Source organism: Syngnathus scovelli, chromosome 2 (genome assembly GCF_024217435.2).
Source record: "Syngnathus scovelli strain Florida chromosome 2, RoL_Ssco_1.2, whole genome shotgun sequence".
NCBI classification, from domain to species: Eukaryota; Metazoa; Chordata; class Actinopteri; order Syngnathiformes; family Syngnathidae; genus Syngnathus; species Syngnathus scovelli.
Window position 1 is genome coordinate 22,385,027 of NC_090848.1, and position 119,701 is coordinate 22,504,727.

The 119,701-nt window shown below is 41.6% G+C and overlaps 4 protein-coding genes across 14 annotated transcripts; 1 reads left to right on the top strand and 3 right to left on the bottom strand.

Moving 5' to 3' along the window:
- Positions 1–5,144: 5,144 nt before the first annotated feature.
- larp4aa (La ribonucleoprotein 4Aa) lies at positions 5,145–35,919 on the bottom strand. 5 transcript variants are annotated; one of them, XM_049754639.2, is made up of 17 exons: positions 35,340–35,919; positions 32,154–32,271; positions 31,019–31,174; positions 29,724–29,805; positions 29,486–29,622; positions 29,283–29,386; positions 29,039–29,149; positions 27,938–27,991; positions 27,642–27,851; positions 24,892–24,992; positions 24,719–24,760; positions 17,748–17,966; positions 17,600–17,654; positions 17,356–17,514; positions 12,281–12,408; positions 11,993–12,200; positions 5,145–7,090 (listed from the first exon to the last, which is right to left on the bottom strand). In XM_049754639.2, the coding sequence occupies exons 1-17, from the start codon at positions 35,454–35,456 to the stop codon at positions 6,701–6,703; spliced, it is 2,391 nt and encodes a 796-aa protein (XP_049610596.1). In that variant the 5' UTR covers positions 35,457–35,919; the 3' UTR covers positions 5,145–6,700. The 5 variants fall into 5 exon arrangements, with proteins under 5 accessions (XP_049610596.1, XP_049610595.1, XP_049610594.1 ...); XM_049754638.2 differs by having other exon boundaries at positions 11,990–12,200; XM_049754637.2 differs by having other exon boundaries at positions 29,724–29,808.
- A 3,066-nt stretch (positions 35,920–38,985) lies between these two features.
- On the bottom strand, positions 38,986–68,425 carry LOC125988887 (ATP-dependent 6-phosphofructokinase, muscle type). 6 transcript variants are annotated; one of them, XM_068649862.1, is made up of 23 exons: positions 67,983–68,177; positions 65,879–65,919; positions 65,172–65,566; positions 62,872–62,945; positions 62,660–62,737; positions 62,275–62,464; positions 61,800–61,965; positions 61,619–61,663; positions 60,855–60,963; positions 60,670–60,765; positions 59,409–59,501; positions 56,771–56,896; positions 56,099–56,163; positions 55,890–55,953; positions 55,518–55,664; positions 45,829–45,899; positions 45,268–45,355; positions 44,708–45,106; positions 44,567–44,628; positions 39,811–39,922; positions 39,637–39,736; positions 39,319–39,424; positions 38,986–39,226 (listed from the first exon to the last, which is right to left on the bottom strand). In XM_068649862.1, exons 4-23 carry the CDS (start codon positions 62,941–62,943, stop codon positions 39,085–39,087), a joined length of 2,331 nt encoding a protein of 776 aa, XP_068505963.1. In that variant the 5' UTR covers positions 62,944–62,945; positions 65,172–65,566; positions 65,879–65,919; positions 67,983–68,177; the 3' UTR covers positions 38,986–39,084. The 6 variants fall into 6 exon arrangements, with proteins under 6 accessions (XP_068505963.1, XP_049610590.1, XP_049610589.1 ...); XM_049754633.2 differs by lacking the exons at positions 65,172–65,566; positions 65,879–65,919 and having other exon boundaries at positions 44,708–44,872; positions 44,954–45,106; positions 67,983–68,425; XM_049754632.1 differs by lacking the exons at positions 65,172–65,566; positions 65,879–65,919 and having other exon boundaries at positions 67,983–68,425.
- A 157-nt stretch (positions 68,426–68,582) lies between these two features.
- troap (trophinin associated protein) lies at positions 68,583–94,999 on the bottom strand. Of its 2 annotated transcripts, none has more exons than XM_049754660.1 (18): positions 94,861–94,999; positions 93,772–93,873; positions 92,877–93,087; positions 92,404–92,797; positions 90,733–90,845; positions 90,432–90,560; positions 89,955–89,994; positions 89,388–89,506; positions 88,143–88,262; positions 88,033–88,072; positions 87,288–87,406; positions 76,460–76,588; positions 76,345–76,384; positions 76,126–76,193; positions 70,179–70,271; positions 69,850–70,099; positions 69,579–69,772; positions 68,583–68,953 (listed from the first exon to the last, which is right to left on the bottom strand). In XM_049754660.1, the coding sequence occupies exons 2-18, from the start codon at positions 93,834–93,836 to the stop codon at positions 68,915–68,917; spliced, it is 2,163 nt and encodes a 720-aa protein (XP_049610617.1). In that variant the 5' UTR covers positions 93,837–93,873; positions 94,861–94,999; the 3' UTR covers positions 68,583–68,914. The 2 variants fall into 2 exon arrangements, with proteins under 2 accessions (XP_049610617.1, XP_049610616.1); XM_049754659.2 differs by lacking the exon at positions 94,861–94,999 and adding an exon at positions 94,090–94,251.
- On the top strand, positions 94,365–109,903 carry def6a (DEF6 guanine nucleotide exchange factor a). Its single transcript, XM_049754670.2, has 11 exons — positions 94,365–95,181; positions 96,946–97,086; positions 99,590–99,775; positions 103,824–104,051; positions 104,298–104,444; positions 105,549–105,657; positions 105,733–106,031; positions 106,111–106,277; positions 107,604–107,802; positions 109,022–109,112; positions 109,411–109,903. The coding sequence occupies exons 1-11, from the start codon at positions 95,086–95,088 to the stop codon at positions 109,596–109,598; spliced, it is 1,851 nt and encodes a 616-aa protein (XP_049610627.1). The 5' UTR covers positions 94,365–95,085; the 3' UTR covers positions 109,599–109,903.
- The last annotated feature ends 9,798 nt before the right edge of the window (positions 109,904–119,701 follow it).

A 119,701-nucleotide genomic window follows, 5' to 3' on the forward strand; every position in this document is an offset into this window, starting at 1 on the left:
AAGGAAGATATACAGACCACAGATATCAAGACACGGAAGCTCCTAACCATGCATGGAGGGTTCCATCCCAAGTCCAGCACCCTGAGACTGTACACTAGCCGTAAAGAAGGAGGCCGAGGACTAGCGAGCGTGAGAGCCACGATCCAAGATGAAACATCCAAGATCCATAAGTACATCAGGGATAAGGCCCCAACGGATCACGTGCTCAGTGAATGTCTCAGACAATGGGCATCAAAGGAAGATGAGGTGCTGGAGGGACCATCATGGAAGGACAAGCCCCTACATGGGATGTACCACCAAAACATAGCTGAAGTAGCTGATATCCAGAAATCCTACCAATGGCTAGAAAGAGCTGGTCTGAAGGACAGCACAGAGGCACTGATCCTGGCTGCACAAGAACAGGCCTTGAGCACCAGAGCAATAGAGGCCCAAATCTACCACACCAGACAAGACCCCAGGTGTAGATTGTGCAAAGAAGGTCCTGAGACAATCCAGCACATAACTGCAGGGTGTAAGATTCTGGCAGGTAAAGCATACATGGAGCGCCATAACCAAGTAGCTGGAATAGTGTACAGGAACATCTGTGCAGAGTATGGACTGGAAGTCCCAAGATCCAAGTGGGAAACACCTCCAAAGGTGGTAGAGAATGACCAAGCCAAGATCCTCTGGGACTTCCAGATCCAGACAGACAGAATGGTAATGGCGAACCAACCGGACATTGTGGTGGTGGACAAAGAGCAGAGGAAAGCCGTTGTGGTTGACATAGCCATCCCAAATGATGGTAACATTAGGAAAAAGGAACATGAGAAACTTGAGAAATATCAAGGGCTCAGAGAAGAGCTGGAGAAGACCTGGAGAGTTAAGACTTCAGTGGTACCTGTGGTCATTGGAGCACTAGGGGCAGTAACCCCCAAACTGGAGGAGTGGCTGAAACAGATCCCAGGAAAAACATCTGACATCTCAGTCCAGAAAAGTGCAGTACTAGGAACAGCAAAGATACTGCGTAGAACCCTCAAGCTCCCAGGCCTCTGGTAGAGGACCCGAGCTTGAAGGGAAAAAGAGACCACCCACGGGGGGTGAGGAAAAGTTTTTTTTTTTTTTTAATTACTTTATTTCATTACAAAACATAAGGCATTTTGTTTTAGCCTTTAAGTCTGCCATATATAGATAGATAGATAGATAGATAGATAGATAGATAGATAGATAGATAGATAGATAGATAGATAGATAGATAGATAGATAGATAGATAGATAGATAGATAGATAGATAGATAGATAGATAGATAGATAGATAGATAGATAGATGGCAGACCACACAGCACCACATATATATATATATATATATATATATATATATATATATATATATATATATATATAAACTTTTCCTCACCCCCCGTGGGTGGTCTCTTTTTCCCTTCAAGCTCGGGTCCTCTACCAGAGGCCTGGGAGCTTGAGGGTTCTACGCAGTATCTTTGCTGTTTCTAGTACTGCACTTTTCTGGACTGATGTCAGATGTTTTTGCTGGGATCTGTTTCAGCCACTCCTCCAGTTTGGGGGTTACTGGCCCTAGTGCTCCAATGACCACAGGTACCACTGAAGTCTTCACTCTCCAGGCCTTCTCCAGCTCTTCTCTGAGCCCTTGATCTTTCTCAAGTTTCTCATGTTCCTTTTTCCTAATGTTACCACCATTTGGGATGGCTATGTCAACCACAACGGCTTTCCTCTGCTCTTTGTCCACCACCACAATGTCCGGTTGGTTCGCCATTACCATTCTGTCTGTCTGGATCTGGAAGTCCCAGAGGATCTTGGCTTGGTCATTCTCTACCACCTTTGGAGGTGTTTCCCACTTGGATCTTGGGACGTCCAGTCCATACTCTGCACAGATGTTCCTGTACACTATTCCAGCTACTTGGTTATGGCGCTCCATGTATGCTTTACCTGCCTGCATCTTACACCCTGCAGTTATGTGCTGGATTGTCTCAGGACCTTCTTTGCACAATCTACACCTGGGGTCTTGTCTGGCGTGGTAGATTTGGGCCTCTATTGCTCTGGTGCTCAAGGCCTGTTCTTGTGCAGCCAGGATCAGTGCCTCTGTGCTGTCCTTCAGACCAGCTCTTTCTAGCCATTGGTAGGATTTCTGGATATCAGCCACTTCAGCTATGTTTCGGTGGTACATCCCATGTAGGGGCTTGTCCTCCCATGATGGTCCCTCCAGCACCTCATCTTCCTTTGATGCCCATTGTCTGAGACATTCACTGAGCACGTGATCCGTTGGGGCCTTATCCCTGATGTACTTATGGATCTTGGATGTTTCATCTTGGATAGTGGCTCTCACGCTCGCTAGTCCTCGGCCTCCTTCTTTACGGCTAGTGTACAGTCTCAGGGTGCTGGACTTGGGATGGAACCCTCCATGCATGGTTAGGAGCTTTCGTGTCTTGATATCTGTGGTCTGTATATCTTCCTTTGGCCACCGTATGATTCCTGCAGGGTATCTGATTACTGGTAGGGCGTAGCTGTTAATGGCTAGGGACTTGTTCTTGCCATTGAGCTGACTTCTTAGGACTTGCCTTACTCGATGGAGGTATTTGTCTGTGGCTGCTTTCCTTGTTTCCTCGTCAAGGTTGCCATTTGCCTGTAGAATTCCAAGGTATTTGTAGCTGTCCTCAATGTCTGCTATTGTTCCTTCTGGGAGTGAGACCCCCTCTGTGTGGATTACCTTTCCTCTTTTAGTCACCATGCGGCCACATTTCTCAAGTCCGAATGACATTCCGATGTCAGAGCTGTAGATCCTGGTAGTGTGGATCAGGGAGTCAATGTCCCACTCGTTCTTAGCGTACAGCTTTATGTCATCCATGTAGAGGAGGTGGCTGATGGTGGCCCCAGTTGGTATCCATAGCCCGTCTTGTTGATTATTTGGCTGAGGGGGTTCAGTCCTACACAGAACAGCATTGGGGACAGAGCGTCTCCTTGGTATATACTACATTTGATGGTCACGTGTGCAAGTGACTTGCCATTGGCTTCAAGTGTGGTTTTCCACTGTTTCATCGAGTTGGCGATGAAGGTTCTCAGAGTCCCATTGATGTTGTACAGCCTCAAGCATTCAGTGATCCAAGTATGTGGCATTGAGTCATATGCTTTCTTGTAATCAATCCAGGCAGTGCTCAGGTTGGTACGTCTGGTTCTGCAGTCTTGGGTGACTGTTCTATCCACCAGGAGTTGATGTTTTGCTCCTCTGGTATTTTTACCAATCCCTTTCTGAGCAGTGCTCATGTATTGATCCATGTGCCCGCTGATCTTATCTGATATTATGCCCGACATCAGCTTCCATGGCCAATCACCTGGTAGTTGGATGGGACTGTACCCTTTGAAGGATCCTTCTGGATCAGGATCGTACGCCCTTGGGTTAGCCATTCAGGGTGAGTCCCATCCCTTAGCAGCTGGTTCATTTGTGCTGCCAGGCGCTCATGGAGAGTTGTAAGTTTCTTGAGCCAGTAGCTGTGGATCATGTCAGGGCCTGGTGCTGTCCAGTTTTTCATTCCTGAGACTCTTCTCTGGATGTCTGCCACTGTGATGGTTACTGGGTTCTGTTCAGGGAGCTTGCTGTGGTCCTTTCTCAGAGCCACCAGCCACTGTGCATCCTTCTTATGTGATGCCTCCCGCTCCCATATATCCTTCCAGTACTGTTCAGTTTCCAGCCTTGGTGGGTCTGCTCTGCTATTATTCCCCTGCCACTGAGTGTACACTTTCGCTGGTTGTGTTGTGAACAACCTGTTTATTCGTCTGGCTTCATTCTCTCTTGTGTACCTCTTTAGGCGGCTGGCCAAGGCTTGGAGTCTTTGTTTGGCAGTTTCGAGTGCTTCAGGTATGGGCATCTGGCTGTATTTCTTGGGAACTTGCTTTTTCATTGCACCTTTCTGGGCCTCTGTCATTTGGCTCACTTCTCTCCGTGCTATCTTTATTTTGGCCTCCAGCCTTCTCTTCCATGGTGGGCACTGTTGTGGTCGCATATGGTCATTCTTCTTGTAGCCAAGCATTTCTAGGATCACTGCTGCTGAGGTGTATATCAGCTCATTGGTTTCAGTGATGGTAGCCGTAGGAATTGTTGTCAATGCTGCATTCACATCTTCTAGGAGACTTTCTAAGGGTACTTCACTTAGCCTCTGCAGTGTGTATCTAGGTTCCCGAGCATTCATTCTCACCGTGATCTTGTTCTTCAGGTCAGTTGCTGCCTCGTTCAGCTTGATTGTGCTTATTGGGGTTTCGTACCCAACCTCTGGACTTGTACATGGATTTAACTCGTCTCTGACCTGGTGCTCTGGTTGACCTTTGCTATGGCATTTGTGTTGTATCTCATCAATCTCGAGCTGTGATAGCAGGTGCCGTTTATGGATATTGGAACATTGAGCTACTAGTTGCTTGGCCGATAGTGTCGATATATCTCGCCCATCTCAAATGGGCGATATATATATATATATATATATACACTTTTTAAATTTATTATTTTTTCCATTTCATTACAAAACATGAAAAAAAAAATATATATATATATATATATATATATATATGTATATATATATATGTTTTAGCCTTTAAATCAGCCTTTTGTCTTTGATTCTCAGTATTATAGAATCTAGTCAGGAGCCGGATTGTGTGGTTCGGTGGGTCAGACTTGGTCTATGATCTTGTTGATGATCACTGCTGTATATTGTCTCAAATATCTCAAATCTGTATGCATATTGACCTCATTGTTTCATTTGCAGCTGATATACATTTCATAGTCACAATTAAAACATTTAAAATTTTACTGTCAGTAATATTGTGCCCCCCCCTCCTCCTCAAGAAGTGAATCTATTTGTAACTCTGACTTTTCAGTGATAAATAAGAGGGAAATTATTCTTTGATGGGTGGCCATTTTAAATCATCCAATATGGATAGAGCATCCTAACAAGTACCAGTGTGCCAAATTTCATACATCAAGACACATTTACCCTCCTTACAGACCGGATTAAGATATTACTGCTTAATTCTTACTCCACAAATAGCTTATCAGAATGCAGTTTAGACTAGTAGGGACGCATAGAATACTATTACTGTAAAGCAAATGTTTGAAGCAGAGAAAAGAAGAATGTGACACAGGAAAAGCCAAATCAAAATAATTTATTTTTTGGTGACAATTCTTACAGTTCTAGGATTGTGTCTCAAACACTTGTTTGATCAATTATCTATATTTCCTTTGACAATCCCAACCCAAAATCAAAATCAATAAAATAAGCCAAACATAAAAGGACGGGGTGGTGGTCATTTCTGCCTGTCAAGCAAACGCTCGCAAAAATCATTTCACATTTTCCACGAGCAGATGTATTTGGACATTAGTGCATTTCTTCTTAATTTACATCATTGGTAAAACCCAAATGGCAGCTCCAGTGATTGCTTATTCATTTACTGCACCTCCACACCCAAAACATCAAATTTCTCTCTGCTGGCATGTTGAATGGTTCATGCAACGCCGCATGATTCCAGTTGGTTTAGTTAATGCGATTTCACAAAACCAGCCTACCAATATTGGGAGAAAAGCCTCACGCAGCAAATAATAAATATGTAAAAAGCAATACATACAGTGAGCTCAAACCTCAACATTCTAAAGTAACCATTTTTCCCCCTCAAAAAAGGCAGACTCACTCTAAAAAGCGCAATCGGGTTTTCCCCTGCTGTCAAACTTCCAAACTTGCTATTGAAATTTCCCACACATCTAGTGAAGGGTTTTAAGAGCTAACAGCACAACCAACTATACCACTATGGCATCTGCAAAAATCAACTTTTTTTGAGCCAATATATCCGTCAAACCCCAACAAAGACATTCGGCGGACTGTATGCCTGTGCGCCGCCATCTCAGGCAGCTTAACAATGACAATTACTTTACATCCAAAAGTAGCTGAGTGCCCAGCTAACGGAACGCTGCGGACTCTGACGCCGTGGCGGTACTTCAGGACGATTCAGACATTCCGCAACCGCCAATGGTCTTGTATCGTCCCTGCTAAACAAAAATGTAAACGGAGATCCTCCTTGATTATCAATGTTGTGAATCCAAAACATTAAGATAGAAAGCATTGCAGAAACTGAGGAACATGTCAGGCAAAACTTAAACTCATTATCTTCTTATATTTGCCCGCTGCAACTCCGAAGCCAATCGTGAATTGGGATCCGACAAGCTTCCAGTCGGATTCTTTGCCTCTCATAAAACACATCAATCATTTTGTTTGAACAATCAATACAGAAACAGTCAACCCTTTCAGTCATACTTGCAAACCAAAGCACAGCTCAATGTGTGTTCGTTATATCTGTATATGTACATGACATATGCATGTTTTTCTCTTTAGTGCATATTGTTCTTGAAATCATAAGGTGGTAGAGGGCCACGTAGAGAGTGCCAGCATCCTACCTCTCCCAAGGCGAGCACAAATGAGAGCACCTCCATGGAAAGTCAATTCATTTGAGCACAACGCCATAAAAAGCCTTTTTAAATCACTCGTCACCAGCTGTCATTTTGCCCACAAGTCTTTGATGTGCTGCCGTGTGGAAAAAATCCAGGGAAAGGTAGCTACCATAACGTTGTTGCTTTTATGTTAATCATTTTATATAATTAGACATATATGCATGTAGATTTTCATACATCTTTTTCATAGAGTTTTCTTTTCTTTTACTTTGGCGATACTGGTGGGATATTCTGCTCTTTGCCCGCGTGCCTGTAAGTACCCTGCGGAGAGTGGCGTCGGGCAAGAGTAGGTCGCCTCTGCTCTCGGAACTTGAGGCCAGGGCCGTTGCCTCGGGGCACGTTGCTGCGGTAGTGACCTTTGGAGTCCCGCTCGCGTGTGGGCCGCCCGTCTTTGCATTCACGGGCCGCCTCTCGGTCATAACCTCGCTCTGGCTTGTCCCCAGGAGTGCCGCTGGAGCCGGGTTCCTCCGACTTGTTCACGCGCAACTCGCGCAAAGGTTGCCCCGCCGCCAAGCCGCAGGGGGCCGGGGCGGTGGGTGGGAGATCTTTGGGAGGCCGTTGGCACACCTCAGCATAGCTGAGCTTGCGGGGCTCCTAAAGAAGGGGAAGGGAACATGACATTGGTCATCATGACTTTGGTCAACAGCTTTGTGTGTGTGCCTTAACTTATTTTTAAATTTTTTAAAAATGTCTGTTTTTTAGTAGAACATCAGGTTTTTGAGATGTTTTTGTTTCTTGTTTGACCGATAAAAGCTTGCTCAATATGGATTTTACCTTGCCTTGCAATTTATAGCTATAACGTTTCAGAGAAAAGAAATCCACCCCAATAACCCTCAAATCATATGGTATATATTAATAAATATCACTATATTATCATGCATCTTCTACCGCTTATCTGGAGTTAAGTCACGGGGCAGCTTTAGCAGGGAAACCCAAACTTCCTTCTCCCTGGTGAATTCTTCCAGCTCTTCTTGAGGGATAATAAGGCATTCCCAACCAGGCCAGCCAGGAGACAAGTCTCTCAAGTAAGGAGGGCTGTATATCATTAGGAATTTAGCGATGTCAATACCATTACTCCTTATCGATGCCAATATTTATCACTACTCATCAATGTTCGTATGTAAATTGATTGAAGTAAGGATGTGAACAAGAAGATGAAAAATATTAATTTATAACTACTTTATTGCTGCAAGGGGGAATAACACGAGCTACATCATGTACCTTCAATGTAAGCTTTCAACAAGGCAACAAGCTTTGCAGTATCAGTAGCCGTGACAGTGATACTGAACATTTAAAATGAATGGTTTATGTACTGCTTCAACTGTTCATGTAAAGCTTCAACAGACTGCAACTAGTCATCTTTATTTTCCCTCTTTTAGCGAGAGTGAATGGGGGTTCTTGTGTGCGGATGACTGTGGTGGCTTTACTGAAAAAGAAAGCAATATAACATTAACGGCCAGATGTTATTAGCGGAGTTAACAATAACAAACATTGCAAGCCTACTATGACTTGTTGCCAAAGGATGGTCAAAAGAGCTGGAAGGATTCGTTGAAGATGCGGCGTTTGCGTTAGCATTAGCCGCTCCATGTAAACAGTCAAACACGGCAATCCAATTTGGTACCAGTACCAAAAAGTACTGGTCCACGGTATGCATCCCTACTCTCCAGCGTGTCTTCCCTGGGGTCCCCTATCGGTGGGGCATGCCCAAAGCGCCTCACCAAGGAGGAATCTAAGCGGCATCCCCAATCAGATGCTGCCTGAGCCACATTACCTGGCTCCTCACAACAGGAGGAACAGTGTCTGGACTGAGTCCCACTCAGATGACCGAGCTTCTCACCCTCTCGAAAGGAAAGCCAAGATACCCTGAGGCGGAAACTCCTTTCGGCCGTTTCTATTCAGGATCTTGCACCCTCGCCGACCCTGCTGAAGGTGTAGAGCTGGTCCACTGTTCCACGGCAGGGACAAAAAACACACTATTCCCCCTGAATCTCAGATTCGACCTCCCGACGGACCGTCCTCTCCAGCACCTTACCAGGGAGGCTGAGGAGTGTGATTTTTCTGTAGATGGAACACCGCTCCCCTTTCTTAAAAAGTGGGGGACCACCATGCTGGTCTGCCAATCCAGAGCCCTAAGGAACTCCGGGACAATCTCATCCACACCAGGGGGGCGTTGCCACCAAGGAGATTTTTAACTCGGTCGGTGACTTCAACCTCAGAGATAGGACAGTCCACCTAAGTCTCCAGGCTCTGCTTCCTTAATGGAAGGTGTGTCAGTGGAATTGAGAAAGTCTTCAAAGTTGTTGCTCCACCAATTCGCAACGTCCCGAGTTGAGGTCAGCAGCACCCAATTTCAATAATTGCGTAAACAGTGCACTGCACCCCCACCCGAGACGTCGGATGGTGGACCAGAATTTCTTCTAAGCCGTCCAGAAGTCGTTTTTCCATGGCCTCCCCGAACTCCTCCCATGCCCGGGTTTTTGCTTCAGCAACCACCAAAGCCGCGTTTCATTTGGCCATCCGGTACCTGTCAGCTCCCTCTGGAGCAGTGTTTCCCAACCACTGTGCCGCGGCACACTGGTGTGCCGTGAGAGATGTTCAGCTGTGCCGTGAGATTGTCCAATATTAATTATGGAGCGCATTGTAAACAGGATTGCCAAACCACTGGTCAGTTCGCGCAAGGCCTGGTCAGCTACTTGCTAATCTTGCATGCGTGGAGAATCGGAGAATCTTGAGATTTCATGTTGTGTCGGTCTGATTGTATTGCATCGGTAAATATTCCATTTATGTGTGTGTTGCTGTGTGCTTTTGCTAACAGTGACAGACACTATGACGGTTGTGGTGCGTTTGTAGTCCGATGGAAATCAGAGCATGCAGTTCAACCAGAGAACCTGGATTGTTAATTTTTCACCAACATAAAATACACAGTTAAGTCGAGACACCTTGACTGTGATAGCCACTCAGCTGCTGTCAGAACAGCAGAGCATCTTTAGAAGTGACATTGTTCTTATTGTCGTAATATTTATAGCGCTAGTCTAAAACAGTAAACAAAGTCATGTTGATTCTTTTGGATTTTAATCACAATCACTTTCAATAGTTTATTCCTTACACTGTCTATAACATTTTTAAAAAACTCACTTTTATTTAAAAAAAGAAATACAATTAAAAGAATATTTAGTTTATCCAGCCATTCATCCATCCATCCATCCATTTTCTGTACCGCTTTGTCCCCACGGGGGTTGCGGGCGTACTGGAGCCTATCCCAGCCATCATCGGGCAGTAGGCGGGGGACACCTTAAACTGGTTCGCAGGGCACACAGAGACGAACAACCATCCGCACTCGCACTCACACCTAGTGCTCAATCGGCCTACCAAACATGTTTTTTTTTTTTATGTGGAGTGTCCGGAGAAAACCCACGCGGACACGGGGAGAACATGCAAACTCCACACAGGGAGGGCCGGAGATGGAATCGAACCCGCACCCTCCCAACTGTGAGGCGGACGTGCAAGCCAGTGCGTATTTTTATCAGTGCGTATATTTAGTATTTATTTTTATTCAATTATTCAACTCTTCATACATATATAGGAATAGGACTTTACGTCTTTCGATGTACCGTAATTTTCGGACTATAAGTCGCGGTTTGTTTCATAGTTTGGGTGGGGGGGGCGACTTATAATAAGAAGCGACTTGTATGTTTTTTTTTTCAAAAATGTTCAAAAAAAAAAAAAAAAAAAAAAAAAGGGGGGAAACCGCGTTAAACGAACCACGATGTAGCAAGGGATTACTGTAATTTGAATTTCAAGTGATGTCAGCAGCGCAACGCGGCGTGGCGGTTGTTTACAAAAAGGACAAAGATTGATCACGGAATGACGAAGATGACGAAGGGCCCCACGTACTACCAGCATCATTAGCGGCTTTGTTTCTAAGTGACACGGAGGACGAAGAGTTTGAAGGACTTAAGGATTTGGAGTGACACAGAAGGTTTGAAAAACTATTATGGCTTTTACGCACGCCCTGTCCTACTCTACGGAGCTCTCTTTCACCTCCGTGGATAGAAGTTGGGGACCGGCGCTCGGCCGGGTGGCTGTCCAGGGACGGTGGATGGGGCTCGGTCATGGTTTTTACGCACGCCCAGTCCTATTCTATGGATCTCTCTTCCACCTCCGTGGCTGGAAGTCCACGCCGCCACGCGCTTGGAAGTTTGTTTTGTTAAATAAAGAGCCGTTTACCAAACCCACGTCTTTCCTTGTACTTTGTTAACGCTACAATATAGTTATATACTAGATCTGTGGAATAACGACGACGGTGACGTCAGGGCGCACGCGCGGCGTTGTTGACAAAGGATGAGGAATTTGATCTATGGATTTAATGATTTAGAGTGCACAGATGGTTTGATAATATTATTGCTTATATAATAGTTATTTGATATCTAATTTATATATCGTTATATGGGCCTGTGTAATATTTTGAAGTGCAAGCGCCGTCAGCGGCGCGCACCCATTGTTAACAAAGGACGATCGATGGATTTAATGAATTGGAGTGACACAGATGGTTTTATAAACGTGTTATTTATGTAATAGTTTTTTTAATAACTCTGAATGTTACGTCAGGCCCGTTCTCAGCTCTTTGTTTGCGTTTAGGTCACGTTGGCATACCTATTGTTTAGCCTGTTGTTGCTCGTTCATGTCTGTTCTTGGTGTTGGATTTTGTCAAATAAATTTCCCCCCAAAATGCGACTTATGCTCCGGAGCGACTTATATATGTTTTTTTTTCACGTTATTGTGCATTTTATGGCTAATGCGACCTATATTCCAGAGTGACTTTTAGTCCAAAAATTACGGTAATATAACTGATTTTAATATAGAAGCTGGTGTAACACTTAACAGATTTTGGTGGTGTGCCTTGAGATTTTTTCCAATGAAAAGATGTGCCGTGAATGAAGGTTGGGAAACACTGCTCTGGAGTACCACAGGCCAAGAAGCCTAATAGGACTCTTTCTTCAGCTAGACGGCATCCCTTAACCTCGGTGTCGACCCGCAGGTTCAAATGTTGCCGCCACGAAAGGCACCGACCATCTTACGGCCACAGCTCTGATCGGACACCTTGACAATGGTCCGATCATACTCTATGTCTCCCTCGGGACGTGAGCAAAGTTCTGTCTGAGGTGGGAGTTGAAGCTCTTTCTGACAGGGGATTCTGTCAGAAGTTCCCAGCAAACCGCCAAGTTTTGGTCTGCCACGTCAAACCGGCATTTCTCTCCACCATTGGAGCCAACACATCAACAGGTGGTGAAATCCAAATCCGCAAATCCAATGATATAAAGTGTTGATCATCAAACTGTGACCTAGGGTGTTCTGACCACCATATAATGCAAGGTTTATGCCACATTGGCCTTAAATTTGCAGAAAAATGATGATCTCTAATACTCAAGAGGTCCGTTTGTAGCTTGAAATTTGTTGCTGTAACTATGACAGTAAAAGTCGGCAGTTCCTCACCACCTGAGGAGGCGCAGGAACAGCAGCAGGAAGAGGTGGTGGCGTGGCAGGCATCAGTGGGGTGGAGGCCGAGGCAGAAGGCGACGCAGGAGGCCTCCAGCTGTGCACAGCTTGCGTGGAGGAGGCAGGGATGACGGCGGTTTCAGTAGGCACGCTAGCAATCGCTTTGGAAACCACCGCCGCTGGCTGGTCCACGTTCTTCTCCCGACTCCTGATGTTATGGCCAAATCAAAACGTCTCACACCTCCAGCAATGTTAAGTGTGGACTTACTCTGCCACACTGTTACTTACCTTGAGGCCAGTGGTGCAGGTGGTTGTGTGACAGACTTTGCAGCAATCTGGCTCGGACTTGAGCATGTCAAACCATCTACAGTGACTGCACTTGTACTTGCACTGCTTTCTTTATTTTCCGTTTCCATCTTTAAATGACAAAATATGCATGTTATAAAGGTCATTACTATATGAAGTGGTACCTTGAAGTTTGAATGCCACAAAGATTATGCAATTTGTTGGTGAATAAAATGTTCCTAGGGCTTTTGAACACTTCATGACATCACAATAAAAAGTATTCAGCACAGCCAACACAAAGATGAATTAAGTCGTGTGTTCCTTTTGCCTATTTCCTTTAAAACAATATTTACGTTTGGCAATGTGTGAAATTGTTGGTAGGGCAGGGGGCTGCTATCCATGAATGTCGAAAAATTACTTTATTCCCTTAACTGGTCTCTTTGTCCACACAGGCCTTGACTTCTGCTAGAAGACGGAAGCAGTTGGATGCCACAAACACTAGGCACAGAGCGAGGCGGAAAAGGAGAGTGCACAATTACAGTATTTTCCGCACCATAAGGCGCACTTAAAAGCCTTCAATTTTCTCAAAGAACGAAGATGCACATTTTAATAAGGTGCGCCTTTTCTGTGGACCGTATTTCAAAATCTGTAAAGTTGTTTTGCCACGCAGACGTAATATACAGGCGTACTACGTAGACACGATGAACCAATTAGAGGACGTTATGTTTTCCGTAGATTGGGGCAGTAAACCAATCAGAGGACTGTATGTAATGTGAGCCTCCGCCTCGATTGATAAATAAATACTATCGTTTGTGCAAAGCAAAAAGCATTAGGACCCTCTAAAATGGCATTGACAAAGAGACATCCTTACAAGGCACAACTCGAGCTTTCTGGAAAGCTGGGATCATTGCCGAAAAGTAACGTGACATCGACGAAACAATGACAAGATGAAACCAGTCATGTTTAATGGCGAACTTCCCCAGCTGTTTAATTTGGATACAGAAGATGAGGACTTTGATGGATTTGCGTATTAATATCGATTAACAATGTGAGTACAATACAGTATATGATTAAATAATTAAATAATTAAAATAATTTAAAACAAACAAAAAAAATAGAACCACCACAATGGCTTTGTTAGATTTCGTAGCTGAAATAACAACAGCTATTGAAAATAAACGATATGCTGTAAGTGTCTTCTTAGATCTTAAGAAAGCTTTTGATACTGTAAATTATAAAATACTGTTAACAAAACTTGAGAGATATGGCATACAAGGTATGCCACTCACTTGGTTAAACAGTTATTTATCAAACAGGAATCAATATGTGCAATTAATGGACTTCAAATCAAAGCTAAAGCAGGTAAAGTGTGGGGTTCCTCAGGGCTCAATATTAGGCCCCTTGTTATTTATTTTGTATTTTAATGATATGTGCAAGGTCTCCAGATTACTCAAGGCCGTAGTTTTTGCAGATGACACGAATCTGCTCTGTAGTGGGGACGACCTGGACCAACTACTGGATATTGTGGGTATTGAAATGGAAAAATTACAGAGTTGGTTTGACACAAATAAACTTACATTGAATTTAAGTAAAACAAGGTATATTATATTTGGAAACCGTCCGACAAACACAGACAAAATTCTTACAATAAATAATATAGAAATAGAAAGAGTGAATGAAGTAAAATTTCTTGGAGTGCTAATAGATAAAAAATTAAGTTGGAAACCACATATATACGTATATCAAATCAAAGATCTCAAAATCACTGGCAGTATTGTATAAAGTAAAAGATCTTATAAACCAAACATCATTATATTCCTTGTACTGCTCCTTCATACCCATACATTATGTACTGTGTGGAGGTGTGGGGCAACACATACAAAACAAACACAGATCCAATCTACATTCTACAAAAAAAAGCTATATGACTTGTAAATAATGTTGATTACAGAGAACCATCTAACCCTCTTTTTGTAAAACTGAATGCACTGAAATATAATGATCTAGTCGATTTTAAAACCATCCAACTCATGTACAAAATAAAAAATAATCAATTACCAAACAGTATCCAGAGGTTGTTTGAGTGGAGGGAAAGTACCTATTATTTAAGAGGAACCCTTATGTTTAAAAGAGATTTGGTGAGAACAACTTTAAAGTTGCATTGTATAACAGCTAAAGGTGTGGAATTATGGAACGCCAGCACTGACGAACTAAAGAATTGTAGTTCTTTACCTCAGTTTAGAAAAATGTATAAAGGCAAAATACTGATGGGATACCGTAGCATGCTGTGAGGTGTTTAAACTGCTTTTGTATTTATCTAAGGAGGTGTATGTATGTATAAGTGTGTGTATGTATAATATCTATATGTGTATATGTATATGCATATGTATATATATATATATATATGTATATCTTTAACATATCTGAAAATGGACAAATCTTGACGGAATCAAGCAAACGTGGTTACAAGGGGTAGAGCTAGATAAGCCTAGGCTTCCTTCTACTCCCTTTTGAACAAATAAGATTTTTATGATAAAGTGAAAATTTATAACGCAATGTTGTTTTTTTCTTTTCTTTCTTCTCTATTGTACTATGGAGTTATTATTTTCAGTATTGTTTACTTTCTTTTCTTGTATTTCTTTAAATGTTCGAAACAAACAAACAAAAAAAAACACCAAAAAAAAAAAAATAGAATAAAGTACAACTGAACTCACTGCTTTGCTCCTGTGATGTTTTTTATTTTTTTTAAAAAACGATAATCCTGGCATGCATGCGCCTTATAATGAGGTGCATCCTATGTGTGGATTAAGTACAGAAAAGCCTGCAGAATTGAGTCTGTGCCTTTAAATCTGATGCGCCTTATGGTGCGGAAAATATGGTAATGAATAATTGTGGTCACAATTTTGACTTCTACAATTAATTTAACAACGTGAACATTAGCAATATTTAAATTTAAGATGCAGGAAATGCTGTATAGCTACCGTATTTGCCGGTGTATAAGTCGACTCGGTGTATAAGTCGACCCCCTAAAATTCGACGGAAATTTACGATTTTATGATATATCCTTTGTATAAGTCGAGCTCAATTGTTGCATTATATTAAACTTCAAAATTCAATCAGAAATATGCGAAATTTATTGACGAAATGTGTTCAAATTCCGGGAGGCCGGGCGCATGCGCAGTGGCCGGAAATAGCTCCAGCCGAGCGGATCGGCTGTTTATAAGCACCGCAGAGGAGATCGCGGAGCCTCATTCGACTTCCAGCGGCCGGCGAGCTCGCGCACGCCGCCCGGCACCACCGGGAGGCCGGAAATAGCTCCAAGCCGAGCGGATCGGCACTTTATAAGCACCGCGGAGGAGATCGCGGAGCCTCATTAGACTTCCAGCGGCCAGCGCACTCGCGCACGCCGCCCGGCACCACCGGGAGGCCGTGCACACGCGCCAAGTGGCCGGAAATAGCTCCCGCCGAGCGGATCGGCTCTTTATAAGCACCGCGGAGGAGATCGCAGAGCCTCATTCGACTTCCAGCAGCCGGCGAGCTCGCGCACGCCGCCCGGCACATCCGGGAGGCCGTGCACACGCGCCAAGTGGCCGGGAATAGCTCCCGCACAGCGGATCGGCTGTTTATAAGCACCGCGGAGGAGATCGCGGAGCCTCATTCGACTTCCAGCAGCCGGCGAGCTCGCGCACGCCGCCCGGTTCGAATTTTCTAAGTGCCAACGGCTCTTGCGCCATAAAGAGTCCGCCTCGGCTGGTTCCCCATGTCGGCCAGAACAAGTGAAAATTCGGCCTCTTCCCCTGGAAGTCCGGCCAAGTTTGGCGAATATTTTCTAAGTGCCAAGGACTCAACCGCCGTAAAGTGTCCGCCTCGGCTGGTTCCCCATGTCGGCCACCACAAGTGAAAATTCGGCCTCTTCCCCTGGAAGTCTGGCCAAGTTTGGCAAATATTTTCAAAGTGCCAACGACTCAACCGCCGTAAAGTGTCCGCCTCGGCTGGTTCCTCCGGTCGGCCAGAACAAGTGAAAATTCGGCCTCTTCCCCTGGAAGTCTGGCCAAGTTTGGCGAATATTTTCTAAGTGCCAACGACATTCATTTAGACATGGCGATTGAATGTTTACGTACCGGTAGTTATTGTCGTTGCTTGACGCGCGATGACTCGCACATTCGCTCAATACCCAGTACTTCCCCCTAGCAGTCATCGTCGCTGCCTGGCTTTCGATGTCCGTTATTGAGGTGAGAATATTTGAAATTGTTGCTGAGGATGCGTGTTAATGCGACCAACGCTTTATAATGATTCAGTTTCTCGCTGTTTGATGAGCCTGACGGACGCACACCCACGCACAATGAGATGCATGAGAAACGGCCTTGGTTACCATCACATTTGAAGCGATGAATACGAAGTTAAATTTTATGACTCGGTGTATAAGTCGAGGTCGATTTTATTCGGTCGATTTTGGATCGAAAAAGGTCGACCAATACACCGGCGAATACGGTAATCACTTTCTAGCAGCGCGCCAACTACCATCCTCATTAAGCCTCAATTAAGATGTCTGAATAACATTTAAGAAACTAGCATTGTTCTCAGTTAGTCCTTGGAAAAGTGTAATTCTTGGGTAAATTAGATTTTTATATAATAATTTATTCTGAACAGTTGCACGACGCGATAACAGACACTCCATGGAATGAAAACTTGTCACGTGACGAGCACCCACCCACACACACAGTCACCCTTTTATTTTGATTGTGGGAAAAAAAGAACTATAGACATTTCATTTTAGAACCATAAATTTAGTTAATAAAATTTCAATTATGAAATATGACTTGACATGTTCATTTTAAAATGTGTGAACTGAACTTTGAACCAGTTTGTGTAGAAAATGAACTTTTCCAACACGGTTGACAGGAGTGTGTTTTTTTTTTTTTTAAAACATGTTCAATAAATACTGTTCCAACATTAACTGCTTTTCTAATTTCAAAACAATCGTGTAAATAATCGTGATTTGAATATTGGAAAATAATCGTGATTATGATTTTCACTCATAATTGAGCAGCCCTAGTACAAAAGACTTTTGTTCTTACCTTGTCCCTGTACAAACCACGAACAACATCTGACATTCGGTTCTCAAGCACGGGCTCTCCTTGTGTACTGATCACACAGCCCGGAAGAGGGGGGAAATTAGTTGCAGCCAAGTCAAATTTGGGAGGAGGAACCTTAACCTCGGCCAGAGGTACGGGCCGCTGCAGTACAAGGATATGCAGACAACTGGTTATATCATCAGAACAATGGCATTTACATGACTGTCCACTATTAAAGTGAGCGTACCATAATCCGTTCGTCTTCTCGCCTTCTCCGTGTCCCTCTGTAAGTTGTGCTCCGTCTGAAACGCAAACACTCAGTCAAGGGTTTTGGCTGAATTTAGCACCCATAAAAGAGAGACACAATGAACAATACAAAAAGAAGTGATAGTTACCGTCCACGTCCAGCCATGCTATTGTCATCGTTGGGGTCCAAGGAGGAAGACGAGGAAGACAGATGTGAGAACATGGAGCTTAGGTCAGAAGCCGCCTGTGCCGGGTTGGAGGAGACATGCGGCTGTGGACTGCGCAGTCCTGTCAGACTCTCCAGGGGGACAGGGGCGATGGACGTTGAGGTCACCTCATTTGTCCTCACCGGGGGCTTCACGTGATTTCTGGGGGAGAGGAACACCGTCGTACACATGGCATGTATTGCAGACATAGTCATTTGCTACCCATGGTTTTCTGTTTTTACCAATTTGACACTAAATAATTTTTGCAAAGAAAATGGGGGATGGAATCACATGGTATCTACAGGCTTAAGGCAAATTCAAGACTTTGCAAGAAGTGTAATGCCACAATATTACATTACTTAGATGTAAAATCAGCATCTTTTTATAAGTGACTGAAGCAAGCGAGTTATAAATTATAATCCAAGTTTTATTTACACTCAACCATGCCCCAAAAATCACTCCACTTTGTTGCAGGCATCAATTCCCACAGCTCAACAATTGGCACTGCAGCAATGTTGCAAAATTGTTGCTTGCGTCCTTTTCCATACACCGACTTTAGGTTATTGAGGATTATTCGCTCCTGATCGAAGTCTTTCCACAGCCTCAAGTGAGTAGATGTAAAGCTAGCATTCTCTGAAGCATCGATGAATCCATTTTATATAGCGAGTTTTTATTTTGAATTGCTTTGTGCAAACACCTGCTCTAAGAGTTTGGCGTTTTTGTCAGTAGAGTTTGGTTGTAGCAGAAACGGATGTGACGTCAAGTTGTTTACTGGGCAGCCCCCACCACACTATTGAGTATTACATCAGATTGCTTGCTTATGAATGAAACCCTGTCTTTAAATTATTTTTTTTTTGATATCGCTGGATGACCCCGATAACCTGATAAAAAAAAAAAGACCACCGTCTGCCAGACAAACAGAAAGACCATGGGCGAGTACGACAGCGCCGCCCTTCAAGATTGAGACGTCCCCGGGATCCACTCGGCCTTTCGACAACACCTGGTTCTAATGATAAATGCAATAAATAAGTAGATCAAAAGTCTAGAGTGCTGCTGTCGAGAGCTCTGAGGGCTGGGGTCTGCATCAGACTGTCTTGCAACATTAAAACATGGTGCGGCTTATACGTATATAAACAAAACAGGATTTTCTCCCAATTTAAGATGATGCACCTCATATTCAGGTGCGGTTTATGCTGCGTTCACGCTAACGTCGTTGCTCGCGTTCCTAGCGACACGATTCAATCACAGTGAATGGAGTTCGTGCGTGCGTGCCAGCACGTCTCAGTGCGGAGCGGCGCGTTTGGGGTGTGCAATGCAAAAACACTCATTCCGCCTCTCTGCGGAATATTAGGTTAACTTTTGATGCAGTACGCCTCACGTCAGTCAATCAGCCAATTCGGGAACGTACAAAGTGACGCACCACAAAGAAACATCTCTTTCCTGACAATATTCTTTGTGTATATTCTCTTACAAATGGTAATTAAACATTAAAAAACTTGCAGCTTATTGTCCGGTGCTTATATATGAAAAAACAAGATTTTCCCATAATTTTTTGCCTGTGTGTTTTCTAATCACGTGCGGCTTATAGTCCAGAAATTACGGTAGTTGCATTTGACGTAAGTTTACAGCAGCTTTTAACGGAAGCACTGACCGACTACAAAAGAATATTTTCTAGAATACACCGACCCTCAGATCTCATAATCTTCATGGTCATTGGGATAGAGAGAGTAAAGTGCCTAACTTTGTCAAGGAAGAGAGAGAGAGAGAGAGAGAGAGAGTGAGAGTGAGAGGGTGAGGGGGAGAGAGAGAGAGAGAGAGAGAGAGAGAGAGAGAGAGAGAGAGAGAGAGAGAGAGAGAGAGTGAGAGTGAGAGTGAGAGAGAGAGGGAGAGGGTGAGGGGGAGAGAGAGAGAGAGAGAGAGAGAGAGAGAGAGAGAGAGAGAGAGAGAGAGAGAGAGAGAGAGAGAGAGAGAGAGAGAGAGAGAGAGAGAGAGAGAAAGCCAGTTACTTCACACCTCCATGTCCCTCTATGCGTCATGATTTCATCACTGGGTCGAACTGGAAGAGAGCTGGGAGATTTTTTTCATTGACAAGCGGGGGTGCAGCACTCAAAGTTTTTTTCAGCTACTAATTAACAGTGTTTTTACTTTGGCTCAAACGACAATGTATGATGCAATCGGACACTAATGTACATTGACTGTGTTCACTTTTACTTTCTTGTTCTGGGCTTTTTGGTCAACATTCTTATTATATGGCTCTTTAATTTGTAATCCATTTTCTTCTTGGATGGTGGATCCTGAACTTCTGAATTACAGTGACTAGCAAAGGGACATGTTTTAATTTTTGAAGAATCAACAAGTGGGACACAATCGGGAAGGGGAACAATATAGCATACGATATTTTTAACTTTTTCGGAAATACAAGTGAAAAGAGCTTAGAAAATTATTCGGTCTCCTTGTGTTAATAGTTTCTAAAATCGCCTACAGCTGCAAATCTTGTCATCTCGAGACTGGAATCTTGCCCCATTCTTCTTTCCAAAAAGCTATGACCCAGTGCACCACAAGACATTCAAAGCATGAGAAATCTTTTCATATCCTAGTCCTGCTTAAAACTTCTCCGAAACTTTATCTCAGACCTGCCTGATCTGTTCCTTGATGGGCTGAGTTTGGAGCCCCTCGACTAGTTTTGTCAAAAGAACCGATCGGTACCAACACACAAAAAAATATGTTGATACCTGCTTTTTGTGACTACCGAATATCTAACTTTTCACTCGGCAAGCTGTGTCAACTCTTGCCGGAACTGAAGGGGCCAGTATACGCATGCGAGCAGCACGGAGCAGCACTCAGCGGCGCTGAAGAAGCGGCAGTCCGTATTTTGCTACGAATTGTTTCAAAGGCAGTGACAGCTGATACAAGAGAGTGAGCGGCCACTCCCCACCTTGCATTGCATTATTTTTAATGTTATTTTTACTATGTTTACAACATCTTGCAGCCGTTTCATCAAACGCTGTGGAGCTTATGCCAGCAGTAATTGCACGTGAACAATTGCATTGACTTCCGTCTATGCAAGGAAAGGGGAAAGTAACGTCTATAAAGCATCTCAGCACATTTGTAGTTTTTTTTGTGTGGCAGGGTTCCCGCCACCCTCCTCATAGTTTTTTTTCAGGCCAGTAAAAGCAATACAGATGCCGTCAGGCCATGACAGTGGTACCATTCACTGTTTCAACAGAAGAGTTATAAAAACATTTAAACAGTTATGAAAATACTGTCAAATCCTTGACAGTGCTGCTTTAAAAAAATGTTACAAATATCCCATTAATTTCTTTCCACTTCACCATTGGTGTTGATTCCTCACAGAAAAAAGTACAATTTTGTATCTATTTTTGAAGCCTGAAATGAGGCCAAAGGTCCAAAGGGGGTGCATAACTTTTGTAAGCCACTGAAGGAGAGCGACTGCCCTCACAGGAAAAAGCTGCTTCGAGATGGTTAAATAGATTTTACCTTGAACATGCTTGATTTTCTTTCTGATCCTCTGAGACAACTTCATCATTTCCTTTCTGTGTTTGTTTTGCGTGGTACACATTACCTAAGGTTCAATGATGTTAGTCAGCCTTTAGACAGGCACACTAACTGATTACAGATTTGATGACTCCTGTGATACAAATGAGAGGACACACCTTCTTTTAATAAGTAATTAGCTCCAATTATTTTTCAAGCTTTTGTTTGTTAACTGTTTTGTCCATGCTTGTTTCATCTTTAATGATACTTTTGAACCGAAATTTAAAATTAATGTCTGGTTTCCAATGATTTTTCTTATTCATCATCAACTTTGTCGGTTTCAAACTGTTGCCGTGACCCTTGTGAATTTTCTTTTAATTAGCAAAGGTATATCAATGCCAATTTAGCAAATAAAATCAGTTTGAATGTACCGTATTTCCCGCACCATAAGGTGCTTCGGGTTACAAGGCGCAGACTCAATTGCTGGATCTATTTTGTATTTAATCAAAACACCGCATTATCGAGCGCATGCATGCCATGACTTAAAGGGCTAGAGACACCGGTATATGTATAAATCGGTTTTAGTTAGCTTATGGGCTTATAAATATAAATTGACGCTCGAACCAACGAAAAGGAAGCTGTTGCTCTGAAAAATATAATTTAAATTTGCCGCACAGACGAGTTTGACTGCACCGAGCCGCCAGCCGGAAGTGACGTCTCATGATGTCTCAAGTTGTACGCGTTTAGCTTCAGTGAATGTAAACAAAAAGAGAAGAGGGGCCAGCGCGGAGACGTCGGGCCAGGTTTGCGGCCAACCCAGCTCGCCTAGCCGTGCCTTCCATTATCCTGGCGTACGTTCGTTCGCGGGACGACAAGATGGGTTGAGTTCGCCTGATAGGATCCACAAACCGGACAGTGCGTGCCTGCTGTGTGCTCGTGTTCACAGTGGCCTGGTTGACTGTCATCTTTCCGGACTCTGCTGTGCATCGGGAGCGGCTAGCATGCTATCACTCTTATTGTTCATCTTCTTGTTTTAATTTTCCTGTGTTGTTTACTTGTATGTGCGTTGTGAACTCTGTCTTGTCACCCTGGGATAGTGAGAAACGTAATTTCGATCTCTTTGTGTGTCTTGACATGCGGAGGAATTGACAATAAAGGAGACTTTGAGACTTTGACTTTGAAAAGTATGTAGAAGCGTGACGGGAGGGGCACAATTCAGAAAACGTGCTCAGCTCGTCGAAAAAATGCGATTTAAGAACTAAAATTAAAAATGCACCCAAAACCTAAACCAAACGCTGCAGATGTTCATTTCTCCATACGCAGTGGTCAACTCGGCATTCTACTCTTTTTACTATGCCAACCTAACCACAGTAACGGGAGAGGCACAATTCAGAAAACGTGCTCAGCTCGTCGAGAAAATGCGATTTAAGCAATAAAATTAAAAATGCTTATAAAACCTAAACCAAACGTTGCAGGTGGTCATGTCTTCATGTGCCGAGATCAACTCGGCACTCTAAAGCCCCCAAGAGCACTTTTTACGATGCCAACCTAACCGGAGTGACGGGAGGGGCACAATTCAGAAAATGTGCTCAGCTCAGCCCAAGTGAACTGCTAGATTCATCATATTCTGCGTCAAAAGAGGTTTCTGAATCGGATAAAATGATGCTAATATTGCCGCTAGAAACGGAGCTGTCGCTATCATCTGCCATGTCGTTTGGGTTTGTTGACATCCAGATGTACAACATGTGACGTCACAGTAATGGCGCCGCCAGTTTGGCTTCGTGCGGGACCCGATCGATAAACTGGCATTTCATTTCAGCTTTATTCTTAGTAATCGGTGTCCATTTTTAATTTCCAATGCGGCAAATGTGTTCACTTTATACATTCTATCAAATTCCGTTCTAATTGAAAAAAAAAAAGGGATGTCCCTAGCCCTTTAAGGTAAATAAAACAAAAAAACGTCATGGGAGCAAGACAGTGAGTTCGGTTGTACTTTATTCTACTGTTTAACCATGTACTCTATTGTACTCACATTATTGTTAATCGATATTCATACGCAAATCCATCCAAATCCTTATCTTCTGACAACAAATTAAACAGCTAGGCAAGTTTGCCATTAAACATGCCAAGTTCTCTCTCATCATTGTCTCATCGTTGTCACATTGCTCTTTTGCAATGATCCTGGCTTTCCAGAAAGCTCTAATTGTGCGTCGTAAGCATGTCTCTTTGTCTATGGCATTTTAGAGGGTCCTAATGCTGTTTTCTTTGCATGGCGGCGGAGGTACGTACTCTACGTGTTACGTGAAGTCCTCTGTTTGGTTTACCGCCCCGATCTAAGTAAAACATAATATCCTCTGATTGGGTGTCTGTATATTACGTCTCTGTGCGGCGGAACCCACACAAAACAACTTTACAGATTTGCACAAACGATAGTATTTATTTACCAATGGCGGCGGAGGTACGTACTCCTCTACGTGTTACGTATAGTCCTCTGATTGGTTATTTGCCCTAAACTATGTAAAACGTAATGTCCTCTGATTGGTTCATCGGGTCTTCATGTTAGGCATGTATATTACGGAAGCCACACAAAACAATTTAGCAGATTTTGGAATTCAGGCCACACAAAAGGCGCATCTTTTTAAAAGGCGCACCTTAATTTTTTGAGGAAATTAAAGGCTTTTAAGTGTGCCTTATGGTGCGGAAAATACGGTAAACAATTTTTCATTGCTTCAAATATCTGATTTGAACTGACTAATAGCGTATAAATGGAATGTTTTCGACTACGCGATCTGGATGCGTTTTTGTTTGTTTGCTATTTTAAAGTGTGGGGTCTGGAGGATAAGATAGGCTTAGAAACACTAGTAAATTATATGAAGGGGAAAAAAAGCACACAGGTACAGGTGTATTCTCAAGTTACACTATTAAATACACCACTGTCATCTTGGTCAGTTACATACATTTTGTTAGTTCTGAAAATCACTTAGTGTTGCTGTATTTTCACTTTGTAATGTAAAACAGTGCAATGCTTTCAGTGTGTGCAACTGATTTTTTGGAGGATCGGTGATATGCTAATACCAATAAGCATGGATATGAAATGCCCATGTTGTTTCATTTCTAGGTATGACAATGTTGTGTGCTCTTAGGGTGATCTGCAACTGTTACATATTGTAGTAACATCATGAACAAAGCCGCTGTAAAAAAACATGAGCCAATGGATGGTTAATAATTAGGAAGGATGAAAAGGAAATGTAATGGAGCAACCACTGTAAACGTTAACTGCCAAAGCCAAATTTTATCACATGACTTTTAACTGATTGTGTATCATTCGCTGATACACAACACCTCTACATACAAAAAGGAGTTGAATGAGAAGATGAGGGGTTGGAATGAAGCTTATTGGAAAATGTTAATATTGGTACCTGAAGGCATTAATAACATTCTTTCTTGAATAGAGGGGAACACTGTGGGGATAGCAAGAAGACAGGGAGTGAGGAACAATTCCCTGCTGGGGTGAATGTATCTCATTATCATTGCACTTGATGAACATTCACAACGATAACATTGAGCCAAGTAAAACGTAAGTATTACTTACCGATTTCTGTTGAAAGGCCGAGTGATTGTAACAGAACCAGATCCAGTTTTGTAGTGCCCAGAGCCATATCCATTCACAAAGCTACTGTTGGGAAAAGGTGCCTGTAGAGAAGAGGTATTTTATAAAAAATAAATATGTTTGCACAAGTTCCCAAGAAACAAATGTGCAACCGTAAAACAATGTGGATCGATCACGTGTCAGACTCTACTGGAATGAATATTCATATTGTCGCAGGAGAGTGTTTTACATATATCTAATATTAATGATTAAAATAAAAAAAAACAGTCCCCAAATAAACATTTACCGTACTTAGCAGTGACATTTGAACAATGCACTCACCCAGAATTTTAAATAAAGGCAGGACTCTAGGAGGTTTTAGTGCCTTCATGTGAAGACATTTCATGGACCAAATTAAATGATTAAAAATATCAATCTTCCGGTGCACTTCAATGAGTCATGGCCGTTTGTATATGAACGAGTATTAATTACAATTATGACAGTAGGGCACAGTGCAGTGTCACCGCATTTTCTATCCATCCAGCCATCCATTTTCTGAACCACTTATCCTCACTTGGGTGGCAAGCATGCAATAAAGTTGTTAGTTTTTGTCTGCACATATAGGAATGAAACTTTGTGCTGTTGCCTTTGTTTCTTGTTGTTTTTTTTGTGATGTGTTGTTTAACGTTACTATATGGTTTAGTATTTCAACAACTTTTTATTTTATAAACCATCTTATTTGTATTTGTTTAGTAAATGTTCACTAAATATGTGAATAAAAAACTTGCTGATGGACTATGAGGTTTATCAGAAGGGAATGGGTGTCCTACAGGCAATTATTCACAATTTACATGTTAGCACAAATTGCAGTAAGGAAATCCAGTGCTCCGATTCACACCGCCTGATCTCATGCATCTTTAACCCTCAGATCTCATAATCTCATGGGTCATTGGGTGGGAGTGAAGAGTCTGACTTTGGAAAGAAAAGGGGGTTAAGGGAATTGGGTAGGTAACTAGAGCGATAAAGAGGAATAAGGACCAAAGCCAGTTTCTTCACACCAGATTCCCTCCATGTGTCATGATTTCATCACCGGGTCTGGCATAAGTCACGACAATAAGTCTATTGTTGACCAAGCACTAGGGATGGGAATCTGTGGGTTCATATTTAGATGTACGGATTGTGAAAAATCTCAGGGCGGATCAGTATTCGATTGCTCAATACAATTTGATCCAAACAATGATTTAACATTTGTCAGGCAGCTGCTCAAACCCAAAAAGGGCCCCAATCTATCCAAATCTTCATAAATATATATATAAAAAAGACAGTGGCCTAGAATGTGTACAGTTGTGATTTCAGTTACTTTGTCTTATTAATTTCTGCCGTGTGCATGTTCGAGCTTATAAACATAGCTTTTACAGCTGCGTTTGTTTGAAATATTCTATAATTAAAGTTGAGTTGAGTGTGTGTGTGTGTGTGTGTGTGTGTGTGTGTGTGTGTGTGTGTGTGTGTGTGTGTGTGTGTGTGTGTGTGTGTGTGTGTGTGTGTGTGTGTGTGTGTGTGTGTGTGTGTGTGTGCGTGTGTGCGATATATCCCCTGGCAAAATTATAAAACTACAGCTCCTGGAAGATGATCATTTGGATGTTGATTTTAGGAGGAAAAAGGAAAATCACATTTGTTCCACAAAACATTTTTTATTCACAATTCCACCCAGCTGGCTTAAAAATTAAGAAAATTGTTGCAGTCCGTCACATTTTTAAGAACGAGTAGAAGGGCAAATATACGGAATTGCTCAATTCTATGGAAAAAAAATATGCAATCATTCATTCAGAAACAGAATAAAACACCCACTACACCTGTGGTGCTTTGTTGCACCACCTTTGGCTTTTATAGCAGTTTTTTTCCTCTCTCGCTCACGCTCTCTATCTCACATATTTCTCTCGACCTACCTACTGACCGACCTATCCTTGTTTTGTTTCTGTTTAAATGTTAAGAGTGGCTTTCCTTTGTCCGTTCTGCATGTACTTGTGGGTTTCTCATTCATAGAGGTCATTACTCTCTCTGGTCATTGAATCAATCGCAACTGGAGTGCTCTGTTACTATTTCCTATAGACTTCGTTCACAGGCATGGACTCCGGTCTCCACCTATTTGTACCTCATTTGTTTTGATGTGAATTTCTATTTCCAAAACATATTGCTTTAAATTTTTCACCCTGACGGCTTGATGTATTCCTTTGTCTACCATTACGGTTGGCCTTCACAACCTTCCCATATTGTTTGTACTTGGTCCAGATTTTAGACACTGCTGACTGAAATCCACCACTACCTTTTGCAACATTCTGGTGATGCTTTGTTTCCCCACCTTGTTTTAAGTTTCATAATGCTCTCCTTTTGTTTTATTTCAATCCACATGAAATAACACCTCCACAAGGTATGCACGTTAATATTGGTGAGTTGAAAAACTGGTGAGTAAATACATTGAATGTGATGCAGATGTTAGTTTCACAGCTAAAACAAATAAGCCAATTTATTAATTTTTCCTTGGAATTGAGCATTGTTTTCCTCTACTAATTAAAAAAAAAAAAAAGTGACTGACTGATAACCTTTTAGTTGTTAAAGCCAAATGGGTGGCAAGAATTGTTTAGTGGAACATCCATAATTTTCCCCTTTTCTTCAAAACTGAACACAGTCATTCTCCAGTAGCAGGGATTTCATTATTTTTTGCCAGGAGTTGTACTTCATGCAGCGTGTCTCACCAAAGGAGTTTCAAAGTATGGTGCAGGTGAATGGGCCCAGGTGGGGGGCACGATGCCGTAGACGGGGTACTGCTGCTGGGGGTAGACGTGCTGCATGTAGAGGGGGGAGCTGTACTGGGAGTGACTCTGAGTCTGCTGGGAGTAAAGGCTGCTGTCCATGCTACGGTAGCCATTCTTTGCAAAGAACGTGTTGATGGCTTTTATCCTGGCCTGTCAAGATGCAATGGAGAAAGGAAAAAAAAATAATAATAATAAATCTAGACCTTATTGTGACGACAAAAACAGCCTTTACTCACCATTATGGGTTTTCCCTGAAATGTTTTTACTTCCTCTCGCAGGTACTCATACGCCTGCGAATAGAGCAACATTGAAATAAATTGCTAATTGATGTACAATTACAATATACCGTTCAGCAAAGTAAAACATTTCGTTGTGCGATATTACCTCATTGTTTATATTCTTACGTTAAAGTGCGAGGTATTGGGTTAGCTCTGTTGTGCACTATGTATTCACTCCAACAAAGTATGATTTTAAGACTGACTTTAGACGCCCAACATTTACAGAGGAGCCTTAGCTAAATGTAGTAGTAGCATGTTTACGAGTGATGGGCAAGTACCAATATCTGTATCGGGCCGCTAATAACCTTATTTTAAGGATTTCGGGTCCTCATGGAGACTACCGATACCAACCACCGATACTTATGGGGAAGAAAAAAATTCTCCTTGGGAGTAGTTGGTGCTATACTGCAGCAGTTCGACAGAATGGTAAATCACCATCTGTGTTATAAAAAGAGAGCCTTCACAATTTTTTGTCATTAGAATGATCTTTATGTATCAAAACTACTAGAGGTATCGGTACTCCATAATGGTGAGTGCTCGATAGAGCATACTTACTCCCTAACAAACAAATGTGAGTTTTTCCTTGCCCTTCTGGGAGTTTAAGATCAGGGGATGTTTGAGAATAATTGTCAATTTTTGCACCTGTTGTCCTGAATGTTGTTAGCTACCTAAATGTTGTACAGAGGCCGAGATGTACCGGGGTCAAATTCCTTGTTTGGCATGCTCAAACTTGGCAAATAAAGAATGATTTGATTTGATTAATGTTTGATTCACCTGTATTTGTCTATGGAACCGCAAAATAACTACAGTTGTAAACAACATTGTACAATGCTCTCAAGTACAATGTACAGAGAAGTGTACATTTCGATGAGACAAGCACATATTTAAAAGGGTATTTTCTACAGGATTTTGTGATTTATTGAATTATTTGGGTTTATACATTTTATTGTTTGCTATACGAAACATTTTACGGATAATTGGAGAAGAAATATGAGAAAATTGCCATAAACATAATTAATTTTGGGGTAAAATAAAGAGGAAAAAAATATATATATTCACCTGCTGAGCATCAGTGTCGGACTGGAATGTGATGTACCAGTTGTTGTTGTGTGCAAATTCAACACTTATCACCTTCGGACAGTTGCCGTTGTTAAACAGCGACTCCACTTCCTTTAAAAAATAACAATAATAATGATAAAAAAAAGAAGGAAATGAGAAAAAATAAGGTAATGAGTGGGTGTCTTCCCATGTTGCAAATGCAAACCATCTTGGTTTCAGTTTTCTATTGTGAAGTGGCGTTTACCTCAACGGGTGTGGTCTCAGGGACCTCCCGCAGGATGATAATACACCGTTTGTGGTTGGGGCGCACTTTTTCTCCCTTCTCATCCACTTGTACCATGGGTGATGCTGAAGGAATATTTTCAACAACAACAACAACAACAACAAATAAAATCAAACGCTCCTATCCAAACATTTCAGCATAAATCAATGTAACATTCCACCTACATCTCAACACATCCAAAATGAGCTCCATGTCACTGGTGAGAACCTTGATGCCATCCATGCTGGCAATGGTCCAAATAGGGACAAACTGGTCACTGTCCATTTGGGACATCAGATACAGATCCTTTGAGAGGTTTTCTCTAAATGTTAACAAAGCATGAACATTTTTAATATTTAGATTGCTCCTAACTTATTGAATACCATCTATTTTGCAAATTAGGTCAGGGATTTCAACTCTTACCTTGAGAAATAAAACTCAAGTTCTTTTTTCAGAGACTCGCGTAAATTTTCTGTTGAGATAGGCTCATCTTCTGTTTTGGCATCTGCTGTAGAGCAAAAACAAATTGGAGCAATTACACATGAGGAGGGGTATAAAAGATGTGACGCATGTCATTTTGTAACATTGTTTCACGCCATGTATCAAACAGCTGATTGGCCATAAGAAGTTAACTTATAAGCCAGTCTGAAGAGAGTCCATTGTCCTTCTGGTCAAACTCAAATGCAACAATTGACTCAAATGAACGCCAAAGTAGGGCTGGGCAATTGATCGAAATGTAATTTAGCTTTTGGCTTTTCGCAATCTTAAAAACATTACAATAAAAAATGGTCCATGTGTTGGATGACACGGTGTGTGTTTGCAAGTTCCTATGTTGTGAAAGCACCCTGAATGCAACACGTTGCTTGTTCAGCAACCATGTGGCTTGTGTGTTATTCTGCTTTAAACTGTTTAATGACACTGTGGGTGACGTTTACTGTAAAGCTGAACACACAAGGGGGAAAGAAAAAAAGGATACATATTTTAAGTTTAAATACGACATACTTTCTTTAAGAATCACTGCTAGTGCTAATGTTAACAGTCAATACAAAATTCTATTGATGAATATTCACACACAAACGCTTCATGAAGCCATACTAAATACTTATTATAAATCAATTATTATAGCAACACTCAAGCACATGTTCATCCTCATCTGTAACAAACGAGTTACAACTCAACCATTCTCTTTATGAATGTGTGTACTCCAGCACCATAGTCTCTAAGCTTGGTTTATGCTTGACACATGTACGTACAGCACAGAGTTCGGCTGGCATCATTTTTGAAGTCTTTCATATTCTGCGCGGCTTGTCTACTGCATATGATGAAAAACACTTTACCACAATAGAAGTACAAAACAATGTTATTTTTATATTCAATAAACTATTGTTACAGTTTGGGGTGAATGTCTACATAAATTTAACATAAGTGGGGGGAAAAAATCGGGCACTAGAAAACAGCTCTTGCTCATCCACCACGTTTTCCGCACAAGCGCTTCAGCATGGTTTAGAATTTCAAATAATATTTAGTATTGATTAGGGTCAGACCAATTGATCGGGCCCGTTGATTCAATCGGCTGATTAAAACTCTTTACAAAATAATCACCATCAGCCCAAATTTGGCCAAATGTGGCGCCCGTGTCGTGAGTTTGACACCTGTGATCTAGATTGAGACTTGTGTGTGTGTGCGTGTGTGTGTGTGCGCGCGCGTGCGTGACAAACCTGAAGTCCCTGCACTGGTGAGCTCGGCAGGGGAAAAGGCCAATTCCGGAGGGTCCATTCCATTGACTGTAATCTCAGCTGCTGTGCTGCTTTCATCCGGTTTTGGGAATACCACAGTGTACGGCTTGCAACCAGCAGAAGACGGCTCAGCGTAACCTGGGAAAGGTTACATTCAGTCATGCGACTAATCAAGGCCTCGTCTTCATCCATTGTCTTGACCATTTTAGTTAATCCCATCATGGTCACCGAGTCTCTTGAGTGATTGTGGTACACCTCAAAGTGATCTAGCATTAACTAAAGCTTTTAGATTTCATACAGAACCCAGCAAATATTCAAACTGTCACTTTCATACATTTTGTATTTCTGAAGGGTAAATAAATGACATTGTGTCGGGCAGAAACTCTTTTTCACCAAACTCTAACTCCTGACCCGCATCCCCCTAAGATAAACCCATAAAACATTCTTAGCGTTGATGCTCCCTCTGTCTGACTACCAGATAAATATGTTCTTTGTCTTGGACCAGGCGACTGACCACATGCTACAAGTTTGAATCCGACTAGATCCAGCCAGATCATCACGTGCCATCGCCAAGAGCATGGTTCATCAGCGCAGGTGGGGAAGCGGGACATAATAAAAGGCAACTAGGACAGTTTATTGGTATGCATGGAATACACGCGATCCGTGCCAGAGATGTAAGCTCTGCAGGAACAAAAATGCCTGTTGCGGTTTTTCCTGCATTCAAAACTGTGGAGCAGTCACCACCAGCTAATTTTGTGGAGCCCCCAGCCAGAGAGATTGGTATCGCTCAGCGACGTGTAAAGTTCCAGCTGTGTTGATTGAATGATTGATGTCACTCTGCAGCGTTGTGCCACTAGGAAGGCGCCATATCAACAACAGTGCACCAAAAAGACCTTAAGCAACTATCGAGGAAGAAAGCTAAAATGTGTCTTTTTTCCACTTCTTCCAGATTTTCCCTAGTGGATAGTACAAACATTATTGCCTCAACATGACCTCAAGTTATTAGCGTAACGATAGCATTTTGCTTTTGGTGCTTGCAGCAGCAGCACCTTCAATATAAGGAAAGGTGGGACATTGGAATTGAACAAAGATTGACAGATGGATGACTTCAACTCACCATCGCTGAGGTCCGGAGAGGGCCAGTGGGGGCTGTTGGTCACCGCCTCACTGGGGGTCACAGGCATCTCCTGCCACACCTTGGCATTTGGGTTTAAACTGGTGCCTTTCGATGTGACCTTGAGAGTAGAAAGTTAAAGTTAAAGTCCCAATGATCATCGTCACACACACATCTGGGTGTGGTGAAATTTGTCCTCTGCATTTAACCCATCCCCATGTGATTTTGATCCATCCCCTGGGGGAGAGGGGAGCAGTGAGCAGCAGCGGTGCCGCGCTCGGGAATCATTTGGTGATCTAACCCCCCAATTCCAAAGAATCTCAATTATTAACTATGTACTGAACAAGTTCAATTTCAAAAATGAACTTTTTCCACACTGTTAACAGGAGTGTTTTTTTAAAACGCATTTCAAACATTTTAAATAAATGGTTCTCCAATTTCAAAAACATAATCGTGTAAATAATCGTGATTTCAATATTTTACAGAATAATCGTGATTATGATTTTTACCCATAATTGAGCAGCCCCAATGTGATGCACGACAAAACATTCCTGCAAGTGTGCAGTTTTTTAAGCTCTCTCTTTGTATTAGTTATACCGGCTCGGCAAGGCAAATGTGCAGATTAGAAGCAAATGTTCCCAATGTGGATAATGCACTGATAAAGCACTGCGGGGGGTTTTTCCACCGGTCTCCTCTTGAAATATGTTAATGATCACACCAGTTTCTCAGTCACAAGTTATTTTAGTCTATAATAGTCACTAGAGAAGTTAGAAAATCTTGTTAAATATAATGACGAATCGTTAAGTTGGCGATTGTGCTTTTGTAAACCACCTCAGCTAGATACAGTGGATAAACATGGAATTTATTTTAACTTAATTCAGTTAAGTTCGTGAGTACAATACTTAGGTTGAAATGTTAAAATAAAATGCCAATGTGTAGGGCAGGGGTGGGCAGGGGTGGTCAACTCGCAGCTCGCGAGCCATTTATGTGTGTGTTTTTTTGTGCGTGTTCACTTCGCTTGAGTCCAATATGGCACTTTCGTCAAACGCGCATGCGCATGAGGTGAAATTCCGCAAAGGGGGAGGGGCAAACCCATTCAAGGAAACAATTAGTATCAATTTCCCTCTCAAAATGGCAGGGGAGGAATGCACAGCTAAACAAAAATATGAAGACGAACACAGGACGTATTTAACAGAGTGGGAAAGTTTATATTTTTTTGTTGAACGCAATGGCAAGCCATTCTGCCTGATATGTCAAACGACATTAGCGCATTTCAAAGCTTCAAATCTTCAGCGCCACTTCAGCTCACTTCATGCTAAAAGTTGGACACTGAAAAGTCAGGCAGAAAAACAGGTACAGTTTTTCAAAAAAATTACGAAGCACTCAGAGACTGTCACGCTTCGATCGTATCAACTGGCTTGGAACATTGCACAGGCTAAAAAGCCATACAATGAAGGGAAGTTCGTTAAATAATGCCTCGGTGATGTTGTTGAAATCTCGTCTCCTGAAAACGACAAACTAAAATGAATGGTATCAGACATCCAACTAAAAGAATTGCTTCGAGTAGCAACAACAGAACACAAGCCATATTTGAAGAGGGTTGTTCAAGGCAAGGAATGCCAGAAGTCGCACGAAGCAACATGCATAGTAAGTGAAAAAAACCACTATTGTATATTATTATGTTTTTGTTTGTGGACTTTGTTGAACTGAGAGTTTGTGTGTGAGACAGTGCACGCAATGTTCATTGTTGAAAATGTGGTCTTTTGTCTGTGGTCTTAGTACTGTAGGAGTCAATTTCTGTCATTATCATGTTGGTGCATGACATGATGTGACAATAAATTTGGTTGAGCAGAGGTGTGTGTGTGTGTGTGTGTGTGTGTGTGTGTGTGTGTGTGTGTGTGTGTGTGTGTGTGTGTGTGTGTAAGAGGAAGGGATGGGGTGATGTTCATGTGTGCTAATGTGTATGATGTGGCTCTTAGTCTCTGACTGGTTGGCCACCCCTGATGTAGGGTCTTACATGGTAGTTATATTTAACTGGCATTAGGATTGAGAGGGGGCCCTTGGAAAAGTTCCTGCCCTGTAATGGGTCCCTGCTTTGCCAACCCTCAAACCATACCGTTGGGAAAACCCGCCGAGGTGTTATAGCTATTTTTTGATCCAACATATTAACACCATATCTCTGCATCGGATACTGTTGAAATAATAGAGGGATTATTCGAAGCTATATTAGCATCCCAAACAGGAACATTAGGAACATACGGTGCTAATATTGTACTAACTGTTTACTTCGAAATATATGAGCATGCATTCTGAAGTGCACAAAACACCATATCACCTTCTGTAAATAAGCACCCTTTATATGAACTAAATTACGAACAACGATAAACGGCGTAACTGTACTCGTTATCAGCCACCACCTGCAATAATACGTCCCTGCCCCCCACACCCCTGGGAGGGGCAAACCACCCCGGCCTGACATGAACAGCTGGTCACAAGAAAACACTTCTCAGGACGCCATTTAGCGACATTATAGATGTCGTCGCCCCCAGATTTGTCTCTAAGTGATGACAATGCGTGCCTCTGTGTCACAGAGTTAAGTGGAGTCTAGTCAGCTGACTGAGCTGCGCAGGCCGGGTCCTCGCTACGCATGTCACAGTTGCTAGCAGCCTAGCTTTAACCACGCTAGCGATTAAGCTAGCGGCAACGTTAGGGGGCGAGCAAGCGTTTTAACTCCAACGTGATAATAATCAAAGATGGGGGCATGCAAAGAGTCTGTGAATGCTTATCTGACCACATTGGGATCGAAAACAAACCCGACTATTATATACGCACAGTGGCTTCAGAACTTATTGGCTAATGATTAGTCAGCAAACGACTTAATGGACTTCCCGGTGGATAGCTAACATTTACTAGCTATTTGTCGAAACTTCTGTCAAAATTAACACTATTAAAAGTGTCAATTGACGGGACTGCTTGCGCATTGGAACCATTATCACGACCACAGCGAGACAGTGTTCGAACAGTTACAAGTACTAGGGGGGGGGGAAATCCAACAACCATTTTGTGACTTAAGAGTCTTTATCGGGTTAAATTTAGCTGTTAGCTAAAAATATGGCTCATCATGTAGAGGTCCCGGTGGGTCTCCGTGTCGCAACGCGCTACTTGGTTTAACCATCAGGCCTTACTCACCATGCCGCCCGACCCTCCCTCGTTCCTCGGCGGAGCTTCGTCCTCCCCGCCGGTCGTCGGTCCGGGATCAGCCTCCTCCTGCAGCAACGGCGGCACTCCGCTCTGGTCTGAACTCATCAGCCGTTCCTGACACACTTCCACCCCGTCGCGTTCTCCCAACCCCGCCGGCCTGCCTGGCGCTTGCCTCTCTGGCGGCCGCGATCACCAATCCGCCGGGTAGTCTGTCCCCAGTGCACGACTGGATTGGCCAGCAACGCTCGGAAACTAGCTCACCTCGTAAGCTAGCTAGCTAGCCGGCTAGCTGTTAAGCTCGGGACCTGGCGTTCTACGAATCAATGAAGCGGGCTAACGTTAGCTAGCTCAACGAGTCAAACCTGCCGCCTGTATTGCGATACAAATAAAACTAACAAACTGCAAGCACAACTGCAGCGTCCTCTGTCACTTTGTCACACAGCACGCCGCTCAACCGTGCACTGCAGACTGGGCGACCGGAGCGGACACTGGGGACACGCACCTTCCCTCGGCGCAGGGATACAGTCCGCCGACGTCCCGGCAACCACCGCGAGTTCTCGGTGACCTCTGCGACAACCGCTTCCGTTTCCGGTTTCACTTTTGTAATTTTACCTGCAACTGCTTTTCTTTTCAGTAACACGTCATTCATCATGAAAGACGGGTAAGGGTGAATGATTCATGTAACATGAATACACAGATATTCCCCTCAGTTACATCATCATAAACAAAGATTACACGATCAAGTAAATTTTACACACACATATACTATACTAATATATATATATATATATATATATATATATATATATATATATATATATATATATATATATATATATATATATATATATATATATATATATATATATATATATACGATAGATAGATAGATAGATAGATAGATAGATAGATAGATAGATAGATAGATAGATAGATAGATAGATAGATAGATAGATAGATAGATAGATAGATAGATAGGACTGTCTCAGAAGATTTGAATATTGTGATAAAGTTCTTTATTTTCTGTAATGCAATTTAAAAAATGTCATACATTCTGGATTCTTTACAAATCAACTGAAATATTGGAAGCCTTTTATTATTTTAAAATTGCTGATTGTGGCTTACAGCTTAAGAAAACTCAAAAATCCTATCTCAAAAAAATTGAATATTTCCTCAGACCAAGTAAAAAAAAAGATTTAAAACAGCAAATCAAAATCAAACATTTGAAAATGTCCATTAATGCACTCAGTACTTGGTTGGGAATCCTTTAGCACGGATTACTGCATCAATGCGGTGTGGCATGGAGGCAATCAGCCTGTGGCATTGCTGAGTTGTTATGGATGCCCAGGATGCTTCAATAGCAGCCTTGAGCTCATTTGCATAGTGGTGTCTTTCAGCTTCTTCTTCGCAATACCCCACAAATTCTCTATGGGGTTCAGGTCAGGGGAATTGGCAGGCCAATCGAGGACAGTAATGCCATGGTCAGTACACCATTAACTGGTGGTTTTGGCACTGTGGGCAGGTGCCAGATCATGCTGGAAAATGAAATCAACTTTTCAGCAGACGGAAGCATGTAGTGCTCTAAAATCTCTCGGTACACAGCTGCATTTACTCTGGACTTGATGAAACACAGTGGACCAGCAGCTGACATGGCTCCCCAAACCATCGCTAACAGTGGGAACTTCACACTGGATTTCAAGCAACTTGGATGTTGCTTCTCTCCAGCCTTTCTCCACTCTCTGGCGCCTTGACTTCCAAATGAAATACAAAACTTGCTTTGGTCTGAAAAGAGGACTTTGGACCACTCTGGAACTGTCCAGTGCTTCTTTTCCATAGCCCAAGTCAGACGCTTCTTCCGTTGTCTTGAGTTCAGAAGTGGCTTGACCATGGGAATACGGCTATTGTAGCCCATTTCCTGGACACGTTTGTGAACAGTAGCTTTTGATACCTGGACTCCAGCTTCAGTCCACTGTCTTTGAAGTTCCCCCAAATTCTGGAAGCGACTCTTCTTCACAATACTGTTAAGGCTGCGGTCATATCTCTTGGTTGTGCAGCGTTTCCTGCCACATTTCCCCCTACCAACAGACTTTTTGTGGATGTGCTTTGAAACTGCACTCTGTGAACAGCTTGCTCTTTGAGAAATTTGTTTTTGTGCTTACCCTCCTGATGGAGGGTGTCAATGATGGTCCTCTGGACAGCAGTCAGATCAGCAGTCTTCCCCATACTTGTGATTTAGTTTACTGAACCAAGCTGAGTGTGTTTCAAGGCTCAGGAAACCCTTGCAGGTGTTTCGAGTTAATTAGACCATTCAAGTGATTAGTTGAATACCCTACTAGTATGCTACTTTTACATGATATTCTAATAGTTTGAGATAGGATATTTGAGTTTTCTTAAGCTGTATGCCATAATCAGCAATATTAAAATAATAAAAGGCTTGCAATATTTCAGTTGAGTTGTAATCAATCCAGAATGTATGACATTTTTGTTTTTTTAATTGCATTACAGAAAATAAAGAACTTCATCACAATATTCTAATTTTCTGAGACAGTCCTGTATATATATATATATATATATATATATATATGTATGTGTATGTAAATTTAGCAAGGTCTGCAGAAGCTAGTTATCAATCCTGATCATTTGAATTAGGTGTGTCGCAACAGAAAGACAGAAAACATGCAGGCCCTCAAGGACCGGAGTTGCCTCCTGATGAGTATATCTTTCCCTTCTCTCTTTTCTTTCAAACTTCTCACGCATGTCCGCATTGCTCAGAGGTACACCCTGCACTGTCAGCATGTATTTAAACGCCGTTCTCCTGTCACTTATCTTCTTCTTCTTTTCCTTTTGGCTTTTCCCCTCAGGGGTCGCCACAGTGAACCATCTGTTTCCATCTCACCCTATCCTTTGAATTCTCTTCTCTCACCCCAACTAACTTCATGTCCTCTTTCACTCCATCCATAAATCTCCTCTTTGGTCTTCCTCTTGACCTCCTGCCTGGTGGTTCCATCCTCAGCATCCTTCTATCAATATATTCACTATCCCTCCTCTGAACATGTCCGAACGATCCTAGTCTGGTCTCTCTGGCTTTATCTCCAAAACACCTAACATGCGCTGTCCCTCTGATGCACTTGTTCCTGATCTTATCCAACCGCGTCAATCCCAAAGAGAACCTCATATTCTTGTGCTGTATTTTAATAAGTTTTAATAAGTTTCATGGCTTCACTGGTATTTCTGCCCAATATGAAGATTTTGTTCACCTGATCCACCACTTAAAACCACAATCTGCACAGTTTATTATTTTGAGGGTTTCTCACATTTTCATATATATGTCTCACATCGACCATTTAAATATTCAGAGCAGAATTCAAACGTGCCGTTTGGTTATTCAGAGCCAACCATTGGCATTTCAGCTGTGGACATGGTGCATCCATTGCGTCAGGCAGAGTACAATCAGGAACAGTTCAAGCATGAGGTGATGATTGGTTTATAAAATTAATGGGAGTATTTTCTGCCTCTACAAATTCACCACTCACAGAGGGCATTCAATCTGAAGTGTGTGTGTGCGTGTGTGTGTGTGTGTACATACATAAAAGATGGAGAGAGACAGAGCGAGAGAAAATAATTACAGAGAAAATAACATGTTTCAAAGAGTTTAATGTATGTATGACGTTCTTTTGATACTTCTTATGAATACAATACAGATGACAGTTGTGTGTTTATCCGTCTGTGACCCTTATTTGCAAATGGGGCTTCTCTTTTTGATCACATGCTCCATATCGGCATGTTCAGACGTGTCCAGCTTGATGTCGTACTTGGCCAGGATCTTCATGATGGGTCGTATCTTCAGCCACCACTGCGTCTTTGGAATGCGATGCCTTCATCAAAAAGTGGTTAGGGATGGAAAGGAGTAGCAATTAGTCCCAAATACTCAACCACGTGCAGTGTGTCGGGAGTGTGGACATCATACTCAAAGTCTGTGTCTCCCTTAAGTTCACCCAGAGGCAGGAAGGTGAGTGCCCTCTTCTTCATGCCCAGCACACAAGCAGAGTTGGGTGTATTGGCAAAGATGCGACCTGCAGGAAGCCAAACAGTAGAACATAGTACTACCAAGTTGGAATGCTCAGAAAGGTATGATGCGACTCATGAAAAGGTGGAACATGCAAGTAGAGTTAATCTTTGATACTGACTCTCACTTGCTTGACACGATCTAATCATATTTTGTACATTTCCACTACAAGGTACCACTGTTTATATATTTGAAAATAGATATATCAAGTGACCTTACCATGCCTGTAGCAGTCTTTGAGTTTCTCAGTTAGCCATAGCACAGACTTAGCCCCCATCTTTGTCCCAAAGTTCCTGTCAAAAGGTGTAGGAGTGCCACCCTGCAGTGAACAGACAGCTTGTCAGGTGCAGAAGCATAAAAGTGAGTGGATACATTTGGACACGGCAAAGCCACCTGTTGCATGTGTCCTAGGACATTCTTGCGACAGTCAAAGACACCTTTACCCTCCTCAGAGTACAAGTTGAAGATGAAATCTGTGGTGTAATTGGCATTTGAGTTTTCATTCCTGTGGGAGGAAGAACACCAATTGCAGTGTTTCCACACAACAAATTCATGATGGATTAAAGCTGTTGTAAAGAATGGGCCGTGACACTTAGTTTTGAGGGTGAGCCCCTAAAACCATCATCAAACACCCACGCCCAGCTCTGCTCACATTAAGCAAAACAAACTTTGCATAAGAGCATTGCCTATATGTTGTGGACACCTGCTTGCAACTTGGGCTCAATTGGAGAAATTCCCAGTTCAGGGTTCATCATTGGGATTCACCAGCAGCGGTTCAAGATAGTTTTACCTGGGGTGGAGTGAGTAAGAGAGAGTCTCACAGCGCCCATACAGTGTGTGGTTTGTTGCAAATAAACATCAGTTTACCCTCATTATTTTTCCTGTGGACCTTGAAAGACGTTGCAATATATTGTTTTCAATATCTTATAAAGGATAGCCAGGCCCAAAGCAACGGTGTATGGAGGAATCCTAGATAGTGCTGTCACAGCACCGGCGCCTCAATAAACTAGGGCTATCACGGTTGAATATTTTAAAAATCGATCATTGTATTGATTCTTCCATTGATTAATCGGAAATGATTTTATTTTGTATATAAGTGTGTTATAAAACCGTATCCCAATTTACCCCTCCGTGAGTCGTCATCTTATCGTGGTGGAGGGGTTTGCATGTCTTAATAGAGCCAAGTTGTCTAGGACTTGCCTCCACACATAGCTTGGGTTTTGGTAAAAGTCTTCTCGAGAGGAGCTGGACTCTCTTCCACTGGAGTTGCTCACGGTGAGAGGCGCCGAGCAGGTGTGGGCATATTATTTGCCCCCCGGCAAGGCGCCTGCATATGTATTGGGGTTCATCCCAGTGAAGGAGAGGGTAGCCTCCCTCCGCCTTTGGGTTGGGGGGACGGGTGCTGACTGTTGTTTATGTCTATGCCCCAAACAGCAGCTCTCCAGCACTTTTTCCAAACCCTTTCTGTAGTCCTTGGAAGAAGTGCTGGAGAGCTGTTCTTATAGGAATTCCATCATTCTGCTGGGTGACTTCAATGCTCACGCGGGGGACGTGATTGGGAGGAACGGCCCCCCGATCAGAACCCGAGCGGTGTTCTATTACTGGACTTCTGTGCTCGACATGAATTGTCCATAATGAAAACCATGTTCAAGCATAAGGGTGTCCATGTGTGCACTTGGCACCAGGACACCCGAGGCCGTGGTTTGATAATCGACTTTGTAGTAGTGTTGAAGAAAAATGGGTTCCAAAAAGTCCTGCCTAGCTACAAAAACAGATATGCTCACACCTCATTGATTAAAGTACATAAGCATACAATTATATTCACTTATTAAATCAATAAAAGAAACATTTCAAGCATATCATTATACCTACCCACCAAATCAAAAAAGAAGACATTTATTCAGTTTAAAAGAAGACATAACTATACATGTTTTCATATGTGATCAACTAAGTGGTAAAGAGAAATGTTTTTATAATAACTTCATGATCTGATATGTATTTTAGTGCACTTTGAAATAACAAAGGTTTTTTGGTATATTGCCTGAATAGCTTAATGACCTTTAAACTGTTCAATACATGCCTGATGTTTTTCTAAACCATGGACACTGCCAAGGGTGTCTATAAATGCTAAATGTTTAATGATATCTTATGTTTTATGTCGTATGTTGCCTAACGCTGGACGTTAGCCTTGGATTATTGGAGAACGTTCTGGATAGAGGGAAATTTTTTGCCTAACAATGAAAAGATGTGGTTGATAATACGTGCATGGTATGTGGGGAGTAAAAGCTTTGTATGGAAAATAGACAAAACATACCCAGGAAACAAACACACCAGACCCAACAATGCAAATGAGCTAAAGGCCGCTATTGAAGCATCCTAGGCATCCATAACACCTCAGCAATGCCACAGGCTGATTGCCTCCATGCCACGCCGCATTGATGCAGTAATTCATGCAAAAAGATTCTCAACCAAGTACTGAGTGCATTAATGGCCATTTTCAAATGTTTGATTTTGTTTTGCTGTTATAAATCTTTTCTTTTACTTGGTCTGAGGAAATATTCAAATATTTTGAGATAGGATATTTGAATTTTCTTAAGCTGTATGCCATAATCAGCAATATTAAAATAATAAGAGGCTTGCAATATTTCAGTTGATTTGTAATGAATCCAGAATGTATGACATTTTTGTTTTTTTTTATTGCATTACAGAAAATAAAGAACTTTATCACAATATTCAAATTTTCTGAGACAGTCCTGTATGAGCAACATTTAGAATAAAATTTCACATTTAGTACTGATAGATGGGTTGCCACCTGGGGTGGCAAGTGGAAGTCAAGAAATTTGCTAAAGGTAGCAGGCAGGCCAAGGTATTACAAAATACCATTGTATAAAAAAGCCACGAGATGATAACCATGAGAATTTGCTTTTGACGGAGCTACCTTCTCATCTAGTGCATTGCTCTCCCGCTTTCCTGGTTCCCTTTGCTACACACTGCGGTAAGTCAATTGTACTCAGTAACAACAGAAAGCATGACTGCTAAAAGTGGCTTAGAAGAGCCCACACAACCTTTCCCCTCTGCCAGAAGAACTAAATTGGCTGTGTGGGATCTTTTCGGCTACAGAAAGACGGAGGACAACGGCATCGAAGATGATGGCTTCCCTATTTGCAGAAAATGTCTCAGAAAAGTCGTGGCGAAGGGGGCAAATGGTGGCCAACAAGGGACATAAGATTGTTATTGTCAATAAAGTTATTGGCATTTAGTGTTGACCATAATCAAGTCATGAATAAGATCTGGAGTTTGTAGGCCAGTTTCAAACCTCCCATTCATAGCAAAACTTCTTGAAAAAGTAGTAGCGCAGCAGCTTATTGATTACATGGTCGCTAATAATCAATATGACTCTTTTCAGTCTGGTTTTAGAGCTAATCATTCCACAGAGACAGCACTTGCTAAAGTGACTAATGATCTCCTCATAGCTATGGATTCAAATACGTCGTCTGTATTGTTACTACTCGATCTTAGCGCTGCCTTTGACACTGTAGACTTCGATATTTTATTAGGGCGTCTTAAAAATTGTGTTGGTATCTCAGGGTCAGCACTAAGCTGGTTCTATTCCTATCTATCAGACAGGACTCACCAAGTGGTCCATGGCAATACGTCCTCTGAGCTCTATAATGTTACGTGTGGTGTCCCGCAGGGATCGGTACTCGGACCGATTTTATTTAATATTTATATGATTCCGCTTGGGGACATAATACGTAAATATAATATTAGTTTTCAATGCTACGCGGATGACACCCAATTATATATGCTGTTATCGATGACAGATCCGCGGGACTGTTGTAATCTCGAGGCGTGCCTTGCGGAGATCATGCAATGGATGTCTCTCAACTTCCTTCGTCTTAACCCAGATAAAACTGAGATGTTGATAATTGGTCCTACTCGTTATCAACACTTATGTAAAGAAACCACTATAACTATAGATAACCGTACTATCACTCAGAGTGATACTGTAACTAATCTCGGGGTAATATTTGACCAAACGCTCTCCTTTCAAAAACACATTAAGAATATAACCAGGATTGCGTTTTTTCACCTTCGTAATATTGCTAAGATTCGTTCGATCCTCTCGACCGGGGATGCAGAAACTATTATACATGCGTTCGTCACGTCGCGCCTGGACTACTGTAATGTATTATTCTCTGGTCTTCCTAAGTCCAGTATCAAAAGTCTACAGTTAGTATAAAATGCCGCTGCGAGGCTGCTCTCACGGTCAAGAAAATTTGATCACATTACCCCAATATTAGCCAACTTACATTGGCTCCCGGTCCATTTAAGATGTGACTTCAAGGTTCTTCTACTAACCTAGAAATCACTGCATGGCTTAGCGCCTTCATATCTCGTCGATCTAGTCGTTCCTTATGTTCCGTCTCGTAACTTGCGTTCACAAAACGCTAGTCTTTTAGTTACACCGAGGGCCAAGAAAATGTCTGCAGGTTCTAGACATAGACATAGTCTATTTGGGCTCCAGAGCTTTGGAATGCCCTACCAATGGATATTAGAACTACTACCTCAGTAGAAACATTTAAGACACGTTTGAAGACACATTTCTATGAGATGGCCTTTAACTAACTTGTAGTGGCCGATTCGGCCGGAGTTTGTTTTGTTCTCTCTGCCCACCCCCTCCCTGGCTGGGGAGGGGGTTAGGTGGCGCAAAAGCTGATAGCGGCTAGCTGGATTCTCGGGGACCAATTCAAGATGAAGAAACTACAGCTCAACCTCCTTGAAGACACAACCAGGACAATCGAGGGCACCTCCGACATCCATTTTTTCATTGATTTTCATAATATGTATTACTTGTGCCCTCTCTGCATCCATTACAACCTGGTGATCCTGAAAGGGGGATCCTTCCATCTGTGGTCCCTTCTCAAGGTTTCTCATTTTCCCCTGGCAGGGGTTTTGAGTTTTTCCTTGCCCTTTTGGGAGCTTAAGATCAGGGGATGCTTTGAGAATAATTGTCAACTTTTGGCTATGTGAAGCCCTTTGAGACTGTTTGTGATTTAGGGCTATACAAATAAACTAGAATTGACTTGACTTGTAGTCAGTAATAATGTGTTGTGTTGTCCTCCAGTTCATAACTGCCTCATTCTACCTGAGAACCAAGCCTCTTTTCACCGTTGTCTTCATCTTCTCCAAAAGATGCTCAACATTCCCCTTAAAGACAAAAAGTGCAACCCACTCAAGTCATCCTCTATCCAATCAATCAAGGTTTTCTCCATCATCACATGTTCACCTCTAGATCTTTAATGTTGAATTTCTCCTCAAATATGTAGGCAGCGTCCGCGCCGGCCGCCAGCCCAGCCATGGTGGCTAAGTAGCCGCAGTAGCCTCCCATTGTCTCAACGAGGAACACACGTCGTTTGGTCCCCGCTGCTGACTGCTTGATTCTGTCGCAAGTCTGCAAGCAGCAACAGAGCACCATGTAGATGAGGAACCTAAAAGTTGCGTGCGTGTATGTGTTGCTAGTCCAGGCACTGACAGAGGTGATTGTGTTTAGAGCGGTATCAGCACCAATGCTGAAATCTGAGCCAGGGACGTTGTTGGAGACGGTGGCGGGGATTACAACCATGGGGATGCACAACTCCTCGTACTTCTCTCGGGCCTGAACCATCTCCAGACCTCCCACGTAGGCCTGCGAGGACACATACAAGGAGATTATTTGAGTCTTTTTCTTCTTAACTTCTAAAAAAAAAAAAAAAAAAAAAAAAAAAAAAGGAGCCTGTTTCATTCATCTTCATGTCTTCATGAGGGTCATGGTCAAGCTGGGGCTGGGCAGTAGGCGGGGTACCCTACCTCAAATCCTCCAATGATCACCAAGGCGTGGATGTTAAACTTTGCAATGTTCTGGCTGATTTCCTCCATCAGCTTACCTGGAAGCATTCTTTGAGGGGGGGTGAACAGAAAAACAGCAAAACAGTGTTGTTATGAGAAATTGAAATAAGGGGAAGGATAGCATTTTACAAGACAGAAGACAGAGAATTACAAATACCGAGAAAGTGTTACAGTGTTCCACTCAACCAAAGTGTGTGGAAAAAAGTCTCAAGGTGAAACCTTGTCTTGGAGTTCAAATCGACAGCACACAAGAAACAGCAAACACAGTGAGATTTCAGCTCCATAAATGTGATTCTAAAGGATTAACTCGCCCAAGTTTGTTTTACTGTTTGGGATGCCACCCACAGAGATTAAAATGTGATGACATTAAACCAGAAAATGTAGTTAATGTGAGATAGGAAACATTCACTCGGTTTTTGTACACCTAATAATGTTAAAATGTGACTTGTAACACTTATCAAGATTTCCTTTGGCAACAACTGTTTAAAAACGTTTCGCTTTGAGGCCCTTGTACATGTTTACCTTTTAGTGCCCAACTTTGAGCCCCCCAAGCCAGTCCAGCCGCTCACGGAATTCCAGTTGATGGGCTCAATCTGTAACAGGAGAGGGTACATGAATTGTCACAACACATTTTTGAACTCAAATTGTGTGCATGTGTGTGTGTGTGTGTTTTACCCAGGGATACCCAGTACTAATGTTGGAAATGAGTGCTACAAGTGTATTTATTTATTTATTTAGTTATTTATTTAGTTATTTATTTATGTGTTGTCAAGGATAACTACTTTTTCTGTATTTCCCACAATGCATTGACAACAGACATATCATTTACCACTGGTCACCCCTTGTACCTTGTCACTGTTTGTAATAGTTAGGGATAATGATGAAAACAATCCCAAAAATCATTACAAACCAGAGATTTGACACCCAGCCAAAAGAAAAGCGATTGATCACTGGGAGCTAAGCTGTTGCTCAGGTTGTGAGTCATGAACATGGCTGTAGTATGAAGAGCGCTTCACGTAAACGCAGACTTGCTGTTGTTCCCCATGTCAGCCAGTCTCAGACTTTAATGACTCATGCCTCTTTCGTTCATTTAGATGATGTCAGAGTGTGAGTATGTCAGCAATCTGGACGGGAGAGTTTGTATAGCCGAAAAGTGTGCACACCAGGCACGTAATAAAACTTACACATGAGAGATGTTAATAAAGAGCAATAACATGGCAGAATCCACACAAGCTACATTTCCCCAAAAAGCTCGAAACCTTAAAAGTACCTCTTCCAAGTAGGGTTGCCAACTCCCTGAATAATAAATAAGGATCCCCTCATCGGCAGGTGTTTCAACCTGCTTGCTTTCAACCATCATGGCGTAATTTTTTTGTGCTATACTTTTTTGTGAGGGAAACAAACAAAACAAACAAAAATCAAAAAAAAAAAAAAATCAAACGAGTTGAATAAAATGAATGTTTTTGAATGATACTATGAACACAAGAAAATTAACAAAACAAAAAAAAAATAACTACAAACACACGAAAACTAACTGTTAGGGTTTTTCAGATTATCCTTATCGTATGATTATGTTGGAATGCAACCGGTAATAAATAACCTACCTTGTCCCATCCTCCACAAAGTCGTAAAACATCCCCTGATATGTTTTGACTGGAGCACAAGGGCTTCCTATTCAACCTACTCTTACCCCCACTCTGTTTCTCTTAATAAATATGCCCTTGCAGGAGGGAGCGAGTGAACTCTCCACCTGCAGGTGTCTAAAAGAACTTGCTTGTCTCCCGTGTGGTTCTTGCAAAATAAGTTGGAGTGAGCAAATCTCTAACATTTTGGTGCCAAAACCCGGGACCCCTCATACCCGCTATCTGTCTGACGAAGAAGGACGTGCTGCATTGTCGACAAGCCAGCGTCCATTAGGAGGACTTGGAGGAGAAAGTCCTGGGAAGAGAATTCTTCGCTGGGCCAGCATCTTAGGTCTGTCTTCGTCTGACAGAGGTGGATTGACGGGACCCGGCAGTGCAACGAACCAGGGGACAAGTAAGTTAAAGGCCTGAAGTTGTGTGATTGTGTTGTTGTTTGTGAAACGCGTAAAAAGGTAGAAGTGCACAGGAAAAAGTAAGTTTTGTGGAAGGAGGGGGTGTTGTAGAGTCCCCCTCTGGATGAGGTGTCTCTTTTGGAGCAGTGGTTCTCAAACTGTTTTAAAATCTCAGTACCTCCGTGGATCATTATTTGACGACCACTGTTCTAAAGAGTACAACTTTGCGTTGGCAGGGCTGGGGACAAGGACTGTTGTCTTTAGTTCCCAGGGAAGGTGGGGGGTGTTGTAGAGTCCCCTCACTGGATGAAGCAGCTCCTTTTTTTTTTTTGTTTCTTTAAAAAAAGGAGGACTTCGCGTTGGCAGGGCTGGGGACAAGGACTGTTGTCTTTAGTTCCCAGGGAAGGTGGGGGGTGTTGTAGAGTCCCCTCACTGGATGAAGCAGCTCCTTTTTTTTAAAAGGAGGACTTCACGTAGGCAGGGATAACTTGTGTGATTGTGTGTGACTGGTAGGATAAATTGACTAAATAGCAGTTCTAGCATTGATCCACGGCATTAATACAGGCTAGTAATTTGTTGAAAGGTCAATTTAAACCTGCATTGAGGATCCTCAAAGAAAAAAATTTGAAAAAAAATTGTAAAACCTTAAACTACTAAAATTAAGATGGGAAATAAGAACGGTAAATCTCTTGCTCTGCTCTTCTTTGAAACGAGAAGTTCATGGCAAGTAGATTTCTTAATTGTATGCAATAGATGCTGAAGTGGAAGAAAATGTATGGAGTACAAGGAAATTTGAAATGTGGAAGAAGTGGTAGAAGTGCTAGAGTGTGGTTGAAATCTTCACAAAGAGATGAGAACGAATTCAAGAGACAAAAGCTAGAAAGATGAAAACTGATGCGGTCACAAGTGTTTGTCAGACCAGGAGTCAATAAGGCCCCTGTGAGCAGGTGCAAGGCCGCAGCTCAAGCCGCGGCTCAAGCAAGGGGCAAGAGGAGTTTCCGGTCCTATGCAAATCATGTATCGAAATTTAAAAGATCTGAAACCTCTCCCATATGACAGCAAAACATGTCATTGTCAGGTTATCATAAATCTTTTTAGATTGTTAGAGCCCCTGTCCACACAAGAAGTATGACAATGCTGTTTGTAGGCCCAATTACAAATGAATAGGGATCAAGTTGTGTTACACTGAAGTTAAAATATGCAAATCAAGTGGTAAAGAAATGCAACTTGCTTCTAGAAGATAAATAAATAAAATTAGAATGTGCTGTCCTCGTGTGCATGGGAGGGACCAGCTCATGATCGACCACAGGAAATGGCCAGCCTGTGACGAATCATTGTTGCTGAGACCTACCTTCCGCACACGAGAGTTGATGAAGATTGGCTAAACTTTTAGTATAAAGAAATTTGCTAGACTGTTGTCTATTCAATTTACACCGCAGAACAGAAACAATTTTGACAGATAAAAATGAAAGAAAAAGAGAGAAATCTGTTTGCGAGCAGAAACTAATCCACACTAGTGCATGTTAGTGTCAAGCCCTCATGAGAAATTCGGAGTAAACAAAACAACAGAACATGCTTTCAGGAATTGGGAGAAGCTAAATTGTGAATTTAAGATTTTGCAATGCTACATTTAATAGGAATAATTGATTGGTTGTGTTATAAGATTATACAAAATTCTAAATGCAAGCTAAATCTGAGAGATTGAGTTCTTCAAATTTAAAAACAAAAAAAAAATTCAGATCAATTTGCCAGTTGTTTGTTTTAGTTTTCTTTGAATTGGTGGATTGTTCTACCAGGAAACTTGAGTTGAAAATGATATATGAATGTTGTGTGGTGAGCTTGGATGAATTGGGACCAATGTGATAGGAAGACTCCTTTTTGGAGACTGTGTGAGATGCATATGATGAGCATTGATGAATGATTGCCTGAATGAAAGGTTGAATGGTTGAAGTCGTTGGCGACTACTATAGAAAATTAGTAGAGCGACTTTGATGAAAGAGTGATTTTGAGCAGGTTGAATGCTAAAAAGAAAACACGTAGCTTTTGGATTGATAATTAACTACAGAAAAAACTGGAGAACCAGTAACACATGTAGAAGATGTGTGAACTGAGAAATTAAGAAGCGTTTTGGAAAGAAAGTCAAATTAAATGATGATGAAATCATATGTAGTAATACAACACTTTACTACATATGGATTCTCTAAATCATACAATTGAGTAAAATAAAACATACATTTTGATTTGTATTCAAATTTCTAAGATTCTTGTGATAAACAATGAGAAAACGATTGAAAAGTAACTAAAGAAACTACAAGAAAGTGAAAATGTCTAATCATTTGCTAGCTGAGTCACTCTCCATTCGGGGAGGGCATCCATTTACTTGCTAAGCTAGTTGTCAAAACAGTCCAATTGCCACAAAAAGTAGCTATGTGCACGTGTGCAGTACACACACACACGAGACTGATAAGGTGTCAAGAGGTAACAAGCTTGCAGACAGAACCACAAAGCTGCAGCGCAAAAGACACTTCAAATTTTATACACACAAGAAGCAGATTAAATCACTGAAACATTTTTAAAGATGTGCAGCGACAAAGTCCATAGAGTGAAATTCAATTATTGACGAAAAAAGGGGCAAGATTAGAGAATGGCATCTATAAATGACCTACCCCACCAAAGAACCTATGCAAATGGTGAGCAATATTGAGCCATGGTGCATGGCTCAAGAGGAGGGATAGTGGGGCAGGTCAGTCAGCTTTATACAACATATGGATTTGATTCATATTCAAAACATTTTCAAAACAAAACAATTTTATTTTGTAGAGCTTGTTTCAACAAAAACAAAAACACTGAATGCCTCCAATTTAAAAGATCAATTTGACCTTTGCAGGATGATCTGCTGTGTCGGATCTGGACTGCCATGAAAGTATGATGTTTATATGTGTACTTTGTCAACAACCTCTGTAGATGTTAAAGAATGGGATGAATATCTAGAATGAATGTGGATAATTTGTTTCAGGTAACTAACTATAAGAGTAACTGAAAAAAGAAACAATTGATTGCTTATGGCAAAACAAGCTGCAAAGACAGAAAAAAATTGAATATGTCATATGTATGGATTTGCGACCGATTATTTATGTTGTACCGTTGCCATTGACCAAAGATTGTGTGAAATCTGTCACGTCTACTGGATTGTGAAGTGTGTGACAGAGCAGTCTATATAATATCCATTGAGAGAAAAAAGAAAAAAAAAGAAGCCATTGCTTTCAGAGAATGTAGTCAAGCGAAATTGTATATACATCAACATGCCAAGATCTGGGGAAAAAGCTGGTAAAAACCAAAATATCTTTAAATTTGAGAGGCGACGATGATTTGACCGAAATTGATGCAATTGGAGTCCCTAGAGGAGTTCCTGATTAATAAGAATTAAATGACCAAATTGCAGCGGGATGGGAGTCCTCCATTTGCTGCTGGTGAACGATGAACAAGAACGTAGACAGGATAAATTACATCCATTACAACATGCAGAAATTGGGCAAACAGACACAAGCGGGGCTCGAGGCAGTGCATAAACAGCTAGCCACGCCTTCCCTAATGTCGATCCAGAACCACAATGCTCATGATATGTTGTTGTCTGAGAAAGGAGGCGTCTGCGCAATGTTTGGAGAACAATGCTGCACCTTCATCCCCAACACCACCGCCCCTGATGGGAGCCTGACGGATTGCAGGCCTGCGATCCCTCAAAACGAGGATGAAAGAGCACTACAAGTGGATGAATGCTTTTGGGAAGTATAATGCCATTGTGTCCTCAATTTTACCATCAGTTGCAGTCTTGCTGCTATGCTCACCTTGTATGGATGTTGCATACCGTGTCTTCGTGCTCTGTTTAATTGTCTCGCCATTACAGTAATATCGCCCATGATTGCTCAGATATACCTAATGTCTGAGCGGCAACATGATGATGTTGATGGCAAAATTCCTGCATCTGTGTTACCAGACTTTTCCCAGATCCATGGGATTCTGAATGATGACATCGCAACGTTTATCCTTTGGTGTAAACATACCGTAATTTCCGGACTATAAGCCGCGACTTTTTTCCAACAATTTGAACCCTGCGGCTTATAGTCAGGTGCGGCTTATATAAGATTTTTTTTTGTGATTTTTGTGATGACTTGATCGCTTTTATACACTCGTAAAAAGGCTGTGGACCGCTGTTGTGCGGTATCTTGAAGAAAAAAAACAACAACAAAAATACTATTTTAAAACACTACTATGGCTGCTGCTTATTCTGGCTGTGTTGTTTGTGACTATTATGAGCTTTAGTAGGAATGCACGCTAGGTTACCTGCGTCAAAGGGCTCTAAACCCTTTCTCTTACTCTGCCATGTGACTCAGAGATTACACAAAGCAGTGGCGCTGTTTGGACCATCTACATTGTATTAAAACCCAATCAATCAGCATTTAAATTCAATTCTAATGACATTTTGCTCACCAAAAACAAGTTGTAATGAATGTGAACTTTTAATGCATTTTATTCAGAAGGCGCGGCGTATTTATGGATTTTTACGGCTTTCTGTGTACCGTCTTTCTTTGCAAAAAACTCATGTGCACGTGCGGCTTATAGTCCGGTGCGGCTTATGTAAGAAAAAAACTAAAATATCCCTGAATTTGAGCTGGTGCGGCTTATAGTCCGGTGCGGCTTATAGTCCGGAAATTACGGTATTTGTCCTCATGAATGTGATCCGACGACTGAGAGTCGAGAAAAGGGGTTGTTTACGGTGATGTGTGAATTTCAGCAAATATGTGATAAACAGTGGGGAAATGTCAGGATAATTAGTTTTGTAGAAGCGCTGGCCGGCCTGAACTGGAGGTCTCATACCTTCGCTCGAGGCCAACACATCTGCCAGGTTTTAGGGAGTTCTTATACTCCCTTCCTTGTCTTATCTGTGAGAGGCCCTCACTATTTATGAACAGAACACCTTTGTTCTTTGTCTAGCTAAAGAGAAGTTCTTTATCTATTATGCCTTCCATCCATCCATCCATTTTCTGAACCGCTTAGTCCCCACGGGGGTCGCGGGCGTGCTGGAGCCTATCCCAGCCATCATCGGGCAGTAGGCGGGGGACACCCTGAACTGGTTGCCAGGCAATCGCAGGGCACACAGAGACAGACAACCAATCGCACTCACACTCACACCTAGGGACAATTTGGAGTCTTCAATCGGCCTACCAAGCATGTTTTTGGAATGTGAGAGGAAACCGGAGTGCCCGGAGAAATTATGCCTTGTAGTTTCTATTTACGAATTGTTGTTGACCGGGACAGTTTTTAAGTTATCCCATATTTACTCAATGTTTGGTTAAGTTGACTTCATGCAAGTTATCTCACATCTGCTTAACGTTTGTTGGAGTGTATGCACGAGAGGTATCTGATGATTCACTCATCATTATTATTGTGTGAAACGTAGCAAGAAAGTCTAGAGCATTGTTTTACAGGGACACGGCATCCAAGAGTTGGATATCAACACCGTGCTGTCACAGTCAAAGATGCCGACCCTCACCGCCCTGGACTTGCAGACGGTGCCTGTGATCAGCTATTCTGGGCAAATCTCAATGTGACTGTTAGAGGATGAACAATACCACAAGTGGCCTACACAGAGAGACCAGCTGTGACCCACGTCTGCGTTAACGATGACTGCTCTCCAGGAGGAGACTGGATGGGAGCTTTGGACATCGCCGCGGTGTGCCAGGATGAGAGAGCCGTTTTCAAGGTGTAAGGGCTCTACTACCAACATGGCTGCACCATCGGACGGGACCTACTTCGTCCAGAAGTTCGGAAGCACTGCCTCACCTGCATCCTATGAGTGCACGTGCCTGTTGAGAACGGATCGTGGTTTTGTGGTCACAAGAGTTGTCCGATGCTGCCTGCCAACTGGATACGAGTGTGTGCGCCAGTGTGTGTGACAGACCACACCTACAGACTAGAACATCATCAGCTGACGAAAACACGAGCTCATATACAACTTCTTAGAGATGACGGATGTGATGACGATAATGAAACGTGGATTGCGTAGATGCTGTTCTGTTGAGCATGTTTTACAGAAACTTGATGATTTGACCATCAAAAATGCTTCGCAAGTGATGGATACAATGATGTACTGTTTCTGTGTTTTTGTTTTGTTTTTCATTGTTAGCATTCTGGTCGCCTTAGGCAAAGGGACCGTGTAAGAATTTTCCTGCTAATAACATCTGGCCGGCAGGTTTTTCGCTTACACAATAAGTTTGATCTTGGGGTATTAAGGTAATGCCTCATCTTCACTGGAAAGTGTTGCTATCATTGTTTGTTGTTTTTTATTTTTACTATTCTTCTTTCTTCATTATACATGTATATATGTTTTTTACTTGTCTTTGTTGTTTGGGGTGGCATAATAATATGATAAAACAGGAGGGAGATGTTAGGGTTTTTCAGATTATCCTTATCGTATGATTATGTTGGAATGCAACAGGTAATAAATAACCTACCTTGTCCCATCCTCCACAAGGTCGTAAAACATCCCCTGATATGTTTTGACTAGAGCACAAGGGCTTCCTATTCAACCTACTCTTACCCCCACTCTGTTTCTCTTAATTAATATGCCCTTGCAGGAGGGAGAGTTTTTAGACTTCATTCCTGAGCGAGTGAACTCTCCACCTGCAGGTGTCTAAAAGAACTTGCTTGTCTCCCGTGTGGTTCTTGCAAAATAAGTTGGAGTGAGCAAATCTCTAACACTAACTCCAAACTAAAAACAGTAACTTATCAAAATAAATATCTCTCAAACAGAAACCTTTCTTGCTCAACTTATATTTCTAAATATGGAGCGATTTCGTTTGTCAAGGGACGGTTGGCACCCATTCTTCCAGATGATGTCACATACAATACCTATCTGCCCTATATTGTCGGAAAGAATGCAGCGGAGTAGGATGGAAAGTGAGCACAAATTACCAGGTACGTACGTACATATTTCCTGATGTTATCAAATTATCTCTAGCTAAGATAGTTATCGACTCATTCAGCAAATATCAGCCATTAACGAAGCACTAAATAGCAACATCTTTTGCAACAATACAATGCAAGTGTGTGTTGAAGCTGCCCAAATTTGTGAGAGAATCTCACTTAGTCGAGGTGGTGCTTCTCTGCATTGAGAGGACCCAGAGTAGGTGACTTGGGCATTTAGTTAAGATGCCTTTTGAACTCCTCCCTGGTGAGATTTTTGGGGTACATCCCACCCACTGGGGGGAGACCCCAGGGATGACCCAGGACATGCTGATGAGGACTGTCTGGGGTGAGGGAAGTCTGGGTCTCCCTGCTAATGCTGATGAGGACTGTCTGGGGTGAGGGAAGTCTGGGTCTCCCTGCTAATGCTGCTGTCACTGTGACCCTAATTAGTGGAAGAAGGTGGGTAGGGGGATGGATGGATGGATGGATGGATGGATGGATGGATGGATGGATGGATGGATGGATGGATGGATGGAGGGAGGGAGGGAGGGACGGAGGGAGGGAGGGAGGGAGGGACAGACGGATGGATGGATGGATGGAAGGACGGACCGACGGACCGACAGAGGTGAAGCCAATCATGAGAAACTGTCTTTAAAGTACCCTCTTGCATGTTTTTCTGCTCTTTGCATCTTCTCTGAAGACTGGAAATAAATGGGCCTCAAAACAACTCAACTTAAAATGACTTCAAAACAAAGATTGTGCAACACTTTGGCTTAGGAGATTGATAACAAAAGGCTAGCCCAGATATCTCTGCTGTCAGTTTCCACTGTGAGGAACATGGTGAAGAAACGGAAGACCACAGGCGCAGTTCTAATTAAGGCATGCATTGGCAGGCCAAGAACAATCTCAGGTAAGCAGCAATAAAGTATGGTGATGACTACTTTGTTCATCTGATAATGAAATATTCAACTGAAATCGCTGATCTGAACAACCAATGATTTATAAAAGTAAAGCTTGAAAATTGTCCCCTAACGTTTTCATACTTTCAGTAAGATTATTTAATTATAATTATGCTTTCGCCAATAGTTGCTGTTTAGCAAGATGAAATGATTCAATTCTGTGAATTAATAGTGAAGCTTGGCTTGTTGGTAAATAAAGCTCTATCTAGAGATCGAAGGAATTGTGTATGTTATCAAGTGACGGTAGGTACCTGTCCATGTGCGAGGCCGTCAAAACCGTCATGGACAGCCAGCATGTTGTGACCCTGGATGATGCCCATCCTGACGGCTGCACGCACGGCTGCATTCATACCAGCGCAGGGGGCGCCGATATTTACGACGGCCACGTTGATGTTGCTCTGACACAAGGCGGGGTGATAGTTAACTTGGAGAAATGCAGCAAAGTTTAAAAATGCATTGAATGTGGTGGTGACGACAATAGTTCTCTTTGATGAAATTACATTATTCTCATGAAATAACTGTTCTCGTTGAAAAAGTAACATTACATTTTAGAAATATTTTGAGCATACATTACAATACCCCACAATGACAACACTGGTGTTGATGAGACAAATGGTCCTTACTTTAACATCTGGGGGGTTAATGTGGGCCAGCAGCTTGTATGTGTTCCAGTTGTTCTCAAAGCTCCTGCAGGTTGAGAGTCGAAACAAAATTACCTGAGTTGATTTTGTTTCTTCGTAGGTGTCTCTGCCGACACCCAGTGGCACATGATTTAATAATAACAGCAACAATATGAAATACTTTGATTTATAGTATAACATAACCATCTTACTTTCCTCTGAGCTTGATAGCATCCTCAAATCTGCCTTCAGCCATGGCAGCAGTAACTTCTTTGGTCTGGATGGCAGAAATAGCAAACGGGGGACGGTTTTAAAATACAAATCTTAGAGGGCAACAAATATATATATTTTTGGTTCCCTTTATCAATCTCGTTTAGGCCACAAAATAGTGTCATATTAAAAAGAAAATATAATTTTCATTCAAACCAACTGATAATAATAAATAATATGAAATCAAAATAATATATGATATAATATATTATATATAATAATATATATATAATATAAATAATAATAACATGATAATAATGTAATAATAATAAAATAAATAATAATAACAAATATAGTTTCATTTGGACATAATTTAAAAGAAACAGTTGAACAAAATGAAACAGGCCCTCTTTCATGAATCTTAACCAAACTGATCAAGACCGAAATGAAAACAGACTTGAACTACAATAAAAAAGGAAAGATGACTTCAATATTTTGTCGATTGGATTGTTACTACATTTTCAACAGGTAATTGGTAACGGAATACATTTTTCAAATATAACCCTAGTTCCGAACATACTTGTATGACAGTTATTTTTTCAATTACAACAGCTGGGAAATCACCCATTTTATTTTACTTCCCTTTAGTCCCAACAAGAGACGGACAGACATACCACTTGAACACACTCCATGAGTGGCAGCCTAACCGCCTGGTTGCCGGACAAGCTGACCACGCAGGCTGGGGTGTCTGGTGTGGCTTCCAGGAGAGCCATCACCGCCTCGACGCCCATTCTGCTGCCCTGAAGGGGAGAAACGTGCACACCCATACAGTCAGGTGAGTTTCCATCCATTTGTGGTTTTGCTTGTCTCCAATATCTCCCAAATTAAATTCCTCAACTCATCTCCAATTTTGGGTTACGGATGATTTTAAACAAGACCTTGTAAGAAAGATAAAAGCAAATAGAAACGCTATTAGTAACCCTATTTCTAATATTTATTCATGTAAAAGCGATTTGAAAATATTTGCACACTGTCAGTCAAAGGAAAAAATATACCATGCTATTATAAATGTATGTACACTTCAAATATTATTAAAGCAACTTGGACCCAATCAGTTGCTTAGTCGAAAGGAAACTTCAGAGGAACTCTTTCCAACTCAAGAGACATAGATATTATTAGCCAGTCTTTTGCTGTATATGGGTTCAGTCACAGTGGCACAGGGAAAAATGAATGAATGAATGAATGAACTAATAAATAAATGGATAAATAAATGAATAAATACATACATACATACATACATACAGTGGGGGAAATAAGTATATGACCCCTTGCTGATTTTGCAGGTTTGCCCACTTGCAAAGAATGCAACGATCTATAATTTTAATCATGTGTACATTCTAACAGTGAAAGACGGAATCCCAAAGAAAATTCCAGAAAGTCACATCATATTAATCTATAAAAATTGATAACCGTCTGATGAGGAAAAACAAGTATTTGAACCCCTGGACAAACGGCATGTCAATATTTTGTAGAAAAGCCATTATTGGCCAGCACAGATGTCAAACGTTTTTTATAGTTGGTGACAAGCTTTGTGCACATTTCGGCAGGGATGTTGGCCCACTCCTCCCTGCAGACAGCCTCCAAATCATTCAGGTTCCGAGGTTGTCGCCTGGCAACTCGAATTTTAAGCTCCCTCCAAAGATTTTCAATTGGATTCAGGTCTGGAGACTGGCTAGGCCACTCCAGAACCTTGATGTGCTTCTTCTTTGGGATGATTCCTCACCATTCGCATGATCAGGGAGACCCCATGAGGTGAGATCTTGTGTGGAGGCCCAGACCGAGGGAGGTTGGCGGTGGTGTGGTGCTTCTTCCATTTCCTGATAACTGCACCGACAGTTGATCTTTTCTCTCCAAGTTGCTTTCCGATTCTCTTGTAGCCCATCCCAGCCTTGTGCAGATCAACAATCTTGTCCCTGATGTCCGTAGAAAGCTCTTTGGTCTTGCTCTCTTTGGTGATGTTGGATGCTGGTTGTTTGGGTGTTGACAGGTGTCTTTTATACAGGTAACAAGGTGAGGCAGGTGTAGTTGATGTAGATAATTGGTTGGGATTGGGGCTGTGTCTTAAAGAAAGACTTAACTGGCTTGTAGGAGCCAGAATACTTGCTGTTTGTCCAGGTGTTCAAATACTTGTTTTTTCTCATCAGACGGTTACCAATTTTTATAAATTCATATGATGTGAATTTCTGTAATTCTCTTTGGGATTCTGTCTCTCACTGTTAGAATGTACATATGATTAAAATAGTAGATCGTTGCATTCTTTGTAAGTGGGCAAACCTGCAAAATCAGCAAGGGGTCAAATACTTATTTCCCCCACTGTACATACATACATACATACATACATACATACATACATACATACATACATACATACATACATACATACATACATACATACATACATACATGAAGTATTTCACTTTTGAATTATAAAATAAATCACAGAAGCCAAAATATGAATGAATAGAACTGAAATTTCGCTTGTTCCTTATGCAAAGATTTTGGATGTTTTGGACAATTGTCTAATTTAGAATAATCATGTTAACCTAGTAACCAAAAAAATCAAAATCAAGGAAAGATCAGTGAGAATGCTTGCTTTTCTGATATTCCCAGATCCATCCATTTGTTTGATAAACTTTGTATTACAGTTCTTTTTTTAAAATGTTCATTCAATAACTATTCTATCATTGTTTGCGCTGCAACCTATATTATATCTGAGCAAACCATCATATATTAGAGATTTTTTATCGAGAACATTTTTTGGGTGTAGCACATAAGATTCATCTTCAGCTCTTTTTTTGATATAGTCATTATTAATCTTTCATAAGCTCAATACCTTTCATTTTTACTTGTTTATGCATACGTACGTCAACAATAAGTTTCTTTGCCTTTTGCCATTTGACTTTGACTTGTATTCAACTAGGCATAGTCACAACTTTTCATTTACCGTTGTCAGACATCTTGCAATCAGTTGAATATCAATTTAAAGATCATGAACTTTGGAATGATTGATTTATCTTTGAGATTAATATTCTCCTACACTGTTTATGAAAAGTCAAAGAGACTACATTTATTCTTGACCTTCACGTCGTACACAGCATTTTTCATTTTTACAACATTTTGTGACACACGCACGTACGCGTGCACAGATTCAAATTCATGATTATGTGATTTCATAATTTAAAGGATGGTAGGGGCTTTCATAATGTTCATAATGGCAAATCAAATGTAGGGATGTTTGATTGATGTACTGACCAAGATTCTGTCGAAAGCAGAGGGTGTCCCTCCCCTCTGTACGTGTCCAAGGACTGTGGTCCGTGTGTCAAAGCCAAGTCTGTCAGTTACCAGCTGGAGAACCAAAAATCATAAATCCATTAATGTTATTACTGCACAGCAATACACTGCTTTCAAAATTATTCTACACATACTGTACTGTAGGATTTAAGCTAAATAAATATATAGTACTATGTTATTTTGGACGTTTTGATTGTTGCTCCTGTCTATTAGGAGCATTGGTACCAATCTCAGACAAGTTTAATAATTTGTTTCTCAACTGAGCCTAACAAGGGAAATGACTTAAAGTCCCTGTCAAGTTAAATTAATTGTCTTGTAAATTTGACACACAACAAGAGGTTAACCTTGCCAAATTTGAGTGATTAAAAAGTACTGGACATAGAACTGTACAGCATATAAAACGCTTTAAAATTGTGAACAATCAAGCCGCTCTCTTCACTTTCAGACACTGTAGGTGAGTTTGCTGAATGCACTGACAGCAAGTTGCCAATACAGGAAATAGCTTCTGATACGATTGAAGGCGCTCAAGTTCTTATATAATGTGAAAAAGGTCGGACTCATGTCAAATTGTAAAGTGTGTAAAGTGCGTCACACAGCACCGTTTTAAAAACGGAGAACTTACATGGTCAAAAACAGTTTAACGCTATATCTCTACGCTTAAGTATGACCTTACTTGGCACATGTTTAATTGATCAATTATCTTAAAATTCGTACTGTATAATGTATTTAGACACAAATGTCTGTATTCACTTCATAAGGTACATATTTAAAAAGAAGACTTATGCGGGTGGATGGCATTATTTCTCTAAGAAGTCTGAGGATTGCATACAGAAATGCGATACAGCAGAAATTATCAATAGAGAGAGACAAAGTGAAGTTGAAGAGGACTCCTAAGTTAAGATGCTGTTGTGCGTGATGAATTTATTAAATATTATGCTTAATAAATTATGCACTCAATTTACGTGTCGTCATACCATATTGTGGTGGTTTTATTCAATAAAATTGCTGCACTTTATTTCCAGATACTAAATGTTGTGTCCTCCTGTAATGATACAATTACCATTTTAATGGAAACTGCTTCATATCAAACTTTTTAAAATAATTTGTTGCTTTACTTTCATCAGTGCTGTATGTCTTTTAGATGTTGCCTTTGACACAATGATTGAAACGATACATTTGAAATACAGTGTAATACAGTATACAGCCACCATGTGGACCTTGCCTTCTTAATGTGATCCGATGAAATGGGTTTACCATCTCTGGACATAGCACCCTCAGCGACAATGATCACATTCAGACGGGAACCTCTGGCCCGTTGCTGAAAGCATACGTTTTTATTATCGCTGGACATCAAGCAAGGTGATCCATGAGCGGCGGATTGGGAAGTGCAAGCAGGCACAGTCATACGTTTGCCAGCCTCCTGCACAAGTGCTCCTCCCAGCCATCATCTGGTGGCATCTCTGGAATGAACACCCAGTCCGCGCCACAAGCCAAAGCCGACACCAGTGCCAGGTACCTTGTGGCCAAGGGCAGACAAACACACAAATGTTCTAATATTTTTTTCCTGAAAAGAATAAAAACAAAGAAACTAATTTTCTTTTTTTTTTTTTTTTTTTTTTTTTAAATTGCACTTTCATTTTTTTTGCTTGGATTTTTTCATCGATTTATTATTATTATTATTTAAAAAGACTTGCCAAACACCCATACTTAGTACATTTATTTAAACTCAATATGTTATAATTAATTTTTATAGGCTTAAGGGTTCTTTTATCCCATTGAAGCAATAAAAAGGCTGAAAACCAACATTGGATGGTCCTGACTGAGTGAATGACAGGGTAGCCACCCTCCCTGATCCCAGATAAGTGGTAGAAAATGGTGGCTGGAGGGAGGGATGCAGGTATGGCTGCAGGTATGGATGCAGGTATGGATGGATGCAGGTAAGGATGCAGGTATGGATGGATGGATGGATGGATGGATGGATGGATGGATGGATGGATGGATGGATGGATGGATGGATGGATGGATGGATGGATGGATGGATGGATGGATGGATGGATGGATGGATGGATGGATGGATGGACGGACGGATGTCTCGACTGAGACAACAAAACGCCATCTATATCTGTCTCGGTGTCCATCTATATACATAAACAAACTTGTCATCTACTGACCCACAGTGTCTTCCCATCACTTCCAGGATGAAAGTCCTCTGGTGGCTGTGAATACACGCATCGAACATTAGTTTCCATTTTGACTGCAGTACAGTACATGCACCCCTTTTCATACTGGGTATGGGTGTGTACTATGTACCATTAGTATAGTACAACTGGCAGAAATAAAAAAATGTCCGACCTTTGAGCCGTTGTGGTGATGGCATCGACCACCTCGATGATGCGGTGCAGTGCGGAGTCAGTGCCGATGGTCATGTCGGTACCACAGAAGTCATTATCGATGGAGCCCACCATGCCCACAATGTTTAGGTGGGAGGACTTTTTGGCTTCTTCATCTGTAATCTTAGCTGCAGATATTTAATCAATAGTGACCAGAAACGCATATTACGTCTTATTTCCCTGACATGTGGTGCTATGAAAAACTTGTTAATAACTTTCAGATTTTTTTCTCATCTTTATAAAATCAAAATTTGTTTTGAAACGTGTGATAAAAACGCAAAACCAAAAGAAACATAAAAGGGGTAAATGGCACTGTATATATATAACATTATACAGACATTAAGTAATTTGTTTACTTCCGTAACTCAAAGAAACAGGGAGGCTAATAAAGAGTGTACCCGATAAAAAGCTTATCTCTGGGGTAAATGTCTCCTTACCAGCTCGGAGCAGGTCAGCCAGCAGTCCGCTCCACTCTGTCCTGAACTCATTGGCGCCTGTCAGGCTGCCGTCACCTCCGATGACGCAGAGGTTCGTAATTTCAAGCTTCACCAGGTTGCAGGCCGCTTTCATGCGGCCCTCCCTGGCTCTGAAGTCTTTGCAGCGTGCACTGCCAATTACTGTTCCTCCCTGTGGCCACAGCAAAAGACCAAAAAGTCGTTGAGCACTCTTGCGTCTTAGGACAATTCGCTAAGACAATACAATGGAAACAGCATATCCGTAGGTTCCCTTGTGCCAACCAAGGAAATATTAATCATTTGCTTGCAGAAGAGCTAAACTACTACTTTTGCATGCGATGGATGAGCATGTGTGTCGTCAAGTCACCAGCTGAAGCATCATTGAAACACTCTCCCATGTGGCAGGGCAAATATTTTCTCCTCCATCCACCAGGCCCTGGTAGCCCTGATGCACACAAAGACCAGAACCAGAATCTTCTTAATTGCAGTCTACATATATTTGGCAAGTACTGCAAAAAAACAGCATGCACAGTCCGTCAAGTCATATTTCAATTCAATGGGGCTTTAATTGTTTCTCACCTCATGAACAAAGTAGACTTTGGCTCCTGTGTAGAGACCTACTCTGACTGTGGCTCTTACGGCAGCATTCATACCTGACACACACAAGTGGAGATTTCATTTTAAGACTTGTTTAATTTCTGGCCAGATTATGGCCAGTCGCTGTAATTAAACCAGTAACAGTAGTACAGCTTCCGACTTAGTAGTAGCAACAGAAGTAGCCGTGCTGGAAGCAGTAGTCAACTTTGCCATACTACAATAGTGTGTGGCCTTCTGAACACTGAGTATGTGGCAAAACCCGACTGAAGTCCAGCTCACGGGGGTTAGCAGCTACTTTCAAATCGGCTACTGCTTTTGCTGTGATTGCCAAGCTGTAGCAACATTGCAGATTACAATTAAAACATCCAGAACAATGCCAATGACACTCATAATTATGGAGAAACAAGACTACCGTATTTTTCGGACTGTAAGTCGCTCCGGAGTATAAGTCGCACCAGCCATAAAATGCACAATAAAGTGAAAAAAATATATATATAAGTCGCACCGGAGTATAAGTCGCACTTTTGGGGCAAATTTATTTGTCAAAATCCAACACCAAGAAGAGACATGAACTAGCAACAACAGGCAAAACGATACGGTATGCTAACGTGACATATACACAAACGGGGAGCTGAGAACGGGCCTGATGTAACATTCAGAGTTATTCAAATAACTATTACATCAATAACACGTTTATCAAACCATCTGTGTCACTCCAATTCATGAAGCTAAGCAAAGTTACAAGTTACAACACAGCTATAAGCTGCGCTACAAAGCTACGCTACAAGCTACGCCGAAAGCTGCAAGCTACAAGCCACAAAGTTACAGAATAGAAAACAACATCATGCCTGGAGATAGACACAAAGGTCGATCTTGGAAACGAGGAACCTCCTCACGACCAGCATTGACAATTCTATCTGTGAACATCAAAGGGTTCTCCTCTGCAAAACGAACAATCTTAGCCGCCCTGCACAGCACCGGACTTAGCAGAGTTTATTGAGAAGGGACAGAAGTGTGTTCAGCTGTAGCTGAACCACATCTAGCCAAGCCTTGTAACTAATTGCCTTGTAGCCACCATAAGAAGAAGAACTCCAATTCATTAAATCCAGCGATCGTCCTTTATGTAAACAATGCCGCATATGCGCCGCGCCGCGCCACGCCGCGCCGCTGATGTCGGACTCGTCGTGAGTTGCATTTCTAATTATTCCACAGACCCATATAACGATATACGTATAAAGTATATATCAAATAACTATCATATAACAACAATATTATCAAACCATCTGTGTCACTCCTAATCATTAAATCCATCGATCAAATTCCTCGTCCTTTATGTCAACAACGCCGCGCGTGCGCCGCACAGATCTAGTATATGACTATATTGTAGCGTTAACAAAGTACCAGGAAAGACGTAGGTTTGGTAAACGGCTCTTTATTTAACAAAACAAGATTTCAACAAGCCAACAACTACTGAACTGTAATGATAAAAACATATACAAGTTGCTACACGAAATAAAATATATCAAATAACTATAACATAAATAGGTTTTTCAAAACTTGTCACTCCAAATCATTAAATCCTTCAAACGAGGGGCCCTTCGTCATCTTCGTCATCCCGTGATCGAATCCTTTGTGCTTTATGTAAACGTCACTTGCAGTTCAAATTACAGTAATCCCTTGCTACATCGCTGTTCGTTTAACGCGGTTTCACTACATCGCGGATTTTTGAAATTTGAAAATTTGTGAAGAAATTCACATATGTCGCCCTCCCCCCCACCCAAACTATGAAAAAAAAAAAAAAAAAAGCGACATAGTCCGAAAATTACGGTAAGTAGAAAACAACATTTTGCTGAGCTTAATTTACGAGATAATACCATTTTCTTTGCCATTACTTTGCTTTTGTGTTCTAAGTCACACCACAGATTTTCAATAATATTCAGGTCTGGGAAATTAAATGGTTATTCCAGAACCTGTTCCTCTGCATGAATGATTTTGAGTAGTATTTAGGGTCGTTGTCTTGTTGCAAGATCCAGCTTGGTGCAGTTTAAGCTTTGTCACTGATTCCTGGACATTGGTCTCCAGAATCTGCTGATTTTGATTGGAATCCATGCATCCCTCAACTTCAACAAGATGGAACTACCACCGAATTTTACTGTAGGCAGCAGATGTTTTTGCATACATCACACCCTTTGTTATGCCCAAATAACTCAATTTTAGTTTCATCATTCCAAACTACCTTATTCCAAAATGAAGCTGGCTTGTCCAAATGTGCTTTATCATACCTCAAGCAGCTCTGTTTGTGATGTGGGGGGAGAAAAGGCTTCCCCTGCATCACTCTACCATACAGCATCTCCTTGTGTAAAGTACACAGAATAGTTGAACAATGCATAGTGACTTCATCAGTAGTCTGTGGTCTGTGGGTTGATTCTGACTGTTCTCAACATCCTTCATTTCTGTTTATTTGAGATTTTTCTTGGTCTGCCACTTCAAGCCTTGACTTGAATTGTGCCTGTGGTCTTCCATTTCCTCACAATGTTTCTCACAGTGGAGACTGAAAGCCGAAATCTTTGGGACAGCTTTCTGTAGCCTTCCTCTAAACCACAAAGGTGAACAATCTTTGTTTTCAGGTTGTTTGAAAGTTGTTTTGAGACTCCCGTGCTGCTACTCTTCAGAGAAGCTGCAAAGAGGAGAAAAACATCCGTTGGTCCGTCCATCTACCCATGAAGTGTGTCTTGGGTTGAACTATTCACCTATTGGCTAATTTACTGTCACTATTAGTACTAGTATTTTTAGAATCGATAATATCATCGACTCATTGAATACAATTCTATTTTGGATTCAAATGTATTACAAAACAAATTTTCATTTATTAACTTATTGTCGTTTGTTTGGTACTGTTTAGTGATGAAAAACAAGTCAATAATTAATAAATTTAACAAGAAAAAACAAGTAAATAACTAATCAATTTAACATGAGAATGATTACCAACCTTTTTGGAACTGATTCCGTTACTGGTTTGGCAGTTGTTTTCTAAAGTAAAAGCAGATGTTTGCAAATGACCTATGTTAATTAAGCAAGAAAGGTCATCAGTCTACTTTCATGAAGGAAGACAAATCTGAGAACAATTACTATCGAGAGCCAAAATAGTCAATACATTTTATAAGCGATTAGTTGGCAACTAATCGAATAATTTTGACAATCTAAAATTCAGACAGACGAAAACTGGTCCATGAACTCATCTTGGCAAGCCAGACACAATGCCGTACCAGCAATTGGCTCTGGTGGGAGGGCCATTCATCGGGGTCCAGCTCAGCACGAAATAAACGGACAAATCAAAATTCTTTCATTGCTGTGACGTATCTTTCGTGCGTAATGTCGCAAAATGGCACAAGGTAGTTGAACTCAGCATCAAATTCAGTTTTAAAGTACCAGAAAACGCAGAGTTATGGAAATCGCAGCAGCCGACGGTAGAAGACATGGATTTTTTTTCTTCGCTGATTAGTTCCTTCGATCTGTCGATTTGCCTTGCTTCAGAAATGCACATCAATCCGATTTCCCACCAGACCAATCGCTGGTACAGAGTTGAACTGGTTTGCCAGGCTACCAAGAACTGGCCCTTGAGGGCAGGGCCCTCATACGTCATGGCCATTCAATCAGATTCACAAAACTGTTCTTTAGTCCCCCAAGTTTCCAACCTGTTCATCAATACCGTATATTTAGATTTATTTTATCAAACGTCACACTGAGATCTAGTACAAGTAAAACAGATATTTTCCGAGTGTTCAACCCTAAATATACATATATCAGCATTTTAGTAAGAGTTGGTTGTGTAATGAGATGAGGTCTGAAAATTCATCTTAAAGTCAATTTGTGTTCAAAAAATGAAGTTGATCAAAAAGCACTTCCTTGAAAATATTGGCTAAGAAAGGGATGTTTGAGATGGGTCTATAATTTGCTAACATGGATGAATCCAATGTCTTTTTTTTTTTTTATAAGTGGCTTGATGGCAGCACGCACCTAGTATCAGGGGTTTAAGAAATATGCCTGATGGAGTTGTAGCAATTTGCTACAGCTAGCATAAATTCCGCAGTGTATTGAGTCAAGACTGTTGAAATTGATGGTTTCACCTCTGTATCAAATTGGATTTTTCAGGGTGATTTAAGTGTCACACAGTTGCATTTTGCTGATTTCTAGTGACTGATAATATTTAGCTGCTTCGGCCAATAGAAGAACATCGATTATGAGGAGACCAGAGTAGATTCTGTACACAAACCAATGAACTTGAGTCTTTAATAGACAAATCTGACCTTTCATTACACTGACAACAGAGCAGGCCAAAATAGGCTTAGAGAAAAAGGACAGGAGGTGTGTTAATGGCGCTCCCTATCTTTTGCACCTGGATAACCTCGAACGCAAAATGCCAGTGTGTGTGTTTGTGTTGTGACAAATTGGCAGGCTGCAGCTCTTGTTTCACTGGACAGCTGCTGTTGAGAGCGACCTCAAGGGGAGGAGGAAGCATTTCCCCACCATGCCTGGAGGTCACCGCCACTAAAATTAGCTCCAAAGATGCAAAATGAAGGAACGCTCGAGAGGTTGGGGGGTGGGGGGGTGGGGGGGGGGCTACACGAGCTACTTAGAGGTGAGCAGAAGAAGCGTCCAGCCAAGGTTGGCATAATCCGATTGCTGTTGTTAGGGTTCTAATCTTTCATATCTCAATTAACATCAAGGGCATATGTGTCAAATTTAAGGCCCGTGGTCCAGATATGGCCCTCCACATCATTTTATGTGGCCTGTGAAGATTTGATAAGTAGTTATTTATCAATTTGTTACTGATAAATACTGACATACTGTATATATGAGGCGTTATAATAAAATGTGTAATGCGTTAATAGCCCTCTGAAGGAAACTATGACTAAGATGCGGCCCGAGACAAAAATGTGTTTGACACCCCTGATCTGACTCTGTTTATATTGTGCCGACATCTCACAGAACATCACACTTGATGTTAATAAAAAGTACAGATTAACATGGGAAACATCATACGCTGTAATTATCCAAGCCACACCAACAATAAAGAAACAGTAGCATCTTACCTTGAGCGTCCCCTCCAGATGTCAGCACGGCAATGGAGCGTCCCAGACCCATCTTGGTAGGGTCTGTGATTGGCTGGAGGTTCTTTGACATGTTTGAAGACCTAAGCAGCGAGGGCTGCAATGAAAAGAGTACGAGAGAGCAGGAGAGGCTGCTCTACTCTTGGAAGTGCAAAGGCTTTATAGTCCGCTGGTGTCCTGAGCCCAATCCCTCTGACAGTATTTCCCCCCCCCCCCCCCCACACACACACACACTCATCTAAATATACATCTAAGCACCTGTCCTGGTCATGGCAACACAAAGCACATGATTCTCATTGATAGAGAAGTATTTGACAACAGTTCCTTCCACCAACACGATGGAAAACACTTAAATAGGGCTCAAGCATTACCTTGCACAGCAAACAGCGACATTTTTAAAGGGGCTGTTTAATTGCACCTCAAGTGTTTTGATAGGGTTCTTCTGGACCAAACTCATTCAATCAACTTTTCTTTCTTCACAAAAAACAAAAAAACAAAAAAACAAAAAAACAAAACAGAAATGGGCTGACAGACTGTTAGGTGACAAAGACTCCAAAACAGACAAAAGGTCAAGCAACAAACTATTACAAACAAGCATTTATTCCCCCAAGTGAGAGACACACACAAAAAACAACAACAACAATAAAACATTGAAACAACTACACATAAAATTGTAATTGTAAACAGGTGCTGGTCCACACAGGGACAATCGAAAGAAAAACACAGTCATGTACTCAAGAGTCTTCTTGGAGGACTGGAGAAGAAATGGAATGAAACAGAACGTCCTTCATTGCCCAACTTTTCAATATTAGTATACTGAGGCTACATTTCATTTATTATTTCAACAATATGGGGATCTGTATTAGTGGTTCGTCAAAAAGACACAATTACATATTTATCTATCTCAAAGTGGATTACGGAGAAACAGCATCCAAGCTCAGTGGAATAAATTTCTGGAAAAGAAAAGAATGCCAACTTGTGAGATAATCCCCACGGGCAATGTGTACAGTAGAACCTTGACGCTGGAACGCCCAAAATTTGGAATTGGAAATATATTTGATTGCAAACTATGCCTAAAGGTTTTGGAGCTATTGTATAAAGCACAGGTGTCAAAGTCAAGGCCCGGGGGACAGATCCGGCCCGCCACATTATTTTATGTGGCCTGCAAAAGCAACAAATGTGTCAACTTAATGTTTCTTGTTAAAATACCAAAACTGTAAATTGCCTTCTCTTTTAATAACTATGAGATATTACAATGATCTTTTGTTAAAACCACACTTTCAAAGTAAATTAGAAAATTGGTGAACTTTTTTTTTTTTTTTAACTGAATTTGTGTATGTGGATAATAGAAGTCATTATTGGCCCAAAGAGGGAAACCATAACGACAATGTGGCCCGCAACAAAAATTACTTTGACACCTCTGGTTTAAATTCATCACACCAAACTGGACCTCGTTTCAGCCTTTTCCCGGTCTATTTGTGATACTCATTCTGCAAGGATAACCAAAAAAATACTATATTGTGGTCCAGCAAGGTAACCACTGTAGGTTAGTGCTCATTTTCAAAGGTTTGTACTCACACTGGACTCTTGAAGGTGCAGCAGGGTTGCCACCGGGTTGCTAGTGCGGGGTTCAGAGGGGAAGAACCTGGGACTGTCTGAGATAGAATGGGAGATATAGAAAGCAACCTCCTTGTCCAAGCGTAGCTCTTCCATGTGAGCGAAATGCTTGAGCAGGATCGCAAGTGCAGTGTTGGTAACACCAGTCTTCTGGTCTGAAGAACACAAGTCCAGGTTCAGAAGTGAATCACAGATTTAATGAGCAAATGTTGATGGGTTGCCTTTGTGTTACCTTTGTGCATAAAATGACTGGCAAGGTTAGTGCGACATGCAGGATGACGCAAGTGCTTTTCTGACGGATCCTGGTCGCGCAGCTCTTGACGGGCCAAGTTCTTCTGCTTGCTGTGTTTCTTGCTCGCAGAAAAAAAAATGACAGATTCTCTTTGAAGGGTTGGATTGAACTGCTGTCCTTCCACAGGCTTTGACACTTCTTCATCGCCCCCGCCAGCATTCTTTATTTTGTCCTCACAGTGGGTTTTCATCTACGTACAAGAAATAGAAAAGATTCAATTCATCAATGAAAACTTGCTTGGTGGCCTTAGCTTGGACCTCGGTTCTTACAGGTGAGACTTGAAGAACTAGGAGCTGCTCTTTCTTCCCTTTGTCAGGGCTGTGTCCATCCTGCTGGTTGAAAAATAACACCTGGGCAACTTCCTGCCACCACAAGACACAATTATCATAAGATTTAACATTTAGAAAGATTACTTGCAATTAAACTTTGGCAAAACACAAAACAAATGCATTTGTATGAAGTTTTAAGCGAAACACTGACAATATAGTACAACATACTATGGTAGTAAGTTGAATTATTTTCGAGCACCAAATTGCCGAGAGAATACTTGTTTCCCGTCTAACAGCATTTTGTAAACATTTAGATTTTATCTTTGCAAAAATAATTTTCTTACCTCTGTACAAAAAATAAAGAAATAGAAAATGTTCCCCCTCATAATCCATATGTTGTTGTTTTTTTAAATATAAAATTACTTTACTTGGGGTCGGGGAAATGTGCTTCACAAAACTACTCAGACCCAATCGCTGGTACAGCACTGAGTTGGGATTTCCAGGCTAGTAAATCCAAGCAGGTTGCAAAGTTCATGTTTACAAAAAAGTGACTTGATTGACACATTTTTAACAACCGAAACATTACATTTATGTCGCATCAAACTCTACGCTGTTCAAGCAAACATTATTCTGTTCGTTACTGGCTTGTCAGTACAGAACTGACAGAAGTGACTGCTGTACCGTGTCTTTAGTTTGGTTATCTTCCGAGTTCTATCCTGAACGTTTCTACTTCCTCGAAAGCCACGGTTTTAACCTGCTCCTAGAAGAATAGAAAAGTTGTCTGTCCATTTATTCTTAAACATTCAGTTTGTAGAGTCATCTTCAGCATTTGGTAACAAGTGCTGTTGTGTGTTGATGGCAAAAATTTGGTCAGGTGTTCACAACAGCAGCTACTGTGTCAGAGCCTGTGATAACTGACAACAGAGTGTGGGAGGAAAAAAAGCAAAAAGCACTTTATTCAACGGGGGTTGACCAGAAGGGTCATGTGGGTCCGCACAAGACTCAGTCTGCCATTTAAAAATGGACAGAATAGTGGTACATTCGCCAAGCTTGAGTGCAGGCAGCATGGGTTCAGGGTTCACGCTTGTGTGAATGAGTGAATGATTACCTGTCACTGCTCTGTGACTACCGAGGGAGGGATACACTCCAGTTCACTTGTGACCCGTAAGAGGATAAATGGTATGGAAATATGGATGGTTGACATTGTTTGCATTTTTATTTTATTTAGATTTTCTTATTATAATTGTTTTGGTCACAAAATTGTAACTTCTTTATAATAAAACAGCAATTTCATTGTTTGTAAAATATTTTTTCCTACCTTTTATGACTATCATTTTAAATATTTAGCATTATTGGTGTTCCTTCACTAATTCTATACCATTAACTTTATTATTATTCCGCTTCTTCTATTTTATTCTCCTCTCTTTTCTGACATGCTACTACTTCCACATAATTAATCCGATTCACTTCATTTTGAGAATAATTGTCAATTTTGGCTATGTGAAGCCCTTTGAGACCGTTTGTGATTTAGGGCTATACAAATAAACTTGACTTGACTTCATTCCACTTTTGATTTTGAAAATTCACGTGAAATTTTCCGTTTTCATTAAATTCGCAAATTTACGGCAAATTTTTCCCCATTCATTCTTAATGGCACATTCAACATTTCACATTTACGTCGTTCCAGTTTGAAATTCACATCATTCAGCACATTCAAATCACGTTGGGGAAGACTTTCAACATTCCCAAAAATTTCATGTTTAAAATTTGCGCAAAATTTCATTTTTCATTTCTAATTTCTACATTTTTTAGCCAATTCAACCCGTATCAACTTTAAACTGTTCATCTTAAGCCTACCTATTCCAAAACTTCCCACGATTAAAACATTTCACATTTTCACTTTTAGAATTCATACAAAACTCCGCAAAATGTTGGTTTTCCCTTCTAATTTCTCAATTTTTCAACCGATTCAACTTTTAACTGTTTATCTTATGTCTACCTATTCCAAAACTTCCCACTTACCACAAATTCAAAATTTTCAACTTTAAAATTCACGCCAAATTTGACAAAATTCCATTTTTCCCTTCTAATGTCTACATTTTTTGACCGATTCAACCCATTCCAACTTGTAACTGTGCATCTTATGCCTACCTATTCCACAACTTCCCACTTACGAAAAATTCCAAATTTTCAACTTTAAAATTCATGCCAAATTTACTAAATTTAGTTCTTCCTATTCTAATTCCTACATTATTTGACCAATTCAACTTTGAACATCATTCTGTAGCATTCCCCAAGTATTCATTCAGCTTCTTCGCCTTCACACGCGATTTCTCCAGAAAATTGCAAATTGTAGTACTTGTAGTGTTATATCGTCATAAAGTTAATTAAATTCTTGCCAATGAGTGGTATTTTTCTCCCTTGCAATAGTTAGGACAAGAGATTAATTAATCTAAAATGTTTTTTTTCCAACCCGTTGAATGAGGATTTCTTACTAGGCTTACAAAATGGTGACTTTACAATGAGGGAGTTGCACAATAGACCCCTTTACGGTCTACATCACAGTGACGTCACAGTGTTAGCAAAAGAAGGTAAGCCCGCAGTAAGAACCTTTATCTAGGTAAAAAATCAAGTCGTGTGGTTTAGGTTGCCAAAACCATAAAAGACAAATCTATAACTTGAAATGTATCATATTCCGTCCTCTGACAGTCCTGAAATGTTGAATTTGATAATCACCAGCTAAAGCGTCATTTCTGTCACGCTTGTCTGTTTTCAAGTCACCAAGATACGCGTTTTTTTCCAGCTGAATTGCTCATACATATATCCATCCATTTTCTGAACCGCTTAGTCCCCACGGGGGTCGCGGGCGTGCTGGAGCCTATCCCAGCCGTCATCGGGCAGTAGGCGGGGGACACCCTGAACTGGTTGCCAGCCAATCGCAGGGCACACAGAGACAGACAACTAATCGCACTCACACTCACACCTAGGGACAATTTGGAGTCTTCAATCGGCCTACCAAGCATGTTTTTGGAATGTGGGAGGAAACCGGAGTGCCCGGAGAAAACCCACGCGGGCCCGGGGAGAACATGCAAACTCCACACAGGGAGGGCCGGAGGTGGAATCGAACCCGCACCCTCCTAACTGTGAGGCGGACGTGCTACCCAGAGCCGCCTCTCATACATATATTCAATTGAAATTTCACTTACATTTCCCCTTAAAGTCCACGTATGGGTTGTTCTCTCTGCCGCCTATCGGAAATTCAGAGGTGCTTTAAGCGACCCCACATCGTTGGAAGTCCGGTGCTCTGAATCTTTCCAAGTCCAACTTTTGAATTTTGACAAGCTGACCACTGAGGGTTGTCTCGCAGTTACCGTAATTTCCGGACTATAAGTCGCGTTTTTTTTTTCCATAGTTTGGGTAGGGGGCGACTTATACTTGATCATTAAGACATCACTTACTTACAAGTATAGTTGACCACTTCCCATGTTATTTTTAGTATACTTGATCACTTCACATGCTTTTATATCTTTATCTTGAACGTATTCAAAACATAAAAAATAGAGAAAACATCAAATAAAGCAATTAACACTTTAAAGCACCATATCCAAGTCCACTGTCTGCTGTATGTACACTTGCTCCATTTTTACTCCTCTTATATTTATTATTATTTATTGTTATTTGTTTATTTATCATTTATTCAACACTTTTATTTATTCATTGTTTGTGCCTTCTTGTTTTTTTTGTGTTGCTTGTATGCATATGTGTACTATCTCACCGAGGGATAGTGGGAACGTAATTTCAAAGTCTTGGTATATGAAAAAAAAAAAAAAAAAAAAAAATCGACAATAAAGCAGACTTTGACTTTGATAAAACAACCAAATAAACAAAACAAAACACTACATCTGAAAAAAATTACATTTTCAGACGAAACTGGATGAGGGCGCTCTAAATTTCACTCCTCAACTGGGTGGGCTTAAGAAAAATGGCACCAAAAAGAAACTCATATTTTGCAGGTTACAAACTTCAAGTTGTAAAATATGCAGCTGAAAACAGTAATCGAGCAGCAGAAAGAAAGTTTGGAGAACCGCGATGAACCAAGGGATTACTATTTCAAGTGACGTCAGTGGCACGGCGCGGCGGTTGTTTACATAAAGGACAAACGTACCCACGTAAGGACTACCGGCATCATTAGCGGTGATCATTTCTAAGTGACACGGAGGACAAAGAGTTTGAAGGAATTAAGGATTTGGAGTGACATAGAAGGTTTGAAAAACTATTATGGCTTTTACGCACGCCCGGTCCTACTCTACTGAGTTGGGGGCCGGCGCTCGGCCAAGTGGCTGTCCGCGAACGGTGCATCGGGCTCGGACATGGCCATTACGCACGCCCGGTCCTATGCCATGGAGCTCTCGTGTCTGGAAGTCCACGTCGTCACACGCTTGGAAGTTTGTTTTGTTTAATAAAGAGCCGTTTACCAAACCCACGTCTTTCCTTGTACTTTGTTAACGCTACAATATAGTTATATACTAGATCTGTGGAATAAAGACGAGGCTGATGTCAGGGCGCACGCGCGGCGATGTTGACAAAGGACGAGGAATTTGATCGATGGATTTAATGGATTTAAAGTGCACGGATGGTTTGATAATATTATTGCTTAAATTATAGTTATTTGAAATATAGTTTATCTATCGTTATATGAGTCTATGGAATATTTTGAAGTGCAAGCGCCTTCAGCCGCGCGCACCCATTGTTGACAAAGAACGATCGATGGATTTAATGAATTGGAGTGACACCGATGATTTTATAAACGTGTTATTCATGTAATCGTTTTTTTTAATAACTCTATATGCTACGTCAGGCCCATCCTCAGCTCTTCGTTTGTGTTTGTCACGTTAGCATACCTATCGTTTAGCCTGTTGCTATCGTATCGAACGATCGATGGATTTAATGAATTGGAGTGACACCGATGGTTTTATAAACATGTTATTTATGTAATAGTTGTCCTAAATCACTCTATATGTTACGTCAGGCCCGTTCTCAGCTCCTCGTTTGTGTTTGTCACGTTAGCATACCTATCGTTTAGCCTGTTGCTATCGTATCGAACGATCGATGGATTTAATGAATTAGAGTGACACAGATGGTTTTATAAACATGTTATTCATGTAATAGTTGTCCTTAATCACTCTATATGTTACGTCAGTTCTCAGCTCTTTGTTTGTGTTTGTTACGTTAGCATACCTATCGTTTAGCCTGTTGTTGCTATCGTTTAGCCTGTTGTTGCTCGTTCATGACTGTTTTTGTTGTGCGATTTTGTCGAATAAATTGCCCCCCAAAATGCGACTTATACTCCGGAGCGACTTATATATGTTTTTTTTCACTTTTTGGGGCATTTTATGGCTGGTGCGTCTTATACTCCGGACCGACTTATAGTCCGGAAAATACGGTATTTATCCATAATATACGTACACACCGGGCAAAAACGTGATTTTTGCCATGAGACAACTACAGGAAAAGCGCATTGAGCAGAACATGCCTCTTTTCTCTGTTTTAATTGATCTAACCAAGGAAACACAGTCGATAGGGAAGCACTATTAGCGTATTGGTTGCCCACCAAAATTTGTGACAATAATTAGACTTCCATGACAGAATGACTGATCAGGTCCTCTCCAGTGGTGACAGACATCTTATGTGGCATACAACAATCCATGCTGCTGCTGTCACTTGGTCAATTCCAGAAATTTACTGTTGCCAGAAATTTACGCCACAGGGCATCATCAGCAGTAATTACAACAACGAACTCCCAGTGCCTCAGACTGCACCTGTAGCTTGGGGTTGCCGAGCCACCTCCAAGTTCATAGATGAGATGCAGAAACACTACGTCGTTGTCGGATCCAAAGCAACACCAACAACATGTTAAAGTGGCAGAATAGGACCACTTAATACACACCATGGCAGGACTGGGAGGGGAAACTCTCTGCGATGTCCATGTATTCTTGGCCTCTTTGAGAGTTGAAACTTGAGAAAAAAAAAAGTTGTGTTAACAATGGGCCTGCTTGTCGACCAAAGCATCACCTCTAACTGTTAAGTACTGTTATTCATCATCACAATTATTGGTCATTGCTCTCTCACTTTCGCTTTATTTGAATAACTTTATATTGTTTCTTACCTGCTGCGGCCAGACTCTTCTTAATTGGAACCCTCTGTGACTGCATTGGAGAATAAAATCAGATACTAAAAATACAAACAATATACTGCAATGATGAAAATAGACATGTACATACTGTGTTGATAAAAGTGCTTCTGCCAAGCGGATTTTGAGGTGTGGCACGCACAGGGCCTGGATCCTGCAACCTCTTGTTATGGCTGCCAGCAGATTTTTGATGACTCTTGAAAATTGACACTCTTTGTGGCTGCACGAATAATAAATGATTACAGCGTAACAGAAATACATTAAAGTGTAGCAGATCACTTAAAACTAGAAAATGCAATTTCTGGAGAAATTGCGTGTGAAGGCGAAGACTTTGAATCACTTCTTGGGGAATGCTGGCGAATTATGCTGAAACGAGTTGAATTACTTGAGAAATGTAGAAAATAGAGGTGAAAAACTGAATTTTGGAGAATTTGGTGGAATTTCAGAATTTTGGAGAATTTGGTTGAGTTTAAAATCTTAAAATTTGGAATTTATGGCAAGTGGAAATTTGGGGAATAGGTAGGTAAAAGATGAAGAGTTGAAAGTTGGAATGAGTTGAATCGGTTGAACAATGTGAAAATTAGAGTAGAAAAACACATTTTTGGAGAATTTGGTTGAATTTCAAATTTCAAAATTTGGAATTTGTTGTAAGGGGAAGTTGTGGAATAGGTAAGCAAAAGATGAAGAGTTGAAAGTTGGAATGGGTTGAATCGGTAGAGAAATGTAGAAATGAGAGTAGAAAAACGAAATTTTGGAGAATTTGGTTGAATTTCAAATTTGGGATTTTTGGTAAGTGGGAAGTTGTGTAATACGTAGGCAAAAGATGAAGAGTTACAAGTTTGAATGGGTTGAATCGGTTGAAAAATGTACAAATTAGAGTCGAAAAACGAAATTTTGCAGAATTTGGTTGAATTTCAAATTTGGAATTTTTGGTAAGTGGGAAGTTGTGAAATAGGTAAGCAAAAGATGAAAAGTTGAAAGTTGGAATGGATTGAATCGGTTGCACAATGTAAAGATTAGAGTAGAAAAACAAAATGTTTGAGAATTTGGTTGAATTTCAAATTTTTAATTTTTAATTTTTGGTAAGTGGGAAGTTGTGGAATAGGTAGGCAAAAGATGAAGAGTTGAAAGTTGGAATGGGTTGAATCGGTTGAACAATGTAGAAATTACAGTAGAAAAACGAAATTTTGGAGATTTTGGTTGAATTTCAAATTTGGAATTTTTGGTAAATCGGAAGGTGTGGAATAGGTAGGCAAAAGATGAAGAGTTGAAAGTTGGAATGGGTTGAATCGGTTGAACAATGTAGAAATTAGAGTAGAAAAACAAAATGTTGGAGAATTTGGTTGAATTTCAAATATGGAATTTTTGGTAAGTGGGAAGTTGTGGAATAGGTAGGCAAAAGATGAAGAGTTGAAAGTTGGAATGGGTTGAATCGGTTGAACAATGTAGAAATTAGATTAGAAAAACGAAATTTTGGAGAATTTGGTTGAATTTCAAATTTGGAATTTTTGGTAAACGGGAAGTTGTGGAATAGGTAGGCAAAACATGAACAGTTGAAAGTTGGAATGAGTTGAATCGGTTAAAAATGTAGAAATTAGAGTAGAAAAAACAAAATTTTTGAGAATTTGGTTGAATTCCAAATTTGGAATTTTTGGTAAGTCGGAAGTTGTGGAATAGGTAGGCAAAAGATGAAGAGTTGAAAGTTGGAATGGGTTGAATCAGTTGAACAATGTAGAAATTAGAGTAGAAAAACAAAATGTTGGAGAATTTGGTTGAATTTCAAATATGGAATTTTTGGTAAGTGGGAAGTTGTGGAATAGGTAGGCAAAAGATGAAGAGTTGAAAGTTGGAATGGGTTGAATCGGTTGAACAATGTAGAAATTACATTAGAAAAACGAAATTTTGGAGAATTTGGTTGAATTTCAAATTTGGAATTTTTGGTAAACGGGAAGTTGTGGAATAGGTAGGCAAAACATGAACAGTTGAAAGTTGGAATGAGTTGAATCGGTTAAAAAATGTAGAAATTAGAGTAGAAAAACAAAATGTTGGAGAATTTGGTTGAATTTCAAATATGGAATTTTTGGTAAGTGGGAAGTTGTGGAATAGGTAGGCAAAACATGAACAGTTGAAAGTTGGAATGAGTTGAATCGGTTGAAAAATGTAGAAATTAGAGTAGAAAAACAAAATTTTTGAGAATTTGGTTGAATTCCAAATTTGAAAATTTGGAATTTTTCATAAGTTGGAGGTTGTGGAATAGTTAGAAAAAGATGAACAGTTGAAAGTTGGAATGGGTTGAATCGGTTGAAAAACGTAAAAGTTAGAGTGGAAAAACGAAATTTTGGAGAATTTGGTTGAATTTCAAATTTGGAATTTTTGGTAAGTGGGAAGTTGTGGAATAGGTAGGCAAAAGACGAACAGTTGAAAGTTGGAATGAGTTGAATCGGTTGAACAATGTAGAAAAAAGTGGAATGATGTAAATGTGAAATGTCGAATCTGCCATTAAGAATGAATGGGGAAAAATTTGTCGTAAGTTCGCGAATTTTGCGAAATCGGAAAATTTTCGGAACGAGAAAAATGGAAGCGCTCATCTCGTGAATATTTGGAACACGTCAAAAGTGGAACGGAGTGAATCGGATGAACTATGTGGAAGAAGAAGCGGGACAAAAAAGTGTGGAGAATAAAATATAATAATAATAATAACTAGAAAATGCAATTTCTGGAGAAATTGCGTGTGAAGGCGAAGACTTTGAATCACTTCTTGGGGAATGATGGCGAATGATGTCTAAATGAGTTGAATTTCTTGAGAAATGTGGAAAATAGAAGTGTAATACTAAATTTTGGAGAATTTGGTTGAATTTCAAATTTGAAGTTTGGAATTTGTGGTAAGTGGGAGGTTGTGGAATAGGTAGGCAAAAGATGAACAGTTGAATGTTGGAACGGGTTGAATCGGTTAAAAAATGTAGACGTGAGAGCAAATGTTGAATCTCCATAGAGAATGAATGGGAATTAAAAGAAAAAGCAATTGCGCCAAAATATTTTGAAATTTGGAACAAAACGAAAATAAATAGCTTCAGGAGGTTCACTTTTGGAGTTAAAATGTTGAAATGGGTTCAATCGGACAAAAAATGCAAAAGTTAGCGACTAATGTAGCTATTTAGGGCAGTAATGTTGAAATAAGGTCACTTCCGGGGTGATTTGGGTCACTTCCGGTCTATTTGGGTCACTTCCGGTTTGAGTGGAGGCACTTCCGGTCTAGCCGAGGTCACTTCCGGTTTATTTGGGGTCACTTACGGTTTAAAAAGGTCACTTCCGGTTTAAAAAGGTCACTTCCGGTTTGATTTGGGGTCACTTCCGGTTTACCTAAGGTCACTTCCTGTTTACCTAAGGTCACTTGCGGTTTGATATGGGGCACTTCCGGTATATTCTGGGTTCATTGGGGGCACTTCCGGGTCAATCCAAGATGGCCGCCACACTGGAAGTGTGGGTGAAGGAGGTGAATATGGTAAGCATAAGGTAAACAAAGTGAATAAAGTTGGAATGGGTTGAATCGGTTGAAAAATGTGGAAAAAAGAGTAGAAAAACGAAATTGTAGAGAATATTTGGTAAGTGGAAAGTTGTGGAATAGGCAGGCAAAGGATGAACAGTTGAATGTTGGAACGGGTTGAATCGGTTAAAAAATGTAGAAGTGAGAGCAAATGTTGAATCCCCATAGAGAATGAATGGGAATTAAAAGAAAAAGCAATGGCGCCAAAATATTTTGAAATTTGGAACAAAACGTAAAAAAACAGCTTCAGGAGGTTCACTTTTGGGGTTAAAATGTTCGAACGGGTTCAATCGGACAAAAAAAGCAAATGTTAGCGCCTAATGTAGCTATTTAGGGCAGTTAATGTTGAAATAAGTTCACTTCCGGGTTGATTTGGGTCACTTCCGGTCTATTTGGGTCACTTCCGGTTTGAATAGAGGCACTTCCGGTCTAGCCGAGGTCACTTCCGGTTTATTTGGGGTCACTTCCGGTTTAAAAAGGTCACTTCTGGTTTAAAAAGGTCACTTCCGGTTTGATTTGGGGTCACTTCCGGTTTACCTAAGGTCACTTCCTGTTTACCTAAGGTCACTTCCGGTTCGATTTGGGGCACTTCCGGTTCATTCTAGGGTCATTGGGAGCACTTCAGGGTCAATCCAAGATGGCCGCCACACTGGAAGTGGGGGTCAAGGGTTGAATTGTGTAAGCATAGTGGAAGTGGGGGTGAAGGGGGTGAATATGGTAAGGATGAGGTGACCAAAGTGAATAAAGTTGGAATGGGTTGAATCGGTTGAAAAATGTAGAAATTAGAGTAGAAAAACCAAATTTTGTAGAATTTGGTTGAATTTCAAAATTGAAAATTTGGAAATTTTGGTAAGTGGGAAGGTGTGGAATAGGTAGGCAAAAGATGAACAGTTGAAAGTTGGAATGGGTTGAATCGGTTGAAAAACGTAGAAGTTAGAGTAGAAAAACGAAATTTTGGAGAATTTGGTTGAATTTCAAATTTGAAATTTTGGAATTTTTGGTAGGTGAGAAGTTGTGGAATAGGCAGGCAAAAGATGAACAGTTGAAAATTGGAATGGGTTGAATCGGTTGAAAAATGTAGAAACTAGAGGTGAAAAACGAAATTTCGTGAAATTTTGTCGGAATTTTTAACGTGAAAACGTGAAATTTTTGAATTTGGGAATTTTGGGAATGTCGAGAATCATTCCGAATGTGGTTTGAATGTGCTGAATGAGGTGAATTTAAAAGGGGAATGACGTAAATGTGAAATGTAGAATCTGCCATTGAGAATGAATGGGGAAAAATTTGTCGTAAATTCGCGAATTTTGCGAAATCGGAAAATTTTCGGAACGAGAAAAATGGAAGCGCTCATCTCGTGAATATTTGGAATACGTCAAAAGTGGAACGGAGTGAATCGGATGAATTATGTGGAAGAAGAAGCGGGACAAAAAAGTGGCGGGAATAAAATAGAAGAATAATAATAACTAGAAAATGCAATTTCTGGAGAAATTGCGTGTGAAGGCGAAGACTTTGAATCACTTCTTGGGGAATGATGGCGAATGATGTTGAAATGAGTTGAATTTCTTGAGAAATGTGGAAAATAGAAGTGTAATACTAAATTTTGGAGAATTTGGTTGAATTTCAAATTTGAAGTTTGGAATTTGTGGTAAGTGGGAGGTTGTGGAATAGGTAGGCAAAAGATGAACAGTTGAATGTTGGAACGGGTTGAATCGGTTAAAAAATGTAGACGTGAGAGCAAATGTTGAATCTCCATAGAGAATGAATGGGAATTAAAAGAAAAAGCAATTGCGCCAAAATATTTTGAAATTTGGAACAAAACGTAAAAAAACAGCTTCAGGAGGTTCACTTTTGGGGTTAAAATGTTGAAACGGGTTCAATCGGACAAAAAATGCAAAAGTTAGCGCCTAATGTAGCTATTTATGGCAGTTAATGTTGAAATAAGTTCACTTCCGGGTTGATTTGGGTCACTTCCGGTCCATTTGGGTCACTTCCGGTCTGATTAGAGGCACTTCCGGTCCAGCTGAGGTCACTTCCGGTTTATTTGGGGTCACTTCCGGTTTAAAAAGGTCACTTCCGGTTTAAAAAGGTCACTTCCGGTTTGATTTGGGGTCACTTCCGGTTTACCTGAGGTCACTTCCTGTTTACCTAAGGTCACTTCCGGTTTGATTTGGGCCACTTCCGGTTCATTCTAGGTTCATTGGGAGCACTTCAGGGTCAATCCAAGATGGCCGCCACACTGGAAGTGGGGGTCAAGGGTTGAATTTTGTAAGCATAGTGGAAGTGGGGGTGAAGGGGGTGAATATGGTAAGGATGAGGTGACCAAAGTGAATAAAGTTGGAATGGGTTGAATCGGTTGAAAAATGTAGAAATTAGAGTAGAAAAACCAAATTTTGTAGAATTTGGTTGAATTTCAAAATTGAAAATTTGGAAATTTTGGTAAGTGGGAAGGTGTGGAATAGGTAGGCAAAAGATGAACAGTTGAAAGTTGGAATGGGTTGAATCGGTTGAAAAACGTAGAAGTTAGAGTAGAAAAACGAAATTTTGGAGAATTTGGTTGAATTTCAAATTTGAAATTTTGGAATTTTTGAAAGGTGAGAAGTTGTGGAATAGGCAGGCAAAAGATGAACAGTTGAAAGTTGGAATGGGTTGAATCGGTTGAAAAATGTAGAAATTAGAGTAGAAAAACGAAATTACGAAGAATTTGGTTGAATTCCAAATTTGAAAATTTGGAATTTTTTTGTAAGTGGGAAGTTGTGGAATAGGTAGGCAAAAGATGAACAGTTGGAAGTTGGAACGGGTTGAATCGGTCGAAAAATGTAGAAATTAGAGGTGAAAAACGAAATTTCGTGAAATTTTGTCGGAATTTTTAACGTGAAAACGTGAAATTTTTGAATTTGGGAATTTTGGGAATGTCGAGAATCATTCCGAATGTGGTTTGAATGTGCTGAATGAGGTGAATTTAAAAGGGGAATGACGTAAATGTGAAATGTCGAATCTGCCATTGAGAATGAATGGGGAAAAATTTGTCGTAAATTCGCGAATTTTGCGAAATCGGAAAATTTTCGGAACGAGAAAAATGGAAGCGCTCATCTCGTGAATATTTGGAATACATCAAAAGTGGAACGGAGTGAATCGGATGAACTATGTGGAAGAAGAAGCGGGACAAAAAAGTGTGGAGAATAAAATAGAAGAATAATAATAATAACTAGAAAATGCAATTTCTGGAGAAATTGCGTGTGAAGGCGAAGACTTTGAATCACTTCTTGGCGAATGCTGGCGAATTATGCTGAAACGAGTTGAATTACTTGAGAAATGTAGAAAATAGAGGTGAAAAACGGAATTTTGGAGAATTTGGTGGAATTTCAGAATTTTGGAGAATTTGGTTGAGTTTAAAATCTTAAAATGTGGAATTTATGGCAAGTGGAAATTTGGGGAATAGGTAGGAAAAAGATGAAGAGTTGAAAGTTGGAATGAGTTGAATCGGTTGAACAATGTGAAAATTAGAGTAGAAAAACACATTTTTGGAGAATTTGGTTGAATTTCAAAATTTGGAATTTTTTGTAAGGGGAAGTTGTGGAATAGGTAAGCAAAAGATGAAGAGTTGAAAGTTGGAATGGGTTGAATCGGTAGAGAAATGTAGAAATGAGAGTAGAAAAACGAAATTTTGGAGAATTTGGTTGAATTTCAAATTTGGGATTTTTGGTAAGTGGGAAGTTGTGTAATACGTAGGCAAAAGATGAAGAGTTGAAAGTTGGAATGGGTTGAATCGGTTGAAAAATGTACAAATTAGAGTCGAAAAACGAAATTTTGCAGAATTTGGTTGAATTTCAAATTTGGAATTTTTGGTAAGTGGGAAGTTGTGAAATAGGTAAGCAAAAGATGAAAAGTTGAAAGTTGGAATGGATTGAATCGGTTGCACAATGTAAAGATTAGAGTAGAAAAACAAAATGTTTGAGAATTTGGTTGAATTTCAAATTTTTAATTTTTAATTTTTGGTAAGTGGGAAATTGTGGAATAGGTAGGCAAAAGATGAAGAGTTGAAAGTTGGAATGGGTTGAATCGGTTGAACAATGTAGAAATTACAGTAGAAAAACGAAATTTTGGAGATTTTGGTTGAATTTCAAATTTGGAATTTTTGGTAAGTCGGAAGTTGTGGAATAGGTAGGCCAAAGATGAAGAGTTGAAAGTTGGAATGGGTTGAATCGGTTGAACAATGTAGAAATTAGAGTAGAAAAACAAAATGTTGGAGAATTTGGTTGAATTTCAAATATGGAATTTTTGGTAAGTGGGAAGTTGTGGAATAGGTAGGCAAAAGATGAAGAGTTGAAAGTTGGAATGGGTTGAATCGGTTGAACAATGTAGAAATTAGATTAGAAAAACGAAATTTTGGAGAATTTGGTTGAATTTCAAATTTGGAATTTTTGGTAAACGGGAAGTTGTGGAATAGGTAGGCAAAACATGAACAGTTGAAAGTTGGAATGAGTTGAATCGGTTAAAAAATGTAGAAATTAGAGTAGAAAAACAAAATTTTTGAGAATTTGGTTGAATTCCAAATTTGGAATTTTTGGTAAGTCGGAAGTTGTGGAATAGGTAGGCAAAAGATGAAGAGTTGAAAGTTGGAATGGGTTGAATCGGTTGAACAATGTAGAAATTAGAGTAGAAAAACAAAATGTTGGAGAATTTGGTTGAATTTCAAATATGGAATTTTTGGTAAGTGGGAAGTTGTGGAATAGGTAGGCAAAAGATGAAGAGTTGAAAGTTGGAATGGGTTGAATCGGTTGAACAATGTAGAAATTAGATTAGAAAAACGAAATTTTGGAGAATTTGGTTGAATTTCAAATTTGGAATTTTTGGTAAACGGGAAGTTGTGGAATAGGTAGGCAAAACATGAACAGTTGAAAGTTGGAATGAGTTGAATCGGTTAAAAAATGTAGAAATTAGAGTAGAAAAACAAAATGTTGGAGAATTTGGTTGAATTTCAAATATGGAATTTTTGGTAAGTGGGAAGTTGTGGAATAGGTAGGCAAAACATGAACAGTTGAAAGTTGGAATGAGTTGAATCGGTTGAAAAATGTAGAAATTAGAGTAGAAAAACAAAATTTTTGAGAATTTGGTTGAATTCCAAATTTGAAAATTTGGAATTTTTCATAAGTTGGAAGTTGTGGAATAGTTAGAAAAAGATGAACAGTTGAAAGTTGGAATGGGTTGAATCGGTTGAAAAACGTAAAAGTTAGAGTGGAAAAACGAAAATTTGGAGAATTTGGTTGAATTTCAAATTTGGAATTTTTGGTAAGTGGGAAGTTGTGGAATAGGTAGGCAAAAGATGAACAGTTGAAAGTTGGAATGAGTTGAATCGGTTGAACAATGTAGAAAAAAGTGGAATGATGTAAATGTGAAATGTCGAATCTGCCATTAAGAATGAATGGGGAAAAATTTGTCGTAAGTTCGCGAATTTTGCGAAATCGGAAAATTTTCGGAACGAGAAAAATGGAAGCGCTCATCTCGTGAATATTTGGAACACGTCAAAAGTGGAACGGAGTGAATCGGATGAACTATGTGGAAGAAGAAGCGGGACAAAAAAGTGTGGAGAATAAAATATAATAATAATAATAATAACTAGAAAATGCAATTTCTGGAGAAATTGCGTGTGAAGGCGAAGACTTTGAATCACTTCTTGGGGAATGATGGCGAATGATGTTGAAATGAGTTGAATTTCTTGAGAAATGTGGAAAATAGAAGTGTAATACTAAATTTTGGAGAATGTGGTTGAATTTCAAATTTGAATTTTGGAATTTTTGGTAAGTAGGAGGTTGTGGAATAGGTAGGCAAAAGATGAACAGTTGAAAGTTGGAACGGGTTGAAACGGTTAAAAAATGTAGAAGTTAGAGCAAATCTTGAATCCCCATAGAGAATGACTGGGAATTAAAAGAAAAAGCAATTGCGCCAAAATATTTTGAAATTTGGAACAAAAGGACAAAAAACGGCTTAAGGAGGTTCCCTTTTCCCTTTAAAATGTTGAAACGGGTTTAATCGGACAAAAAATGCAAAAGTTAGCGACTAATGTAGCTATTTAGGGCAGTTAATGTTGAAATAAGGTCACTTCCGGTTTGATTTGGGTCACTTCCGGTCTATTTGGGTCACTTCCGGTTTGATTAGAGGCACTTCCGGTCTAGCTGAGGTCACTTCCGGTTTATTTGGGGTCACTTCCGGTTTAAAAAGGTCACTTCCGGTTTAAAAAGGTCACTTCCGGTTTGATTTGGGGTCACTTCCGGTTTACCCAAGGTCACTTCCTGTTTACCTAAGGTCACTTCCGGTTCGATTTGGGGCACTTCCGGTTCATTCTAGGGTCATTGGGAGCACTTCAGGGTCAATCCAAGATGGCCGCCACACTGGAAGTGGGGGTCAAGGGTTGAATTGTGTAAGCATAGTGGAAGTGGGGGTGAAGGGGGTGAATATGGTAAGGATGAGGTGACCAAAGTGAATAAAGTTGGAATGGGTTGAATCGGTTGAAAAATGTAGAAATTAGAGTAGAAAAACCAAATTTTGTAGAATTTGGTGTGAATTTCAAAATTGAAAATTTGGAAATTTTGGTATGTGGGAAGGTGTGGAATAGGTAGGAAAAAGATGAACAGTTGAAAGTTGGAATGGGTTGAATCGGTCAAAAATTGTAGAAATTAGAGGTGAAAAACGGAATTTTGTGAAATTTTGTCGAAATTTTTAACGTGAAAACGTGAAATTTTTGAATTTGGGAATTTTGGGAATGTCGAGAATCATTCCGAATGTGGTTTGAATGTGCTGAATGAGGTGAATTTAAAAGGGGAATGATGTAAATGTGAAATGTCGAATCTGCCTTTGAGAATGAATGGGGAAAAATTTGTCGTAAATTCGCGAATTTTGCGAAATCGGAAAATTTTCGGAACGAGAAAAATGGAAGCGCTCATCTCGTGAATATTTGGAATACGTCAAAAGTGGAACGGAGTGAATCGGATGAAGTATGTGGAAGAAGAAGCGGGACAAAAAAGTGTGGAGAATAAAATATAATAATAATAATAATAATAATAATAATAGAGAATGGTGTAGAATAACATATGTGTGAAGGCCATCGCCTTCACACAATAATAATAATAATAGAGAATGGTGTAGAATAACATATGTGTGAAGGCCATCGCCTTCACACAATAATAATAATAATAGAGAATGGTGTAGAATAACATATGTGTGAAGGCCATCGCCTTCACACAACTATTTCATGTTATAAAAGAAATTTATAATAAACAGCAACAACAAGAGATTGCAAACTAACTGTTTTATCTTTACAGATCTTATACTATGCTAAGAAACAGTATAAAGACTCATCCAGAGTTGTCAAACTCACAAACATGGAATAAGATTGGGAGCGTGGAGTTCCAATTGATTGGCTGGAGATACACACGCCCTCATTACGCAGGATACTTTGTAGTGAGGTGGAATCTGGTTTAAATTCCACAGCTTTCTCTGAAAAGTTTTTTTTTTTATTATTAGAAAAAAAATCTAAATAGGTCATCAGGTCAACTTTGAAAGTATAAGAGTGCAGTATATTCAAATGAGATCAGGTATACTATGTGCTGTCACAAGCAAACCGGCTTTATATTAATAAAGGAGAAGTCAACCCCAAAATGTTCCTTTCAATAATATGTTGTATGTGCCCCCACTAATATAAACACAGCATTGTGATTCATATTACATTGGAGGAATATGAGTTAAGCAGCAAAATGTACTCATTTTTCTCCATCTCAGGAGGTGGCCGTTTTACCATTTGCTGTCGACAGATTATAACATCACAGTTGACAGGTCTCCCGTGACAACCAATCACGGCTCACAAGCTTTTTTAAGTTAATTGGTTGTGACCTGGCAACTTTGATGTCCCCCCCCCCCCCCCCCCCCCCGAGATGGATAAAACAGGTCAATTTTGACAGTTTGATTTATATTCCACAAACGAAACATTAATCAGAACACTGTTTTGATTAGTTGGGCTGCACAGAAAATGATGGCATTAGACTTCGTCTTTAATTCGAAATTGAAAGGTGGTAACACATTGGCAATGGTGTGTGTGTTAATAACGGAATTATATTACGTTTTACCTGCTGCTGCCAGATTCTTTTTGATGGGAACTCTCTGTGGCTGTGCAGAAAAAGAAAAATAATTCAAAAATGCATAGAATGAACAGCATGAGAAATAGGTATGCACACACTGTATCAATAGTGCCTCTTGTAGATGGATTTTTAGGTGTGGCTCGCACAGGGCCTGCAGTCTTCACCTCCTCATGGCTGGCAGCGGGATTTTGATGACTTTTTGTAGTGGACACTCGTGGCTGCACAAATAATCAATCATTATTGGACAACTAAAAGTCCGGTAAAAAAAAAAAATGTAAACAACTCTGCATAATTAGAATGATTAAAATAAATGAATATATAAAATAGGGCATCACAAATAGTGAAAAACCATATGGTCTTTGTTCTCAAATTCAGTGAGCGTGTCCACTGAATGCATATTTGGTTTATTATTTATCTTTACTGTGTGAGATAGTTTTGTTAATACAGTGATCCCTCGCTACTTTGCGGTTCGTTTAATCGCAGCTTCACTGCATCGCAGATTTTTCCCAGCCAAACAAACCAAAGAAATTGTTACAATAAGAGTTCTAAAAACATATTTGCAGTGTTGTACTGTGTTATAAAAGAAGTTGTTATAATAAAAGACTTCTGAAAACATATTTACAGGATTGTACCTTGTTATAAAAAAGTTGTTATAAAAATAAAAGAGTCCTAAAATCACATTTACAGTATGTATACTTTAGCTACATCAACATATACATTTACAAAATGCGCATATGGTAACTTGTGACCACTTGAGGTCCCTGTTTAACCAAGGTTAACAACAAAACATCACATCTACATGTTACAAACACACACACACACACACGTATAATATTTATACTTTCAATATTTATACAATATTTTCTGTGTTATTTATACTATGAATATATTATTTACAGGGTGCCTTGGTGGCGCACTGGCTAGCATGACGGCCTCGCAAATAGGAGGGTACGAGTTCGATTCCACCTCCAGCCCTCCCTGTGTGGAATTTGGATAGTCTCCGCGTGGGTTTTCTACGGGCACTCCGGTTTCCTCCCACATCCCCAAAAACATGCTACTTTACACAAACATTTGGTAGGCCGATTGGCACTCAAATTGCCCCTAGGTGTGAATGCGGATGGTTGTTCGTCTCTGTGCCAAAAGTTCTTTAGAGCATCCTATTGGTCCACATGCTATCGTAAGAGCTATTTAAAAGAAACACTTTGTTATTAATGTTGTAATGTTAAAGTCCCACCTGAGTATGTGTCACATGACCAACCAAAAGGTGTGACTTGTGGTCCAGACAACGTGGTATAATTACATTGAAGAAAAAGAAAAGACTCATACAGAGTCCACAAACTCACAAACACGGCATAAGATTGAGACCGTGGAGTTGCAACCAATTGGGTGGATATGCACACACCCTCATTACGCAGGATACTTTGCAATGAGGAGGAATCGGGCTGGAATTCTGCAGCTCTGTCTGAAAAGAGTATTTTTATTTATTTTTTCAAGTAACAATGCCATCATGACAATGTCCAATTAAAGCTTGATGGAACGCTATTTAAATTAGATCAGGTTAATTCTCAGTTGAAATTTTACTAGTGTAAATTCGCTTTGGAGGTCCCTTAATGCCTTCTCTACTCAGGTTTCCATCCTGCAGTAAGTTACCATACAGGCTGTTAGCAAGTTGGCATGTTATCCATAATCTCGGTAAACTTTAGCACCTGTCAATTGAGTCAACTGAATTATGGGTAAACATGGTTTGTTTACACGCTAGCTGTTGTCAACATTTCTATGTAGTTGGGACAGAGTCACGGTAGTTTTAAACAACAAGCTCAACTGCCAACAAATCTGTCATACAAAAAGTTGATTTGGCATTAAGATTGTTTTCATTGAGTTATACAGACAATACTATAAACACATCTTACCTGCTAGGGCCAGACTCTTTTTAATCAGAACTCTCTGTGGCTGCATAGAATGGAAGGAAGGAAGGAAAAATACATGGTTAAAAATGCCTGCTTTTTGTGATACAAAAATGGAGACAGAGAAAAATCATTGAGTGTAGGATGGGGGGGACATTTAAAACAGGAAGGACCGCGGGTCTTCGAGGACCGTTACTGAACATGCCTGGACTACAACAATGTTAGGACTTTATTTGGTGGCAGACAGAAGTTTGAGTATGATTAAATAATTCCGCTAGAAAGGTGTGCACATTTGTGCAACCTCTCTATCTGAGTCGTTAATTTTTACTACTCTCTATATAATGTTTCATTTTTTTATCAATTGTGTTGTACAGGTTAGAAGTCATATTGAAGGTGAGAACAAAAATCTCCTTTTTTGCATCACAAAATTTTCTCATTTGAACAGGGATTTATAGACTTGTTATATCCACTGTAAGTACATACTGTGTCCAAAAATGTGCCTTTGCCAGGTACGTTTTGAGATGTGGCACAAACGGAGCCAGTTGCCTTCACCCCTTTGTTCTGGCTGGAAGCAGCTTTTTGGTGACTCTTTACAACAGACGCTCGTTGCGGCTAAAGAAATTAAACATTATTACTGGAAGGATCATGCATGACAACCAATAATGTAAATCATGCCAATTATATAAATAATGAGAAAAATAATAACAATAATAATAACAACAATAATAACAGTAACAATTAATATAATGATAATAATAAAAATAGTATTCATTCATCAACTCACAAACATGGCATGAGAGCTGGAAGTTGCAAATGGCTGCCTGGAGACACACACCCCCTCATTTTGCAGTATACTGAGCAAAGCGGCATGATTGGGCTGGAATCCTTCAGCTTTGCCTGAAAAACATTTTCGATAAATTACTGGCCACAACAGCAAAACCATGACAGTGCGTGAATAAAGTGACAATTCATAAATAATTTATTATTGTTTGTTGGTTTAATGCAAAGTTGAGCACAGAAAAGGCGCATCAAAAAAACAAACAAACAAACAAACAAACAAACAAAAAGAATATTGATGGACATCAAGATGAAAGGTCAGATGTGTAAATAAAGGCACAGAAGAAAAAAGGCAATAATGTGCTGAGAAAGGCTACAGAGATTTACTCAGTTGAACACTTATATGCAAGCCACTTTTCCTTAATATGTCCCCTTAAAAGCGAGTAGGCCCACGTTAGTATGTTGTGGACCTCCGCAGCCTACACTGGAAGTACGGCTATGCACCCCATCCAAATTATCATGCAAATGACATCCCAAAGACATGCATAGTAGGCCGATTGAGCACTCCAAACTGTTTGTAGGTGTGATTATGTGTGTGAATGGTTGTTTGTCTATGTGTTCCCCGCCTACTGACCAAAGACTGCTGGAATAAGCGCATTTAGTACGTTTTTTTTTTTTTTCTCTTTACTCCTGTTTACTGATGTGTAGTGGATTACTGGAATGACACTACATGACCAAGTATACAACAACGACGTAAATTCCTTCAAAATGTGTTTTACTATTAGATATTTTTCAGAGCATTCTTCCTGTAGAGAGTAATGTTTTATTGCATTTTATCTTTAAATTGTTTTTACTGAGCCCCTAAGGTGACCTACTAGGGGAAAAACAGTGTTCTCTCGCAAATAAACAAAAACTATAACACAATTCTTTTATATTGTGATAAATGTTTCAGCCATTTCGCCCACAATGTAGAAGCACTCGGGGGCAACATGTATTCCTACACCTGCTTGGTGCTTCTTATTGTGGGCTGCTCCAGAGCGGAAGACAGCACCGCCCAAATCCTCTCAAGAGGACTGGTACCAGAGCCCAAGCTGTGTGTCGAGGTGAGCAGTCAATATAGTGAGAACCTCTCGAGCTCGCTCACCAGATCAGGCTCTTTTGCAGACAGTAAAGTGACATTTCACATCCCGAGAGCCGGATTCTGTAGCCGCAGATTAAAACACCAAATTCATCATTCATTTTGCAAAGCACAATCTGTAGTGTCATTTGTGTTTACACCCCAAAATTTAACATACTGCTGACATGCCGCCTTGCCCAAAGGTATATGTCAGGCAGGTGAAATGGTATTGGTGTCAGAGTATTATATTTTTGAGGAGTAGATATACGTACACTATTGGCATCAATAACAACACTGTGTATTCCCTCTAACAATTGGGATTTTTTTCCTCTCAACCTATCCTGCCATGAGCATCTTTACCAGTCTTCAATTCAACTCTGATTTGTCCAGTGTAATTGTAATCATTATTATTTTGGAATGTTATGTCAACCAAGTCGGGGTGCTGATTATCACAAGTCAATTACTGTATAAACACAATAAGTGTGTCGAGCTGCATTAGAAAGGTCTCAAAGCAATCACACATCTGCACTAGTCGCATGCAAATCTGCAGAAAGAACTTACCGTGCGGGTGGCTTGAGAGGCTATTCTGCACATTCTCATCCTTCACTGGATCTTTGAGACTGAGATGGCTCATGTTATCCAAACAGGCAGAAGAAAAGGAGGATGTCTTCTGATTTGCAGCATTATCACACTTCAACGTGTCAGAATGCCCTGAGGCCTTTCCAGGAAACATACATTTCTCCTTTCTCGCTGCTACTGTGCTTTTTAACACAACTGGACACTTCAAGGGGTTCTCTTTTGTCTTCTGGGTTTTTACACAAACATTGTTTTTAAGATGGGTGGCACGAGCACCATTTTTTGAATCTAAAGTTACAATGTCTGTTTTCAAACTCTTTTGCCGAGACACGTTAAAAGGCTTCGGCCTGGTGCATGACTTTTTCTTCTTGGCTTTCCCCTGCAGTCAAGTAATATGGTGTTAACAAATGAGACAAGAAAAGCATGAAATGTCAAAATGGTAGGAACAACACACTCACAGACAAGATTTTCTCCTCCCACTGAGCATCATGAAAAGCTGAAGGAGGTTGGAGGGACTTGATTAGCACTGGAAGTCTGCTCACTTTTGGCCGCACAAGTGTGTTCCTCTCAGGATCTTGGTTCTCTGAATCCTTCTTAGGAAGGTTCGCCGTGGGTACACCCTTTGAGTTATGTGGCTCTATTGACATCTTGTTGTTCTCATTTTTCAACCTGAGTAGAAAGACGGTAAGGTGAAACAGATGAAGTTATGCTTCAAATGAAAGAGCGAAAGAAGGAAAGGGAATGAGAACTTATTAGCAATGTTCTACATCAGCCATTAATACTTATTTTGCCATCTAATACAACAGGGATCCCCGTCTTTTCTTGAAATTATTTCCCAGGACTTTCCAAGGGCTTTTTTGGTATTCTATGGAAAATGCACTTTTCTTTTTCTTCTTGGAGATAGGCTCTTGCGTGGAATCATCACTGAGCCATTTTCTGCCATTGCAAAGATACTTTCTAAATGCATCTGTTTATTTCACTAGCTTCGTGGATTTTATTTTAGCGTCACCCAACCCAAACAACTATTGTCTAGCGTCAGTCAAACTATTAGAGAATCTGGTCACCTTTCAAAATAAAATATTGCTCACTCACCTAATAAATAAACAAAAGTGCTCCAAGTTTTTTTCTTTAATATCAAACGTACGTTTTTTTTTCTCAGCAAAAGCTTATATGGCCCCACTGTATTCTGTGCGAAAAACGGATCTAGAAAACATTTGTCAGTCATGTTCGGTTTTTTTATGTAGACCACTGCAATCACTGCATAACACATATGCACGTAATACCTCGGACATCCTAATAAGCGCAAAGTCGACCATTGGGCTGAACTTTCGTAACTCATATTTGGCCACTTACCTCCGAAGGTTAGCACGGAATTCATCCTCCCTTTGCATACGAAGAAGAGGAGGAGAGGCGTCCATTACTTAAGTACTGTGTTGTGTGAGGCGTGGGTAATGACTGGAGAGCATAACAAAACAAATAATCTGAGCAATCGATTAATTGTATTTGAGTTATTAGTGATCATAACGATACAACGAGAATGTAAGAAACAAAAACAAAAAAAAACAGAAACGCCATTAGGTTGTCATTCCAGGCAATTAAATCAACAACCATTAGCTTTGAGTACAACAGACTGTATTTTAACACTATGACTCTACATTCGTGCGTGCATACCTTCAACCAAATAAGATAAAACAGCGTGCTATTCACGCAAGACGTCCCAATTTTGCTTTAATTAATCTAATGTCCGTTTAAAGAACTCTTGAAGTGTTCTTTCATGCCCGGAGTGCACAGACAACTTCCCGATTGCCGTTTGTATATGTACACGCTCTGCCATTGGCTATAGTTGGAAATTGTATAAACCAATCACGGCGCGTGTCTTTCGGATGCGTCATCTTCGGCCAACGGGCGACGGAGTTGCGTAAACAACCCCTTGACAACGACGCGAAAGTCGTTTAACCATGTGATTTCATGGTTTTCCTTTTTTTTTTGTGCGATAAGTAGTTTGCAATTAATTTATGAAAACTTAAGTCAACTATATTGAATTAAAATACACATTAGAATACCGTACTTTGTGTCAATTATAATGTAACTTTTATTCTACCGATTATAATTGTTTTCAAAATCCAATATTAAGGCAAGGTCTACATTCTTTAATATGCTTTTATTGATTTGTGGGCAACCAACTGGTTATTGTTCGAAGGAACAGGTCTCGCCATTTCTCCTTAGCTCATTTAGATACATAGATGGTCCCAAATTTCGGGGTAAAAGCATATGCCACGTACATAATATCGTGTTAAAAATATTTGTAAGCATATTTGATATTGAATAATAGAAAAGTATTCAAAGCAAACGAGTTCAATTGTGTTATTATTATGGCATATTTATGATTCCGTTACTAACTACTATTTTTCATCAGGCAAATTTCAAAGTAACGCTCCAAACCTGGACGGAGCTTCCTCCTCGCTGCTGTCAAGTCTCCTTTAGGGAGTGCTGACGTCCAGCAGGTGTCGCTGCCAGCAGAAAGAGGTCAACATCCTACTGTCTCTGCTTGGCCGTGACCGCACGGCAGCGCTACACACAAGGCGCGCGCATGTGCCTGTCACCAAGAGGTAACGGAAGAAATAAGACAGTGTATAAAGGAAATCAGCGTGTGACGCTGGTGCAGACATGGACCTGCGCTCGGAGCTACTCAAGTCCATTTGGTACGGCTTCACGGCACTGGATTTGGAAAAGAGTGGAAAGGTCTCCAAGTCTCAGCTGAAGGTGAGTGGTTGGTGTGTCCTTTATCTATTTTCCTCCTTAAAAAATATAAAACTGCCCTTTATTTCCTCCCTCAAACTCACAGTCCCTCTTAAAAAAAAATAAATAAATAAAAAAAAAAAGGATCGGCGATTTTGCACTACAAGTTTTATACATCGAACGACGTGTCAAATAACTGAAGAAACTTTTAGATTTTCAATATGCACCTTCCTTGTGGGGATAGGACAAAAGTTCAGAATAGGAACTTGAGTCTCCCCCTATCTCTGGAACAGTGTGTATAGTGCAAAGCAGACCTGTACTGCGCGGAATCTGTCAGAGCCCAACCTGAATTTAGAGTAAACAACAAAATCCCCAATGCGTATGTATATATGTGTGTGTGTGCGTGTGTCTGCGAGCGTGCATGTGTGTCTCAAAAGAACATTGTTGCAGTGAGCGCGCAGACAACATGCAAACGTGTCTCTTTTGTTCAATGCAATCATTTGTGTTTTTGCTTGACCTCCTGCTGATTATGTCACTGCTCAGTCCTCAGCCCCATGACAGGGCTTATCCCCCATATGCATGCAGGAAGTGTACGACAGGGTACTGTGCACTTTTGCTCACAAAAGCTGTTAGCATGGCCTCAATATCAGTCGGGGTTTTTTCTTGAGTGGGGACTTGAGGCAGGATGTGGTCGGGGAGTTCGACGTCTTGCAGCATATTGCACAATACTTTCAGGTGAAGGCACAATCAAGACAGTCTGTTTAGTTAAAGAAAAAATATCCATTACTTTACATTGTTTCGAGAAATTATATTGCAGATAGAGGGATAAACATGTTGGTTAGTTGTTGCCTTGTGGCATGCTGTAAAGTTATTAAAAGCAAGTAATGAGTGGCTGTGAACTCCTTTTGAGAGTATTCTACTGTCTATTGACATCGGACCCTATTTTTGTGCGCAATATAATAATTTCAAAATTTTCATACCCTTTATGAATCCTTCTCTCTGGCTTTCTCTTCATAACAGGTATTTACACTATGGATCAAATTTCTGATACTGATAAGAATCTTGTGCTGATGCGCAAAATGTAATTACTTTCATACCCAAGTATTACTTGATGATATTGTCATCATATTGCTTACTGGGGCTGCACATGGGAGCACTGGTTAGGCTTAGAGTTCAGAGGGTGCGGGTTCGATTCCACCTCCGGTCCTCCCGGTGTGGAGTTTGCATGTTCTCCCCGTGCCTGCGTGGGTTTTCTCCGGGCAGTCCGGTTTCCTCCCACATCTCAAAAACATGCATGGTAGACCAATTGAGCACTCTAAATTGCCGGTCGGTGTGAGTGCGAGTGCGGATGGTTCAGGGTATCCCCGCCTACTGTCCGATGATGGCTGGGATGGACTCCAGCACGCCCGCAACCCCCGTGGGGACAAGCGGTACAGAAAGTGGATGGATGGATGGATGGATGGATGGATGGATGGATGGATGGATGGATGGATGGATGGATGGATGGATGGATGGATGGATGGATGGATGGATGGATGGATATTGCTTCTCTATTCTCAGGCAGAAAAATCTTTCTCAGATACTGTACATTTCCTTCACTTTCCCTTGGAAAATGACCACTTTGTCATGTTTTATTGTGAGAAAAAGTCTCACGCAGAATGTCAAACTTGACTATTCTACCAGTGTAAGCCTGCACTTTGTGTTGTATTGGTGATATCCAAACCCATTTGTCCCTGTGCTTGTCTTAAGCATTTATTGTTTAAAGACTCCAATCTTGTGGATTTACAGGTGTTATCACATAACCTCTGCACAGTGCTATGCATCCCACATGACCCAGTTGCTTTGGAAGAGCATTTCCGTGAAGATGATGATGGTCCAGTCTCCAGTCAGGGTTACATGCCCTACCTCAACAAATACATCCTGGATAAGGTGATTATTTTTCAACTATATATTGTATATTGCATGGGTTGCTAACAACATATTTGCGGACACCAGGCCCCCTCGAGGACCGCAAGTAGCATGCAGGCCAGTTCTCAGTAAAGCTCACCTGTAATGCTTTGATTGATATGTTACATTCCTGCATCTTTCTGAGCCAAGTCATCATATCAATCTCGTGTATTTATCTTTTTGTGTCAGCTCTCACTATCATGGTAGAACAGAATTCACCAATCATTGGATTGTTTGCCCACTAATGGGAAAATGAGGTGGGTTAAGATCTTCAGATTTAGTCTCACCCTTCTCACAAGTTATCATGAAAGCCGTTGAGTATGCCCCAAAGCTGACCGGATTCCGCTGATAGTGCTACTTATAGCTGCAATTCCTACACTGAGTGTAATGCTAATAGAATAAATGCTAAATAAATCAAACAAAAAAATGTGCCATGAAATATTTAAATTCACTATTGGATAATAAAAGAGATGTCTTTCCAGTTAAATAAATTAAATTATGGGTGTCCCATTGCTACATATGAAGAACTTTGCTGCAGCGGGTAAAATGGGATTAAATAAATCAATGTTATGAAATGTGTCATTAATTAATGACATTTCCGATGATTATAGGTAAATAAATAGATATAATTATTATTTTATTTCAATAAAATTTTTATAGTCCTGTATTGCAGTGTTCCCTAGTTAATGGTTTAACTTATTTAATTCTATATTTAATTGTTAAATGAATTATTATTATTATCCATCCATCCATTTTCTGTACCGCTTTGTCCCTATGGGGGTTGCAGGCATGCTGGAGCCTATCCCAGCCATCATCGGGCAGTAGGCGGGGGACACCCTGAACTGGTTGCCAGCCAATCGCAGGGCACACAGAGACAAACAACCACCCGCACTCGCACTCACACCTAGGGGCAATTTGGAGTGCTCAATCAGCCTACCAAGCATGTGTTTGGGGATGTGGGAGGAAACCGGAGTGTGAGGTAGTGGACGGTAATGTGAGCAAGAATCTTTCCACCTTGGAGAGTAGGATATTCCACAAGCAAGAGCAACTCTTCTTTTTCTTTTTGTAAATATGCACCATGTTAGCATCATTGTATTTATTGGGTTGTTTTTTTTCCCCTTGTCACATTGCCTGGTAGGATTCGATGATACATAGATTGGAGAGTTGGGCTTCTTGGCTTGGTCACTTCTGATGGTCGGGCATCATGAGCTGGGGCTTTTTCCCGAAGAGCTCTGCTTGATTTGCTTTGGCAATGCTTGTTTTTGCTTGAACAAGCCGGACCCATCTTTGAGCCATCACACCTAAAGTGTGTTACTTACTAAGAATTAAGTAACATAAATTATCTTCAGTTAGTACTTTTATCCAGTCTACTCTAATCTTTTTGATTTGGTCACTATCATTGCAGAAAAAAATGTCTTTACAACACCTGGATGTTGGTAAAGGAAGAAAGATTCAGTGCTTTTTGGAGCATTTTTGTTTTCAAGAGTATCATTGCAGACTACATAGACAGGACTTGGTGTGTGAGAATCACATATAGCGATGAACCTATAGTACAGGGGTGTCAAACGTATTTTTGTCGTGGGCCGCAGCATACTCATGGTTTCCTTCGAAGGGCCATTGAAATTGCCAACCCAAATAAATGTCTGAATGTCTCAAATTATATATAGTGTACGGTACTCAACAAACTAGTGAATGACTTGATGAATAGCTAGTTTTCAAATCAGAGACTAAGAAAAACTGTTAACATATTTTAAAAATATGAATGGTAATAAAAATTGCTAGCAATAGAGCTATTTTTTAAAAGTGAAATTTTTTTTAATATTGACATATGAATTAGATGCACAATTTGTCTTCGCGGGCCACATAAAATGATGTGGCGGGCCGTATCTGGCCCCCGGGCCTTGAGTTTGACACGTGCTATAATAGTTAGACTGCTGATCTTGTCTCTTTAATGCAGCTTTATTTTTCTTTAGGCTCGTCTTCTTTTGTCTCATTATTTGCTTTTTCCCCTTCCCGATGAAGTTCTTCAAAGTCATTTTTTCTCACTTTTGGTAGCTTTTGGACTTAATTTTTGCTACCGTATCACATGACAGAGATGAACAGTTTGACATGTACTACAGAGAGCCAAAGCCAATCACACCTGAAGCTTAGATATACGCTAAAGCTTCTTTTGGACTCGGATAATTGATATGTAAAGCATTTTTTGTTCGGCGCCTCTTTGCAGCCCAGAACCTGCCTTAAGAAACTAAATGTATGAAGCGCACCATAGGAAATAGTGAATACCAATAGGGACGACCATTGACTACCTTATGATGCTTTGACTGCAGTTAAATTAAAAATAAAGCTCTTAGTATTTATACTAAACAAGGCACTATACATTTTTATTATCTATCATGTAAAAAATCAGTATTTTGAGGTGAAAATAATGTTTTTGGAGCCACACATTTCTTGACAATGTTTGGTGCTAACAATATCTTTTTTATAGGTAGTTGAAGGCTCCTTCAACAAAGAAGATGTGGATGAGTTGTGTTGGACCCTGACAGCCAAGAAAAACTACAAACCCAACAAGAGTTCAAACACAGTTCTGACAGACCAGGATGCATTTCGGCTTTGGTGCCTTTTTAACTTTCTGTCGGAGGACAAGTACCCGTTGGTGATGGTCCCTGATGAGGTTGGTCTAACTTAGAGCTTTCATCTTTCAGCATCTTTCAAAAGGGCCATGTAAGAAACTGTAATGGTTTTTGAGGGCCACACCAACATACTACTAACCTAAATTGTGATTGGAATTAATTTAAGGTATTTACATGAAGCATTAAAGGGCTAGAGACACCGGTATATGTATAAATCGGTTTTAGTTAGCTTATGGGCTTATAAATATAAATTGACGCTCGAAACAACGAAAAGGAAGCTGTTGCTCTGAAAAATATAATTTAGATTTGCCGCACAGACGAGTTTGACTGCACCGAGCCGCCAGCCGGAAATGACGTCTCATGACGTCTCAAGTTGTACGCGTTGAGCTTCAGTGAATGTAAACAAAAAGAGAAGAGGGGCCAGCGCGGAGACGTCGGGCCAGGTTTGCGGCCAACCCAGCTCGCCTAGCCGTGCCTTCCATTATCCTGGCGTACGTTCGTTCGCGGGACGACAAGATGGGTTGAGTTCGCCTGATAGGATCCACGAACCGGACAGTGCGTGCCTGCTGTGTGCTCGTGTTCACAGTGGCCTGGTTGACTGTCATCTTTCCGGACTCTGCTGTGCATCGGGAGCGGCTAGCGTGCTATCACTCTTATTGTTCATCTTCTTGTTTTAATGTTCCTGTGTTGTTTACTTGTATGTGCGTTGTGAACTCTGTCTTGTCACCCTGGGATAGTGAGAAACGTAATTTCGATCTCTTTGTGTGTCTTGACATGCGGAGGAATTGACAATAAAGGAGACTTTGAGACTTTGACTTTGAAAAGTATGTAGAAGCGTGACGGGAGGGGCACAATTCAGAAAACGTGCTCAGCTCGTCGAAAAAATGCGATTTAAGAAATAAAATAAAAAATGCGCCTAAAACCTAAACCAAACGCTGCAGATGTTCATTTCTCCATGCGCAGTGGTCAACTCGGCACTCTACTCTTTTTACTATGCCAACCTAACCACAGTGACGGGAGAGGCATAATTCAGAAAACGTGCTCAGCTCGTCGAGAAAATGCGATTTAAGCAATAAAATTAAAAATGCTTATAAAACCTAAACCAAACATTGCAGGTGGTCATGTCTTCATGTGCCGAGATCCACTCGCCACTCTAAAGCCCCCAAGAGCACTTATTACTATGCCAACCTAACCAGAGTGACGGGAGGGCCACAATTCAGAAAATGTGCTCAGCTCAGCCCAAGTGAACTGCTAGATTCATCATATTCTGCGTCAAAAGAGGTTTCTGAATCGGATAAAATGATGCTAATATTGCCGCTAGAAACGGAGCTGTCGCTATCATCTGCCATGTTTGGGTTTGTTGACATCCAGATGTACAACTTGTGACGTCACAGTAATGGCGCCGCCAGTTTGGCTTCGTGCGGGACCCGATCAATAAACTGGCATTTCATTTCAGTTTTATTCTTAGTAATCGGTGTCCATTTTTAATTTCCAATGCGGCAAATGTGTTCAATTTATACATTCTATCAAATTCCGTTCTAATTGAAAAAAAAAAGGGATGTCCCTAGCCCTTTAAACTGTATTTATGTAATATGATGCTGCTTAAGTAGCTGTGGTAAATAGTTATTTTTACAAAATAATTGTGTTGAAACTGAATAACAAGCAGTTGTTAAAATGACATAAAAGTGTTGCTCCCATCGAGAGCACAAGAACCCACTCCCACTGGCCTTGAGGCATTAGTTTAGTTTAGTTTAGTTGTTTCATGTTTGACAGACGGGCAAAAAAACTAACTACCGTATTTGCCGGTGTACAGGTCGACTCGGTGTATAAGTCGACCCCCTAAAATTCGACGGAAATTTACGATTTTATGATATATCCTTTGTATAAGTCGAGCTCAATTGTTGCATTATATTAAACTTCAAAATTCAATATGCGAAATTTATTGACGAAATGTGTTCAAATTCCGGGAGGCGTGCGCATGCGGCTGTTTATAAGCACCGCGGAGGAGATCGCGGAGCCTCATTCGACTTCCAGCGGCCGGCGAGCTCGCGCACGCCGCCCGGCACCAACGGGAGGCCGGAAATAGCTCCAAGCCGAGCGGATCGGCACTTTATAAGCACCGCGGAGGAGATCGCAGAGCCTCATTCGACTTCCAGCGGCCGGCGAGCTCGCGCACCCGCCCGGCACATCCGGGAGGCCGTGCGCACGCGCCAAGTGGCCGAAAATAGCCCCCGCCGAGCGGATCGGCTGTTTATAATCACCGCGGAGGAGATCGCGGAGCCTCATTCGACTTCCAGCGGCCGGCGAGCTCGCGCACCCGCCCGGCACATCCGGGAGGCCGTGCGCACTCGCCAAGTGGCCGAAAATAGCCCCCGCCGAGCGGATCGGCTGTTTATAAGCACCGCGGAGGAGATCGCTGAGCCTCATTCGACTTCCAGCGGGCCGCGCACTCGCGCACGCCGCCCGGCACATCCGGGAGGCCGTGCGCACGCGCCGAGTGGCCGAAAATAGCCCCCGCCGAGCGGATCGGCTGTTTATAAGCACCGCGGAGGAGATCGCTGAGCCTCATTCGACTTCCAGCGGGCCGCGCACTCGCGCACGCCGCCCGGCACATCCGGGAGGCCGTGCGCACGCGCCGAGTGGCCGAAAATAACCCCCGCCGAGCGGATCGGCTGTTTATAAGCACCGCGGAGGAGATCGCTGAGCCTCATTCGACTTCCAGTGGGCCGCGCACTCGCGCACGCCGCCCGGTTCAAATTTTCTAAGTGCAACGCACAATGAGATGCATGAGAAACGGCCTTGGTTACCATCACATTTGAAGCGATGAATACGAAGTTCAATTTTATGACTCGGTGTATAAGTCGAGGTCGATTTTTTTCGGTCGATTTTGGATCGAAAAAGGTCGACCAATACACCGGCAAATACGGTATCTAAAATACAACTAAATGTATAACGCTGAATGTTTAAACGCCAATTGCAAAATGTAAATAAAAACACAATTTGCATGATTATCAACTTCAGCTGCTCACCAGTTGGGTGGTCTCCATTGTCATATCTGTAGTTTCATAATGCGGTCCGTACTTTCACTGGGAGAGAGGTTTGGTTGGACTGCTTGCTGGCAGTCTGGTCTTGTCAATGGCACTCTTTACCTATAAAGCCATGCTGTTGTAATACATGCAAAAGGTGGCTTTGACATTGTCTCGCTAAAATAAACAGGAACGTTCCTGCAAAAAAAATCTTGCTTGGTTAGCATCCTAAAACCTGTATGTACCTTTCAGGATTAATGGCGCATTCATTGGACACACCACCGTATCATCAAAGATGCTGACTTGATTTTTGCGATTATAGTATGCTTGTGAATAACAGCCTTTTGGGGATGCTCCTTCATGACACGCACCCAATTTACCTGTTCCCAATTAACCTGTTCATCAGTGAAAATTTTCCAAACAGGTGTTTTTTGGAGCATTCCTCACCTTTCTCAGCTTTTTGTTGCCCCTGTACCAGTTTTTTGTTGTTGTTGCAATTTTAGAAACAAAAATAAGCATGTCCTTATTCTAGGTCAGGGGTCTGCAACCTTTATTATCAAAAGAACTATTTTGCCTCCTACCCCAAAAAAAATCGTCAGGAGCCACAAAGAATAACAGAGCTTGTAAACTTTCAAACGTTTTCATCATTTATTCTACCTTTTACAACCACTGAATATAACAACAGAAGTGCAGTGTGCATTTGTAGGTGTACTTTAAAATAAATGAAACTATGAACTCTAGGCCAATTTAACAGACAAGAGATTCTAATTATTGCACAAAATATTGATAATATTGATGTGGTGGTTTAATTTTATGAGATTTTTTTTTTTTTACGAGCAGCAGGCCACATTTACCACTAATATTTTTGATGTACTAAGGAAAAAGACATAAGATGGTTAATGATTTAAAAGCAAATTAAGTAGAGCTATAAACAGCGCAGGAATTAAAGTAGATATAAGAATGAAATTATATATAATTTATTATAATGTATACATATATGATATGTATAATATATAATAAATAAATCATTATATTTTTATTTATTTTTATCCCCCACATACAGCTGGAGTACCTACTCAAGAAGCTGTGCACAGCAATGAGCATTGAGCTCAATTGTGTTGAACTGGAGGACCTATTCTCCCAAGACTCGGTGCAGCAGAAATGCATAACTGTTTGGGTTTTCTTGGAGATGATGGCTGCAGGAAAGGTGACCGCAGGCATTGACAAGAGTGTTATCAGCATGGCTATTGAGGAAGTCTACAGGGAGATAGTTGGCGATGTCCTTAAAGAGGTATGAGCTGTGTGGTTTGCTTCTTGAAATTTTCCGCTTTGTATTCTGACATTGTGAACGTGCTTGTGTGTGTGTGTGTGTGTGTGTGTGTGTGTGTGTGTGTGTGTGTGTGTGTGTGTGTGTGTGTGTGTGTGTGTGTGTGTGTGTGTGTGTGTGTGTGTGTGTGTGTGTGTGTGTGTGTGTGCGTGTGTGTGTGTGCGTGTGTGCGTGCGCGCGCGCATGCGTGCGTGCGTGCGTGTGTTGCAGGGTTACTTGTGGAAGAGAGGCCAACTCAGGAGAAACTGGAAGGAGCGCTGGTTCACTCTGAGGGCGAGCAACTTGTTCTACTACACTGGAGAGGACCGCAAGGAGTGTCAGGGTAACATTGCTCTGGATGGCAACTGCTGTGTTGAGGTAAAAGCAGAAGCACTTGCTATCATCTGTTCATGGTACGTTGGGCTGTCTTTTGTGCAAGCAGTGTGGGTTCAGTTGCCACTCAATGACAATGTGAGTGTAAAATGGTTATCTATCTATATCCGTGCCCTGCCTAGACCAGTGTAGTCTGCCTTTTGCCCCAAGTCAGCTGGAATAGGCTCCAGTACCCTGTGAAACCCCCAAATAGAAACAATATAAGTGTCAGGTCTAAGCACCATCAGACATTTGTTTACAGAGAGGAGAAGACAACCAGTAATTGCTTTACTCGCAAGGAGAACAAACAGAGAGCGTTGCAGTCAGATTCTCCATCAGTTCTGAAAACTCCCTGTTTGCCTCCTCTTTTTAATTTGTTGGGATGCCCTGGTTACATGGGCGTTGCTACACTAAAGGGTAGGGGAAATTAAGGTAGTAGCAACGCTGTTCAGCTAAAATTGCAATAAATGGATTGTTGTTCAAGCAGACAGGGGCCATGTCACCCAGTCCGTCGGGTCTGGTTCCTGTCTCGTTTCTCCTCAGCAGATTGATATCTCCTCAGCCGTGGTTAGTGAGATATCTCGAAGCTGCTGAGTGCCGTTTTCCTGTGGAACATTGCAACTAGACTTTCTATTGCTAAGTTCCTTTTCTTGCCAAACTATCTAACACAAAACACAGTATTACTGAGTAAATACGGGATAACTCATAATATAATTCAATTACTTCAACAGATAGGTTTTGCTATAATACTCGCATAATAAAGAAAGATAGGCCCGATCAACAATAATCTATGAGAAGAAGTGAGGTATCAGAGAAGAACCACAGGTGTGGCTGGGAGTTGAAGGAATTCTCTGGAGCTAGACAGAGAGCTTTGTTGGAGCAAGGAGGTTCTGCTCGTAAATTATGAGGGCCTCTACCGGGGCGGCCAGTGCTCCACTATACAATGATTCCAACAATAAGTGACATTTATTAATGGTTGGATGGATGTTTGGACCCTGTTTACATTCAATTGACACAAATACCCAGTTGATGTGTTGGAAAGGTTATGTCCAAAGCAGAGTTTGACATTTTATTATCTTGCTATAATCTTTTCCATGCTCTTGTTGTAAGGTACTACCAGACCGTGATGGTAAAAGGTGCATGTTTTGTCTAAAAACGCTCTCTAAAACATACGAGATGAGCTCATCAGACACCAAACAGAGACAAGAATGGACAACAGGTCAGAGAAATCAATATGTGAAGAGGTTCTTAACTCGCACAGAACCTCATCTGTCTTCCACCCTCACGCCCTCAGCCATTCAGACAGCTATCAGGCTGCATGGGGAAGGGAAAACGTCCCTTCACAAGGACTTGAAACTGAAGCGGCATGAGCAGCGTGAGCAGCGCGAGAAGAAGCAGCAGGCCAAGGAGGAGGAGCTGCAAAGGCTCCGTGCCCTCCAGGAGGAACGGGAACGAAAACTGGCGGAGCTGGAGCTCTTGAGGGAGGCGCAGAAGCAGGCCCAGGTGCTCCTGGAGCAGGACGAAGAGAGGAGGCGCCAGCAGCACGAGCAGCTTCAGCACACCTTGGAGGTGCAGCTGCGGGAGGCAGAGGAGGTGAGCGTGGCGGTAAACGCCAACAGTTCACAAGAGAGTCGGCTTTGACAGATTTCCTTCCTGCTGTACGGATGTCAAGGTGCGAATCAGCATGGAGGCGGAAATGGCTCTGAAAGAGGAGGAAGCAGAAAGGCAGAGAAAAAGAATCCGTGAGCTGGAGGAGATGCAGAAGCAACTGGAGGAGGCGCTGCAGCAGGAGATTAAAGCCAGGCTGGATGAGGAGGCCTTCCGCTATGCTCAAGCAGGGTAAAGTTTTTTTTGTCCAAAATTGATGAACATTACATGCCTTTTCTTTTCTTTTCTTTTCTTTTCTTTTCTTTTCTTTTCTTTAGACTGGCAAAAATAAGCCTCTGTGCATGAGTGGGCATAGAGGTAAAAAAAAAAAATGGCTGCCAAACAAGCTGTCATTGCCAGTTTGTATGACAGTAGATGCATGCCATATAATATACAAAGAGAAGGAATGGAAAATAAATAAAGGCAGGAGTGTGGATGTTAGGTAGTTTTAAATGCTGGTTGTTGGAGTGAGGGAGGAAACCAGAGTACCAGCAGAAAACCCAAACAAGCACAAGAAAAACATGCAAACTCCCCACAGGATGGCCTGAGTTGAAATTCAATCTCAGAACTCAGAGAACCTAACCAACCACAATTTAAACCTAGGGGGGGAGAGTTAGTAAACGCTAAGCTACATCAGGTGTTCGGTAAATACTGTTAGAATCAAACACTGTGTAGCAAATATTTAAAGTGAGGAAGCAGAGCCGCTCACAGAGGAAGTTGTTGTCATTCACATTTTTTGTGACTTTCTGTTTATGCTGTCAGCCAATTGTGCATCGTAATCAAAATGTAACTTATTTTAACTTCCTCCACAATTTGTCATTATTCTCAACCACCTATTCTGACTAATGAGACCACAACATTTTATCATAGCACCCCTGAAAGCCCCCCGCACTGTTGAGTGTATACATTTTATTTTAGAATTTTTGTGCAACCTTTTTTTGATAATAATAAGAAAAATGAGACACACTTTTATTTTGACTGACATTTTTTTCAATTCTGTCTTACTGGGTCAGTTGGTGTACAGCTCACAAGTCACAGAATGTCATGTTGCACCACCTCCTCTGTTGGAAATACAGTCTTTTATTGATCAGTAAAAATTCTAAATTCATTTTTTCCATTATCAATTGGCAATTGAAGCACAAAAAAATACTGCAATACAGCAACTTATGTGTCTTTGAAGAATTATCTGAATTATCATTTTTGGCTCAAATACAAAATGACAGAATTTAAATACAGTCCACAGAACTGCCTAACTGTAGATTTTAAAATTGTAATTGCTGCCACAATAAGCCACTTGCAAATCTCATCTATGCATGCGCAAGAATCAAGTGAGAAAAAAATGCTGCCAAATGACGAGCAGTTTTGTAGGATAGTACTTGGATGTATGCCTAAGTGTACACGAAAGCTGGTCGGAGTTGACGAAAAGGCTCTACGCTTTAAGTGACAAAAAGACAAGTGCTCTTTAAGTGCCAGATGGTTGCTAAAGACATTTTTGTGGACATTCTGGGCTTGGTGCAGGTTACTTGCTGAAGAGGAAGAGAAAATGAAGGCCCTGATGACCCTGCAGGAGGAGCAGGAAGAGTATATCCTGAAGACGCAACGGGAGAAGCTGGAGCTGAAGCAGGAGATGGAAGCCAAATCCCAGGCCCTGGATGAGGCGCAGAGGGAGCTTGAGGAGGTTCGGGCCAACCGGCACAGGGTTGACCAGGATGTTGTGGTAAGCAAAAAAATTACACACATAAAAATTATAGAGTATTGGTTTTTTTTGCCCCCAATTCAGTTATTTGATTTAGTAGTGTTCCTTCGTCAACCAGGTAGTGCCACGACAGACAGGTTCTACCTAATCTGGCATCCTAAGCACTAAATTGAAGGCCATATTGTGGCCACTTTTAACTGTAAAGGTTTGGTGTCTTCTGAAACCAAAAACTACTCTATATACTATGCACAGTTTCAGTACGAATACTATGAAAGTATCTGTAAATACAAAAATAAATATTTGTAATTAAATGCTTGTAAACATGAATGGAGCTCTGTGCGACTATCTTTTACCCGCATACACCTCCGAGACGACTCTCTGAGCTGAGTACAAGCACAACTACGGGCTCTTTTGCCCCACCACTACACCAATCAATATGCAATTTTGACCCACGACTGGTTACCCGGACCCGCGGGCACTTTTGAGCACCAGGGAGGCTGCGAGCGAACGTGCCAGAGCCGCCCCCTTCCCCACACAGCCGCCCACTTCGGTCTAGCCTGGCAAGCAAGGTTTTAATGACTGTCTTTCCGGTTATTTAAAACCGAGTAAAGTTCTTCTGGTAATTCTGAGACGTTCCTCTGCCAACTGGGAAACATACTGTAGTCTCGATAGTTTGTCCTGCGTCATCGCTAGGGCCTCCTCCCAGTGGAGTGTGCCTGGATCACCTCACAAGTGAGGCATCCAGAATGCATCCTAACAAGGTGCCTCTGGCACCTCATCTGGCTACCCTCGATGCAGAGCAGCAGCAGCTCAACTCCCTCAAGATCAAGATTCCCACCCTATCTCAAAATGTGAGCCAAGTCACCCTGCAAAGGGAAACTCATTACTGCAATCTTGTTCTTTTGATCAGGACTCACAGATCCTGACAATAGGTGAGGGTAGGACCGAGGAACATAAATCGACTAGTAAACCAAATAACCTTCCCTGCTTCTTCTTCATCACAACAGACCCAAAAAAATTCTGCATCACTGCAGACGGTGCACTGATTTGCCTGTTGGGCTTCTGCTAAATCCTGCTCTCAATCTTGAATAATCCCCGAGATACCCAAACCTCCCCACTTGGTGCAGGGTACCTACCATTTCATTAGTGCATATCCAGATAAACCAATGCAACTAATTAGTGATGCGAAGTGTCATTTTCTTTAACCTTTAATGGCTTTTATTAACCTTCTGATATATAGGCTGCTCAAAGAAAACTTCATCAAGCGAGCACCAACGTCAAACACTGGAATGTTCAGATGAACAGACTGATGCGGCCCATTGGACCCGGCGGTGAGTTTCCACAAAATCCATGCAGTGTGACAAAGAGTGCATATGGAACCAAATGTGCAAATTTTAAAATTGTTGCTTTGGTAGGCTGCCAATTTCACTTTGTATCTAACTTTGACGGAACATGACAACTGCATAAAAATGCATAAAATAAAATATCTGTCAAAGTTGGTCCATAGCACAGGCTACAAATCACGTATTAGGCTTTCTGTCCCTTTTTATCCTCAACATACAAATCCCCACAAGTAAAAAACTGTGATTTAACATAACGCTCTCTGTTTTATACATGCCTTGTGTCCAGATAAAAGACCGTTGCTGAGAAGCGCCCTACCATCCTTCCAAATTCCGAGCCAGAGAGATCCTGGGTTGAATCTCAGAAGGATATCGGTATCAGACGATCAATGTAAAGAAAATGAGGAATGCATAGAAAATGTTGACGATGGCCGCAGATGCGATGCAGAGTTAGAAAGACGCAAATCCCATACTTGAGATGGAGACCTGAATTGCATGATTCATACTAGATGCATATCCAACCAATCATTGGTATTTTGATTGGAGGAGTTGGGTGTTTCAAACTGAAATAACAGCATCAAAGTTAAATAAAATGTTAAATATACTGAACTTTTTTTTTTAAAGATGTTTTAAATGTCTTAACGATGTACTGTATTTGTATTGTTAAACTGTGGTGCCTGGTCTGGACACAGAAAACGCCTTGGGTGTCTTGTTTGATTGGTACTGCCAGCAGTTGAGTCAATATAACATTAAAATGTATGTACATGCATAAAAGATAATAATACTTGTCATCATTTCTTATTTGGGTGTGGCAGGTGGCTCAAATTTTCTGTGTAAAAAGATTAAGAATATATTTTTCTTTATATAACATGTTACTTACTTTTTTTACAACACATGTAAGGAAGCTCATTTACATAATTTTACTTTCAGTGCCAACATGACAAGATGACAAGGAAACCATATTCGTATGTACATTCAAATGATAAATGAAAAGAATTACTTTACGACATTTATCCTCGTTGTTTTTTTTTGTTTGTTTTTTTTTTCAGCATCATTGGTCAATCATAACAGCAGTACTTCTGTTTTGGGGGTGATGTCGCTCAATGTATGTCCAATGAATTGCAGGAAGCAACAAGGATTATGATGGGGATCAGTGTAATAATACATAACAGCTAGCAGGTAAATGTTATTAATTGTTATTAGGTGTTGGTGCAAAGCTTACTAATATTTGCACTTTATTTTGGGGATTTCAAACAAACTGTCTGTCTGTCTTTCTATCGATCTAATTTTAAGTTAAAATAATTAAAAAGCTCACAAATTGCTATTCTGTTCCAATATAATTTCTGTTCCTATTTTGCTGCAGCTGTACCCAAGGCGTGTTTGTGAGGACAGGTAGGGACGGGGTTAAGTGTTTCATTGGCTACATTTACATGGACACATTTATTTAGATTCAAAGCCTGATCAGAGAAAAACACTGATCGGAGTACCAATCGACATAAACCACCCCTCTCATTCGGGATTAAATATTGATTGGATTTGGCTTGATCAGGTCAGAATATTCCGAATAGGGTGCGTACATTAAGCATGTTTATTCCAATCAGGCTTTTAATTGGAATAAATGTGTCTATGTAAACATTGTAAAAAAGTTGTATGCGTTAAAACCCCATCCACTGAGGGGAGAACAATTGAGAGTGTTTTTGATGGCAGTACAGTAAATGTTGCGTTCTTGTCAGGGTTGTACAAGGTGATGACGTCACTGCTGTACATTTTACTTCACCGATGTTCACAAAACATTCACCAACAGCTTTCAAGATTTTATTTTACAGACAAATGTTTGGCGACCATTTGCCTCCTTGAGCAAACCCTGACGAGAACACAACATTCGCTACACTCACAACCCTCACATGTTCAAACACATTTGCAAAAACATTTGAACATTCATCCATCCGTTATCTGTACCGCTTGTCCCCACGGGGGTCGTGAGCGTGCTGGAGCCTATCCCAGACAATTTGGAGTGCTCACTCGGCCTACCAAGCATGTTTTTGGGATGTGGGAGGACACCGGCGAACCTAGAGAAAACCCACACAAGCACAAGGAGAACATGCAGACTTAACACAGGGAGGGCCGGAGGTGAAATCAAAGCCGCACCCTCCGACCTGTGAAGCGGGCGTGCTAACCAGTGTGCTGTGCTGCCCCCACATTTGAACATATAAATCATACTAAAGGGTAAATATTTTTTTCCCATAACGCCAAGGGGTATGGCATCTAATCCCAAATTGAAATCATGTAACTGCAGTCATAATAATGAAACCATAAAAATTACTAATAGACAATGCTTATTTAATTTTCAAAGGTATCAGTATAATGTAGGCCAAATGATAAAAACATGTCATTTTTACTTGAAGTGAAGTCATAAGAATAGTTTTTTATTTTTCAGACCCCAAATGGAAATCATGTAACTGCAGTCACAATAATGAAACCGTAAAAATTACCAATAGACAATGCTTATTTAATTTTCAAAGGTATCGGTATAATGTAGGCCAAATGATAAAAACATGGCATTTTTACTTGAAGTGAAGTCATAAGAATAATTTTAAATTTTTTATCCCCCCCCCCCCCACACACACACACTCACATTTTTCCATGCTAAGATAGGGCAAACTAGTAGTCCAATATGCACAGTTGGTGAAGAACGTTGGGCATGAAAAAGTCATTTTTAAGGCTGACTTTTCAAGAAAAATTGAACATTATGAGGATAGGTCAGCCAACACCAGATGTCTGGTTTGTTTCCACACGAAAAAGAAGGCATTTCCAGCGCAAACGCATCTCACTCAACAAATTACAGTCCACAACATGTACTATCTGTAGCAAAGGAGAAGCAAAAGAAAACAAACACAACAAAACAATAAGCATCTATGGTGAGTATGATGTACTATGTTCTGCCCTAAGAATTGTTTTCTTGATGTTAGAAAGGTAAGTGTACTTAAAACTGATTTGTTGAGTGTGTGCGTTATGCTGGGAAGTGTTTTCTGTCTAAGGAAACATACACAAGCTGTTATTTGTCATTCAGAAGCGAATATAAGGTCTTCAGTAGCTCCTGTGGCAGGTTGAACTTCCTGAGCTGTCTCAGCAAGTACAACTTCTGCTGGGCCTTCTTCCGGACAGATCAGGTCCCCGGGGATTGTGGATCTCAGAAACTTGAAAGTGTCTGTGGTGGAAATAGCATTACTTAGGATGGTGAGGGGTGGAAGTGGCGAAGGGTCTCTCTGTAGTCCTCTGTCATCTACACGGTCTTGAGCGGGTTCAGCTCCAGGTGGTTTTGGCTGTACCAGTGGACCAGCCGCTCCACCTCCTGTCTGTACGCAGTCTCATCGCCGTCCCGGATCAGTCCGATGAGAGTGGTGTCGTCCGCATACTTCAGGAGCTTCACAGAAGAGTCGCCTGAGGAGCAATCGTTGGTGTAGAGCAGGCATGTCAAACATACGGCCCGCGGGCCGGATCCGGCCCATTGGATCATTTAATCCGGCCCGGCATAAATTTCTGAGTATGTCAAAAAAAGAAGCGAGTCTCTAGCTCATTTCTATCAAACGTTATGATTTTTTCAAATAAATACAAACCAAGTGCTCCCTCCGGCCATGGGAGGGCAGTAAATGTGTAAAAGAGCTCACGTCCAGCGAGTTAGTACAAAAACCAAACCGTCAATCTTGCTTCACAATTCACCACAAGTTATCGGTCAACACACCCTTCCCAAAATGGCACTGTCAAAAAAAAAAAAAGAAAAGTGGACACGGAGTGCAGAGTTTTCAAGGAAAAATGGACTGAGCATTATTTATTCACAGAAGTTACTCTGTGCATTTCTCTTGTCTCACAGCTGTTCGTCCGGAGGCACCGGACCGTCCCGATAATGATTTGAAAAAATATAAAGACAACATAACAGATTTTCTGCGAGAGTTTGAGAGGTTTCAGGTATTCAGTGAACTTGAGAACAAATTTGGCTTTTTTCGCTTGCCATTTACAGTGAAGCCTTCTGATATGCCAGCTGACATTCAACTCGAGCTTATTGACTTGTAGTGCGATTCCGCTATGAAGGATAAATTTGGGTCCGTGGGATTGGATACGTTTTATCAATATCTCGTGCCAGGTTACCCCGAATTAACAGCCATGGCTGTAAACGTTCTATCCATGTTTGGGACTACTTATCTTTGTGAACAGGTTTTCAACGTAATGAACAATAATAAAACAAAGCAGCACTCAAGGTTAACAAATAAACACTTGAATGATATTGTTAAATGTGCTGCTACTCAGGATTTTACACCCAATATTGATACACTTGTGAAGGCAAAAAGATCCCAAGTTTCAGTGTCAGGCAGGGGACAAGGCGAAGGACTCGGATGCAGAGTCGTTTCTTTCTTGGATTTATTCCAGCAAGCACACTGATCAAAAGTACAAAGTAAAACGCCTCTTGCGAGGGAAAACGCGTGGCAAAAAGTACAAACAGAAGGCGTCGCACTGAGGCGAGAAAAAAGGCTAAAAGTACAAATCAAAACGCCTCTTACGAGGGATAACACGCGGCAAAAAGTACAAACAAAAGCGTCGCTCGGTGGCGAGACAGAGAGGAGGGGTCTTACTGAGAACATGGACATCAAGGAATCGCTGGTGGTCGGGACGAGGCAAGACACACTGGCACAAGACAAGGGGAAGACACGGACTAAATACACACAAAAGGGCGGGGACACAGGTGATGACAATTAGTATCGATTACGCAGGTGCACACAATCGGGATCAGGGAAGACAAGACAACCAACACCGAGGAAGGAAACACAAACTGAAACGGAAGGGACGACAAAATAAAACCGGAAGTAAAATTACGACATCGACGAGACAGAAACCCGGAAAAATAAACGCGACCGCATGACAGAACCCCCCCCCTAGGGCCGGATCCCAGACGGCCCAGGAGCCCCAGGGTGAGCCGCATAAAAGTCCTCAAAAAGTCCCGGGTCCAAAATATAACTAGGCGGCACCCATTGCCGCTCCTCCGGCCCATAACCCTCCCAGTCCACCAGGTACTGCCAGCCCCGGCCTCTTCTGCGCACATCCAATAGTTCTTTAACGGTGTAGGCCGTCCCACCTCCCACAGTCCGCGGAGGCGGAGGGGGCGCAGGATCTGGCACCAACGGACTGTCCACCACCGGCTTGACCTTCCCAACGTGAAAGGTGGGGTGGACTGCAAGGGACCTGGGCAAGCGGAGACGCACCGCGGCCGGGTGCACGACCTTGGCGATGGGGAACGGACCCACGAAGCGAGGCGCCAGTTTCCTGGAGTCCCCCCGGTGGGGAAGATCCTTGGCGGATAGCCAGACACGTTGACCTCGCTGGTACACGGGCGCCGGACGTCTCCTCCGGTCAGCCATCCGCTTGACCCCGTCCCCCTGTCGGACCAGAGTGGCCCGAGCCGCCGACCAGACGCGACGACAGCGGCGCACCAAGGCGTGGGCTGAAGACACCGTCACCTCCGGCTCACTGTCAGGGAAGACAGGGGGCTGGTAGCCATACACACACTTGAAGGGGGACATACCTGTAGCCGTGGTGGGCAGGGAGTTGTGGGCATACTCCACCCAGGAGAGGTTCTTGCTCCACGAGGAGGGGTTCTGGGAGACCAGGCAGCGGAGACTTGTCTCCAACTGCTGGTTAATACGCTCCGTCTGTCCGTTTGCCTCCGGGTGATAGCCTGACGTGAGACTCACGGTTGCCCCTATGAGCCTGCAAAACTCCCGCCAAAACCTGGATACGAATTGGGGCCCTCTATCGGAAACAATGTCTTTCGGGAACCCATGAACCCGGAATATGTGGTCCATCATCACGGTGGCCGTTCGTTTAGCGGACGGGAGCTTGGGCAAGGCGATAAAGTGAGCCATCTTTGAAAATCTGTCCACCACTGTGAGTATGGTGGTTCGCCCATGCGAGGTCGGAAGCCCGGTGACGAAGTCCATGGATATCTCCGCCCATGGGCGCGAAGGAATGGGTAGGGGATGCAGCAACCCCATACGGGCGCCGTGGGAGTTCTTATTCCGGGCGCAGACGGGACAGGCTGCAACGTATTCATTGACGTCTGCCCTCATGGAGGGCCACCAGAATCGCTGCTGGATTACAAACAGCGTTCGGCGCATGCCCGGATGGCAGGAGAGTCTGGAGGTGTGAGCCCAATGGATGACTTGGGATCGTAATTGAGCAGGGACAAATAGTCGGTTCTCACCACTAGGGGGTGGCTTGTTACCATTGGCCCGCTGTACCCGGCCTTCGATAGGCCAGGTCACTGCTCTAACCAGGCAACGAGGAGGCAGGATGGTTTCGGGCTTCTTAATTTCTGGATCCGAGTTGAAAACACGGGAGAGGGCGTCAGGCTTGGTGTTCTTGGTTCCCGGTCTGTAGGACAGAGTGAAGTTAAAACGATTGAAAAAAAGTGACCAGCGGGCTTGGCGTGAATTCAGTCTCTTAGCTGACTTTATGTATTCTAAATTTTTATGGTCTGTCCAGACCAAAAAAGGCTGCTGTGCTCCCTCTAACCAATGTCTCCATTCTTCCAATGCCAGCTTTACTGCCAACAGTTCGCGATCCCCCACATCATAATTCTGTTCGGCTGGCGTCAGCCGTCGAGACAGGAACGCGCACGGATGGAGCTTGTTGTCGCTCTTGGCTCTCTGTGAAAGGATGGCACCTACTCCTTGATTGGAGGCGTCCACCTCCACCACAAACTGCCGCGACGGATCAGGAAGCGTGAGGATGGGAGCGGTGCTGAAGCGGTTCTTTAGCTCCTGGAAGGCCGCCTCCGCCTCCGCCGACCAGTGGAAGGGAACCTTAGGAGACGTGAGCGCGTGCAATGGAGCCGCTGTGGCACTGAAGCCCTTGATGAACCGCCGATAAAAATTGGCAAAGCCCAGGAATTGCTGCACCTTCCTGCGTGAGTCAGGGGTAGGCCATTCCGTTACCGCGCTTACTTTCGCCGGGTCCATCTCAACCTTGCCCGGGGCTACGATGAAGCCGAGAAAAGAAACAGTGCTCTTGTGGAATTCACTTTTCTCGGCCTTTACGTATAGTTGGTGTTCAAGGAGTCGTTGCAACACCGTCTCGACGTGAACCCTATGGGTCTTCAGATCTGGGGAATAAATCAAAATATCGTCCAAATATACGTACACAAACCGGTCCAAACAGTCTCTCAAAACATCGTTTATCATGGCCTGAAACACAGCGGGAGCATTGGTGAGGCCAAATGGCATGACGAGGTATTCGAAATGTCCTCGATGGGTGTTGAACCCTGTCTTCCATTCGTCCCCTTCCCGGATGCGCACCAGATGGTAGGCGTTGCGCAGATCTAACTTTGTGAACACCCGGGCTTGCTGTAATTGGTCGAACACGGTCGACATCAGTGGGAGCGGATACCGATTCTTGATGGTGATCTGATTGAGGGGACTATAATCAATGCAGGGACGTAGGGTGCCGTCCTTCTTGCCCACGAAAAAGAACCCCGCCCCTGCAGGCGACGACGATGGTCGAATCAGTCCTGCTTGCAGGGAGGAGTCTATACATTCATTCAAGGTTTGCTTCTCCGGTCCCGAAAGAGAATAAAGCCTCCCCTTGGGTATAGTTGAACCCGGCAGGAGGTCAATGGCGCAATCATACGGACGGTGGGGAGGCAGAGAGGTAGCCTTGGCCTTGCTGAATACCTCGGCCCATTGGTGGTAACACGCAGGGACCCCGGTTAAGTCTGGGGTTGGCGCGTCTGGAGCAGGAGGCACAGGGCGCGGGTTAGACTTGATACAGGAATCATGACAGTCGGACCCCCATCCCGTTATTTCCCCTGATCCCCAGTCTATAGCGGGGTTGTGGCGTTGAAGCCATGGATACCCGAGAATGAGAGGGTTCATTGGGGAGGTCACGACATGTAGCCGTATGTTCTCCTGGTGGGGACCAATTGACAGCGAGACTGGTTCTGTTATGTGAGTTATCTCAAAGAGTGCCTGTCCATTGAGTGCCTTAGCTTTCACGGGAGTGTTCAGTAGCTCAGTCTTTACCCCCCACCGGCGAGCAAATGCCCAGTCTATCAAGCTTTCGTCTGCTCCTGAGTCTATTAATACTTCGAGTTCTATTTCTCTTCCCAACTGTGTGATCCTGCCCTTGGGGAGCACTCGCCCCGGGGACAGAGCCGCCGAGAAGGCGCTTACCTTCAGGGTCCTCCTCACTGGACAGGAGAGAAGGAGGTGTCCGAGCTCGCCGCAGTAGTAGCATCTTCCCTCTCGGCGCCGCCGTAACTTCTCCTCCTCTGTTAACTTAGCTCTGCCCAACTGCATCGGTTCTGGCTCCTGGCGCTGCCGATCCCCGTACAGCCTGGAGGGGTGAACGTCAGGGCCGGCTACTGGGACGAAGGCGGGGGCGTTGCTGCTTCGGTGCTTCCTCCACTCTTGCAGCCGATTGTCAGTGCGGATAGCCAGAGCGATGAGGGCGTCGAGGTCGGTGGGAAGGTCTAAGGGGATTAGCTGATCCTGTATGGGTCCAGACAGGCCCCGGAGGAAGATGTCATATAGTGCCGCCGCGTTCCAACCGCACACCGCGGCCAGCGTGCGGAACCGGATGGCGTAGTCTCCGACGGTGTCTTGTCCCTGGACTATCTGACAGAGTTGGCGAGCCTTGTCTCGGTCAGCGGAGATTGGATCGAACACCGTTCGCAGGGCCTGGATGAAAGCGGGGAGAGAGCGACAGGAGGTGGAATCCCTGGCCCATTCCGCGGTGGCCCACGTGCGGGCCCTTCCCGTCAGGTATGATACCATGTAGGCCACCTTGGAGCGCTCGGTGGGGAAATCTGCTGGGGAACTCTCAAAATGCATCTCGCATTCTGTAATAAAGGCCCGGCTAAGGCCGGGTTCTCCGGAGTAGCGCTCTGGAGGAGCCAGTCTGGCACCGCCAGTCATGGGAGCTATTGCAAGGGGAGTAACGGGGGAAGCAACGGGTGTACTGGAGGTCGCTGCTGGTCCCGCGTTTAAGAACGAGAGCACTTCCTGCATTTGCTGACCCAGCTTTGCTACTTGGGTGGCGACCGCTCCTCTGAAATCTTCTTGATTCTTAGCGAGTCCTCGGATCTCTTCTCCCAAGTCGCCCACTTCCCTCTGGTGCTGGGCGAGCAGTGAGGCATGGGAGCGCACTGCGGCGCACAGGTGCTCCGACTCTGCCGAGTCCATGTCTGGCCAGTGTGTACTGTCAGGCAGGGGACAAGGCGAAGGACTCGGATGCAGAGTCGTTTCTTTCTTGGATTTATTCCAGCAAGCACACTGATCAAAAGTACAAAGTAAAACGCCTCTTGCGAGGGAAAACGCGTGGCAAAAAGTACAAACAGAAGGCGTCGCACTGAGGCGAGAAAAAAGGCTAAAAGTACAAATCAAAACGCCTCTTACGAGGGATAACACGCGGCAAAAAGTACAAACAAAAGCGTCGCTCGGTGGCGAGACAGAGAGGAGGGGTCTTACTGAGAACTTGGACATCAAGGAATCGCTGGTGGTCGGGACGAGGCAAGACACACTGGCACAAGACAAGGGGAAGACACGGACTAAATACACACAAAAGGGCGGGGACACAGGTGATGACAATTAGTATCGATTACGCAGGTGCACACAATCGGGATCAGGGAAGACAAGACAACCAACACCGAGGAAGGAAACACAAACTGAAACGGAAGGGACGACAAAATAAAACCGGAAGTAAAATTACGACATCGACGAGACAGAAACCCGGAAAAATAAACGCGACCGCATGACATTCAGGAGCCAGCAGCAGCAAGTAGACAGCAGGAGTGCAGTGAAAGAGAAAAAAAGTGTGATGACACGAAATTTGTTTGCACTCATTAATACAGATCATTAAAAATAAGATTAATCTGGTTTCATATTAAAGACAGTTAATATTGTGCAGTATATTCTCAGCTTCAGTAGGCCCAGCCTAGTAGTTTGATCGGATGTAGTATAAGCATGCACTGCTATAACTTTTATTTTGTATTTCTTTTTTAATTTATTTCAAAGCAGTACGACAATTAAGGCGAGAATATTTCTTTCATAGCTCCCACTTGAGTTTGTTAAGTGTGGTGAGTTGGTTCAGGTGTAAAACTGCATTCACTTCATTGTTAAAATAAACCAGTGAACCATGAAATCATTTTTTTTCATTGTTTGTGAAAAAAATGTGTTGTGCTTAGAAAAGATTCCTTGTCATCCGTGATTATAATATGTAGGGTAGGCTACAAATGTAGGCTGAATGATAAAGCATAGTACTGAAAAACAAAGCAAAATATTTGGAGTTGACATTCTTTTACTGATCCGGCCCACCTGAGAACAGAAAGTCTGGATCCGGCCCGAGAGCCAAACTGAGTTTGACATGCCTGGTGTAGAGAGAGAAGAGCAGTGGGGAGAGGACGCACCCCTGGGGGGCCCCAGTGCTGGTGGTCCGGGTCTCGGATGTGAGGGTCCCCAGCTTCACATGCTGTCTCCTGTTGGTCAGGAAGTTGGTGATCCAATGACAGGTGTAGGCAGGCACCGCGAGCTGGA

Coding starts and splice junctions, on each gene's coding strand:
- def6a (XM_049754670.2), top strand. CDS start 95,086: ATGGACCTGCGCTCGGAGCTACTCAAGTCCATTTGGTACGGCTTCACG. Junction 104,445..105,548: donor ATGGCAACTGCTGTGTTGAG/GTAAAAGCAGAA, acceptor TCTTGTTGTAAG/GTACTACCAGACCGTGATGG. Junction 107,803..109,021: donor GGGTTGACCAGGATGTTGTG/GTAAGCAAAAAA, acceptor TCTGATATATAG/GCTGCTCAAAGAAAACTTCA.
- larp4aa (XM_049754636.2), bottom strand. CDS start 35,456: ATGAGTTCAGACCAGAGCGGAGTGCCGCCGTTGCTGCAGGAGGAGGCT. Junction 24,993..27,641: donor CATACTTTGAAACTCCTTTG/GTGAGACACGCT, acceptor TCTTCTCTACAG/GCACCTTTTCCCAACAGTAG. Junction 12,409..17,355: donor GTGGTTTGTACAGGGACAAG/GTAAGAACAAAA, acceptor TGTCATTTAAAG/ATGGAAACGGAAAATAAAGA.
- LOC125988887 (XM_049754632.1), bottom strand. CDS start 68,073: ATGTCAAAGAACCTCCAGCCAATCACAGACCCTACCAAGATGGGTCTG. Junction 56,164..56,770: donor TCATGGAGTGTGTTCAAGTG/GTATGTCTGTCC, acceptor TCTGCCATCCAG/ACCAAAGAAGTTACTGCTGC. Junction 45,107..45,267: donor TGATCATTGGAGGATTTGAG/GTAGGGTACCCC, acceptor GTGTCCTCGCAG/GCCTACGTGGGAGGTCTGGA.
- troap (XM_049754660.1), bottom strand. CDS start 93,836: ATGGACGCCTCTCCTCCTCTTCTTCGTATGCAAAGGGAGGATGAATTC. Junction 88,073..88,142: donor CAAGAGGCACTATTGATACA/GTGTGTGCATAC, acceptor TTTTCTGCACAG/CCACAGAGAGTTCCCATCAA. Junction 76,385..76,459: donor GAAGCACTTTTATCAACACA/GTATGTACATGT, acceptor TCTCCAATGCAG/TCACAGAGGGTTCCAATTAA.